The sequence below is a fragment of the Perca fluviatilis genome, chromosome 6 (genome assembly GCF_010015445.1).
Source record: "Perca fluviatilis chromosome 6, GENO_Pfluv_1.0, whole genome shotgun sequence".
Lineage (NCBI taxonomy): Eukaryota > Metazoa > Chordata > Actinopteri > Perciformes > Percidae > Perca > Perca fluviatilis.
This window is the reverse complement of record NC_053117.1, coordinates 2,061,960-2,204,472: the sequence shown is the minus strand read 5'-3', so window position 1 is coordinate 2,204,472 and position 142,513 is coordinate 2,061,960. Positions and strand designations below refer to the sequence as shown.

The 142,513-nt window shown below is 42.1% G+C and overlaps 8 protein-coding genes and 1 long non-coding RNA gene across 18 annotated transcripts; 6 read left to right on the top strand and 3 right to left on the bottom strand.

The window, feature by feature from the left end:
* Positions 1-1,406: 1,406 nt before the first annotated feature.
* klhl22 (kelch-like family member 22) lies at positions 1,407-11,561 on the bottom strand. 2 transcript variants are annotated; one of them, XM_039804148.1, is made up of 7 exons: positions 10,733-11,561; positions 8,576-8,741; positions 8,159-8,482; positions 6,924-7,333; positions 4,206-4,398; positions 3,821-4,054; positions 1,407-2,877 (listed from the first exon to the last, which is right to left on the bottom strand). In XM_039804148.1, the coding sequence occupies exons 1-7, from the start codon at positions 10,954-10,956 to the stop codon at positions 2,536-2,538; spliced, it is 1,893 nt and encodes a 630-aa protein (XP_039660082.1). In that variant the 5' UTR covers positions 10,957-11,561; the 3' UTR covers positions 1,407-2,535. The 2 variants fall into 2 exon arrangements, with proteins under 2 accessions (XP_039660082.1, XP_039660084.1); XM_039804150.1 differs by having other exon boundaries at positions 8,171-8,482.
* A 10,183-nt stretch (positions 11,562-21,744) lies between these two features.
* Positions 21,745-24,577, top strand: LOC120561446. The gene is made up of 3 exons (XR_005639597.1): positions 21,745-21,922; positions 22,358-22,549; positions 24,455-24,577. It is a non-coding gene; the product is annotated as an uncharacterized LOC120561446 (long non-coding RNA).
* Positions 24,578-24,585: 8 nt separating this feature from the next.
* Positions 24,586-26,198, top strand: npy8br (neuropeptide Y receptor Y8b). The gene has a single exon (XM_039804574.1). The coding sequence runs from the start codon at positions 24,614-24,616 to the stop codon at positions 25,721-25,723; it is 1,110 nt and encodes a 369-aa protein (XP_039660508.1). The 5' UTR covers positions 24,586-24,613; the 3' UTR covers positions 25,724-26,198.
* A 17,647-nt stretch (positions 26,199-43,845) lies between these two features.
* On the bottom strand, positions 43,846-46,861 carry LOC120560792 (progonadoliberin-1-like). The gene is made up of 4 exons (XM_039803644.1): positions 46,824-46,861; positions 44,294-44,432; positions 44,091-44,189; positions 43,846-43,942 (listed from the first exon to the last, which is right to left on the bottom strand). The coding sequence occupies exons 2-4, from the start codon at positions 44,429-44,431 to the stop codon at positions 43,895-43,897; spliced, it is 285 nt and encodes a 94-aa protein (XP_039659578.1). The 5' UTR covers position 44,432; positions 46,824-46,861; the 3' UTR covers positions 43,846-43,894.
* A 1,022-nt stretch (positions 46,862-47,883) lies between these two features.
* Positions 47,884-64,376, bottom strand: kctd9a (potassium channel tetramerization domain containing 9a). The gene is made up of 12 exons (XM_039803640.1): positions 64,192-64,376; positions 63,755-63,876; positions 63,618-63,661; positions 63,404-63,500; positions 61,378-61,436; positions 61,145-61,273; positions 60,224-60,291; positions 56,275-56,370; positions 56,037-56,186; positions 51,050-51,155; positions 50,598-50,731; positions 47,884-49,192 (listed from the first exon to the last, which is right to left on the bottom strand). The coding sequence occupies exons 1-12, from the start codon at positions 64,237-64,239 to the stop codon at positions 49,076-49,078; spliced, it is 1,170 nt and encodes a 389-aa protein (XP_039659574.1). The 5' UTR covers positions 64,240-64,376; the 3' UTR covers positions 47,884-49,075.
* Positions 64,377-64,829: 453 nt separating this feature from the next.
* Positions 64,830-66,677, top strand: ankrd39 (ankyrin repeat domain 39). Of its 3 annotated transcripts, XR_005639512.1 has the most exons (5): positions 64,845-65,317; positions 65,471-65,574; positions 65,682-65,885; positions 65,988-66,194; positions 66,519-66,677. XR_005639512.1 is itself a non-coding variant. In XM_039803643.1 (4 exons), the coding sequence occupies exons 1-4, from the start codon at positions 65,224-65,226 to the stop codon at positions 66,132-66,134; spliced, it is 474 nt and encodes a 157-aa protein (XP_039659577.1). In that variant the 5' UTR covers positions 64,830-65,223; the 3' UTR covers positions 66,135-66,677. The 3 variants fall into 3 exon arrangements, 2 of the variants coding, with proteins under 2 accessions (XP_039659577.1, XP_039659576.1); XM_039803643.1 differs by having other exon boundaries at positions 64,830-65,317; positions 65,757-65,885; positions 65,988-66,677; XM_039803642.1 differs by having other exon boundaries at positions 65,988-66,677.
* Positions 66,678-81,906: 15,229 nt separating this feature from the next.
* Positions 81,907-116,033, top strand: fgfr1a (fibroblast growth factor receptor 1a). Of its 4 annotated transcripts, none has more exons than XM_039803251.1 (18): positions 81,907-82,617; positions 90,153-90,336; positions 97,816-98,058; positions 98,302-98,391; positions 99,860-100,032; positions 102,617-102,740; positions 103,639-103,829; positions 105,060-105,204; positions 107,749-107,939; positions 108,710-108,855; positions 109,232-109,353; positions 110,674-110,784; positions 111,395-111,585; positions 111,713-111,835; positions 111,917-111,987; positions 112,094-112,231; positions 114,469-114,574; positions 114,680-116,033. In XM_039803251.1, exons 2-18 carry the CDS (start codon positions 90,180-90,182, stop codon positions 114,854-114,856), a joined length of 2,499 nt encoding a protein of 832 aa, XP_039659185.1. In that variant the 5' UTR covers positions 81,907-82,617; positions 90,153-90,179; the 3' UTR covers positions 114,857-116,033. The 4 variants fall into 4 exon arrangements, with proteins under 4 accessions (XP_039659185.1, XP_039659183.1, XP_039659184.1 ...); XM_039803249.1 differs by having other exon boundaries at positions 107,749-107,945; XM_039803250.1 differs by lacking the exon at positions 105,060-105,204 and adding an exon at positions 104,130-104,280.
* Positions 116,034-117,928: 1,895 nt separating this feature from the next.
* On the top strand, positions 117,929-136,583 carry lgi3 (leucine-rich repeat LGI family, member 3). 4 transcript variants are annotated; one of them, XM_039804570.1, is made up of 12 exons: positions 117,929-118,020; positions 118,555-118,746; positions 127,744-128,467; positions 129,183-129,254; positions 129,798-129,869; positions 131,590-131,661; positions 131,850-131,921; positions 132,200-132,369; positions 132,448-132,612; positions 132,741-132,831; positions 132,988-133,802; positions 135,963-136,583. In XM_039804570.1, the coding sequence occupies exons 3-11, from the start codon at positions 128,265-128,267 to the stop codon at positions 133,715-133,717; spliced, it is 1,647 nt and encodes a 548-aa protein (XP_039660504.1). In that variant the 5' UTR covers positions 117,929-118,020; positions 118,555-118,746; positions 127,744-128,264; the 3' UTR covers positions 133,718-133,802; positions 135,963-136,583. The 4 variants fall into 4 exon arrangements, with proteins under 4 accessions (XP_039660504.1, XP_039660506.1, XP_039660503.1 ...); XM_039804569.1 differs by having other exon boundaries at positions 117,958-118,020; positions 118,540-118,746; positions 127,960-128,467; XM_039804568.1 differs by having other exon boundaries at positions 117,958-118,020; positions 118,540-118,746.
* An 813-nt stretch (positions 136,584-137,396) lies between these two features.
* chmp7 (charged multivesicular body protein 7) lies at positions 137,397-141,371 on the top strand. The gene is made up of 10 exons (XM_039804343.1): positions 137,397-138,034; positions 138,130-138,301; positions 138,928-139,113; positions 139,322-139,455; positions 139,915-139,963; positions 140,068-140,187; positions 140,281-140,379; positions 140,484-140,541; positions 140,630-140,863; positions 140,976-141,371. Exons 1-10 carry the CDS (start codon positions 137,772-137,774, stop codon positions 141,029-141,031), a joined length of 1,371 nt encoding a protein of 456 aa, XP_039660277.1. The 5' UTR covers positions 137,397-137,771; the 3' UTR covers positions 141,032-141,371.
* The last annotated feature ends 1,142 nt before the right edge of the window (positions 141,372-142,513 follow it).

Genomic DNA, 142,513 nt, shown 5'->3' with positions numbered 1-142,513 from the left:
ATATAGACCCTTTTTCTACCAAAAATGATTAGCGCTGGTCAGGGGGTACTTGGCTTAAAGAAACAATTCAAAAGGGGTACATCATTGAAAAAAGTTTGAGAACCACTGGTCCACATCACACTAAAATAGTATATACTGCATATTACGTGTTCTGTTGATGCCAAACGTGTTGCACTCAATGTACATGTCATGTTGCCTACTGTACGTCTTGGGGTGGGGGGTGGGGTGGCCTGGCTCTCCTACACACAGCGGGAGGGAAACAAGAATGAGAGTGAGCACTTAGTAAAATTCCCTCGACACACACACACACACACACACACACACACACACACACACACACACACACACACACACACGTCCACAACTCCACTGGGTTTAATCTGCATAGCTCTACATCAATGGGTAATTTGGGGCCTTTTAATTGCTCTGATAATGGGTCCGGCAAAGAGCACCAGATCGACCTGCACTCAGATGCCCGTAAAGGCCGCTGACGTGGTTAAGTGCATGACATATGTCTGAAGTATCCCCCGGGTGGTATTAGTACAACTCTAGAATGAAAAAGAGGCATAAACGCAGCAGATTGTTGATCCTGAATGTCCAGCGCTAGTGTCAGCACATCCCACCAGACAACTTGGTGGGGGCTGGCACAATAGTGTGAAACAGAGAGGGAGGGGGGTGAGGGGGGGGGAGGGGGGTGGCACTCACTTAGGGCTGGACGGGGGGTAACAGATGTAGATGAAACGGACATCGGAGAGGAAAGCAGCAGTCAGCCTTCATAAAGCTGATGGAGTGGAGGGCCAAATGGAGAGGAACTGGCAGAGACCGGGCGGAATAAAAGACACGAGGCAGCAACCAGGAAGACGGCCATCAGTGGAGGTTTTCTGTTACAGCAACATGACCTTTCATGCAGAGCAAAACCCCCAACTAGTGTCACAGCAAAGATTTTAGGATCACTGAGGTCACGAGTCGAGGCCCTCACCCCAACACGCTCAACAAGTGTCTGAAAATGGACTTTGGAGTAATTGAGTTAGCTGTGCATTTACACGTCCTGCCAGGTGCATTTAAATGGAGCAGTTCTTTGGAAATCAACAAGTGCTTATAAACTCAAGACAACTAACTGAACTGTCAGAACTCACTCCTATTTTCCCTGTAATTAGCTCTAGACTGCATGGAACTGTTTAGGAAATACGTACTTTTCATTTCCCAACATGAAGCCTAAATGGCGTTTCTAGGCCTTCTCGACGCTGCCAGGAATGCATTTCTGATGGAGAGATACGGAATCCTTAGATTATTTTGTTGAACTAAAAGAAGTCAAATATTCAAAAACAAAATATATACACACCATGTGTCCTCGATGACAGCTATACGGCCCTGGCACCAACTAACATGCACACACATGACGAAAGCCATATATTACCATCTTTATTAAAGTTTGCATATCTTGTGTGACGGTTTGTTTTAATACACTGCATTTGTTATTCTTAAGACGTAACTCTCATTGTAGGAAAAAGAAAAGTACATTTTCGAAACAGACTTGTTCCTGGAGTTTTTTTTTTCTTCTTCCAATGACGAAAAGGAAAAGGATACACAGTGGAGCGGACGTGTCATTAAGCTTCTTGAATGCATCTAATAAACAGCGTAAGAAGAGGCAACAAGCTGAAGCGTGGAGCAAAAGCTCGACTCGACAAACAGAAACATTCTAAAACTACTCGACGTTGTGCTTTTTGGATTCAGTAATGGAATAACATATTCGGTAAAGACCAATGACAGGACACAACAAAATATACTACCGTGGTTTGGTTTTTCATCACACGAAAAAAGTCAAGAAATCCTTTACAGACATGGCAACATTATGTACTACAACCTGCTGCACCAGCGCCTCATCAGTCACGTACAAACACAAATCAACTTAAAAAAAATAATAATTCAACAACTTGTGATGTCCAAGCGAGGCACAGGACCCAAGGCTCCATCTCCACCCACAGAATACACCGAAATGTAAAAAATGTCACTTCACAACAAAAGGTCAGGATGTAACCACAAAAACAAGGCACAGTGTTAAAATTGAACGACTTAATGATTACTCAGTAGCTCGGAAGGGAAGATAACTCCGTTGGGAGTTCCTGGCGATAACCAGTAGCTGGTAGAAAGGAGAGATAGGAACTAAAGTCTGATGAGAGCACTCCATATTACCATGTTATTGCATAGCCAGCAGTCTTCGCTGATTTCTGTCACTTGAAGATATGGAAGAAATTCTCTCTATGATAAACAACGCAGAGGCAGCTACAGTGACAGGTGATAATGACTCTAAGGGATCGGCGATATATAGCAGAGACTCAAGGGGCGGAGTATAATTATCTAAGAAGATATTTGAAAAGTAACAAAAAGTGTGCAAAGGTCCTGAATGACACTTTGGTTCCCGAGGCACTCAAAGTGGTCAACGTGCAACGTGGAAGCGATGCTGCAAAAAAAAATTCCTCCAGGTACTCCAGTGGGCGTCTCCAGTGCTCAGACATTCAGTTCACAACAGCTGCTTCAATCCTCACTGGAGTCCCCCGAGTTGTCCAAGTCCACGTCCTCCCACGAAGCCTTGGTGCGCTGCTCCCAGCTCCTGGCCTGTGCGATCACAGCGGGGGGCATGAGCGCCACGCAAGCCGCCAGGCCAGAGACGCGCTCCTTAAACTCCGTCTCGTCCTCCCACTCGTCGGCGTCGGTGTTCAGCACGTGAACGTATTTCATCCGGTTGCCTTTGTCGTGAGAGCGTCCTCCCAGGACGTAGATGCGACTGTCCAGCACAGCTATGCCGGGTTCTCCATGTCCTGCGGGGAGAGGGGTCAGTAGAGACCAAGAGCTGGCTTCGGGGTTAAAGCACGCCACCTGAAAAGAAAAAAGGGGAAAAAAATTGGTCTGTTTCATAAAAGTGCTGTCCAAACATTAATACCTTCTGACAAAAGCCACCGCTCTGGCTCATACTTAATTCAATAAGGCAGAGATCTTCAACAGGGGGTCCAGGACCCCTAGTGGGGTCCTCAGAGTTACTGCAGGTGGGGGGCACCAAATTATTATTTTTTTGAAGTTATTTTTCAAAAACTAAAATATCTTAACATGAATCCAACAGTAGTAGTATTAGTAAGCAAATATAAATCAGCCTATTTGTGAAAGAAAGCAAATTGATGATAGGCTTACTGGCCCATAGGTGAGGTAGTCACTAAGGTAGCCACCTACACATACAATTCAGTGTGCCAAATGTATGTTTAACATTAAAAGATGATTTATTAAATTGTGTAAAGTATTATTAAAATTTTAATATTCTATGCACCAAAAGGTATGTATCAAGGCTTTAGGCTGCCCACACGTTATTGTAAACCCAGTTTAATATGCAACTTTATTTTATACATATATAGTAGTGGGGGGTCCCTGATCCAGCTCTCTCAGTTAAGGGGTCCTTGGCTTAAAAAACATTGAAGCCCCCTGCAATAAGGCAACCACCGGCTTTTTAGCTCACAAAGGGCCTTCATCAGGAGGTAAAATAACATTAGAATCAATAAACTATAGGATATTCAGACAAGGGACAGGGAGGAGTGAGAGAAGTTAGGGAGCGCTTTGAGGCAAAAAAAACATTTCTTTTTGCATACAAAAACAAATAGAAAATCGACAAACAAGAAATATGTCAAAATGCAAGAACATCTGTATGTGTAAAAATGAAAAATGTCCACCAGGCACCATTTCAAACTGAAAGAGACTGTGGGACCTCCGTTTACCAGTGTAGACACTGCCTTCATCGTGCAACACTAAACTCTGACGACTTGTGCCGTTGTACCTTCAGGACATCCCGCCGATATCCACGCTCATCGTTGCTTCCGCCGATAACATAAATGCGTCCATTAACCGCAGCCGTGCCATGCCACGCTCGCTCCACCGGCCCCTCAGCACATCCTGTCCAATGATTGGCCGCCGGGTCAAAGCAGTAGGTCTCTCTGAGGTACGCCATTCCTCTGCGCCCGCATGTTATGTACATTTTGTCGCCCAACACTGCTCCAGCATGGGCGTAAATCTGGAGGGAAGGTTAGACGAGTATTAAAAGAAGTACCTATATGTAACAGGAGAGCCCCCAGTACGACAACACACATGTGGGTATGTAGCACCATCGTGTGGACGGTAGCAGTATGACATGCAATGTTTCCATCTTTGAGCCATTCTCATACCTCTCTCTTTAGGGGTGAAACCCATTCCCACGTGTTGGAGTGCGGGTCATAGCGCTCCACTGATTCCAGTTCATTGCTGTAGTCCCGTCCTCCAATGGCATAAATATGGCCGCCCATCACACAAACACAGTGGTCGGCCCGCTGCTGCTGCAGAGGCTGGATGGAGCACCAGCTGTTGTGACGAGGGTCGTATCTGGGGAAGAATGGACAGAAGGATCAAAACGGTGAAGTGAAAAATAGGACTTTAAAAAAAATGCATTCAGCAGGGAGAAAAGCTGTAGATACAATCAACTGAAATATGAACCAACCACGAGAATGAGCACGCTATCGGAACACAACAGATATGTTAAAAGCAGTCCTTCCAGAAAAATGCAGAGTTTTTTTGTGATTGGCGGGCAAAAATCCTTGATTATGTGGCACGTTTTCTTAAAAAATGCGATGGAATATGCTGGATATTTATGCAATTTTAGGCGATGAAATTGCGGGAATTTGCAAAAACTGCGGTTTGATGAAAAAGAGAAAAAAATAGTGATTGCCCCAACACCCTGCTTTTCGATGATGTTCACGTCACTTCATAACGTCACTTCATAACGTTCCCATGGCAACAGGGGAAAATGGATGCTCTTGTGTGAAGTAAACGCAAAATTTTTCAACTTTCTGCAAAGATATGTGACTTTTTTGCAACGAAAATGCAGGTATTATGAAATCATGCAAGCACCGCATATTTCGGCGGAAATTGGCAATTTATGCGGCGAAAGTGCAGCATATTTGAAAAAATGCAGGCCACGCATAAATATGCGGACTTTGGCTGATTATGCATTGAATTATGCAATCACATTTTTCTGGAGGGACTGTAAAAGGGACAGTTCACCCCAAAATACATATTTTTCCTCTTGCCTGTAGCTCTAAGTATCAATCTAGAATGTTTTGGTGTGAGTTGCCTAGTATTGGAGATATTGGCTGTAGAGATGACAGCCTTCTATAAAGGGAACTAGATGGCAAAATAGATGAAAAGTTTGAAAAACTCAACAGAAAAGTCTCTTTCCAGAAATCCTGACCCGGTTACTCAACATAATCCACAGATCTGGTTGTAAGAGGGTTTCATGTAGGAACTATTTTCTTTTTGCCAAACTACACCCCCGGCAAACGTATAACCGCGCAGAAGGAAGCCTGCTCATGGACGAGAGGCGTGTGCTCGTGACGAAACAAAATGTAAATGTTAACGGCGTCCTCCTCGGCTGAGCTGTGGCATATGCTAGCTCAGGTGAGCTAGCAGTACCGGTGAACTACACTTACAGCTCAGCCAAATCCATAAGTATGCTTCCTTCTGCGCTGTGATACAGTTGCCGGGAGTGGTAGTGCGGCAGAAAGAAAATAGTTCCTACATGTAACTGCTCACAACCAGGTCAATTGATTATGTTGAGTAACCGGGTCATGATTTCTAGAAAGAGACTTTGCTGTTGAGTTTTTCAAATGCATTTTTTTGGCACTTTGAGCACCACAAGCCGAGTGCCGTCTAGTTCCATTATATTGGAAAGAAGACAGACATCTCTACGACCGGTATCTCCAACAGTGGACATCTTACACCAAAACTAGTCTCGCCAGACCCTCCTCCACCACGCAGCAGGGGAAAGTCTGACTAGTCCACACATCATTCTGGGATGGGAGACAAAACGTGCTCTGGTTTATCGGCATTCCTTTAAACCAATCACAGTCATCTCGGGCAGTGCTAAGCAGCCGCTGCAAAATAGCCTCGGGAAGGAACTTATTTTGGTGGAACAAAAGTTGTTTTAGTCGTGCAACAGCAAACTCAGATTGGACAGATAGTCTAGCTATCTGTCTGGATTTACCCTGCAGAGATCTGAGGAGCAGTTAACCATAGTCCTCACAAATCCACCGGAGGTTAGAACGCCAACACAAAGGAAGCGGAAGGTAACGGACATCCAGCCGAAAAGAGTGAAATCCGGCAAAATTTCCATCAGAATCGGAGCAATCCCGGAAGTGAAACATCGAGGATATGGACTAGACCAAAACAATCTAGATTGATAAAAAAGCACTACAGGTGACAGGAAAAATATGTTATTTTTGATTTTGGAGTGAACTGTCCTTTTAAGTAACTTTTAACATATGTTTGTTTCACACCACCAAAAACAACACTTATAATTTAGTCACTCAAAGTTTAGTTGTTTATTCATTTTGATAATGGATTAAAGCATTTATCAAGCTAAAAATGCCTCACATTCACTGGTTCCAGCTTCTCCAATGTGAAGATTTGCTGCTTTTCTGTTTTATATCAGTGTAAGCTGAATTTCTTTTGGATTTTGAACAGCTGGTCAGACAAAGCAAGCAATCTGAGAACATGTTGACATAGGAAATGGCATTCTACTGTATAGACCAGAGCCCGATTGGCTTACATATCAGCCAATATTAGCTTATTGCAAATCCAATATGTCAGACGATAGGGAACTGCAGTGACTGCAGTTCAGAAATGCCAAAGATATGTTTGCCGTAGTTAAAAAAACAGTGACGCCATAACAAAGTTTGTCCAATAGAATCCACTGGCTTATTTTTCAACAGCTAAACCCTCTGCTCACTACATAATCCGGTCACATTCTTTCCGTAAAGAAACAAAGCTTACATTTTTTAGCTTTTTGTATTAAAAATAAATATATTGGACAGATTATTCTTTTATGAAAATAGTTGCTGATGGGATCTCACCTCCAGCAGCGGGTCTCTGCACGAAATCCACTGGTGTTCTTGTCTCCTCCAATCAGATACACAAAGTTGTTGAGCACAGCGATGCCCTGGTTGGACATTCTGGGGGCGTGAGCTGCAGTGAGAGTCCTCCACTCCCCCCAGCTCGGGTGGAACACCTGAAACAAATGCTCGCTTTCTGTGAGGGAGCTGGAGGTGAACATCCCGCCGAAGCCCAATATGCAGTGGAAGATGGAGCGTGGCTGGGTGAGAGGACTCTGCCGGACGGGCTGCCAGATCTCCTGCTCATGGTATCGCAGTGCAGCTGACACACAATCCTTCAGTGGACACTGGTGCAGTCGGCCATGCAGCCTCTGCAACACTTGCTTCTCAATTAGGCAGAAACGCACAGCATCGAGCATCTTGAGATTGTCCTTTGGGTCAAAAAGTTACATTAATTGATTGCAATTCAGGCTGATAAAGCTGTGTGTGAGTACAACTAAAGCACCTATAGTTCTGTTTGCTTTGGTCCGAATCAGTTGACTTGGAGCGATTTCCCCTTGGTTCGGTTTCGTTTCACATGGAGAAAAATCCAAGCGTACCAAAAATGCGTCACTACAGACGACGCCAGGACATTCACTCCGCTTATTGGTCAGATGTGTCTGGGGTCGGGAGCAAGGAAGTAAATACAGGAAGAAGGTCCTGTGTTCTGGAATAGTGCACATTTCTCACATCACCATGGTCAAAGCAGCTCACTTCATTTGAAATAATTAGACATTGTCACGGAGACTTCGCTCTGCTGTGTCTGTCTCCAACTTTAGCGGCGGCTGGTTTGTTTGACCACGGAAAATGCTAGTGTCCATTTCTGTGAGAGACACGTTGCAAGCTGCTACAGTTTGCATGTTCTGCCGCAGATTACAAAGCACACCTGACTACAGGAGCCGCTTAGCTCAGACATACAGCAGTTTAGGGCGGTTCGAGGTGGGATCGCGTTCTCACCCCCCAAACGATCCACTCCAGAGTTCGACTGAAAGCGTACTGGGACCACCTCATCAAGCAGGTGCTTGCTTTTGGTGCGCATCCGAGTGCAACTGCTGCATTCCCACCTGCCCAAACGATCCGCGCCAAAGGGGAAAATTAATTCTAGTGTGATTTAACTGAACTACATAAGGCATGTGTGAAAGCCCCCTTAAACTAAGCCGGTATATATAGTGTGTATCTGATGGAGATGAAGAGAGGAGTACAAAATGCAGACACACCTTGGGACTGACCTGCAAGTACACCTGGTCAGTTTCCACCTGCAACGGACTGAAGTGGTAGTGAAGAGCCGCCTCGTACACCTCGTTCTCGCTGTTCACCTGAAGCTCGTCGCTGCTCAGCGCGCTGAAGACTTCATCTTGGGGGAGTTCTCGATACACGTCGGTGCGAGACAAAGTCTGAATGTTCCTGAGGATGTAGGAGTGGATCTTAGCATTAAGTTGTTGCAGTCCGTAGAGATCAGCTAAATTGTGGACCTCTAAAATGTTGCTCTCGTCCAGCCAGGAGAAAAGGAAATCGCAGCAAAAGCCGATGACAATCTCAAGCTGTAAAACACAAAAAGGACCCAGAATAACTAAAGGAAATACAACGATGAACAACGGGATATAGCCTAGCGAAAAGAACAAGAAAGAGCTTACCTGTACTAGTGTGGCGGCTATCAGGACTTCCTGCACACACTCCAGGTCTAACTCGATCTCGGAAGTGTAGATGTAGTCCAGTATTTTTTTCATGGCCATGTAAGATACTCCATGAATTGGGATCTCCTTTTGCTGTGTCTCGCGAAGGCCTCCAGCAAACATTCCCCTAGTGAAGAACAGGGAGTGATATATTGTTGAATGGCTTATGTTGGGGTTACCTGGTGGCCCAGTGACAATGGGATGCATACCACGTGGCCACAATGACCCAGGTTAGCTGTATGGATATCATGCAGCAGGAGCACCTGGCTTTCTCTTTAGGCGCTGACACACCAACCCGATTATCGGCCTTCGGACAGCGGGGCGAGGTCGGTGACCCGAGTCTGTTCGGTGTGTTCCATGCTGTCGTCAGTCGGATGAGCCATCGGCGTTCATTTGGGCCGATTTGACTTGTTGAATCAGGCAGTGGCCAGCGGACTGAATTAAATAATTACCGAAGCGGTTTTGGCGGGTGTGTTTTTTGGGGCGACAATGCAGATTAGAGTTACGGCGACGTTACGTGCCGTACGTTCGCGCGCAGCGCACGCTGGTCGGCGCCGTCGCCGCTGTGTTTGTCGAGGCACCTTTTTTGACCAACTCGAGGAGACTGATCAGTCCGACTGCCTTTTCTGCCGACGGTCGGTCGTCGGGTTGGTGTGTCAGGGCCTTTACAGGTTCCCTGTCATTATGAGCTGTCAGTAAAGACAAAATGCCAAAGGAAAATATTATATTAAGCCAAGAAATCACCTGAAAAGCGAGGAAAATAAATATAATGCTCCCCGATGCTGAGATTTCTGTACCCATCACAAAACCTTCATATGCTTTAACCAAATCTTTGCCCAATATACTGAGCCACAGTTGTTATTCACTTCAACTGCGGGTACGAGGCACACCCGATACAGTAAAAGCATCTCTGTGAAGGGATGTTGGTGCCTTATCTTTTCCTACTTTTAGCATTGTAATGGGATTACAGGGCTACCTACCAACAGTACGGCTCTGGTTTACTGGCACAATGCAGAAGCATCTTCCTCCACCCCTGCACAGTAAGCTACAAACCAATACAAAGTGCAACACTTGACTTCACATGACTCAATAAACCTATGAGTATCACTCATCTATGTCACATATAGTGCTGGCTGCCCGGGGACCCCAGCGCTTGTATCTGTGTCACCTACTTTATGCTGTTGTCCACCAAAGCTATGTTATCTTAGGTCATGACGGAAGCAGACACATACAAACAAACAACAAAGTAAACCTAAATGTGCACACCACTACTGATTACTGATCATATGACAATGTAAATAAACTGCAAACTTTTTTTAAGCTGAACTCTGAACTAAAACTACTGTGTCTTATGACGCTGGCCACGCATTGACTCTTGGGTCCCTTGAAAGGCGCTGAGAAAATCCAAGCTATTATTATTATTGATTAGATTGTGCTATTATCTATGTAAATTTAAAAAAAAGTTGTTAGCCTGGGAAAACCCTGACGAACTTCCGGCAAATTTGAGATTTGCTCTGCAAGTCAGTCTGGCCAAGAGCCCATTCAAGCCCATTTCCAATTTATGCCGCCGTCGCTGCTACGTCACCCCGGATCTTTGGTCTGATTGGTTGAAGGACTATCCAATTGCGCCCAGAGGCATTTGAGCGGCGTCCGTTGGTGATGCCCCTTTGGAAATGGGCTGTGAATGAAGCCTGCCCAGACCCACTCTCAGTTACAACTGAGAAGGGTCTGGTGTCACCCAGGCTACAAAGTTGCGTGAATCAGCGTGACTTTAGCCATGGTCAATGGTGTGACGACCCTGCTGTGTGTATGGGATTGACCTGTGCTGAATCTGCCGGTGCTCGTTAGGGTAACCTGGAACACCGGAGTCTTTCCATTTTTTATTTAAGTCTGGCTGCAGCGCTATTGTGTTCTCTCGCTGCCTGCCTGCTGCTGTTCCAGCGCTCCCTGTTTCTCTGGTGGTTTGGGTATGTTGTTATGGGTTAACTTTATGCTTTGCAGGGGTTTGCACGGTCATAACAATGGTATATAAATACTGTGCTGCTCTAAAGACAAATCTAAGTGAATAATAAAGAAACTGAAAGTAAAGCAACAAGGAAACCCTGCTGTGAGTTTTACCTAAAATAATCGCAAGAGGCTGCCAGAAGTATACGGTGGGCTTTGATGGCTCGACCCTCCACCAGCAGCTCCACATCAAAGAGGATGCCACTTTCTCTGAGAGCCAGCAGGCCGTCCAGCAGGCTGCAGAAATGGGCTGAACTTTTGTAGGTCTGTCGGCTCAGGCGGCCAGGACTCCGCTTTCCTTCCTCAGCCATGGCAGGGTATCGATGTTCAGGCTTCATCACTTTTATCTGTTTAGTACTAACACCACTCTACGTATTCCTTCACATTGTTGTTATTAATATGAACCACATTCTGCTGTTGGCATGTAGAGAAATATACAGGAAAAGTAGGAATAGGCTGGGCAGCTAGCGGCTAAAGAAGGGTGGTTAAGGTTGCTTGAAATGTCACTTTGTAACGTAACGCTACAGATGTAGCTAGAAATACTACACGCAATTTACGACATAACTTTATCTACAAAGCAATTACAAAGATATGAAAGTATAACGTCAGTTACATACGTCCTTCCCTCGACGAACTGCTAGCTGCCACTGCGCTGTCCGCTAATGTTAAGTTAGTTGTAACGGTGAAGAGCATAAGCTAGTAAGCTATCGGCTGGTTAGCCTGCTAGCTGCTGTAACGCACCATAAAAACCGTAAGGTAGACACTTAAAAATTGAAACACAACGACTGCTCGAAAATATAGTCGCGATCATCAAATACAAACCGTTTTATATTAAGAGTTTGGTCACAAGGACACCCAATTCGTTTTGCTACAGCAGTCGCATGATGTTTTGACAGATCAAAACAAGTCTGTTTACTTTTTGGTGTCGGGCAGTTAGCTCACACACTATTGGTCACTGCTGTCGTATTGTCCCTCCCAGTTTCTAAGAAAGAGCCAATCAGAGGCGTCTGTCACACTTGCAGGCAAATAATATGACCGTTTCAATTTGTCTTTTAACATAAGGTGTTGGTAGAATGAGCCATTATATTCTTTTTATCCCTAGTTTAGTTTCTGAGTATTTCTATTGATGAATGAGTATTTAGTTAAACAAATGTTTAGATATTGTGACTATTTCTGTAAACGCAAGAGGATGCTGTTTCCTTCTCAAATGTCTCAAAGGCCATTTCTAACTGGTCAGACAAATACACCAGTATTTGAGGCGCTGGATCTTTACTTTAATAGGCTATTGCATTTTTCTATAACTTTACACCTCTACAGGCGTAAATATTTTTATTTTATTTAAATTTAGCATTGTTCAATTGCTACACAGACTAATTACACAGCAGTTAGGCTAACGACCACCTAAACTAGATACATTCCAATTAATGCATGCATTGTTTTGCACAAATAATGAATTTATTTCAGATACATTATACATTTGATTTGATAGAGAATACTTCTGTACTAAATATGTGACTTTAGCTTGTAATGGAGTACAATATGGTATTACTATGTTCTATATCCACTTACTGGCACATTTCACCTTTTCCGAAACAAACAAGTTTCTTTTAACAACAAATAAACAATATATCTTTGTCTTTAATACATTTATTTGACACAACAAAATCAAATAATTGGAAGAACTTTGATGTTTCAAGTCTAAAGTAATTATTTATCCTTCTTGCCAACTGTTTGTTGAATTTATCATTTTTGCCCCTCCAATATTTGTTCTCCATCTGATCAAACACTTTCCAGATTGATTTTCCACTGTCTGATAACTGCGTGAAGCTGCATGATATATTTTCTAAGGCAGCCGGTCATGATGCTCTTTTTTTTTTTATAAAAATTGAGGCTTCTATATTACTTGGTTTTTACAATCTCATTCATCTTCTGCCGAGGTTTCAATTTGCATTTATCATTTCCTGACACGAAGAGTAGAGATTTTTCCACTTGCAAAACACTATATACTAGCAATAATCCATCACTTGATTTATTTTCCAGTCTAATACACATTACAGTGGCGTGCACAGGGGGAAATGAAGGGGGAAAGCTCCCCTGGCTTTTTGTCTTGGGTGCAGAAATGCCCTTTTCCTCCTGACAAATCTGTCATGTGGCTGAAGAACTTCCCATTACACAGTAGATCCTGCCAGTCATAGAGCCTATTGCTGCTCCCTAACAGCAAACATGCACACTGCTGAGACACTGCATACCTAATGTGACTCCATCAAAGTGATGGTCTTGATAAGCCAGTCGGCAGGAAAATAACTGTTCACGATCAATTAATTGCTGTTAATTGTTAATTACATATTTTTTTGTAATTATTTTCTTCAACGTCACCTTGGGAAATTGTGATTGGCATTTTTTTTAACTATTTTCCGAAGTTTTATAGACCAAATGGTTAGATTATTTGCAGATTAATAGATAATGAAAATAATTGTTAGTTGCAGCCCAAGTCACAACTTTTTTTGCAAGTTTTTTTTATTTTTTTAATGATTCTTTTTTGGGCATTTTAGGCCATTATTTTGACAGGACAGCTGAAGACATGAAAGGGGAGAGAGGGGGGAATGACATGCAGAAAAGGGCCGCAGGTCAGAGTCGAACCCGGGCCCCCTGCGTCAAGGAGTAAACCTCTATGGGCGCCCACTCTACCAACTGAGATATCAGGGCGCCCCTTTTTTGCAATTATCCACAGTCATAACCCAGAAAAATAAACCAGTGGCAGACATTAAAGCTATTGCTAAAAGTGATACTACCATTTCATTTGTTTGATTTCAATTTGCTAATGGTACCCATACAGGTATTGGTTTACCAGAAAGATACATCGTGATTACTGACTTTTATTGTGAAATTTCTAATTATTCTGTGATTTTATTTTCTAATATAAGGTGTCAAACCTTCTTAGCAGTGAATATCACACACCGATGCACACTTCACTTTTTAATGGCTCACCATAAATTTTGAATAATGTTCAAACATTGCTGATTAGGGTGACATAATCACCGGTAATCAATTAGTGATCAAGTTTAGGATTGTGGAATTGCTCTTGTTGTTGTGATGTCAGACTGAAAGCATGATTTTTGTTTTTGTTGGACCTTCCTGGAGGTCACAGAGAGCCTGGTTTTTGCCATTATTGAGAGTAGAGCATTCCAGTACATTAGCAGCAGACCGTCTCCTCTCATCAGGAAAAGGCTGTGCAGCAGGCGCGCCAGCGGCTGGAGGAAGAAATGACAAAGAAATGAAAACAAAGTGGGCTGCTTTTACAGAATTAACTGTCAATCTATACTACAAACTACAAAGACTTCCAAAAGGGATGTTGGCTGCAGCAGTTACCAATATGCCCTTGGGCTTTTATGAGCATCCCTGTTACACAAATCCTGCAACTGTTAAAGCATATAACCTCCATTCAAATAAATACTGACCACTGACCACGAGACCATTATATGATGAGACGAGTTACTGAGTAGAAAGGGAACAATGGCTCCAACGAGGAACAGTGCAGTGCAGCAGGTTGCTGGGATAAAAAGCAAATTCAGCAGCCATGCTCAGCAGCATGTCTCCTGTATGATACATATGATAAGAGAAGAAATGGGCAGAGCAGAGAACAATACTGATTAGTTTGGGAAAGCACAGCTCCAGCGGTGCCATTTATTCTGCCTGCACCACCCCATCTAAGATGGTTTCCATGCCAACTACCTGCTACTTTTAGTGTAGCTTAGGTTTGAGAAGCAAATATATAGCATACAAAAACTGTACCACCATTGTTACTTGCATCTAGACTGTAAGATTTTGAGCAGCCTTTTTATATAAAATATTTTTTTAAAGTTTTACTGCAGAGTTAATACTAAGGCCAAAACTGTGCATGTCAAAATTCAAAATGGGACAGTCTATAAAGGAATGGGAGCAGTGTGAAATGAACTGTGTCTACTGTATAATATACACACTCCCCGCACTGTGATTCATACGTGGAATGGAGGGGTTGTAAAGTGACTGAGGTGTATACTGGCAGGTGCAATTTTGCTGGGGCTGCTCTGTGACTGTGAGGCGAGCAATCAATTTTCTTTCCACCGCTGTTCGATGAAGCCTGCCAAACGTCTTAGTACGGCGGCCACCGGCTGATACATAATTCCCCTGAAATGATAAGCAGTGGGGGGTCGTTTATACTGCCACAGGATTTGGACAGATCTGCCTCAGTATATTTTGTTGTGATTATGAATCATTTTGTGAGAAATTGCAATGGCATACCACAGTGGGACTGTTTGGAGAAAGAAATTGAAATTTCTAATCTGTATGAAATTCAGTAAGGAATCTGGATAATTGAAATTACATGGGAAAATATTGGGTAACACTTACTTGAAGGTATCTACATAAGAGTGACATGACACTGTCATGAACACATGACGCTGTCATGACACATGAACCCTAACCCTAACTCTAACTCTAACCCTAACCCTAACTTGTCATGACAAAAACTGAATGACACTTAATGACAGAAGTGTTATGTCATAAATGTTTATGACTTGTCTATAATGTTTATGACACGTTCATGACAGTGTCATGTCACTCTTATGTAGATGCCTTCAAGTAAAGTGTAACCAAATATTGAGATTTTTTGTTTGACCATAGTCAGCTAGAGTGCTGTGTTTTTTCTTCCTTGGGTTTGTCTGCTCTACAGGTTGCAATAATTGTCAGTTCATATTCATCTAAAAGAAGAAAAAGTAAAGTCACCGTATTTCTACAAGTTTCGGACAGTCCTTCCACATGCTTGTTTGTCAGTGCTCATTTAAAAGATGGTCAAAGGAGTGGCCACAACTTTATGGCTTCTTGTAAAAAAACGGCAGAGGGTGGATCATACCTTATTTTTCTAGCATGGCCCACAGTGGAAAGCATTGTACAAGACAGCAAGCAGAGACCTGATAGCACAGCCGGACTGTGCTTTGACAGCTGCTCTCCAAAGATTGGTTTGGTCTGTGTCATGTACAGTTTGCCTGTCGTGTTATGTTTGCCTGCACTGCTAATGGAATATCGTAAGCGATGTAAAATGAGACATGAAATGATTCATTTACATTATGCTCATCATGATCAGTGTGCATTTTCTGTGCGATTTCATAAGCTTTTCAGAAACAGCCGTGCACAGTAACCCTGGTAACCGCCATCCTCTCTAACACTTGCTATGATGCCAGGTAGAAATGGCACTTATGGTTGACCACATTTGAATGGGGATAAAGCTAAACTGTGGCCAAGAACCTGAGCGGGTGGTTGGTCGCATCGGTCATATGTCAGTGGGTCTGGACTCATATTGAACACAGCTTCTGTGGATCAATAGCAACTTGCTGTCCCTCTATTGCGTTATGCTGCTTCTGAATTAAATTTTAACCTCTTGCTATTGGGCTATGAGGGCTATTTTGGGGTGTGACACTCACCGTCTTATTTGCTGTGACAAAATTCTGAATCATACGCCGACACAGAGGAACACAGAGGGAAAAGTGAGAGGGTAAAAATAATTGTTTGTCTGAGCACACAGATGTGACTGGAACTGAGTAGAATACTTATGTGGCTTTAGAAAGCAGGAAGGACACTCAGAACATTTATATGAATTAAAGAAGGAGGGTCAGCAGGGCTAATGCACACTGGATTGATTCTAACTTTCGGTCTGTTAATGCAATTGTGTTTTAATAAACCCCAATCTCAAGTCTCTCTCTCTCTCTCTCTCTCTCTCTCTCTTGCTCTTTTCCCCTCATTTAAATCAGTTTATTCCACTATACTAAATGTAATTCTTGAAGCAGCACATACCAACAATGAAATAATTTTATTATATGCTTTGTTTCATTTCATACTTGGCAGACTTTACAGTCCAAAACTAACACTAAGATTCCATTTTGGTAGTGACTTGGAAACATATGTAGATAATTTTGGTGTCAATGATGGGTTTAAAGGAATCGCACTTATTCTTGCAGAGAGTTTAATTAAAGGATTTCGCTCACTCTCATGCCTTTATGGTAATATATCAGTTGGTTAATTTAGCTTAGTATGAAGTCTGGGGGAAAGGGGAAACAGCTGGTTTCAAGAAACTCAATCTGCCTACCACCACCTCTAAATCTCACAAATTAACACTTTACATCGTATTTGTATGATCCATGCAACTGGTTGGAGGTTTTGTTACCTTCGTTTATCTTTATGCTGAGCATAGCTTACCATTTCCTGGCTATATCTTTAATAAGAGGTATTTATGTTCTCATCTAACACTCCTCAAGAAAGTTAATTAATAACTTAAGCCTATTTCCCAAAATGTTGAACTATAAGTACATATGTTTTAAACCTGCAGTACTTGATGTTTGGCCACACGGGGGCAGCAGAAACAAGCTGTGAACATATTATCACCTTTTAAGCTAATACGGCTAACGTGTTAGCAAACTGTTGCTTATTTAGTAGTCTATATCCATGACGTTCCACTTCCAGGATTGCTCCGGTGCCGCCGGAAATTCCACTGGGTGTCCTTTTTTTCGGCCGGATGTCCGTTGGAATTTTAAACTCCGATTTGTGAGGACTATGGTTAACTGCTCCTCAGATCTCTGCAGGGTAAATCCAGACAGCTAGCTAGACTATCTGTCCAATCTGAGTTTTCTGTTGCACGACTAAAACTACTTTTGAACGTACACACATTTCACCAATTGTGATTGGTTTTTAAAAAATGCCAATAAACCAGAGCACGTTTTTCTCCCATCCCGGAATACTGTGTGGACTAGCCAGAACCTCCTCCGCAGCGCTGTGGAGGAAGGTCTGGCAACGCAAGACTACTTATTTAGCTACACATCCAGCAGATATGGAGCAACATTAGTGTTTAATTATCACCGCCAGGCATAGATCGTTGACGAGAGCGGTGAGACTCAGCTCATCTGTGGGCCGGAAAAACAAACCAATGAGCTGAAAGAGGATATAGCTCATTTGCTCTGTAGAGTTGATGGGAACTGCAGAGTTGGGTGACAATGGTCTGTGGGTTTGACACTATGGTTGCCTCTTAAGTTTTACAGTATATGGATTTTGTTTTTCTTTATTACTCACCAGTGTTGCAGCTGCTCCCAAAAGTCACATTTAACAGAGGAGCATCAAGGTGAGCTTCTGTGTCCGATGGGATCTGTTTAACCGATGGGGGTTGTTTGTCATCTACGAGTACCTGAGGCATCGTGGCATTTGTTCTTGGCTGGGGTTATTTAGAGCCTCAGGGGATTTATAGGACCGCGTTGCAGTGATGGTGTCAAGGATCACTTCAACTTGGTTCTTGTACAGCGCTGTAATATTGCAGGAGATTGCTCAATGAGTAGCGCCCTGTACACAATGCGTATGGATTCAGGGTTGCAATGAGAGAGGGGTTGAAGGAAAAATCAAGCTGCATGATCAATATGGACCTTAGTATTTCACTGTTTGAGTTTAGATGATGAATTAGACCTCTGCCATGTTTAGATTTTGTATGGTTAGCTGTTAGCTTTTCACACCATAAAAATTCTGGAATAAGTTTGCTGCCATATGAGGGGTGTGAACAGTGGGCAGATCAAGCGTTTAATTAAGCAGAGAGACGTGATTACATCTTACATGTATTTCAATTTTTTTTCTTTCCTGTTTTAGATTCTTTCTGTTTTCCTTCTTTCTCATACACATTATTGATATCAAACAGAATACATATTGCATACAACACCCATCACATCATAAATAATTCATACATTCACATACAAAGCACAACAAAATCAAATATTGCAATTCAAAAAACTGGTATGTATAACATAGCTTTTGATTTAATTAGTACATCAATTATGTTGCTCTCTGCTGCATTCAACCTGCACACACACACACACACACACACACACACACACACACACACACACACACACACACACACACACACACACACACACACACACACACACACACACACACACACACACACACACACACACACACACACACAGGTGGGATCCTTTGCACTGTCTGACATATTGGTATTTATACAAACTAATATATGACTAGCACTATACAGTGTTGGTACAGAACATTCCCATGGCATTAGGGGTTTGGGTTAGTGACTGTAAATCTTTTCATTCTTTTCATCTCTTGGTATGTAACTAAGTACATTTACTCAAGTACTGTACTTAAAGGTGCTCTAAGCAATGTTGGGTGACGTTGTTCTTGTTGACGTTTAAAGTATTTTTAAACAAAACGAGACTAGCTCGCCCCTCCCTCCTCCTCATCCCGTCCCCTCCTCCTCCCTTCCGTGCTTCAGCAGACTTTTATATTTCATAACAGTTACTGTCAGCACTGAGGTCAAGTAGAGGACCATATAACAACTATAACTAATTTTTGCGAGCATAATTTGAATGTTCAGCATGGATGTGATCTGAATTTGGTCTGCCTCTTATTTTATTTTTTTAAATATTCATTTTTTTGTGATCCAGCTTTCTTATAGGTTCAGACACGTCACACTAGAACTCACGATATGATCCCATTAATAAACAATAAACCCTTTGCTACGCACAAAATGAAACGCATTCTATGAATGCCATAACTTCATTTAATCTGTGCTACTCACAATCAATGTTAGATATTAAATAGGTTTTATTTATACTTCTGACTCTTTTCCATAACTCATTATAACGATAACTTCCTGGCACTTCCTGAGCTCAAACACTAACTAACTTACTTTTCTAGCCTGCTCCACAACATAAAGGCCCGTCTCACGACAGCATGAAGTAGGTTTAAAAATATAAAAATTCTTTTTACATTATTTAGGGGTCCTCTTGATATCACCAAAAACATCCACTTGACCTCCTTTAAAACACGACTGAATAAAGTGTGAAGTTACAGAGAGCCACCATGTATTTCTCTGTTCTGGCTGGCTGGTGTTGTAATGTATTTTGAAGCCTCACTGCACAGCAGAGGATATTAAAGGTCTGTTATAGTAAGAGTTTTTTTTGTCAACACAAATAAATCACCCAAAAATCGACGATGGGCTTGAAAACATAGAGGAGCAACTGCTCCCCAAATACTATTTAATATGGATAGGCCTTTGTGGAGCTACATCAGGGGAACAATTCCTTCTTAATAGGGCATGGTACTATATTGATTTACACTGGCAGTGACACATAAAACTATTTACAATTTTCCCACAAGAACCACTCACAAATGCCTTATGTAATGAGTCTCTCTCTGAATCCAAATATGGACATATATTTGAATCGAGTTACTTTATGTATTGTGTAAATGGACACAAGATGGGAGTCCAAACAGTTGATAGAGTGTACCGAATAAAAGAAGTGATCAAAGAGCGATCAAATATTTCATGCAACAGCGAGATAATGTTTCAAAACTGTTTGGAACATGTTATCTGTTCTTGTACCTTATCACCAAAGACGGACAAAACCCATCTGCTTTCTGTTTGTTTATGTGTGCTGTGTGGCAGAAATGTTCATTTTAGAAACCATGTTCCCTTTTTCCATGAGAGGTATTCTTCCTTTCCAGATTGCCCAAGCTTCTCCGGCCACACTCGATTGGGCTGAATGCCCTTGAGCCCATCAACTTGTCACTTGTCAATCATAAATAAACTGGTGGACACACTGTCAAAAAAGCCCAACAATGTCATGTCTCCACAGTGCTCAGTTGTCTGGACATTGAGACACAGACATTTTAAAAAGAAAATACTTTCTCCATCCGTCAAAACAACGCTGGTTAAAAGAAAAATCCAAAAGTGAGTGACAGTAGTAGAGATTGCAAGAGGGGAGAGGTACAACCGCTGTTCCACGTTTCAATATATTGAATAGTTGCTCAATCGAGGCAAAACATTCAGCCCTGCAGTACTGTTCCCCCCCCCCCCCAATTCTTTTTCAGCATTCTGGCTTTTCTCTGAAAAATATGTGCACATGTGAATCCTCTTGAGTGACTTGACACAGGTGTCTCTGTGGCAAGTAAACACCCACAGAGCTGTTGTTGTTGGTGGCAAGTCATTTCACTGTTCTGCTTCCTCTCTCTCTCTCTCTCTCTCTCTCTCTCTCTCTCTCTCTCTCTCAGTAAAAACAGCTATTACTGTTCTCTCGTACAGCCTCCACTTGAAACAGGAGTGTGTGGGGACGGTGTGAAGAAGCAGTTAACAATCTGTTGCACTAGCAAGAGAGGTGCAAGAAAATGCGTTTAAAATAGTCTGAGGTGTTATCTGCGGAGGGATCGGGACAGGGATTCTAATCGTGATGATGATTTTAATTGTATGGACCTTAAAAAAATTATGCAATACTGCAGATGCAGAGAACCTGTGTGGTTGGCTTTGGGTATATGGGCTGCAGTACATTACACATTGACGAGCTTAATGATCTTTATAGATAAGTGAGTTCATGGCCTTGAATACATGCACATATCAATCGATGTGCATCAACAGTCATTATTAAATTGTGGCAGCTGAAAATGATTTGGGATTTTCTTTTCTTTTTAGATGCAGAATTAGCATCGTGGTGTTTGGGTGACAAAATGAACTTCAATGTAACACGAGATGATAGTGATAGATAGTATAGTAGTAGTCCCCTATAATTTACACTCTGTGTGTGTCTACATAAAACAAACACTAAGAGCTGGTTGTATCCACACGACCCTCAGGGTGTGAAGACTTTAGACTTTAAACAGCATTGTTTCTGTTTTCCACAGCTAAATACTTCCACATCTCTATACAGCCTTGATTTAGAAACGTTCCCCATGTGGACAGAAGAACACAATATAATATAGTTCACATGCATTATACTGTATTTAGCCATTTTATGGCAATCACAATAATCCCCATAGGAATTTGAAACATTGCACTCATCATAATATCAATATTAGCCTACATTACAGCGACTTCTCATTGGGGAGCTAGGCTATTATGAAACCTGCCTCAATGCGAGAAGGCTCAGCCTAAATTGATCATCAAATGTCGTTCACTAATAGTGAAACAGACCATGAGTAAAAAAAAATTCAAATAACTCAATTCCCCCATTGGCCCCTGTGAGCGCGCGTGCCTGAGCGCGGGTGTACACGCGTGCGTGCGTGCGAGCGAGCCACGGAGATATTATTATGTAACATGTCCCCAATCACATCCCTGCCTGAGTCTGAGGCATAAGGTCGCTTTAAGAGCTATCTCAGTTCCTATCAGTGCTCCTGGCAGGACACCTCCTACCTTCTCCTCGACCAAAAACTCTTGTTGTGTCTCACCTGATGCAAAGCAGCGCTGGAAGCCTGAGGGGAAACAACATCTCGGTAAGAAACAACGGCTAATTAAGACACGGCATTTCGAGCTAGCCTGCAACTGTTTGAAGGGGTGGAGGGTTTTTTAACTGAAAGTAGGAAAGACATGTTTCCTATAAGGTCGGTTATTTTGTATTTTTATGACATGCGACGACAAAGCTCCATAACGACTCTAATGTTTCAGTTTCAGTAGCCTAACATTTTCTTCTTTATGGGTTCTGTGTGTGTGTAACGACAGGGAGTTTTAACAGTCTTATCGCACGCGCTGGTATTTTTGAATTCCCTGTGCTGTCAGGCGAGCTAATTCTGATGTGATTTGTAGTTTTCTTCTTACTTACTGGCCAGCCTGCTGTCCTTAAGGGGGATGCTAAAAGTGTAGGTAGCGCGGTTTAGTGGACGTTTAGGTGGAAATGAGTGATGTCCTGTCCCCCCGTCCCCCCCTGACAGGAGAGCAGCGAGCACACTCTGTGGTACACTGGAGGACAGAGGAGTCTCCTCCACCTGTCCGGAGCCGAGAGAGTCCGCGTCAGACACGCAGCTGCAGACAGACAGTGGATCCAGGACAGCTGAAGACAGACAGTGGATCCAGCTGACAGCTGAAGACAGACAGTGGATCCAGGACAGCTGAAGAGACCCAGGGTACAGTAGCCACTCTTGACACTTTTTCATCCCTTCATGTGGTTTTCATCTGCCCGTTCGTGATGCCTAGAATCATTTTCGCATGATAAAATCCAGACTTGTGTGATGTCAAAGTAGATTAGCGAGGTGACTGAACAATGTCAGATAAGGATTTAAAATCTCATTTACAATTTACAAACATCCCACTTCTGAGACTAATCCCCTCCACCCCCCTGACCTCAATGATTTCTTTGTCTGTTTTTTTTCTGCAGGGACTTCACAATTCATATATGTATGTATATATATATATATATATATATATATATATATATATATATATATATATATATATACACAAAAGGAGAAATATGAAAACATTTTCATATTTGTCCTTTATGAGTTACGAGTTTTTCATCATGTCATATAACATGATGAAAAACTCGACATGGCTATTTCTTTGTGAATACCTGCAGATTATCTGTCAAATAAATTAGTAAGTCTCATGTCAAATATTAATAATGTCCTTATTACATTTCATTGTGACATTCTTTGGACAGCAGACGCAACACAAAGCAATGCATCACTTTAAAGTGTCCACATTCTGCCATAAATGATTAGCATGAAGGCTACAGAATGGGTGTGATATGCGGGCCACATATTTAGAAATTCAGCCAGGTTTAGTCAGGTTAATATCCAGAAGGGGTTTACATTATCCAGAAGCCAAGACAAAAAAAGACTGTACCACAAAGGAAATCAAGTGGTATTCCCGTACTTAGCTCCAGGTACAAGTGTTTACTTTTGTTATGATTACTCTTTGTAATCACCACAGATTAAACAGCACATTATAATAGGACCTTTCTGCTCATAATAGAGACAGCCACAAGCAATTAACGTCCTGCCTGTCAACATTTGTCATCGTTAAGGAGTCCTCAATTAAAAATGATAAATCCTGTAGATTGTTATTCTAATAGCATAGCTGTGTTCATTTCTGAAGATTTGAGCCAAGGGCATCAGTACTGTTTTTCACTGCTGCGCGAGCACGCACGCACACATGTACGCACGCACACACACACACACACACACACACACACACACACACACACACACACACACACTACTAAGGTTCTTGGTCTTGGTGTAACAAAACTGTATTTCAGTTCTGTTTTCCAGTACATTAATTTGTTGGAGATTGTAAGGACCACATGTGCTTTAGAATCTATTGTGAATGCTCAGCGACAGCGAGAGGTGTCTGTTCTTTATGGACAGAAACAGAATAAATTCCCGCTGTCAAAAGGGGAGAAAACAGTGAGAGGGAATGATTGTCCCTGAAGGAGCAGTCATTATCACATTATTGTGATGGAAATTCAAATCAGCATGCCATTATAGCGATGCCAAGAAGTCTGGATCTGTGCTGTTTTCTTGATGGCATGCTATCAGCGCATCATTTCACTCTCATAGCCGTTCCTTGAGGAAATAGAAAATCAGCCTCATGATATCTGCATATTATACAAGCGTTGATAATTCCCTTCATACGTCCCTGTTTTTTGTTATACTGAATCCACTGCCAGTGTGTGCAAAGATGAAACTGAACCACTAAACACGACATAAAGACACTTGTGCGATTACATTCAGAAGCACTGAAAGAAACAAAAAAACAAACAACAAAAAACTACCTGCAAGCAAGAGAATCAGTTTCTGCCACATATCCTTATTTAAAAGTAGTAACCGTCTAATGATGAAATGAGCTTTTTCAGCAAGTTAGGGTCAATTTCCTTGCATGCTGCAGTTTTAATGGGAGCTACATTTCAATTTGAGTGATAAACCAACCTCTTAATATCTCAAGAGCTCCTAACTTTAGAAATACACTTTTCATGAATGGAAATTTATACAAGCTCACTCATTTCATTTTTTTCCCCTTGTTTTCAGGCAGCAAGTAAATTTTGTTGTAAAGACTGCCGAAGATTGAGGATGAGGCAAAGCTGTAAAAAAATGCAAATGTTATTCATGAAGTAATTACAGCAGGTGTGACACAACAAATTAGTTCCATTAAGCCCCGGCTTTTGAAGTGAGCCCAGGAAAGCCGCCATGGAGCTACAGCACAACACCAACCACAACCAAGCCTTGTGGAAAGAGATACCGTGGGATTTCACAGACGAGTGCTCCCTCTCAGTGAGTGGCAACACTTTTCTCATCATCGCTTACAGTGCAGTTATGGCAGTAGGTCTCATTGGGAACTCTTGCCTGGTGTTTGTCATCACACGGCACAAGGAGATGCGCAACGTCACCAACATCTTCATCGCCAACCTGTCCTGCTCTGACATCCTCATGTGCGTCGTGTGCCTGCCAGTGACTATTATTTACACACTGATGGACCGCTGGATCCTAGGTGAGGTCCTGTGTAAGCTCACGCCATTCATCGAGTGCATATCGGTCACCGTTTCCATCTTCTCCCTCGTCCTCATCGCCATGGAGCGCTACCAGCTCATTGTCCACCCGACAGGATGGAAGCCCATGGTGGGCCAGTCCTACATGGCCGTGGCTGTCACCTGGATTGTTGCCTGCCTGATCTCGGCGCCTTTCCTCTCGTACAGCGTACTCGCCTTGCCTTTCCAGAACCTGAGTCTCCCCTTCCCGGTCAGCGACCACCTCGTGTGCATGGAGCGGTGGCCGTCAGTTAAAGAGCGGCGAGCTTACACCACCTCCCTGCTGGTCTTCCAGTACTTGCTCCCTCTCGCCCTCATCATGATCTGCTACCTGCACGTCTACCTGCGCCTCAGGAGGCGGAAGGACATGGTGGAGCGCGGCAGGAACACCACTGAAAAGAAAACCAAGGGCGCCACCAGGATCAACGCCATGCTGTTCTCCATAGTGGTGGCGTTTGCCCTCTCCTGGCTTCCTCTCACCGTCTTCAACGCGGTGTTCGACTGGAACCACGAGGCCCTCCCGTCCTGCGGCCATGACACCATCTTCTCAGCCTGCCATCTCACAGCCATGGCCTCCACCTGCGTCAACCCCATCATCTATGGTTTCCTCAACAGCAATTTCCAGAAACAGGTGAAGTCTACCCTGTTGCGCTGTCGCTGCTGGGGGGTGACAGAGAGTTACGAGAGCGTCCCGCTCTCCACTGTCAGCACAGAAGTCACCAAGGGGTCAATCTTGAGCAATGGGTCTATGAGCATGAGCATTAGGTCATAAGCCTTTTCAGTGAAAGACAAAGAGACTACTGGGGCTTCTTCAGCCTTCATCGTTTTTTTTTTTTTGCTTTGCTTTGTTGCGTCCAAAAGCGAGGTTGACATTTACAAAGTTATAAACCTCACAGCACAGCAGTCCAGAGAGAGCCCGCTGAAGACACTCAACCAGCAGGGCCAACGCCCTCGCTTCAGTATGAGTTAGCATGTAAGAGGAAGTAGATAACACATTGATGGTGCAAAGGTTGGACAAGTTTAAGTATTGTAGGGCGAGTGAAGGCACTTTACATGAGCACTTTTACAACTCTGTATAGTCCATTCCTCGTGTGCTGTGGGCACATGAGGAATCTTCGCATTTCATCTGGTAAATCTGTCATGTTTTCTTTTCTGAAGCACTGCGATCTACTCAGAAGTCACGTTTCACTGAATATCAGCTTTGTAAGGTTTGCTTTTCACACTGTTACCTGCTTTAAATGTGAATTGAGCCCGAGAGAAGTGAAAGGACAAAAGGGGTTGGGGCACCGCAAATGTTGTTTTCAATTTTGCTGTTTTATATTAATAGTATTGATAAAAAAAAGAAAATGTGAGAGATTGTAAACTTTGATGTGTTAATGATTATCAACCGAGTAGCTCATTACATAACTGAAGGAGAGAACATTAGTGCATTAAATGGGACTCCAGGCGTTCACTGAGACAATTTACTGGCATCATCTTAATGCATTTATCATGACCTAAAATCACCACAAACAATGTAATGATCTTTTACAGAGAACCTTGGCGAGAGCTATATACATTCCATGCTTTCCGCCAAGGTCTGCACTGTAGTGTGTTGTGCAAGTGGGATGTTTTTTTTTTTTTTTCTCATAAAATGTGCCATTTAACAACCATATATCAAGACGTCAAAGAAGCAGTAAAGGACTTAGTCAGAGTGGGGTTCTTCTGCTGTAAATAGCATTGCTAAATACATGTATAGCCTGTAAAATGTGTAGTTTGGTGTGGTGGGGGGGAGAGCACTGTGTAGCATAGCGGATATCTCCTAGGAAACCTGTTGTAAGTCACTTCTCTTTGTGGTATTGAACTAAATTAAAAACATCTGCCATCACCTTTAATGATAACTTCCATGTTGTAATATTTGGCTTTAATCAATTCTTGTACTGCATTTGTTGTTGTTGTTGTTGTTGTTGTTGTTGTTGTTGTTGCTTTCCGAGTGTGCACAGAATAGATTTTTCTGTCACCTTGAAGGTCAATTCATCCATTCATCATTCTCAGCTTTTAGCAGATAATTGATCGGTCCTATGTCCCCATGTCCCCACTAAGTCTCCCATTTAAAGGCTTCAAATGGTACACGGAGACCAGACCGCACGTTTCCACTTGAGGTAGCAGTGTGGAGTCGATGTGGGATCCTAATCCTGGTTTGTGGTGTACAGAAAAAGAAAATCTTAACAGTCAATTGTTGCAAAATCGTTGTTTCTTCCTGAGGTCAAACTCAGTGTGCTGCCTCCTTGTGCATTATTTAGGGGTACGTCTGAGATCACGACACATTTTAGCTGCTGTGCATGCAGTGTTGAATAAATCAGTGTTGTGTTTGGTCCTTAGATGTTAAAACAGCATGGGGAGGGTTAAAAAAAAAAAACAGCATGAGAGATCAATGGGAGTTGTGCTGAATATTCATGCTGTGGGGACGCATGTTAACAGTTATACTTTTATCCGTGTCAAAGACGAAGTATATCAACCGAGAGAAAAAGAAAGGGTGAGATTGTTGCTGCCTTTAAGCTTTGGTGTTTTTAATGTCAGGAGGTCAAGTGTATCATGTTTTTACACCTCACAGAAAGCCAAATCTGTTTTTTTTTACTCTGAAGGCATCTCACACAACCTAGTCTCGCTTTGCCAGACCCTCGTCCAAAGCGCGCTGAAGGAGGGTCTGGCTACTCCACATAGCATTCGGGGATGGGAGGAAAACGTGCTCTGGTTTAATGGCATTTCTTGAAAATAGTCTTGCCCGAGAAAAACTCAGATTGAACAGTTAGTCTAGCTAGCAGGCAGAGATCTGAGGAGCAGTCAACAATAGTCCTCATAAATCCACCGGATTTAAAACTCCCAACGCAAAGAAGGCGTAAGGAAACGTAAAAGACATGCATCCGGCGGAATTTCCTGCAGCACCGGAGCAATCCCGGAAGTGGAACGCGAAGGGTATAGACTACACACAACCTAACAAACTGTTGTCCAAGAGCAATTTAGCCCATAAGAGAGCTCTCAGAGGTCCTTGTCGGCATAATTGACAGTGTGCTTCCGCTGCCTTTGTCTGAGCTGACCTTTACAGACCTTCAACCCCCTCTCTTATCCTACAGTTCCTTCCTCTCGTCTCGTCTTTCCTTTAAAAACAAAAACAAAAAAAACACCATCGAGTGAAACAGCAGTGTTGATTTTGTCTGGAAGAAAGGACCCAAGATGCCGGAGGTGCTGTTGTACTCCAGCGACACTTAACATCGAGTGGAACTCAAATGATGCCATTTTAAATTGTTACCCAAGTAACTGCTAAGGGGACTGGGCACTGAAATGAAGTTGAGCTGGAGGCAAACACTTAATCAGTCCACAGGACCAGACTCTCCTTGTCAGTGGAGCAGTTCCAGAAAGATTAGCATCATGGCTCTCTGCGTTTTCATTTAGAGAGATTCTCATATGAGAAATCGCTCCAGATCGCAGGAACAGCATGAACTACATAGTTGGCGAGAGATTTCCTCAAGCTGTTGTTTTGAGCATTGAAATTCTCTTCTGTCACATTTTTCTTGCCTGCCGTGCTAAGAAGAAGAGGGCATAATTCACCCTGTTTTTGCCTTGTCCCCATATCAATTGTTTGAATAATAGCTTTCAATGCTTTCCGTTGCTTTGTAGAAAGCTTTTAAAGATCAAAATGTTAAAAGACGTGTACAGTATTCACAGGATCTACAGTATAAAGTGAATCTGCAGGGTCCACAATGAGCGTAAGGAATTACATTATAACTTTTATAAAGGGGCCACAACTTAGATGTGCTACAAAAGGATTTTTCAAAATCTTGTATGTGATGAGGTCAGACAAAGCCATTGTTTGTGGTGATTTCAATATAATTCACATATGCCGCACACATGCATTATAATAGTGCTTATTCAACAGCAAATATGTAACTGGAGCCAGGAGATGGCTATATAGCATAAATAAAGGAATCTGGGAGACAGCTGTCTGAAGGTAAAAAAGCAATCCGCCAACCAGCACCTCTAAAGCTCACTAATTAGCTAACACATAGCCTACTGTATATCTCATTTGTTAAAGCCTTCTGGTGGACCCCATGGAACCTTATTTTGGAAAAAAAATATGTAAGGTAGTGAATTTGAAGAGTCAAATAATTGTTTGATCCCGTTAGAATTGAGTCATGAATTACACATATGATGTATATCAATTCAAAAGATAACATGTCTTAGGGCTCCTGCACATTGGCTGCGTTGCGTTTCCGTTGCATGTCAGTTGCGTGGCAGCTGCGTGCCGTTTTCTGTCTTTGCACACCAGAAACATGTCTGACGCGGCGCATCTGCTGCTAGCCTTGTCTGTACACATGGATGTTTCCTATTGATTTACTGCACTCAAGCAGTAGTATACTCCATGTTAAACATAAATATATACTGATTTGATTACAGCAAAGACAACGTCGGCAGTATTGACGGTAAAATAGGCTACAGAATATCTCGTTCTGTATTGACAGGTGCAATATTTGAGAATCGATAATTATTTATTATATTCTTTTTTAAATTACATTAATATCTGCATTTATGTCAAAACCTAGAGACTTTCAAACATCAAAATGTCATTTAATAAATGTATTTGTGTCAAAATGACATATAAACATATTTTTGTATTCTATTTTGCCTGGAAATGTTTCCAACACACTTGCGTGTTGCGTGAAAAATAGACGTTGGCCATATTTATAAAGAGGGTGATCAATGCCTTCATTACTTCACGACTTGACTACTGTAATTCTTTTTATATGGATTTAGACCAGTCATCTATTCAACGCCTGCAGCTAGTCCAAAACGCCGCTGCCTGCCTCCTGACAGGAAAAAAAAAAGAGGGACCTCCACTGGCTACCTATTCGCTACAGGACTGATTTCAAAATCTTACTGTTAAAGGTCCCATGGCATGAAAGTTTCACTTTATGAGGTTTTTTTAACATTAATATGTGTTCCCCCAGCCTGCCTATGATCCCCCAGTAGCTAGAAATGGTGATAGGTGTAAACCGAGCCCTGGGTATCCTGCTCTGCCTTTGAGAAAATGAAAGCTCAGATGGGCCGATCTGGAATCTTCTCCTTATGAGGTCATAAGGAGCAAGGTTACCTCCGCTTTCTCTGCTTTGCCCGCCCAGAGAATTTGGCCCACCCATGAGAGAGAGACATCATGGCTTTCAAACGAGCAAAGTGGCAGTTGGTCAAGGCCACACCCCCACCTCCACCTCGAACACTTCAAATCACTGTTAAAAACACATCTTTTTTTGGGGGGGCCTTTCCTTCCAGTTAAAGTGATGGTTCGGAGTAGTTTCACCCTAGGTTCCTTTGCACCATGACCTCGAGCCAAACACTCCCCCAGAAGCTTTTTTCACCTGGGTCGAACATTGGGAGAGTTAGCGTAGAGTAGCGTTATCAGCTGAATAGCTTAGCGCAGGGACTAATGAACCCACGTTTGTATCTCGTAAGTTACCCCACTAATAATGCCCGAAATGATACCAAACGTCTACACTAGTACAAATAGGTTATGCTCTCATAAAACGATGGATTGGAAAGTTTGTAAGTACACCAGAAGTTTATGTAAATAACACTTGCCTGCTGGCTTCTGCTCTCTGCTGTTGTTGTTGCTGCTGTAAGACGAGTGCTTAGGGCCGTCTACAAATTACAACACCGAAAAGAGATGCAACAAAAATATTTTTTTGAAAGTAAGTGCTGTAGTATAACTAGCAGGAGACAAGTAATAATTGAGGTAAGTTTGGAGACATTACCTTATTTAATCATTAAATTAATAAATATTTTTGTTGTATCTCTTTTCGGTGTAGTAATTTGTAGACGGCCCTAAGCACTCGTCTAACTGCAGGTAGCAGCAGCAGCAGCAGCAGCAGCAGCAACAGCAACAGAGAGCTGAAGCCAGCAGGCAAGTGTTCATAAACTTCTGGTGTACTTACAAACTTTCCAATCCATCGTTTTATGAGAGCATAACCTATATGTACTAGTGTAGACGTTTGGTATCATTTCGGGGGAACTATGGGCTGGGGTACAACTTACGATACACGGGTCCATTAGCCCCTGCGCTAAGCTATTCAGCTGATAACGCTACTCTAGCTAACTCTCCCAATGTTAGACCCAGGTGAAAAAAGCTTCTGGGGGGGTGTTTGGCTCGACGCCATGGTGCAAAGGACCCTAGGGTGAAATTACTCCAAACCATCACTTTAAGGAAAGATATTATTACCTTTTATTTGTTTATTATTTTCCTTTATTTAGTTGTATTATAGTTGTTTTTTTGTTTCTTGTAAAGCACTTTGGTTAACCCAGTTTTTTTTTTTAAACGTGCTATATAAATAAATTGACATTGACATGGTCCTTGTGCACCTTCGATCCCTTGTAAGAAGGAACTCATATTTTTGTTCCGGCAGATGAAAAGGTCAGAGGGAGTTGGACTGCTGCCTGCGGAATCCTAATCATGACAATATATATATGCTAAGATATGTATTGTTATGACCCTGAGGTCATATTTTGTAATTTGTTTTGCCCTGCACTATCAGTTGTTCTCCTGAGGGTACACAGGTAATGAAGATCAGGTATGAACACTGGATTGGTCCAGCAGAGCTGAGTGCGGTCTCCTGATTGGTCGCCAGGAGGACAGCAGCCATCTTAAGCCTCATCAGATAGGAGCTTCGCCCCCCCTCTCTTCACCCTGCCATTTTCCACCATGTGCCTGTGTAATCTGTAAATTGTGTTCCAAGTTATTGTGAGTACTGTTAGCAGCTTTGAGTAAAGATGGTTGTTTTGAGTTTGTTGAGTTATTATCCTTCAGCCATTTTTGTTTTAGTTTGGAACACACTTTTCTTTGTCTTATGTTGTTAGTAGCAGTCTGGATGGAGTGAGGAGTCCTTTTTTCTTTCTTTGTTCTCTTTTTCTCCTGTTTTGTGATTAGAAGGTTAGGTTAGAGCTTTGTCTTTTCTTTACTTTTTGTTTTGGTTAGGTAAGTTTAGTTTGCCTTTAGAATTGTTTTGTTAGTTGTGTTGGGGCCTCTTCTCCAAAATAAATGACAACTGCTACTTTGAACTTCTTTGTCCTGGCCATGTTTGGAAGTGGGAAGAGTGTATGGGGGGGGGGGGCACCTGTTATGTTGCGTCCACATAACCCCTAGGCATCCGGTCGTAACAGTATGCCGCATTGAAACTGACAGGTAGCTCATCTTAGAGTCAAACACATAGATAAGCTCAGTTGATATTTCCTTCCTTTCCTTTTTCTATTCAATTGCACTAATTGTTCTGCCTTGGATCAGGCGCTTGCTCATTCATCAGATTTGTGAGGAAGGGTTTGTTTCAGGGAGCATTTCCTGCTTTTGACACGTTTATTAGTTTTGATATCGACATAACAGCATGAATTTTGTGTCAGCCCGCTTATGAGCCCAACCTGGGTTACACACGTGTATTCCTCCGGGATGAATTCACAACAAATCGGTCCTGCGTGTCTCCCCCTTTCAAAAACATTTAGAATAGTATACTGGAAGATATTTCCGGGCCTCAATCTTGTCTTCTGTAGAATTAATAACACACATACACACACACACACACACACACACACACACACACACACACACACACACACACACACACACACACACACACACACACACACACACACACACACACACACACACACACACACACAGTTTTGTCTTGCATAACACAAGCACTCTTGACAACCAGGAATAGAAACCCCTAATTGTTGTCAGCCAGTTTTTCTCAGGATTGGTTTCAGTGGTTGGTTCCATGCATGTGCCATCTTTACAAAAAATAAGATATTTTTTCAACAGACGGACAAGAAATGATTTCCTCTCTACAATCTTTCCCTAGAAATTTATGATTTGGCCTCTAGGTCTGACCTTCCATTTTCTTTGATCAGAAGAAGAAGAAGGGGTAAACCACAGACTATACTTTAGTTGCCTGGTTACAGCTTTCTCAGGGGTTTCAATGGGTTTCCTTCAAGCTGACATAGAGCACCAAGCTATTAAAGGCATTCTATCAAACAGCGACAGAGGAGCTACGCCAGGCTGAAGTAGTTCTCGTGGAACCAGCTCAGCCAGGTGCTTCTCTCACTTCAAAAGAAGGACGGAAAAAGAAAGTGAGACATAATTTTATTGCTGAGGGTAGGCCTACTTGATGGCACATACAGTACTTTTCTTGTTGACTTTCTTTCGAAGGTGGAATAATTGTAAGCAGTCCCTGTAAAGTAATATGGATTTATTTTTACTGCAGCTGTAGCAGGAAAATTACAGGCGGAGGCCTAATTAATAAAGTTAATGATGACTGTATTCCGTTTAGCTTTGCCAGGGCCATTTTACTGTGCATGCTGATTCCCTGGCATGGCTACTACTAGGACACATGGAAACAAATACATGGAACAAATGCATTATAATAGTGCTTATTCAACAACAAATATGTGGAGCCAGGAGATGGCTATCTTAGCATAAATAAAGGAATCTGGGAGACAGCTGTCTGAAGGTTAAAAACCAATCTGCCTACCAGCACCTCTAAAGCTCACGAATTAGCTAACACATAGCCTACTGTGAACCTGAGGGCTGTGTTGTCTGGAGCTTTGTGCTCCTGGTAGGGTCTCCCAAGGCAAAGTGGTCTCAGGTGAGGGGCCAGACAAAGAATGGTTCAAAAACCCCAATGGAAAAACAAGGTAGAAATGGAGTGACCCTGCCCGGAGGAAGCCCAGGGTCCCCGTCTGGAGCCAGGCCCAGACGGCGGGCTCGTCGGCGAGCGTCTGGTGGCCTGGTTTGCCACGGAGCCCGGCCGGGCACAGCCCGAACAAGCTACGTGGCTCCCATCTCTCCAGCCCATGGGCCCACCACCTGTGGGAGGAACCGCTGGGGTCAGGTGCGCTGCCACATGGGTGGCAGTGAAGGTCAGGGGCCTCGACGGACCAGACCCGGGCAGCAGACGCTGGCTCTGGGGACATGGAACGTCACCTCTCTGTGGGGGAAGGAGCCGGAACTGGTGCGGGAGGTGGAGCGCTACCGGTTAGATCTGGTGGGGCTTACCTCTACGCACGGTCTCGGTTCTGGAACCGTACTCCTGGATAGGGGTTGGACTCTTTTCTTCTCCGGAGTTGCTCAGGGTGTGCGGCGCCGGGCGGGTGTGGGGATACTAACAAGCCCCCGGCTGAGCGCCGCTACGTTGGAGTTTACCCCGGTGGACGAGAGGGTCGCCTCCCTACGCCTGCGGGTTGTGGGGGGGAAAACTCTGACTGTTGTTTGTGCATATGCACCAAACAGGAGTTCGGAGTATTCGGCCTTCTTGGAGACCTTGAGTGGAGTCCTGCATGGGGCGCCAGTGGGGGACTCCATTGTTCTGCTGGGGGACTTCAACGCACACGTGGGCAATGATGGAGAAACCTGGAGAGGCGTGATTGGGAGGAACGGCCTCCCTGATCTAAACCAGAGTGGTTGTTTGTTGTTGGACTTCTGTGCTAGTCATGGATTGTCTATAACGAACACCATGTTCGAACATAGGGATGCTCATAAGTGTACCTGGTACCAGAGCACCCTAGGCCGAAGGTCAATGATCGATTTTATAATCGTTTCATCTGATCTGAGGCCGTATGTTTTGGACACTCGGGTGAAGAGAGGGGCAGAGCTGTCAACCGATCACCATCTGGTGGTGAGTTGGGTCAGGGGGTGGGGGAAGACTCTGGACAGACCTGGTAAGCCCAAACGTGTAGTGCGGGTAAATTGGGAACGTCTGGAGGAGGCCCCTGTCCAACGGACTTTCAACTTCGCACCTCCGGCGGAGCTTTCGTGCATCCCTGTGGAGGCTGGGGCATTGAACCCGAGTGGACAATGTTCAAAGTTTCCATTGCTGAAGCCGGCGAGGAGCTGTGGTCTTAGGGTCTTAGGTGCCTCAAGGGCGGTAACCCACGAACACCGTGGTGGACACCGGTGGTCAGGGAAGCCGTCCGACTGAAGAAGGAGTTTTTTCCGGGATATGTTATCCCAGAGGACTCGGAGGCAGTTGCAGGGTACCGGCGGGCCCGGAAGGGCTGCAACCTCTGCCGTGAAAGAGGCAAAGCAGCCGGGTGTGGGAGAAGTTTGGAGAAGACATGGAGAAGGACTCTTCGGTCGGCACCAAAGTGCTTCTGGAAAACTGTTCGCCACCTCAGGAGGGGGAAGGGGAACCATCCAAGCTGTGTACAGTAAGGATGGGACACTGTTGACCTCAACTGAGGAGGTAATAGGGCGGTGGAAGGAGCAATTTGAGGAACTCCTGAATCCGACTAATACCCTCTATGGTAGAGGCAGAGCTGGAGGATGACGGGGGATTGTCGTCGATTTCCGGGCGGAAGTCACTGATGTAGTCAAACAACTCCACAGTGGCAAAGCCCCGGGGATTGATGAGATCCGTCCCAGAAATGCTCAAGGCTCTGGGTGTGGAGGGGCTGTCCTGGTTGACACGTCTCTTCAACATTGCGTGGAAGTCTGGAACAGTGCCAAAGGAGTGGCAGACTGGGGTGGTGGTTCCCCCTTTTTAAAAAGGGGGACCAGAGGGTGTGTGCCAATTACAGGGGTATCACACTTCTCAGCCTCCTGGTCGCAGTCTACTCCAAGGTGCTGGAAAGGAGGGTTCGGCCGATAGTCGAACCTCAGGTTGAGGAGGAACAATGCGGATTTCCGTCCTGGTCGTGGAACAACGGACCAGCTCTTCACTCTCGCAAGGATCCTGGAGGGAGCCTGGGAGTATGCCCAACCAGTCTACATGTGTTTTGTGGATTTGGAGAAGGCGTATGACCGGGTCCCCCGGGAGATACTGTGGGAGGTGCTGCGGGAGTATGGGGTGAGGGGGTCTCTACTTAGGGCCATCCAATCTCTGTACGACCAAAGTGAGAGCTGTGTCCGGGTTCTCGGCAGTAAGTCGGACTCGTTTCAGGTGAGGGTTGGCCTCCGCCAGGGCGCGCTTTGTCACCAATCCTGTTTGTAATATTTATGGACAGGATATCGGTGCGTAGTCGGGTGGGGAGGGGTTGTCCGGTGTGGGCTGGGGATCTCATCGCTGCTTTTTGCAGATGATGTGGTCCTGATGGCATCATCGGCCTCGCGACCTTCAGCACTCACTGGATCGGTTCGCAGCCGAGTGTGAAGCGGTTGGGATGAGGATCAGCACCTCTAAATCGGAGGCCATGGTTCTCAGCAGGAAACCGATGGAATGCCTTCTCCAGGTAGGGAATGAGTCCTTACCCCAAGTGAAGGAGTTCAAGTACCTTGGGGTTTTGTTCGCGAGTGAGGGGACAATGGAGCGGGAGATTGGTCGGAGAATCGGCGCAGCGGGTGCGGTATTACATTCCATCTATCGCACCGTTGTGACGAAAAGAGAGCTGAGCCAGAAGGCAAAGCTCTCGATCTACCAGTCAGTTTTCGTTCCTACCCTCACCTATGGTCATGAAGGCTGGGTCATGACCGAAAGAACGAGATCCAGGGTACAAGCGGCCGAAATGGGTTTCCTCAGGAGGGTGGCTGGCGTCTCCCTTAGAGATAGGGTGAGAAGCTCAGTCATCCGTGAGGAGCTCGGAGTAGAGCCGCTGCTCCTTTGCGTCGATGGTCATGAAGGCTGGGTCATGACCGAAAGAACGAGATCCAGGGTACAAGCGGCCGAAATGGGTTTCCTCAGGAGGGGGGCTGGCGTCTCCCTTAGAGATAGGGTGAGAAGCTCAGTCATCCGTGAGGAGCCTCGAGTAGAGCCGCTGCTCCTTTTGGCGAAAGGAGCCAGTTGAGGTGGTTCGGGCATCTGGTAAGGATGCCCCCTGGGGCCTCCCTAGGGAGGTGTTCCAGGCACGTCCAGCTGGGAGGAGGCCTCGGGGAAGACCCAGGACTAGGTGGAGGGATTATATCTCCAACCTGGCCTGGGAACGCCTCGGGATCCCCCAGTCGGAGCTGGTTAATGTTGCTCGGGAAAGGGAAGTTTGGGGTCCCCTGCTGGAGCTGCTCCCCCCGCGACCCGACACCGGATAAGCGGACGAAGATGGATGGATAGGCTATCCATCCATGGATGGATAGCCTACTGTATATCTCATTTGCTAAAGCCAAAGAGAGGCGAAGTCCCTCTCCTTCCAGTGGACCCCATAGAACCTTATTTTGGAAAAAATAATAAGAGTCATAATAAGAGTCAAATAATTTTTTTATCCTGTTAGAATTGAGTCAGTTACACATATGATGTATATCAATTCAAAAGATAACATTGCAACTTCAGAAAGTCACAGTTTGTCTTAGGTTTGTTGAAGTACTACTCATGGGCGATTTAAGACCCTCAAGCCCTCCTAAATTTCATCTCAGCCCCCCTAAAAATTTTAATAAAAAACATATATATTTTTTTTAAATCAATTTTAGTGCTTCAAGTTAGTTTGTGAACTTGTCTGTTAGTGACAGAGGACAAACAATTACAGGTTCAAAGGGCTTGAAACAGGTTTAATATCCTTTGTGTCTGTCGCCAATGCCATGCACCTGTAACCCCGTCAAGGAGAGGGTCAACAGAAACGTAGTTTTGGCCAATCGGAGGTGGTTGTGACAAACTCCCGCCTTTGGCTGAGTCTCGCTCTATCTGATCTGTCAGACGGAGAGCAGGAGTGTGGTTGTGAAGTTTAAAGGTCCCATGGCATGAAAATATCACTTTGAGGTTTTTTAACATTAATATGCATTCCCCCAGCCTGCCTATGATCCCCCAGTGGCTAGAAATGGTGATAGGTGTAAACCGAGCCCTGGGTATCCTGCTCTGCCTTTGAGAAAATGAAAGCTCAGATGGACCGATCTGGAATCTTCTCCTTATGATGTCATAAGGGGAAAGGTTACCTCCCCTTTCTCTGCTTTGCCCGCTCAGAGAATTTGGCCCACCCATGAGAGAGAGAGACATCATGGCTTTCAAACGACAAAAGTGGCAGTTGGTCAAGGCCACACCCTCCACCTTGCCTCCTCCTCAATAGCTACAGACACAGAAATGGCACATCCTAAAGAAAGCTCATTGTGGGACTGGCTCTAGTGGCTGTAATTCTGCACCAAGGCTGAATTTCGGGAAAGAGACTTCAGATACAGTATTAGGGGACCACTAAGGTCTATATAAAAGAGACTTCAGATACAGTATTAGGGGACCACTTAGGCCTATATAAAAGATACTTCAGATACAGTATTAGGGGACCACTAAGGTCTATATAAAAGAGACTTCAGATACAGTATTAGGGGACCACTAAGGTCTATATAAAAGAGACTTCAGATACAGTATTAGGGGACCACTAAGGTCTATATAAAAGAGACTTCAGATACAGTATTAGGGGACCACTGAGGTCTATATAAAAGAGACTTCAGATACAGTATTAGGGGACCACTAAGGTCTATATAAAAGAGACTTCATATACAGTATTAGGGGACCACTTAGGCCTATTAAAAGCATCCAAAAAGCAGCATGTCATGGGACCTTTAAAGTTGGCAGTCCCCAGAGAAGAAGTTGGTAATTTCATGGCGCAGAATAGAACCCAAATGGAAACGCAAGCAACTAAAATTGTTGAATGTTAGAACATTGTGTCAAATTGTGACCAACTGTGACAGGTTTAGTTAAAAAAAATAGCTGACGTTGTTGTTCAGTAGCTAGCTCAGAGATTATCAGATAATGAAATTACTGATTTAGCAGGGGGCGGGGGAGGTTAACACTTTTGCAAGGCACTGTATCCGTGTCACAGTCTCATTAGGGGCTGAGCCCCCCTAAAGGTCTGATCCTAGAACCGCCCCTGGTACGACATCATTTTTGTGTGAAATTGCTCAATGAACTATCTTGTCTTGCACAATTTACGTCACCTTGCTTGCTCGCTAGCTAGCAAGCTTAGTTATGTTCCAGAACCAAATATGTCCACAACACATGTAACATTACCTTACCTGATGTTTTATCCAGCCTCTTTTTATCAGCTGAGAAGCGAGATTGCTCTGCTTGTGTGAGTAACGTTACGTCCCGGCATCATAGCTTCAGCGAGACGTCACCTATATGTGACTTTGAGGTGAGGAATTTTTCTAATCACGTTTTTTTTTTACAGTCTTGTACTTCAAAAGTTTTACAACAAACTGACTTGCAAAATGATTTTTTAAATTATGTGTAATTAATGGCTCAATTCAAACGGGATTAAATTCAATTCAATGGGACATTGCAAATAATATCAAATCAAATAATTATTTGTTTCTCACCATTCCCTACCGGACATATTTTTTTCCTAAAATGAGGTCCCATGGTGGTCCACAGGAAGGTGAGGGACTACATCTCTAACAAAAACGTAGAGAGAAGATGCCACTCTGTAGTCTGTACGGCAGATATAAAGTTCCAGCCAGCAGTCTGTAAGCTTAGCGCAACATAAAGACCACTCTGGACAGAGCTAGGCTAGCCGTTTCCCCAAGTTTCCAGTCTTTATGCCAAGCTAAGCTAACCAGCTGCTGGTGGCAGCTTCATATGGTATCAATCTACTCATCTAACTCTCGGCAAGCACATTTCCCAAGATGTTAAGCTACTCCTTTAATGTAATTAGCGCTTCCTGCTATGACAAGTCAAAATGTCTGCTGTAAAAAAGGCCTGTTGTTGATTTATCCTCACAAGTTTAGGAGCCAGCGAACATTCAACACACAACGTTCATTATGGCCCTTAATGGCCCCTTTAGTAGTTCAATCTGTTTCAGGCTGGTCTCGGTGAGACTAATTAGAAGTAACCTGGCGGACCTCGTAGCTCTACTGTAAGAGTACAAGCTCAGCAGTGTCATGTTCTTGATTACAGTGCTGTTTGAAATCATCGATTGCCACTCTGCTTGTGTCTAAATCTGTTCTTTAATAACCCATATTAGGGCTGCATTGATGTTTCCACTTTTACAAAATGCAAATAATGTTCCTTGCTGCAAGTAATGCTTCAGATATGATGTCTTTGACTTTAAAATGGAGGGTATGTGGGCACTGAACACAGTGGTATTGATCTTAAGTAAATATTTTATGTCCTGCTGTGCTATATTAATCCCTTATCAAATCACTTTCAATAAAGGACAATACTTGACCTATATGGTGTCTGGTGTATATTTAACAAAAGTAGCTGAAAACACACGGAAGTGATTTTGTGTCGTGTGTGTTTGCTGAGTAACAGCAGAGTGACAGACAGATTGAACTACTTTGAAAAACACACTTTCCACTGGAGATAAGAGAGGGAGATCCCCATATGCTCTTCAGCAGGATATTACAGGCTGTTGTACTTTCACATCTCCATGATGAATGCACTTCGATTTGTTATTCAGTTTGTTTAAATTCCATACGCTATTGGCAAACACCCACACATGTGTCGCCTGGTCAAATCATTGTCATGTTGCTTATCAAACCATGAATAAGCACTTTTATAATCCAAAGGATATTGTGGAGTGTGCATGAAACGAGCCAAGCAAGCAATGAGCTATTACAATACAATAAATTGGCTTCAGACACATATGTCCTCATCAAGGTGAACAAACACAATAAAAGTGCAGTAAATTACAATAAGTGCTGACAGGATTTCATATAGTCTTATGGACAATACTGTAGATACAGTCTCAGCAGCAGACAAGAGAGATTGTCTAGATTTAGATTTTATGGCACATTATTCTATGAATCAGACAACATTAAAACACTACTGCAATGAAGAAGTAGAAACTTTAAGGATGCAGTTTCATGTTTTCTAGTGCCATCTGGTGGCTGAGCATCAGTGGTGTTTGAGTCACAATGACCCGGTTACATTTTTGCTGAAAGAACAAAAATATTCTGGACTTTTAGGAGCTTCCTCTCGTGTTGACCCAGTTTGAATGGATTTACTTTTCAAGATACCTTTTTTTTTTCACAGCAGAAATGTTGACACAGCAGGAGAAGCACACACCATTTCGGTGAGCTAGTCTCAGAGCCCTGAGATTGTGCATGGTTTACTGGGATGGTTAATGGAATCTGTTACACCTGTGCTTTTCCTGCTGACCAGTCAAAAATGTTTGCTGTGAAAAGGTCGAGGCAGCAATGCTTTTCTCGCCACTTCTCCTAAATGTGTAAGTAACTGTCATTTATTAAAAATCTTGCTTCGCTTAAGTAAAAGTACAGAAGTATTGTCAACAAAATGTACCTAAAGTATCCAAATAAACGCACTAAAACAAGTTTGGCCCTGGCACTGAAGTCATATTTGATATTATTAGATTGATAATACTGATGCGTCAGTAGCAGCATTTTACTGTTTGTCAAGGTGAAGCTGATTTTATATGCAGTATCTTAATCCAGGGGATCCCAAACTAGGATTCGGGCCCTCCCCTGAGGGTCACAGGATATATCTGAGGGGGTTGTGAGATGATTTGTAAAAGAACACTTCTGCTACACAGATTTGTTTTCATTTATCGAACAATTTTCTTCTTTATTTTGTGAAAAATTAGATAATTTGACCTCTTTGGGCCCCAAAACTTTCATTTAAATGTGAACCATGAGAAGAAGGGCAATCTTTTTTGGGGGGAAGTGCTAGCAACTCAAAAATATCTAAAGCATGTGGCTCAGTGGTAGAGCAGGTGCACATATACCGAGAGGTTTATGCCTCAACGCAGAGGTCCAGGGTTCAAATCTGACCTGTAACGATTTCCTGCATGTCGTCCCCCTCTTTCTCACCAAGCTGTCCTATCAAATAAAGGTGGAAAAGCCCCAAAAATAATCTTTAAAAAAAAAACATCTAAAGCATGTGACAAGGGACTGATTTCTTTTTTTTTTGTAAGAGGTCACGAGTCAGTTGGGAACCACTGTGTGAGACCGGTGACTGTTGCGTTATCAACAAATTGTTTACCAGACCTGAGGTGCAGTCGTTGGTGTAGAGGGATGAGAAACGTTGGGATGAGAGACGTTTTGAACAAACAATAGAGAAGCATGGAGAAATAGGAAGGATGATCGAAGGAGGATAGGAGGGGATAAAGAGGGGAAATAATTATAGGATGGGTGGAGCTGTAAATGATGGCAGGTAAAGGATAGAGAGGTAGAGGAGAAGGACAAATATGTATCAGAGTAGGGTTAGATAGGAGGAAAATAAAAGATGTGGTTAAATGAAGGTGGATGGGAGAACACTCTTCCTCTCCCATCCACCCAGAAAGGATGGGGAGGTAAACAAGGAAGGATAGGAAGGAAGGAAGGAAGGAGAAGAAGGATGGTTGCGAGAGGAAAGTTAGAAAAGGGGAAGATTCAAAAGTAAGAAGATAAAGGGCCGATGGAGATCAAGAGGAAAAGAGAAGGTAATGAACGAAAGAAAAGGTGGAGGGGGAAAAAGAGGAAGGTGAAAGAAAGAAATGAAGAAGGATGGAAGACGGCCCTACATCTCCCATCCATGTAGGATAGAAAGGGTGGAGGGAGCAGATAAAAGGAAATTGAAGAAAATGAAGGCAAGAAACCAATAAAACCTAAGGAAAGGGTATGAAAGTTATATGAAAGAGTGGAGGGTGGGTGCGCTGCGGAAAGTTGGAGAAGTAGCCTGAAGGAAGAAAGATACAATTTAAAAAAAAAATAAAAAAAAAAGTAGTGGAAGGGTCAATGGGAGAAAGACAGAGAGACAGATCCTCTCATCCATGAAAGAAAGAAAAGGTGGTGATGTAAATGAAGGGAAGCTGGAAGGAAAATGAAAGATGCAAACGGTGGAAATATAAAAAAGGGAGCAGAAGGAAATAAAATGTAAGAAGATGAGCGAATCGAGGAATGTAGAATAGAAAAGGGAGAGACCGAATAAAGGATATGAAGCATTTTTAAAAACGAAGGCAGCCAAATCTTTTGGGAAAACAACCTTGTAATATCTGGAACAAACACCCAGAACACTGCACTTCCACTGCCGCTCAAGTCTTTTCTTTTTGATGTTGCCTTTTTTTTATGGAATTGTTCATTTCTTACACTGCACTGTAACTTTTATTCTTGTATTTCATACTTGTCTTATTCTATTGTAGCTGGGGTTTTTACAATCTCTTTTAACAGGTGTTTTAATTGTTCTTAACTGCTCTTTTAATGTTTTATGTAAAGCACTTTGAATTGCCTTGTTGCTGAAACGTGCTATACAAATAAAGCTGCCTTGCCTTGAGAAGACTATGTACAGTACAGTTCATTACTTAGTTGACACACCATATATCACCATGTAGTGAAATCCAAGACTTGAAATCCTCCAAGACTTTGATGTGAATCCGTATTTAAATATACTGAACAAAATTATAAACGAAACACTTGTTTTTGCCCCCATTTTTTTATTCTCAAAGATCTTAAGGGGTTAGGGTTAGGGTTCCTCTCTCGCTCTCTCTCTCTTTCTCGACCTGACTGCATTTTGCTGACTTGAGTGGGCAAATGCTCATATCCGATGGCGTCTGACACTTTGGAGAGGTTTTAGGGTTAACCTTAAGCCTAACCCTCTTCACGGATGAACCCTAACCCTAACCCCAGATACTGACTGGTTTTCGGACCCCCCCAATACAGTAAAACTGCACATTTTAGAGTGGCCTTTCATTGTGGCCAGCCTAAGGAACACCTGTGCAATAATCATGCTGTCTAATCAGCATCTTGATATGCCACACCTGTGAGGTGGATGGAGAAGTGCTCACTAACAGATTTAGACAGATTTGTGAACAGTATTGGAGAGAAATAGGCTGTTTGTGTACATAGAAAAAGTCTTAGATCTTTGAGTTCAGCTCATGAAAAATGGGGGCAAAAACAAAAGTGTTGACGTTTATAATTTTGTTCAGTGTAAATAAAGTTGTTGCATAAAAGCACAGAGGTATTTAGAGGTAAGTAAAAGAGCCTCGAGCTTGTATTTCTGATTTATATCATGGCAAGAAATAACCACAACATTTATAGTGACATGCCAATGTAATAATTTATTGTAGAATCAAATAATCATCATTTCTTATATGTTCTGTGTCCATTTTCCCTGTCTGTGACACTGGCCTAAAAGAGAACAAGAGCATAAACCTGTGAGAATACATTCAAACTATCAGAACCATCATGTGATAAGAGGATGATCCATATGCATCCACAGAGAGAGGGAAAAAAAGAAAAAAAACTAAACGCAGAATTAGAAGTGAGCCAAACTTACAAGAAATCCTTTGGCTCGGTACATCTTGACGAAGGGTGATTCCTCTGCACAAGCCAGAACACTGCAGGGTGTGTCCACGTGTGGAAACCCCTCAACTAGCTGTTGAAGACAGAAAACATCACAATGAATAGGAGCAGAAGGAAAGGAGGGCTAACAAATGCTGAGGAGATGTGTAAGAAACCATGAGACTGATAAATACTTACATTGGCCAGTGTGTCTGAAAGGCTGTCCAGATCCCTCTTCCCTCCCGGGCTCAGTCCATATGACCAGTGCTGACAGCAGCCCTGCGGCCATTCTGCCGCCACAAGCAGCAGCCACACTGCCAAGGTTCTTGTAGCCATTCTGAGGAAGAAACATAGCACTTTTTTTTTTTTTACATTTTAGTTTAACCCCAAACAATGTTATAGCTCTCAGCCTAAATTAAAGTGCTCATATTATGCTTTTGGGCTTTTTCCCTTTCATTTATTGTGTTATATGTCTTTGTTATAGGTTTACAAAGTGAAAAACCTCAAAGTCCACCCCAAAGGGACTTACCACCTCCAACAGAAAACACTGTTCACAAACTGCTCCAAACAGCTCTATTGTAGTCCAGCCTTTAGCTCAGAGACGAACGTGCATCACTTTTACCCCTTTTCCACCAAGGCAGAGCTGGTGCTGGTTCGGAGCCAGAGCCTAGTTTCAAATCAGTTCTTTGTTTTTTGACCACCAAAGCACCAGCTCCGAACCAGTAAAAGTGGTTCTTAAGTAGCACCAAATCATCGCTGGGCCAGAAGTAAGAACTGCTTACGTCAGCGGCTGGGGGCGGGGTTACCGTGACCAACAAGACGAACAGAAACTTGTGACCGCCATTTTTGAATTAGCAGATAAATACGACGCAATTAAACAAAACAGCAGTGGTCAGAGGAGGAAACAAGCTGCTTTCTTGCACTATAAAGGCGAGCCGCGCCAACACGTTGGATCCGCCGAGTTTGGATGCCGATGTAGGTCCGCAAAGCCATGAACATCAATAGCAAAGCAACGTCCGCCATTGTTGATGGTGTGTTTGTGTTTGGCGCCGCCGCGCTAACGTTGCTGGGAAAGATGAGACGTCTACAGTGACGTAAGACCTGACTCTGTGCCGGCTCCTTAGCCTGTGGAAAAGCAAACTGGTTCTTTGGAGGCTCGTCAGTCGAACCAACTCCGAACCGGCACCAGCTCTAGCTCTGAACCAGCACCTGGTTCTTGCTGGTGGAAAAGGGGGATTTGTAACACACGTTATGGACCAACAGAGCCTGTGTCTCTGGACGGAGACCAGTGAAGGATATTAGAAGCACTTTTCCGGTGAGCGCTGAGTGTTACTGCGCAGCCTCCAACTGACAGAGACGACGTAAATGTGACGTGAGCAACGTGTCTGAAAGCTTAACGTCCTTCATGTGGCTTAATGTTCAGATTTTTCAGAAAAATCTTTTTCCTTCAACGATTTTTAGAAGTGGAAATGTACCTTTCTGGTAGAATGTCCCGTAAGTCTTCTGGTAGCTGTGCCAAGAGAAATCTCAATCATTCCCAATCTTGCAGAGACGGAGAGCGTAGGTATATGTAAGGAGATAACATAGGCACAGGCTAATTACTGATCACTAACATGCTAGTTAACATTAGGAATTAAAGGTGCTCTAAACGATGTTGGGTGACGTTACTTCTTGTTGACATTCAAAGTATTTTCAAACAAAACGGAGACTAGCTCGCGCCTCCCTCCTCCTCATCCCGTACCCTCCCTTCTGTGCTTCAGCGCACTATTTCCCCCCCCACCCCACCCCAAATCCTTCTTGTCCGTTATTGGCTGAACGCTGGAACACGGTTTGTGTATGTTTGCATGGTCCAGGTTGGACCACTTTGTTTTTGTTGGCGTTTGTGGACCCTGGGCTGTCTACAGAGACCAAGTGTTTACAGTGTGTTCAGGGGACAGGCAGCTCGCGGATAGGAGGAGAGGTTTGCTGTATGTGACAAACGATTTTGTAGCCTAAAAAACATGTGACATCGCTTAGAGTACCTTTAAACTTAAACAGCTAATGTAAGTCGAAGCTGCCTGCAAGCTTCTCCTGTACTGTACGGTAATTCCTCTACTATGCGACAGTAGCCTACGTCACGTGGTCATGACACAATCGTTATCCTATTTTTACAAAAACGTCTGCAACGGAGCCATAACGTGAGACACAAGGTAATGGAGCCTTTTATACATTGTCGTGTTTCTTTAGAAATAAACAATGGACAAATAGAGTCTTTAAACGCTTCAGATGTAAAGTTACTCACTGTCAAAGTGACGTCAAAATGAATGGGAGTCAATGGAATACTAACGGTGGGTGAGTGCTTCTTAGCATCAAAATGGCGCCATAGGAGGTTCGCGTTGCGGAGAGAGGCAATTATAATGCTCGCCTAGCTGCTAGCATGGCACTCTCTCATACTCTGCTTCTGACTGGCTAGTAGTCCTTACCTAGGTACTGAGCATGTGCGACTCCCAACAAAGATGGAACAGAAGTGAGATGCCTCACTCTGTAGCTAAAACAGAGAGCTCAACACACAGGGTGAAAAGAGGAGCTGCAGCAGTGTGCAGTACAACACAAATGTGTTTTTTGAAAATTAAACCATGTAAACCTATTCTGATATAACCTCTAAATACAATTATGAACCTGAAAATGAGCATAATATGAGCACTACTTCTCTGATTTTACAATCATTAGCCCATTCAGAATGTCCTACCTTCTGTGTAGAAGTCGGGCAGGTTCCTGTGATTTGTTCTCGTCTGCGGTCCCTTTTGTGAATCCTGCTGCACACTATTTTCAAAGGTTTATATAAGCTTATGCTCCTGCTTCCCTTCCTTTTAGCCTGACACTCGACTACAGGGGGTCACAAAGTGGGATTAAAAAACACTTATTGGCCTCCGGAGCTGTTTACAAGATTACACTGTGTGATTTTTGCCCCTTTCGCAAAATACACAAGTTACAAGGGACGACCATTTTCAGCTGTTTCCTGTCTGGCACTTTTTATGATGTATTTTGAATGCACAAAACGCTCGTTAATTCATAGCTGAGCCACAATAAATGATAAAAAAAAAAAAGAAATCAGATGACAAATAATTTTTTTCTTTTTCTTCTTCATAGCAATTTATTTTTCTAACAGTCATTCATGGAAATATATTTCCACGGTTGAGTGCAATAATCATAGACAGGCAGACCTACACCACTCCCTGTCGCCAAGACAAAGCAACCATTGCCCCATATTGCATTCGGCAAGATGTATTAAAATAAATAACCATAGCTCTTCCATTGATTTTCACGCAACACATGATTGCCTTCATCATTCATTCTCACAGGCCGGGTACCTACTATTGAACTGAGTGGAATAGTATTGCATCAGAGCAGCTTTGAGCTACAGCTAGAGAAACTTTACCAGTCAAAGACGAGTACAGGTCTTCACACATGCAAACCCTGTTCTGCGGACAACAGAAGGGAGATCCGTGACAAAACAACTGACAACACCTGCCTACTCGAATAATTAGGGCTGGGCAATATATCCAAAATAGATCGATATACAAGCCTAGATATAGTCTTACATTTTGGATATCATAATATGACACAAGTGTTGTCATTTCCTGGTTTTAAAGGCTACTTTACAGCAAAGTTTGTCATTTTCTGAACTTAGAACAGCTAGAACAGTCTGGTATTATTTGCCTTTACCCACTTAGTCATTATATCCACATTACTGATGATTATTTATCACAAATCACATTGTCTAAATATTTTGTGAAAGCACCGATAGTCTACCATACAATATCGTTGCAATATCGATATCTACGTATTTGGTCAAAAATATCGTGATATCTGATTTTCTCCATATCGCCCAGCTCTAATAATAATGCTCGTTTTTTTTTGGAAGTATGGGAAACATTGGATTTGATTTACATTAGATTACAAGCACCAAAAACATCTCTTTTTTTTGGTGAAAAAAATGTATAACATGGTACAAGTTAACATATACTTGTGCAAATAAGTTTCAAAGCATGATTAAGTGATATACATCGATACATGGAGCATGTTTCCAGGCGAACCCACTTTGACAACATTAACACGTGAGAATGGCTTTCTGTTAAAGCACACCGGCTTTTCTCTGAATGGGAAACTGAAGAATAATGAATGTCATACATAAACATTGCAATAAGCAGTGCCACAGTCAAATTCATGCAATTGTGGATCACTCGCACACCGGATTTAAAAAAAGAGGTAGATTCACGGAGCGAAAAAAAAAAAAAAAAAGAACACAATATTTAAAAGTAAGAAAAGAGAAACCTCACAGCTGTAAATGACGTATTGCATACCCAAGCTGTGTTTAAAACTAGCCTGTCGCATAGTTTGACTGTGCACAAACAGCACTTTTAGCCTTTTAGACTGTGCTATCATTATGGCTTTGGCTTGCATTGCTTCCTTTATAATATGTTGAATCCAGCAAAAATTAAAGTTACATACTTCAAGAGGAATATATAAACGACACAGTTATTGGTAAGGGACACCTACTTCTGCTACAGCAGCATCCAGTGCAGCTCAGTGCTCTGAACTTGACTGCACACAGGTCATAATTGGATTTTGACTCCCATTAACATGTCAAGTAAAACAAAGTGAATATAAATTATGTAGAACGTTATACGAGTATAGTCAATGGATTGCATCCAGACACATCTACATACACCAGGAACATTATTCCTGTTTTGGTGATATATGCAGCTGAACATTTAAAAACACCCTACGGTCCAAACATACATAGACAACCCTGAATAAATTCTAGTGCAAGATATTTAAAGCTAACACAATATAGGTGGAATGCCAGGGATGTGCATACAACTGCCTGTACTGCTAGACAGGCAGAGAGAGATTGAAAGTAGGGGGATATACTGGAGGGGAAAGAGCCATAAAGAAGCCAGCTGTGGCCCCACACTGGAGACTGATGTGTGTGTCCAGTTATCTGACACTCTGTGACATGTGCAGAGGGGTCAGCATCTCTTCAAAAATGGCTCCCTTGACATTGGAGCCTCTCAGGTTGGCTTCTTGTAGATCGCAGCCGGACAGGTCACAGTTCTGCAAAAATGCGGCAGAGACAAAACAGTGAAACAGGAGGGTTAAATGTGTCGGGTGAAAAGCCTGCAATGTAACTGGAGAGAGAGAGTGAAAAAAAAAAAAAAAAAGAGAGAGAGAAAAAAGTGATACATTATAAATGTTTTACAGGAGCAGGTTGGAAAATATGCACACATTTGGTGACGATTGTTGTCATTATCAATAAATCTCTCTGTAATGGTTTCGATGAATCATTATAGGATACAATACAAATGAACTTCCTGAAGATAGTGAACAATTTCCTAAAGCGTCAATTGACATATTGCTTGTTTTGTCCAACCAACAGTCCTAGACCCAAACATAATCACTTCATGTCAGTCATGAGAGAGTAAGAAAACTAATAACTTTTTGGTAGCCTAGAAATCTAGACACACCCTAGCGGCAGCAAATTTAATTTGCAGCCGGGGGAGGGGGGGGATCTAGGCACTCTCCGTTGGCTTGCGAGCTGGAAAAAACAAACTCTAGTCAGGCCAATCACATCGTGTATAGAGTCGGTGGGCGGGCTTATGGCTGCAGCGGTCTTCTGGAAGACTTGGAGTTCAGCTTTTCTTTGAGAAAAGAACAAAGAACGGCTCTGAAGTCATTCTTAAAAAAGGAAGTGTGTTCGGAGTTTTGCCGACCGGATACAGCAAAAGTTTAATCTATCAACTAGCGTTGCTCTGGTTGGTTGTAGCGCTATCCTATTGCGTGCAGAGGGAAAAAGACAACCGTTTAGCCCTGCCAATGGTGAGTTCCCAGACCCAACATCTTGATGTGGATCTGGCTTGTCATGCTAACTTTTTGGCACTTTTGCAAAAAAAAAAAAGTGACATAAATCAAAATTGTTGCGGATTACTTTTTTTTCATCACTAATCATGTTAGCTCTTGTGCTATGGTTTAGCCCTGTTTCTTTTAGGTCGCTTCCAAAGGCTTGTGTAAAACCCTCAACATGTATGGTCAAAAGGTCAAGTTATCCTGCAGGAAAAAGAATCAGTGACATGATTTGATATATATATATAGATTATCACATGCACACATCAGGTTCTAGTCCTCTACTTTGAACACAAGGCAAAATCCACCCCAAAACCTCCTAATCTCATAGTCTGGCAAAAACAAATTAAAATCTCCAGTTAGGAACACTTTGAATTACTTGCAAAAACATAAACAACCTAAGGCAGATGAACCATTCAATTTCAATAAAGATAAAAAAAAAAAAGAAAAGAAAAAGATTGAATTCATTGTACCCATTGTATTAACTGCTTTTTTATTTTTTATTTACAGGAACGTTTGTCTGTTTCATCCTTGTTGGCCCTGACAGTTTCTGGAAATAAGATTGCCAGCTGACTCAACAGCTGAGTGTTTTCAGAGATAAGCCCGTGTGATGGCTCACCTCGAGATCCGTCCCTGCTAAAGTGGCTCCCCGCAGGTTACAGTTCTTCAGCTTAGCATTTTTCAGAGTGGCCACACGCAGGTTGATGCCGGTCATTTGGCTTCCTTCCATGTCAACTCCTTTCAGGTTAGCACCTGATTTAAAAAAAAACAAAACAACATTTGGTTAAAACATGACTATACGTGTGAACCGGCAACCCCCCAACCGGCACTGTCAGACACTGCCTACCAAGAGCCTGGGTCTGTCCCAGGTTTCTCCCTAAAAGGGAGTTTTCCTCACCAGCCAAGGTTTCTCCCTAAAAGGGAGTTTTTCCTCGCCCCTGTCGCACTAAATGCTTATTACTCTTGTGGGAATTCCTGGAATTGTTGGGTCTTTGTAAATTATAGAGTGTGGTCTAGACCTACTCTATCTGTACTCTCTCTCTACTGTGACTAGGAGCTGTGATGGATTACCTTCCAGGTTGGCCTTCAGTCCAGATGGATCTTCAAAATTGCATCCTCTGAGAGAAGCTCCCTCTGCATTGGAACAGAGCATCTTCACCCCTTGTAAGTTGGCACCCTTCAAAAGACAACAAAGATCAAAACGCATTCATAATCTTCTTGTACGTTCATATTGGGCTACGCACCACAAGAAATGTATGTAGAGTAACCTTGTAGAGTCTGCATATTGTTCTCAAGGTGAATTTGAGGCTACATCTACGCTACGTTTTCATTTTTAAGCGGCGTTTTGAGACACAAACGATCTCGGTCCACACACAGGGTTTCTGCAGGTTTCACCAAGTCACATTTTAAGACTTTTTAAGACCTTTTTTAGACCATTGTGAATTCAATTTAAGACCTATATGAAGACATCAAAAAAAACTAAGCAACAATTCCCAGATTTCCTCATTAGCATTATAGGACTGGTGTCAAGAATGGCTGCAATAGAAGTTGCATGTTGATCTCATTTGTAGTCGTAATTAGGGTTGGGCATCGAGAATCGATTCCTAATCGGAATCGTTTCAAAAATTACGATTCCATCGGAATCGTTTCTTTATTGCAATCGTTTGGAGTCGTTTGGAGGATGTGGTTTCAAATCTGATCATAGGTTCCAAATATAATATGCGCAAGTTTTGGTTTCCGTAGCAGCCAGGCGCTTGTTGTGTTGCAGCCGTGCAGCACAGTAAGCGGAGCTCTAGTGTGGCTTTATTTTGCATTGTAAAAGCTGTAAAACTGCAACCCACCTATGAATCAAAATAAAACTTTCCTCTTATTTGTGAAATAAGCATCTAACCCGTTTCAACTCCACCACTCAAAGAATCGGAATTGAGAATCGATAAGAACCGGAATCGAAAGGAAGAATCGGAATTGGAATCAGAATCGTTAAAATCCAAACGATGCCCAACCCTAGTCGTAATACAGCAAATTATATTTGGACTAGCAACAGAAAGAACACCACAAAATAAAAAACAAACATTCCAAAGCGCTGCAGGAACATCAGTTCATTATAATGAGCAGTAGAGGTAGAGTTACATTGGTGTAGGAAAATTAAGACCTGTTGAAAATTATTTAAGACCAAGAGTACAATACTTTGAGCGAATTCAAGACATTTTAAGGCCTAGAATTTAGATTTAGAAATTTTAGACTCTTTTAGACCCCACGGGGGCACAATATTTGTTAACCCTTGTGTTGTCTCTTCACATCGGCCATGCAACTTTTTGTTTTTCTGGGTCAAAAAAAATGTCAACGTTTTGGTCGTCTTTCTCAACACTTTATCTTTTGCCCGATGTTTTTGTTACTTTTCGACTTTTTGACATGTATTCCATTTTTTATGACCCCTTTTCTGATTTTTTTTTTTTTTTTTGACATTTCATTTTCATCGTTTGACGTTCTTTTCTCAATTCTTTTTTTCAAATGCTATAAAATTGAATAAAACACCCAAATTCAATGAAAGTAGTGAACTGATCATTTATTTTACTTGTGAAGAGCGCTGTAGGGAACCATCCATGTAATTTTCGGGACAATTTGGTTAAAAGAAACCCAAATCTCTGAAAGACCTGTAGAAACATTATGAAAATGGGTCAAATTTGACCCTGAGGACAACAGGGGGGTTAAAGGCAAAATATGTGTCAAACCATTCTCCGTGAAGTATTGTGGTGCTGTAGAGACGTCCCGGCCTACAAATCTAATTCTACAGACTAAAGAAAAAAACCTTGGTTTGGTACAGATACTCAAAAATCACACTATAATCATTTCTTAAAATTTCTATTCATTTTCAATGAGAATAATGATATAAAAATGATCACTCATCAATCATATCGCAATCACAATATAAGTCAAAAATAATCGCAATTAGATATTTTCCTCATATCGTGCAGCCCTAATGTACAAGTTTAAAATGACAGAAAATGGTTTCGGAGAAAGAACAACAATGGCGAAATTTAAGCCTACCTAACCGATAACCCCCAATTTCCACCGGCTGCGTAACGGCTGTGGATCCGCAACGGAACGGAGTCATCAGGTTTCCATTAAAGTCCGTGGGTGTATTTCCACTGACTGCAGAACGGCTGCGTTCCGACTGCGTCCCAGCTCCGGCGGTCCGCAGCCCTCCGGAGCAGATACGCAGAGCTTCTATTTTTGCCAGACGCCGGAGAGCTCCGCAGCACTTCAGCACACGGCAGATAGTGCGCGACAGGAAGTCGAGCACAGAAGCAAAATAAAACATCCGGTTAATTTTCAAAATAAAATCCAGCGTGCTCACGGCGGATCATATTTCCCTGAACTACACCTTGAGAACACAGCACACAGCTGTTTCCCCTCTACTCCTCTGGATGGAAACTAACTGGTGGTGGTTTTGTGGTTCTATTCTACGTGAATTCACGAGATCTCGTGGGTCCTCGTGACTACAGCTGTCAGTTATGGCCGCAGCCGTGCCGCAACAAATCTGGACCCGGTGGGTATTGACGGACGGCGGAGCACGCAGCAGACACGCAGCGGGGCCGGTCCGCAGACGTTCTGCATTCAGTGGAAATCCGGAGTAAGACTGACTGAAGCCTGGTTCACACGGGACGATTTTAAAATTGTCGGCCGATTTTCCAATCCTGAGAGACCCCACACACGGTGAAAAATCACAGGTCTAACAGTTTTGGTCGTACAGTGTGTGGTGCGCAGCACACGGCAAAATCAACACATCACACACGAACCGATTCGTTCATATATTCGTTTCCATGTACTCTGGTGGACTGCAGTTGTGGATGTAGTTATCAACTTTATTTATTTTACACAGGCTGCGTGCTCGTTTGTCCCCGGGGGACACCAAACATGAGGAGAAATCGGGCCAAATAAATCCCCGATTTGAGATCGGAGCGGTCCCGATGTCCTTCCGAGCAGACGAGAGCAGTCTTAACACACCACACACGGCAGGAATATCTGATCAGATTATTTAACGATAATCGGAGCATCCTTAAGATTGTCGGGAGGAGTGAATCGGGGCTAAAATCGGCCTAATTATCCTGCCGTCTGTACCAGGCTTGACGTGCATCTAGGCCTGTCACGATAACAAATTTTGCTGGACGATAAATTGTCCCAGAAATTATTGCGATAAACGATAATATTGTCATCGAGAGACCATTTGCATCTAATATAATGATAATGGCATAATAATACAGGTACACCTTTTCAAAGATCAATACACTTTTATTTCTAAATAATATTTAACACTGGAACTGGAAGACATTTTAAATATCCAGAATATGTCTTTGATCTCCTTTAGTATGTCATCTTTCACGCTGATGTACAGTTGTGGAATTGCCGTTTGTGACACGTAAGTTCTCAGACTAGAGACTCTGTACTACATTTTACAATTATTTAACTCTAAATATTAAATTTAAATAATATATCATTAATAAATTAAATCTATCTGTATGGCTATCTGCCACATGGCGAGTAAATGTACCAAAATAGTTCTGTTTTTCAGTCTTCATTTTGGGGCGACGGGTGCAGCTTCTGCTCCTCTTCAGGTCGGAGCTTCGTGGGGCGGAAACACACACACACACACACACACACACACACACACACACACACACACACACACACACACAGGTGCAACTCTGACATACTTTCCACACTCCGTGTCCGCGGACAGCTGTAGGCTTGTACCGTTAATGTTCTGTGCATTGTCGGACACATGGAGCCACTTTCCTGAAACCGCTTGACGCAGACGGAGTCCAACGCGCGCGTGTATGTCCGAGCCCACAGTCTCCACCTGCAGGTTGTCAGCTGTGTGGTTTTGGATTGAAAGGGAGAAACGACGCCAATAACACGGGTGATATCGCTCATATAGGCCTACTTTCTTTTGACGGCGCCTTAACTGCAAAGTGCTGCGGAAACCCTGCTCCAACTCTCAACTAGCGTTTGTCTGTCTCTGTCTCTCTGTCCGCAGTCCCGCCCCCACAAAGACCATGCGACTGACGAGAGGGTTCACTCCTCGTTACGCTAAGGAACCGAGAGTGGTCCTCCAGTCTCTTTGGTAGAGAGAGACGAGGAAAACAAACAAGCACGCAAATGGAAATTATCGCGGGCGGAAAAATTATCGAGCTCATTTTTTTTTATCGTGCGATAACTCGATTTATTGACTATCGCGACAGGCCTACGTGCATCGTCGTTTCCAAAGGTCTCCGTTTGCACCCGTCCGGACTACAACGCAACCCCGGGGGTTTTTCAAACCACAACAGGGGGCAGCAGTAGGGTCGGGCATCGAGAACCGATTCCTACTTGGAATCGTTTAAAAAATTACAATTCCATCGGAATCGTAATTTTCTTTTTTTCTTATTCTTTATTGGAATTGTTTGGAATCATTTGGAGGATATGGTTTCAAATCTGATCATGGCTTCCAAATTTAACATGCGCAAGTTTTGGTTTCCCTAGCGACCAGGCGCTTGTTTTGTTGCAGCCACGGACAGTAAGCGGCGCTCTAGCATGGCTTTATTTTACCTTGAAAAAGCCCCGTCAAACTGCAACCCACCTTTGAATCAAAATAAAACTTTCCTCTTATTTGTGAAATAAGCACGTGACCCGTTTCAACTCCACCACTCAAAGAATCGGAATCGAGAATCGATAAGAACCGGAATCGAAAGGAAGAATCGGAATTGGAATCAGAATCGTTAAAATCTAAACGATGCCCAACCCTAGGCAGCAGTGTTTCCAAATGTTAGCACGGAAACGCTGAAGTAGTGTGGACGCGAGGCATGAAGATATAAAACATGGTTAAGAACAGAAGGGCCCTTCCTCCACACAACGGAGGGGACAGCAGGTGTGAAGTGGTCAAAAAAAAAAAGTCCTTTTGTTTACCTGCAGGAAAGCCAACAATCAAAAATATCACAAAAAACTGTTCGCTTTCCCACAGTTGAGCATGTGCACATGGATTATTTAGTGCTGACAAGAAAAGGGTTTTCAGACTTACATCCAGGTTGGCTCCAGACAGGTCAGCCCGCTCCAGATTGGAACAGCACAGGTTGGCGTGGGTCAGATTGCAGCGGCTGAGGTTAGCCATTTTGAAATTGATATAGCGCAAATCAAGTCGGGACAGATCGGCGCCACTAAAATTAAGACCCTAAAAACAGTGAGAGTAATGGTGTGAAATATGAACTTGAACATGGTGAAATGGTGGCGTGAACGAAAACATTTTCATTCAGCCGTACCTGACAGCGGAGCTCTGACTTGGTGGGCGTTGCCAGGAGGAAACGAACAAACTCTTTGCGGGAAATGGGAGAGTGGTCCTCAGGTGGCTGCGTGTTCTGTTTGGAAAGGAAGTGGTGTGTCACAATCAGTGGTGGAATCAAACTAAGGCTGTGTCTCAAACCGCCTACTTGCACACTTAAGTATATAGTGTTGATAACGCAAAAAGTCAGTGCACTGAAAGTACCCGGATGACCCCCTAAAAATGGTCAAAAGGTTCAGTGTGGAACGACGGACCCTACTTGCAATAAACGGGCGCCATCTTGACTACAAAGCGGAAGGGGAGGGACCAGGGACGTTGACCGGCAGCTGGTTGGACGAACGCGTCACATGGGTCTAGCTGCTCCTGAATTTCAAAACCAACCATAATGGCGGCTCGTTTGGAATACGATCTCGTATTTTACGAAGATAGTTCACCGAAACGTGTTTCTGAAAACATTTTAAGCGAGAAATAGGCCGTGCAGTTGCTGAATCTGTCTGTTTTTTTGATCGACAAAGGTCAGTTTAAAGGTCCCATGGAATGAAAATTTCACTTTATGGAGGTTTTTTTAACATTAATATGCGTTCCCCCAGCCTGCCTTTGAGAAAATGAAAGCTCAGATGGGCCGATCTGGAATCTTCTCCTTATGAGGTCATAAGGAGCAAGGTTACCTCCCCTTTCTCTGCTTTGCCCGCCCAGAGAATTTGGCCCACCCATGAGAGAGAGACATCATGGCTTTCAAACGAGCAAAGTGGCAGTTGGTCAAGGCCACACCCCCACCTCCACCTTGCCCCCCCTCTCTCCTCCTCAATAGCTACAGACACAGAAATGGCACATCCTAAAGAAAGCTCATTGTGGGACTGGCTCTAGTGGCTGTAATTCTGCACCAAGGCTGAATTTCGGGAAAGAGACTTCAGATACAGTATTAGGGGACCACTAAGGCCTATATAAAAGAGACTTCAGATACAGTATTAGGGGACCACTAAGGCCTATATAAAAGAGACTTCAGATACAGTATTAGGGGACCACTAAGGCCTATATAAAAGAGACTTCAGATACAGTATTAGGGGACCACTGAGGCCTATATAAAAGAGACTTCAGATACAGTATTAGGGGACCACTGAGGCCTATATAAAAGATACTTCAGATACAGTATTAGGGGACCACTAAGGCCTATATAAAAGAGACTTCAGATACAGTATTAGGGGACCACTGAGGCCTATATAAAAGAGACTTCAGATACAGTATTAGGGGACCACTAAGGCCTATATAAAAGATACTTCAGATACAGTATTAGGGGACCACTAAGGTCTATATAAAAGAGACTTCAGATACAGTATTAGGGGACCACTAAGGTCTATATAAAAGAGACTTCAGATACAGTATTAGGGGACCACTGAGGTCTATATAAAAGAGACTTCAGATACAGTATTAGGGGACCACTAAGGTCTATATAAAAGAGACTTCAGATACAGTATTAGGGGACCACTGAGGCCTATATAAAAGAGACTTCAGATACAGTATTAGGGGACCACTGAGGCCTATATAAAAGATACTTCAGATATAGTATTAGGGGACCACTAAGGCCTATATAAAAGATACTTCAGATACAGTATTAGGGGACCACTAAGGCCTATATAAAAGAGACTTCAGATACAGTATTAGGGGACCACTGAGGTCTATATAAAAGAGACTTCAGATACAGTATTAGGGGACCACTAAGGTCTATATAAAAGAGACTTCAGATACAGTATTAGGGGACCACTGAGGCCTATATAAAAGAGACTTCAGATACAGTATTAGGGGACCACTGAGGCCTATATAAAAGAGACTTCAGATACAGTATTAGGGGACCACTGAGGTCTATATAAAAGAGACTTCAGATACAGTATTAGGGGACCACTGAGGTCTATATAAAAGAGACTTCAGATACAGTATTAGGGGACCACTGAGGCCTATATAAAAGCATCCAAAGAGCACCATGTCATGGGACCTTTAAAAGATTTTTGTCCGATTTTGAGACCTCTACTCATTTGCATACAGGAAAGCCAGTATTTTTGGCGGGCTGGAAAGTCGTGTTCACATGTGTTGCATTTGTCGCGTTCGTCATTTCTGGTAAGTGTTTTAACACAAGTGTTCCTTTTGGGACAATACTAACGAAAGTGGGCACCACGGCAGTAAGTGGTCAGTGCACATTAGCAGTGTACTGACAGAAGTATGTGGAATGAGACACAGGCTAAGTATATTTACTCAAGTTCTGTACTTAAGTACAAATTTGAGGTACTTGAGTCTTTTCTTTTCATGCCACTCTCTACTTCTACTCCGCTACATTTCAGAGAGAAATACTGTACTTTTTACTCCACCACATTAATCTGACAGCTATAGTTACTTTACAAACGAAGATTGTTGCACACCTAACACATGTAATTTATAAAATACGATGTTTTATTATAAGTCAAAGTACCCAACAATATACAAGTGCAGCTGAATTGATAAGCCGGTTAAATACTTAGTTGAGTGACAGAACTGTTTGGATTGTTTCCGGTTTCTAAAATTTGACTGGATTTTTTCTGCATTGAGTACTTTTACTTTGAATACTTTAAGTACATTTTCCTGATGATACATACTTTTAAGTAACATTTTCAATGCAGAACTTTTACTTGTAACAGAGTATTTTTACAGTGTGGTATTAGTAGCCAGTTGAGGTGGTTTGGGCATCTGGTAAGGATGCCCCCTGGGCGCCTCCCTAGGGAGGTGTTCCAGGTACGTCCAGCTGGGAGGAGGCCTCGGGGAAGACCCAGGACTAGGTGGAGGGATTACAGCCTCTTTCCGACCAAGTAGTTACAGGAACCAGTGTTTCCTCTATGTTGATTTGACCGTGGCGGCCCCCCCACGGCAACATTTCTGCCCCCCATGGTATCAGAAATAGGGCTGCATTGTTAGAGTGCATGTCGGAGAACAGCGCGGACACGCGCTTCACACCGCGAGCAGGCACGCGCGTCACTCGGCAGAAAAAGGGAGAAAGGAAAAAGAGACGCTGTCCGGATGATAAGCCAGTTGAGATGGCGTGTGTGTGTGTGTGTGTGTGTGTGTGTGTGTGTGTGTGTGTGTGTGTGTGTGTGTGTGTGTGTGTACGTCCTTGAGAACTGTAAGTCGTATAACTTATGTTGTCAGTTCATTTAAGCCTGGTTTTGCAAATTTAAATTAACTGGTGATTTTTGTTGTTTGTGTTCTTCACCTGCTAGCTAAATTACACGTGGCTGTTGATTCGATATAATAGTGATTGCTCACGTTTGTATTTTAGGTGCATTATTTACATGCTGAAGTAGTTACACTGCATTAGGATAATGTAATTAATAGTGGGTTTATTGTTATTTGCTACAGAATGCTTAGCCTATATGTCAAGGTCAAAGTTGGCCTATATAGTAACTCAAAAAATACAGTTCAATCACAACTGAAGGAAAACTGGGAACGTAGTTATAGGAACAGTCCACTTCTAAACAGTTCTACTAACTGCTCTCCCCCAAAACCGTTTTTTCCATTTGCATTCGCACTGGCCAAGTGGCCATCGGAACTGGTAGGAGGGGTACGCAAGCACTGCGACGGTCTTCCTAGCGTCGTCACTCGACTTGAATGTGTGTTTTTTTTTCTTATGAGTTAGCATACGTAGGCGAATTGCAACAGACAGTGAAGAATATGTACTGTGAATCTGAATCTAAATACTTCTTCCACCACTGGTCACAATGCATTTAAAGGAATGGTTACTTTTCTGAATTAAACCATTTACCTTCCACACTCCATATTAATTCAATTCAATTTTATTTATAGTATCAAATCATAACAGGAGTTATCTCGAGACACTTTACAGATAGAGTAGATCTAGACCGCACTCTATAATTTCCAACGCCCCAACAATTACAGTATTATATTACCTTGATTGCTGCTTCCAGCTGTTCAGCGAGCTGCTCAATTCCAAAGAAGCGAGCCTCCTCGAGGACACCTGGAAAACATTTCAAACAAACTGTTATTTAATGACACCCCTCAGAGTGATTCAGCTGAACTCCATCATTTAGGCCGGTTACACACTGGATGCGTTGCGCGAGCGTGTCAGCCGCGTGGCGTGTCCGTTATTTCGGCTCCTATGTTAACAGGTTAGAGCTTACACACGTGCGTCTCAAGTGCGGCTGCCTGCTAGAAATAGAACCGACGCCTATTTTTCACGCGAGACGTGAGCGTATTGGAAGCGTTTCCAGGCAAAATAGAATAGGAAAATATGTTTATATGTCATTTAGACACAAATGCATATTAATAAATGACATCTTGATGTTTGAAGTCTCGAGGTTTTGACATCAATGTAGATATAAATGTAATAAAAAATGTCAGAGAAAATATTTTCAAATATTGCACCTGTCATACAGAACGAAATATTGTATATATGTAATGTAACATATTAACATTAACATATTTTGAGGTCAATACTGCCGACATTGTCTTGCTTTAATCAAATCAGTAGGCTATATACAAATGGTAGGATAGGCTACAATAACAACGTAGTGTGTGTTCTGAGTGACGGTCCAACATCAGATAGGTAGGCTCTTTACAGCTATACAAAGTTGTTATAAACAGACAGCCCACTTACCCATTTTTCAGAGTTTGAATCTGTCGGCGCTATGTCCCGAGATCAGCCCTCCCTGTACCTAGCAGCAGGAGCAGCGCCGCGTCAGACACGCTTCTGGTGTGTAGGACACAGAAAAATGCACGCAGCCGCCAAGCAGCTGAGATGCAACAGAAACGCCACGCTCATGCGATGCATGCAGTGTGTAACCGGCCTTAGGGTTCGTCTGAAAGCTCACCTCGTATATTTATGCCTTCATTGATAATGAGCTGACCGTGTCTCAGGTAGTTGAGAATAGGCTCAAAGTATTCCGGGCTGCGGTCGATAAGGTAAGCCCCGTGCTCGTCCTGCTTGTTCCCCCACACATCTGTCAGCAAACACAGAGGTTGACAAAGCACATTGGAAAAAGATGCCTCACACGAAACAAAAATGATTACTGATTGGCTAGTCGGCTCTGTAGCCGTAACTTACCTTTCTCTCGAAACATGTGAGCAAGCATACTCTCTGGCTCCTTGCTGACCAGGGTGCTCCTGAACACAAAAACGGACACATTTAGCAAAAAAAGGCAAAGAGTGGAAATGTAACTAGGGCTGCACGATATGAGGAAAATATGCGATACTTGATAACGTTGTTGAATATCACAATAACAATATTACTTGACGTGTACTCAGTTCTGTGTTTCTGCTGCTTTCCGTATTCTGCAACAACAAATTGCTTGTTGAATTTAAATCAAATCAAACGAAATCCTTTCCAACATTCTTTTATTAAACGAACTTAACATTGAAAACAAAAGGCTTGTCAGGCTAACTATAAAGTGCAGTTTTCTACTGATATTTTCTTTCAGCTATCTGAGTGTCTTTCGCGGTATGTTGCAGCTAGGCGTGTAACGATACACACATTCGCATTGTACCGTTCGGTACGAGGCTTTCAATTAGGTACGCATTACAAACCGAACGAATCCCACTATGGCCACGCCAAGACCCGCCCTTCAATAGCATTTATTGGCCAGGCGTCCATGCTTACGCAAGGTAACGTAACCCCATTTGTACAGGTCCTATCCCCTGACCAATCAGCTATCCTAACCTTAACCACTCAAGGTCAAATGCCTAACAGATTCAGCAACTGCACGGCCTATTTCTCTCTTAAAATGTTTTCAGAAACATGTTTTAGTGAACTATTTTAGTACAATATGAGATTGTATTCTGAACGGCCGCCATGACAGTCTGGCTTTGAATTTCAGGAGAAAACAAACCCATGTGACGCGTTCGTCCAATCAGCTGCCGGTTTTCATTTCCTGGGCAACATTACAGATTAGCGCCGCCTGCTGTTATAGAGATGTAATACGTCTCCTCTCGTCTAGTCTTTTTGGTCTGTTCTGTGGCACTTTTTGGACCAACACAGGGAGACTGATCATTTCGACTGGCTTTTCTGTCAACGGTTGGCCGTCGGCTATGTGTGTAAGCAGCTTTATACCCCTAGTCGCAGCCTGCCGCAATGTGTTTACTGTGCCAGTTGATACCACGATGACGATAAAATATATATATATATATATATATATATATATATATATATATATATATATATATATTGTAGAGGAAATGTAACCGTAACAGAGGAAAACTAAACTAAATATACAGTGTGGTATAGCAATCACAGGTCTTTCATAATATGTGTAGGATCCACATATTGTATGTTGTTTATGGTCTCATTTAGATTATTTATTGATCATTATATTGTGCACTTATATTGTAGGTGGTGGGTGTTTTCATCGCGATTTGAGCAGAAGTGATAACATATTTGTTTGCTTCACCTGGGTTTTTTGGGCTTTGAGAGAGAGAGGGGGTGGGCCTGCGAGCGAACACTTTCTGTTGACCGCCGCACTAACGCACTTATTTCTACTCACAAGGTAACTTTCCATTTGGTAACTGCAGTGCTAGATGTATTTTACGTGTGGAAGAAGAGGAATAAATCACTGCAATACAATCTGGAGCGCGTCACAGTGTGTTAATGCATCTCTCCGTGTATAGTCCCTCGCAGAAGCACTTTGTTGGACTGCTTACAGTCGCAACAATGTGTTTATTACTAGTAAAAACAGCATTAAGAACACAGATACTAGGGGTGGGGGAAAAAATCGATACAGCATAGTATCGCAATATTTTCCGTGGCAATACTGTATTGATACACAGACGCCAAGTATGGATCTTTTATTATATATGTGTTGGTCAGTTTGTCTGCTTGACAATCCCATTTTGCAGCAATACAATTGAAGAGAAATGAACAAACAGAGAAATGTATCTTTTTAGATAAAACAGATGTTGACAAAGTGTAATATTTTGAAATTGTGGAAAAATTTGAAGTTGGAAAAAAGGTAATGAATTGCAATATATGGCAAAATATTGCAATATGTTTAAAATCGCAATAATATCGTATCGTGACATAAGTATCGTGATGATATTGTATCGTGAGGCCTCTGGTGATTCCCACCCCTAACAGATACCTGGTGGTGGTGAAGGGACGACCACCTATATTAAGGGTCAGCCAATCAGTGTGTGCTCCATGCTGACTGGATGCAACCTTGGCTTCATTTTGAGGGTCTGTGATATAAAAAAAAAAGAAGAAGAAGAAGAGTGTGAAGAAGAGTGGCATAATCGTCACACAAGTTGACAGCGATGAGCCTTCTGCCTGCAGCAGACATGTCAGACAGCACTCACCAATGAATGGTTCTCCTTCTGACACATACAACACGTCGTCATCTCTGTTAGAAACACAGACAAGTCACAGATTAAGTTGGCATGCTCATAATGCGCTCAGATGCATATATTTATTATAATCCTGCATGTGCGCTTACCTTATAAGGGCAATGTCATCTATGAGACCACCCTTTCCATTGTATAAAGAGGCAGCTTTGATTCCTAATTTATTGCTTGCTACGGATAGTAAGTCAGACAAGGTCCCGTATACTGCTACAACCTAAAAACAAGTGTTTAAAAATCAGTAAAGTATTAGGGATTAAAGTCTTAAATAAAAATGGGTCACTCCTGCCTAATACAAGATTAACGAGTCGCAGTTTTAGGTTGTGCTAACAGTTACATGTATCGTAAATTTGGAAAGAATATCATAAAGACTTTGACTTCATATGTTGCTGATATGTAGTAGGTACAGTGTAAGATTAGCATACATTACTTAGCTAAACTATAATAAAACACAGTAACGTTACAGTGGAAAAAGCCAGTCATTCTGCGGCCCACGTCCTTAACTAAACAGTCCTACAGAGTTATTACTAACCTTGCCATTTTTAGATGTCCCGTTAACAAAGAGGGTAACTCTTCTCATTCTTTAGTCGCTTTGGTTATAAGTGCTTTATTACAATTTCCACAAAAATGTGGCGTTTGCCAGCTAACGCTTGCAGATTCAAGCTGGCTAGCTAGCTGCATCAGACAACAACACGAGACAAAAGATGCCTTCAAGAGCTATCGGAAACCGCGGCAAGTACAATATTACCCCATGCTTCTTCTTTTGGGGGGTTTTACAACAGCGGGTTTACCCCATGCTTAGGTAACGTTATGGCTTAAACGTTTTGTATCTCGGCCGCATTTGCTATTACAGTCTCAATTATTATTTATTGTCAGCGTATCACATACATACATTGTCCTAATAGCAATATAGGACATTAAAGGGAACGGAAAAGATGAGGCATATAATCCATTAATAACAAAAGTGATGAGTAGGTTTTTGGTGATATATTAATAAATCAAATGATCCGTTGCACCAATGTAACAGTTTGATTTTCATAATCATAATTCCGCCACAGCAACAAAGTTTTTCCCATAGACAGTAAGTAAAAGTTTTCCCCAAAAAACAAATCTGGGACAACAAACCAAATCAGAGAGCACTTGAAGGGGTCCTTGTGACTGCAGCTCTGCAATTGGTCGGAGCGTTCACTCGTAGGCACTTTTTTTTGTATGGGCTGGCCTGGACAAACGTGTAGCCGTCCTTTTTTTTGTTTTGTTTTACAAAAATAATAGCCATTCGCGGTTTTTTTTTTAACCTGTATCTGAATTCTAATATAACATTGTTTAGGTAATTCGGTTTAAACATTAATTTACTTTATTTGTGGGCTTGTGTGTTTTATAACTTCGACTGTTGGTGGTGGTAATGCACCAAAAAGTCGACTAACATTACACATATAGAACAGAAGAAGAAACACGGAACTGTCAAAAGGCATAATGTAAATGCATGCCCGTACAAAAAAACTAGGGTTCAGCGGTTTGAATCAATAGGGAACTATTTTTTATTCTATTAGTGTCAATTAAAACAATGGCGTCTGATAGACACCAGTGTTCGTGTTGCTCCCATCCAGTCTCCTCTCCTAGTGTTTACCAGACGCTGAGTGAAATGGATTTTGAACGAGGTTTGCATTCAGAGTTAAACCATGGTTCTAATGGAGTTATATAGAATATGCTAAATATATTTTCATTAAATGGCTTAGCTAACAGTTATTGTCATTCCTGACTTGACTGAGCTGTCAGTAAAGTGCAGTGCTGTGTGTCATTCCTCTATGCAGGTGTCTGGTCTGCTGCAATGGATGGGGACATGGAGAGGGTCAGGTCCCTGGTCCAGAAGGGCACAGACCCTAACCTGAGAGACTCAGCTGGATACACAGCTCTGGTGAGTTTGCTTGGGAGATGTTTGGATGTATCGTCCACTATTCTCATATCTATCTATCTCGTATCTAAACTCCTGCATACATTTTTTTGGGGTGTATTTTATCGTAGCACTATGCAAGTCGCAGTGGTCATCATGCTGTATGCAAGTTTCTTCTCGAGAATGGTGCTTGTGCATCTCCCCAGACACCAGGCGGTGCCACGCCGCTCCATCGATCCGCTTACCGCGGCCACCTGGAAGTGGTTCGACTTCTGCTGCACCACAGAGCAGATCCAATGCTCTGTGATGACGATGGTGCATCTCCTTTACATAAGGTACAGCAATAACATAATAAAGGCATTTCCAGAGAGACAGTCTGATGATCATTTAACTTTAACCGGCGCCTGTATGTGTTGCTCTGTTAACTGCTTGGGCAGGCTGCAGAACAGGGACACGGAGAGGTATGTCAGCTGCTTGTCGAGCACTGTGCAGCGCTCTGCAGCCAGGTGAACAAGAGGCTCCAGCTCCCCTTCCAGCTGGCACCGCAGGGAGACCTGCAGGAGCTCTTAAAACCACCTCGGTGACACACCGCATCTGGGGCATGCTGAGATCAGACAAAATGACATAAGCTCAAGACATACTAGGTGAGGTCTGCATAGGTCAGAACACTGATCTTGACTGGGATTCACTACATTACATGTGGCTACTTTTTTCCTCCATTGAACATCAACAACAAGCCAAACTGGGCGGACACAACATTTCATTTTCTAAAAAAAAAAGGATCCAAGGCATTCTTCTTGTGAAAATTCTTATAAAAAGCCTTTATTTAGATGGCTATTCCATATCGAAATCTTACATTAAGAGTAGAGCTGGGCAGCAACCCGCGCGTACCGGCACAAAGCAGCCTTCTTTAGGGTGTGCATTTTCTAGCTTCATACCATAAACATTATCCTGTTTTTCTTTTTTAGGTTTCTGCTTGTGTAGTCTATATCCATGACGTTCCAATTCCGGGATTGCTGCGGTGCCCCCGGAAATTCCGCCGGTTGTCCCTCTTTTGCGCCGGATGTCCGTCACCTTCCGCTTTCTTTCTGTTGAAACTCCGGTGGATTTGTGAGGACTATGGTTAACTGCTCCTCAGATCTCTGCAGGGTAAATCCAGACAGCTAGCTAGACTACCTGTCCAGTCGGAGTTTTCTGTTGCACGACTAAAACAACCTTTGAACTTACACATGTTCCACCAAAACAAGTTCCTTCCCGAGACTATTTAGCAGAGGCACCGTGGCTCTGCCCGGCTCTTAGCGGCGCCCATGACGATTGTGATTGGTTTAAAGAAATGCCAATAAACCAGAGCACGTTTTTCTCCCATCCCAGAATCCTGTGTGGACTAGCCAGATCCTCCTCCGCAGCGCCGTGGAGGAAGGCCTGTCAATGCAAGACTACTGCTTGTGTAGTAATTACACCTCCTAAGCTATAGAAACTATAAAAAATATCAAATATTGCCATGTTAACATAGCGACATGTGTGTATCTGCCCCGTGATGATTTGGATGGGCTCCTAAATTGAATGGGTTCAGTACTTGGCCCATGCTACACCTGTCCACCAGCCCTGTCAAGTGTCATGAAAATCGGGCCAGTCGTTTTTCCCGTAATCCGGCTGACAAAGAGACAAACAAACAAGCCAACAGATAAACCGAGTCGAAATATAATCTTCTTGGTGGAGATATTAATTCTGTTTCTCACATGAAGAGCAAGTTCCATCTGAGGTATTTAGTGTAAGGTTTGAGTGGTAAGGAAATAGACAAATGTTATTGATCAGTGGGCAAAAATCAAGGGAATACAACCACCCCACAATCTGATGCAGCTGAATCTTTGACGTTAAAGGTGTGTAGGTGCAATGATCTTTAATATGGATTATTTCACTGTGGAATTAGCCTGACTTTCTCAAATTTCTTAATTGGATACAAGAGCAGAGCAGGCGAACAAGTTACCTGACAGACAGCGTGACAGGAACAACAGTCTAGTTTAAAAAGCACAAATTCTTGTTATGAGTGCTGAAGTTTCTCTCTTCTCTTCTAAATGAATGCACTTCAACCCTCATATGTGTAAAACTTGAAATGAATTTGTGCAGCGTTTTCTCTCAATGCAGCATGAATTGGTATTTTCTTCGAACACGTGACCTGTTTAACAAATCAGTTTGTATTAAAACTGGAGGAGAACATCTTCGCCTGTGTTGGGTTATTTGTAAAAACTTTGTCTGGCAAATGTATGTAATGTGGTCCTTGCTGGGCTATTTTTTTTTTTTTTTACATGTGTGGCAGCAGGGGGAGCTATTGTCTATAAAGCTGCATGTGTTTTTTCTTTTCTTTCACTACAGCATGTGAATTAGCTGGCAGCTCACACACACAGTGACCTCATTCAATCCTCGCAGCATACTGTTGAAAAACCAAACTGGAGGAACTGTTAGAAAGAGAGCAAAGCATCCGTGTAACCGTCCCAGCTGATAGTAAGACACAGGGATTGACGCCACTGTTCTGAACACTGTAATGTGTGTTAATTCCGTTTTCAATCAAACACAACAACAGATAGACTGCTGATAATTCCAGGTCATTTAGACCAATTGGTATCATTAAACATGAGTCATGACATGTTTGAAAATTTGATATGGTCTTTAGGAGCGCTCATGCTCAGCCTACATATTTTGCTCATGAGCTGTTGCTTGCAACACGTCTCAGCTGCTTCGACTGTGCGTAAGTTTTATGTCTCCGAGTGGTTTAGCAAATATTTAGGACCTACTGCTTCTGGTGTAAGTCATTCACATGTTTCTACACTGAGAGCAGATGTTGATGGTTGTTGGTCTTTGTATTTTTGGTAAAGCAATGACTTCAAACCACACAGCCGTCCAACAACCTGGAAACTCGGGCTGCAAATTTTTGTTTAATAAGTAATAATAATAATAATAATTTATACTTTATACTTTATTAATCCTGCAAGGGGAAATTACAGTGTTTTCACTCTGTTGTTAGAATACACATTACACACAGGCCTGAAATAAACACACATGCTCAGTACCTATACATGCACTAATGGAGAGATGTCAGATGCCTTGCTCAAGCGCACCTTGGCAGTGCCCAGGAGGTGAACTGACACCTCTCCAGCTACTAGTCCACCACCATATTGATACCTCTTTGTGTATCATTGTGACCTGTATTGGAAGATATATATTGTATCCATAATAACCATCATGCTTTGTTTATATGGATTTCGAAAAGGAAACTGCCGTGCTGGAATGGTTTTATTTTTTGAACTTTTAAACTTTTTTTTAAAGTATTATTTGAGCTTTTAGATTAGCAGTTATTAGCGTTTGTTTTGCCACTCTAACCACGATAACTCGTCCTTTGTTTAGTTATCAAAGGCAGGACTCGTTACCGAGTTTTTTTTTTTTGTTTTTTTTTAACCAGTATTTATATGCAAAAGGGTACAAAGGATGGAAGCCTGGGGGTGAATAAAGGATGTTGATATTTACATATCTACTGAAACAGATGGAAATACTTTGTCTCACATACTGTACTTACTTATTCAAAGCATGTTCAATAAGTAACACGTGCACATACATGAGGCAGATACCTTTCCCCCTCAGCCCTCCACAGACGTGCACCGTGTCCTGCACTTCTTCTGCGCTCCTGCACTCCGCACGAATACGACCCCTGCGACAGAAACCCCCCTCGCTGCAGTCTGACCAACTTTCATTGGGTCCGCTTGTGGGCGGTGTTTCCAAACTACCTTTCAAACCACATCCAGTGCCGTGACTGGAGAGGTGCCAGGCCACATCTGGAGCTCATTGCAGCTGACGCCACACAGTACAAGGAGATGGGGTGTTGGAGGGTAGATGGTGGGGGGAGGCGAGGGGAGGGGGGGTATTTTTGCTTGCAGGACCAAGCCAAGAGAGCTGTTTACGCTCAGTGACAAGTTCCTCCTTCCACACGGCTGAGGAGCTGTAACGAGGAGCACCCATTTTGAGTGCCACACGTCAGTAATAGCAGGGGCTCGCTCGCTGCTCACTGAAGGAGAACGGTTCGAAGATATCCCGGTTTGTTTTCTCAGTGGCAGGAAGAACAAAGCACATTATGCTATTTGAATCAGACCAGTAATGTTGACTGGCACCCAGACTATCACACACACCAGTACCTTCTGATTGATCCCTTGCCAGGTTCTGTGTAACATAATCAAAGTTGACGTCTTAGATCTGCTAGCAGTGAGCGAGGTAATGAAAAGCGTCTGTGTCACTCAGTAAAAGCGGAGGAATATTAAAGGGCCTCATTTTTTTCTTGATAATTTTTCATGAGCTGGTCTGAATTTGCAGAGCTGCTTTTCCCCTTTATGTGGAAACAATCAGAGGCTGGCCTGTGGTGGGTGAAAATAAGCAGATTGGTCAGGGAAGAAAAAGACATTTTCCACACTTACAAAGAAAAAGAAATGGTTTCTTTCAATTAACTGTGCTACTTTACTCTGTTTTGTCAGTACACATGTAACAACGAGTGCTATCTAGAGGGATAAGGTGTGGTTTTTAAGCATCGCTTTAGAGAGCTTTCTCGTAATGGGAGGACTCCACAAGATGAGGAATTTGGATTACAGCTCTTTTTAGTGAGATTTATTTGGAAAGCAATGAAACTGGCCCTGGAACCCACTTCCACCATAATGAGCCCAAGTTAAACCAGGACTGGATGTTATTTTCCTCACAAATAGAAGGTGGTCTGTGTGCCATGCTTGCGTGGAGGACTTGAAATCAGTGCCTGGGACTTTATTTTAGACGGCGCTTTAGCTTTGAGAGTAGATGATGAGAACAGCTTGTCCTCTGTGTATATTTCTCCAGTTTGAAAATGACGTTTAAGCTTTAAAAATAGTTTTTGTGACAAAAACTAATCACGATTGTATTCCATTGTGCCAGATGCCAATTATCTCCATTTTGGTGATATCTGGATGTTTGTTACCACAGATAAAAGGGTCATCTGGTCCTTATCTTTCCTGTGTCCACCTGTACAAAACTAATACCATTCTGTTGCCTCCCAGCTGCCCTGGCAGAGCCAGAGCTGTCTGACTTATCCCAACGTAATCAGGTAAATGGCTGGCAGATGGGCACACATAAAGAATTGGAGGGCCAGACTCTGGCATGAAGGACCGCCCCATTTCGTCTTATCTGCGTCGGGGAAATCGCGGAAGTAGGAGTGTAGGTGTTGGGTGAGGGGGCGTGTGTAATCAAATCTACGGGAGCTGCTCCTTAGAGATGCTGCGTAATCCAATTTAGGCCCACTCCCACTTCAAAGCAGCATGTTGTCTGCTGGTTGAAGTGATGTTGCAGATCTTATGCTCCCATTTTCCAGGTCAGCGGGTGATGCGAGCCATGAGACCAGGGGCCAGCCGCTCAGCTTCCAGGCAGTCGGCACTGTGACTGTGGGAAATGTCCGGCTTATCAGGTGATCCAGCCAAACACAAATCGGGACCATGTGAAACATGTTTTTTGTAGATATAATCAACATAGTCGTTAGCTTCATATTTTGATCTGAAATATATAAAAGCCATGCCAGTGGAATTAAGGTTCCTGCAGCCACACTTGGACTAAAAATTCAACCAACACATCTGGACAATGTCATAACGTTTCTTCCAGCGACCATAATCTTGAAAAAAGTTTCCCCAGGAAATTGTGAACATGCTGTGATTTCTGCATATTGTGGGTATATTTGAGGGAGAAAGTTTATTTTCCCAGATGTTTCTTTTTTTTCTCAGACTCTGTGGTGGATTTTTTTATTTTTTATTTATTGATTATGGAGATGTAATCTTCTCAAAAGCAGGGCCAGACAAACAAGCCATAAGCTGTACCATATGAGTCAGAGGACAATCAGTGAAGCTTTTGGGATCATATATCTAGGTCCCATCACACCAGACTGACTGAAATCAGGTTATGATGTATATCATCTGCCAAATCTGCACATAAACTATCAACTGCCCACACTAATCTACTGTGTATGTCCCTAGTTCAGAGTAAATTGAGCTTTTCTAGCTCATTGTTTATATGCACAGGTTTACTTGTCGACCATCCTATGAAGTTTAACTCACATATCTTTTTTGGTCTCATTTCCCCCCTTTAGTTTATAGCGAAGAATAAGAATTCATCAATTTTATCTACAGACTGCTGTTGATATGTACAGAAGTTTTAGACAATATATTTCTCCGTCCCATACTCACTGATACAATTGTCAGTGAAGTTGGTTTTACATGATGGAGCGTTTGAAGACTCTGTGATAACATAAATCAGAACGAGAACAGTTATCCAAACTTATCTTAAAAGTACTACCTTAAAGGAATCCGCACTGTTTGTTGAAAAAGGGTTATTCACCGTCTCCTCTATATTTATATAGGTGGGCAAACACATTTTTGTCTCCGTGCATACATTGTCTTAGTCCGCCGCCGCCGCCGCTACCTTAGCTTAGCGTAATGAATGGAATCTTTTGCTGCCGTTAGCATGTCGTGAGTAAAAGTGACCCCAACAACAACAAAAACAAAACCTAATTACTTCTTGTGGCCTGCATATTCAGGAGTAAAAATAGCAATGCAGATTAAGACTCCTCTTTTCACCCTGTGTGTTGAGCTCTCTGTTTTAGCTACAGAGTGAGACATCACACTTCTATTCCATCTTTGTTGGGAGTCGCACATGCGCAGTAGCTAGGTAAGGACTACTAGCCAGTCAGAAGCAGAGTATGAGGGCATGCCATGCTAGCAGCTAGGCGAGCATTATAACGTGTGTTCCAAAGTGACCACGTTTGTCTCTGAAGTAAAGGCTGGACTACAACAGAGCTGTTTGGAGCAGTTGGTGAACAGTGTTTTCTGTTGGAGATGGTAAGTCCCTTTAGGATGGACTTTGGGCGTTTTCACTTTGTAAACCTATAACGTGCACAAAAAAAGATATATAACACAATAAAGGAAAGGGGAAAAGCCAAAAAGCATAATATGAGCACTTTTGTTTTTTTAAAGATTATTTTTTGGGGCTTTTTCCTTTATTTTGAAAGTGGACAGACATGAAAGGGGGAGAGACGGGGGATGACACGCAGCAAAGGGCAGCTGCAGGACCCAGCCAACATGGGGCGAACGCTCGCAATCGGTGAGCTAGAGGTCGCCCCATAATATGAGCACTTTAAAACAATGTTCAAAAGAAATCTGTAATTTTAATGAAGGACAGGGTATGTGTTATTTGGTCGACGTCACCTGTAAATAGCGTCATATATCCCTTTTGTGCGTGCGTCAGCATTGTGGTTGTCTGCCAGAAGCTGTCATAAATTGACTTTGTATCCAGTCTTAAGCTACATTTTTACGATACACTTTTTAGATCATGGTCATCATGGATATTTTCTTCAGGAGTGAAGACCAAAAACAGCAACAACAAAAAAAACAGGAGAGTAAATATTGCAATATTGACATAGTTTGGCAGAAACATGAGTTCTAATGTTGAATACATATCTGCTTTATGTGTAGTCTGGCTCAACGGATGTACATTGCTGGAATAAAGCGTGTAAAGGAGACGTGCCGGATGTCCCGCCCCTCTCGCTAGCTCCACTACTGGGGCCTAGGGCCGCCCAGGACGGTTGTGATTGGTTTAAAGAAATATCTGGCTATCCAATATGATTTAATGTCATTCAACCTCACTTTGTTTTTAATGAGGAATTCTAAGTAATGACAACAACACTGTCGGCGCGTCCACATGATACAAGCCTTCTGTGATCGCGCAAACGCCCCCACCCCTCCTCCACACATTTGCTAGTAGCCAAGGAGGACACGTAGGATTAAGAAAACATGATGGACTCTTTAGAAGAGGTCATTATCTTCACTCGAGCTTCTGCGCGGGAAAGTCACCAGATGACACAATCTTCTGAATGTAGCCATACTGAGAAATACAGAGAGAGTTTTGTGGAGCTGATAGTCTTAATTAGCTTTGTAGCAAATCATTTGGCAATGGCTTGGATGTAACGGGCGTTCAATAATATCAAAAAGTTAAGCGCTAAAGCTTTAAAAAATAAATAATACATTTTAAATGCAGAACTTGTAATATAGTATTTTTACAGAGTGGTATTGTTTTAAAAAAAGGTTTTCAAATAATGATGAATGGTCAGACAAAGGTCTTCTTTGATAAATAGGGTCCGCTTTTATTCATTCATTGTCAGAAATGGAGCATAAAAGGCAGGCTTCATGTAAAGACAAGATCCTGCAAGCCCTTATTTTGTATAAATCAGATCAGATAAATTCCTCATTGCATCTAGACATGATGGGAAATATAGTTGGAGTACAATAGAAGGGCAGATGTAAATAGCTGCATTTGGGGATGCTTATTCACACCTAAAACAATGCAGCTGACACCACATTTGTTAAGAACTCCCCTACAATACCAAACAGCAAAATATTCACAACTGCAGTGACAATACTCCCATTCAGTGTGAATGACCAGGGAACGCAACACCGCGCTGCACGTGTAATTGAACAAGATGGTTACGCTGATGAACTAAGACTCATAGAGGCACGCCGTCCCTCTGTCAGCAGGTGCCCGGCACACACTAGCCCATTCATATGCGCATTCCTGTCTCTCCACTCGCAGCCCAGCAGGTTCCTCCCGGCCACTCGGGACAGGGGCTGACAAACACAAAGGGTCTTCAATCTGCCTCAGACAACAGCCAGCATAAAGGCCCGGAAAGCCACAACAGAGTAATGTCAAATAGCAGGCTGGGGGTGGTGAGCAGAGTTTGGGGGGACCTGTGTAGAACAGGGGCACTGCTGACGGATGGATGAGGGCTGGGCTCAAACAACGTAGTGGAAGGCCTGTCTGTGGCCTTTCTGCATAAAGGAGGATATTTGTACTTGCCCAGTAACAATGGAATGCAAACACGAAAAGGGAGGACAATAAAACACCACTTTGGGGTGATGAAGAAGCTGCTAGGGAAATCATCATGCAAAGCATCCCTGGGGCAGATATTGTTCACTGTGAGGATTGCATGACTCTCTGTTTGTTCCCATGCTGATGTGTGGCTTCGCCTCCTTCAGTTTGCTTTTGCATACAGTATTCCTGGCTTTAACAGTGTCCGGCACATTTCCTTACACTGAAAGGAAGTGAGGAGTGATCAGAAATGCCCCACCTCATCTTAAAACAGACTGTGTTGAGGCTGAGCTTTTGTCAGATGCATCGGAGCGAAGGTTCAACTGACTTTAAAGCGTACGTAGTGCCGGTCCTATCTCAGATCATGTAAATGACTAATTTACATGATTCCATCTTTTGTAGACAACATTTTTTTTTAACATTTCCGTACATATGAAACGTAACTGCACTGTGAAATTATTAATAGAAATCATAAACTTTATGCCTTCATTTTATCGGTAAGCTCGCCTATATATGTCTTGAGATACCATGGCATGTACACATCACAGGGACAGGTTAATGATTAATAATTGAAGGTTTTTTTTCTTCAAAGAGTCCCTCATTATACAAGTTAGCTTTCATTCTCTTATGTGTGCCAGTGAGCCAGTATAGACACATAGACAGTATGTCTCCCCAGTGCTGCAATAAACAACCAAAGACTATATTTTATTGGTCTGCAATTGTTTTTTTTATTTTTTATTTTCTCCCCTCTGTTTTGCAGAATCTTTACCACCCACAGCTGCCCCTGCTAAGACTGGGGTGAAGAGTTTCAGATCAGTCACCTCCTATCATCGGAGGAAAACAATAAGCAACAGAATGAATAAACCATCCCCATATGTTATGACTTCTTCCAAGGCTTTCTTCTCTGTCCTCTGTAGACTATTTAAATCATTAACAGCGTGTTGCACATCCCAAGGGAACTCTTTATCAGTGATACAAAACGAAATGTCTCGAAAATATGTGGTTTCAAACTGCTTGTTGCATCAAAGGTCTTCTCAGTTGCGTTTTGAAGCTCTGAAATCGTAAGATGTGGCTGATGGCAGCACATTGCATGTTTAACTCTCACTATTAGTTACCCTAATAAACATGCTTGGTTTTTCCTCTGGTATGTATGTGGTTGTCAGATTCCCACTCCATCTGCTACATAGTCAGCAGCTCTCTTTGAGTTAATGGTTAATTTGAGCTTAAAGTGCATTTGACAAAAAAGCCAAGTTTAGAAATTTGAAATGCAAGAGTGTCTGACCGAAATACAATCAAAACTTGTTACATAAAGGCAATATGTCCTTTCGGCATTAGTCAGTCACTGTAACTTGAAGGAATAGTTTTAATAGTTTAGACATTTTGGGAAATATGCATGTTTGCTTTCTTGTCAAGGGTTTGTCTGTAGCCTACATGAAATACGAAGCTACAGCCTGCAGAGAGTTAGCTTAGCAGACAGACTGGAAACAGAGAAACTGCTGGCTTAGCTCTGTCCAAAGGTTAAAAAACATCTGCCTAGCAGCACCTTAAAGGTACACTGTGTAGGAATTTCTCCCATCTAGCGGTGAATTGAATTGAATTTTGCATTCAAACAAATAGTGCTCTCTAGCGCCTCACTTTTTCAAATGCGTGTTGCAACTACATTAGCCGTTATGTACCAAGAAGCTATGACAACATGTCTTCCAATTTTCGCTTTTTTGCCTACGAGGATTCCTTCTCCTGTGGTTCGGCATAAGTATGGATCTCCATTATGAACTAAAGTGCAGTTGCAGGCTTTCAAAATTTACTGGGGCAGTGACAAGCGCCTCTCACTGATTTCCTTCTCAGTTTCAGCTGGTTTCAGTAACGTGACGCTGGCTCTGAACGAAAACGCGTTGTGGATTAGCTAGACAGTTAGGCTAGTGCTTTATGTCCCTCTCAGTGATTATAGTTTTTCAAAATGGCGGAACGACATGGAAGCCTCCTTGTCCTTGCCCGTCCAATGTAAACACAGATAAGAAATTCTTCACTTACGAGGATAAGTCAGATCATTGGCAGAGGTAATTTTACACCAATGAGGACATATTTATGAATGAAGACATTGATTTTAGCTAATAAAATACTTAAACACTACACAGTGTACCTTTAAAAGCGCACTAATTAAGATTTTAAAAACCAAAATGTAGAAACAACATGTCATTGTGTTATGTGCTGGACTACTTCTTGTCTTATTCATTATTCCAGTCACTCTCTGTCTGTCTTAGCTAGTTTTCTGACAACCTCGTGACGACAAGACTCCAGGAAGACAATGCACCCAGCCAAAGAATAGTCAGATAACCTCCCGTAAAACCACACAACCCCTGTTTTCACTCTTCATACTAACCTAACCTAAGCTAAGCTGACCGGCTGCTGGGAGTAGCTTCATAGTTAGTGTACAGATATGAGAGTAGTATCAATCTTCTCATCTAACTTGGCAGAAACAAATAAGCGATATTTCCCAAAATGTTCAGCTAGGCTATTCCTTGAAAAGAGTACTCCAGCTGTTTAGCATTGCGCTCCTATAACATTCCCAGACTCACAATGGCCAGTCAACAAAAAGGTATAAAAATCAATACAACAGAACCAGAGATGTAAGCTTTTTTTATTCCACGCATTTGGTTTTCTTGTAAAAACCGGGCGCTTATGTTACCCAAAATGCATCTCGACCACCGCGGTTTGTTAAGCTGATAGTGGCTACTGTAGCCTCTAGCTGCTAGCCTCAAGCTTCAATGAAAAGAGACGTCTGGTAACGTCATGTCTTTCTACTCTACGCAACCAGATATATATATTTTTTTCATTTTCAAACTTAAACTAAAGCTAAAGTCTGATAAATTGCATCAAGTGATGCCCTTTAGGCAAGTTATCAGACTTCACACAGCTCCCTCTGGAGCCACAAAAGGCTTGATACAACCGTTTTACATATATATTTATTCCACTTTAAATAGGCGTTATTTTGTCACTTATTGGGAGCAGTAGGCTAGATGGAGCCGGTTACCTCCAGGATCTGTGCTAAGCTAGGCTAGCAGTGGGTGCGTCAGACAGTTACGACACACACGGAGATGAGAAGGGTATGTGTGGACTTATCTAACTCTGGGGGATACGGTGAATAAGCTAAAGTCCCAATAAGTTGGTGTGTTCCTTTAAGAAATGAACTGAACTGAACAGAGGTTTTAAACTGATAACACAAGTGACGTTTTCAGTAAGAGTACCGTATGTAACATTCAAATTTTGCATCTGCATGTGATGTGCATTTAATTACACTCCTTTTACTGAGTGCTTGCGCATTGCAAAGCTGCGGTTAACAAAAAAATATATAAATAAAATGTTAGATAAATTCACAATATCACAGCATTTAGTATTTCAAGTATCTTCACCTATCTAGCCCCTAAACTCTACTGCGTACAGCACTGAAAGGTTTGTATTTTGATGTATTTCCTTTTGTAACGTTTTTATTTATACAGTGTATTGTTCTGTTTTGATCTGTTCTTGCACTTTCACTTTATAATCTAAAATGTTATTTCGTAGGTGGATCAATTACAATATCAACGCTTAATCAAATCTGAAGAAGTCATACATCCTGTAACGTCATGCCAAGATCCTCTTGTGTTTGCTGATAGGAGCTCAGTTTGGGGCTTGTGTTACAACCAATGTAACAGCTTTATTGGCCAAGTAAGTGTGTATACAAACAAGGAATTTGACTCTGTTTTTTGTTACTCTTAATGTAGTCTCACATTGCCAGACCTATCCCCACAGCATGTGTGAAGTAAGGTCTGGCTATACACCACACATACTGTACATTCTAGGATAGGAAAAAAAAACACTGGTTTGTTTGCATTTATTTAAATCAATCACAGTCGTCTTGGGCGCCGCTAAGCTCCGGACACAGTGACATTTGCACCCCGCAAAAGAAAACACCACATACAATATTAAATGAAGTTAATTGTTCACACAATACAGATACATGAGCTATATCAATTTCCTGGATACATATATAATTTGCTCTTACTGTGTGTATTTCGTCCAATGCAATCTCCACCAATCGGTCCCAAAACGTCCCAGTTAGAGAGTAAATGCTGTAAACATATTCTTTGTAAATCTTTACAATCATTCCCCGATAGAATCAAGCAGGCCTGTCTTGTTGCACAATCCCAATTTTTTTAAAACTAGCTTTTCAGTGTGTAGCTTGCTAGCTCGAAGGTTGTTGTCGTTTCCTGAAGCGAACACAGACTACGTTTACATGCAGCCAATAACCCGTTCAAAACCGGAATATTAGCAATAACCCGGTCGCGCACTGCCATGTAAACACCGGCAAAAACCTGAATATGCTCATATTCCGGTTTTTAAAAACCCGAATATGCTACCTGGGTTACCCCTTTTCTAACCTGAAATTTTGGTCATGTAAACGCGTATCGGCATATCCCCATCAAAAGGAACATTGATTTGTGTTCTGCGCATGTTCTATTCACAAGGAATCTTAGTCTTTTGAGTAGAGGAACTTCTTGTATGCGCCAGAAAACATAGTTATAATAATAATTATATACTATAATAATATAGTTATATATATGTCAATGCAGAAAACCTGCGCGCAGTATACCGGAAGTAAACAGGAAGTAGAGGTAAACATGGCGAGACGCAGCACAGCACCACACTTTTGGAGCGAGGAGGAAACCAATTTCTTCATTAGTGTGGTGAAAACCATGAATATAATGTCTTTTGTTGACAGCAGAAAGTACCGAGATAGTGAGATTTATAAGAAGGGGACCGAGAAGTTATTGCGTCTTAAGTTTGTCCGTAGGCTACGTCCAGACGCTAACCGTGCGTCGCCGTTTACGTCGGGATATTGCCATTTGATTACAAATTCCATGTAGGAGTAACTCTCTCTGCTCACGCATGTAAACAGGTTATTCCGAATGTTTCAGAAACCCGAATAGTGACCTTAACCCGACCATAACCCGAAAATTGACAGCTTGTAAATGTAGTCACAGTTTGAGAACGGCAACACACACAGAGCGGAAGGTGATTGACATGTCAGACAATTATCCTGAAAATGTACTTCCGCTGATCCAGACTACTCTTAATGACCTTGCACAGAAATAGACATAACTATAAAAACTATATATCTAAAATATATCATTTACAGGTACAGTGAAGTACAGTGGATGTTTGGTGTTACAGGGTTATTGACACTATGGACTAATATTAAAGGGATACTTTGCCGTTCTTAATCCAGCTCTGTGTCATCTTTGTGTGGGCAGTGTGTTAAAATGAAGATTGTTTGGCTTCCCTCCATGGCACCAGTGCACAGAGCTCAGAGCAGCCGAGATCCGTCTTTCACATCATCCTGTGGATCGCTGCAGACCTCTGCTTAGCTATAGAAGCTCAGAGCGCTCCGAACACACCGTTCATCTGCACACAAAAAGATGACACAGAGCTGGATTCAAACCAGCAAAATATCTCTTTACCTCTTCATTAGAGTGGTGGCCTGCAGAAAGAAACTGTCCCGTCCTGTCCAGAAAAGTTGTCGTCGTTTAAATATGTGATTCCTTAGTACTGACCTTCAAAATACTGAATTTAGATCTCCAATAAAATAAATTGAATATAAAGTCACCTCATTTTGTGAATGGCTTTAACATCATACAGGGTTAACATTGCATGGAAGATGAAAGGCTAACACATGTTGAAACACAAATCTGCTCCCATGTGTCTCTGCAGCTTCAGTCGTCAATCATTTGTCAATTGTGACATGAAATCAAAGACCATATGAGGTCTTCACATATGAACTATGTGTTTGATCAGGCAGTGCAAACTTGTGTTTGTGCTGACTTGGCGGATACATTTGAAATTCTGATGCTCTTTGAAATGCTGCCAAAGCATATGATCTTCACGCCAGTACAATAAAGCTATTTTATAGTCGCCTTGAACGGGAAGTTGATGAAAGTGGTTACTTTCTGTCAGTGAATTAGTATTCACGTTGGTTGTCTGAATTCCTGAAAGGAAACCAATTTCCCTCCTCAGATGCACACTTATATTATTGCCCACTCCACTCATTCATTCAGTGAGTAAACATCTCTTTACACTGATACACCTTTGTCTTCTCACGTCTACCATCAGCGTGGGCTCCCTGGATGTTATTGCAACTTTTCTTAAAGTGGAAAAGCTTTTAGTTTGGAAAGTCTCATTGTTAAAGTTTTTAATAAGAGCTCAACGTCTTTGTAAAACGCAACACACATTTATATTAATGTCCTTCTATGTCTACATGGGACTTTTTTAGTGATCCTAAAGTAACCTTTACCTTGACCTATTTACTATTTATTTTCTCAATACTGTAAATACATTTTACTATTTATTTTCTTAACTTATACATTTGTTTATCTTTATAGTGTCTTGTACACCCCCCCCCCCATCCCTTGCTGCTAAAACTGTGACTTTTCCTGTTGTGGGATTAATAAATAAAAAATTAAGTAAACGTGGTGTGCATTATAGTGTTCAATGACATAGGGATCTTGTTTGATATTTCTTATGTATTGCCTATATTTTTCTTATAGTGATTTAATCAATACTGAGTCCGTAGTTTGTAGTTAGTTTATGTAGTTTATTTCCATTGTGGTAGTTGAAATGTACACAGGAGCATTATTTATAGTTACAGTATTACCCTGTGTATCGTGTAGTCTCCAATCCCACAATGCAAAGAGTTGGAGCTCTGCTGGAAAGGTGCTGTGGATGGCAGGGCCGGGGAGCCTACCAGCCTGCATGGGTAGACCTGCGTCAAGTTGGAAAGTAACAGCCTGAATAATGTCGGAATTCCGGCTGTTTGACATTCAAAATAAAAGCCGCACTTTTCGTCACAGGTGGGGGGGGGGGAGAACGGGAGGGGGAATCCTCATTTGTGTGTGAGCAAAACAACAAACTTAAAATCGAAACAAACAATGCATTAACTATGGAGTGAATATGTTGTGTAAAAAATAATTAACGTGGCTGATGTTGCACAATATAGATGAATTGCCATCCTATGAGAAAACTTTTTTTTTCGTTAAATAACTATGGTTGGAAATATATACAATACGTACAAGGTAAACTCAAGTAAAAGTAAAAAGTAATGAAGAGGTGGTCTAATAGCTCTCCATTTTGATGTAATGGTGCTTTTCTGTTTTAACTCAACAATCACTAATTAAAGCGTCAATAAATGCATCCTCACCACGTTAATAGTCCCCAGCCATTTCCCCTTTATTTCTGCAAAAGATAGTGTTTAAAAAGGTTTTCACCTAAAGCTAGCACCATTTGGCTACAATAGAATGGGAGCTAAAGATGACGTCTGTCTCACAAAGCAGAGCGAAATGGCATTTATTTTATAGCTAGAGACAGGAAGTTGTGTGTGTTAGTGCCTCGGCGTTGACAACGGTCTGGAGGATGCGCATATTCTCTCAGATTTAAGGGGGGAGGTTTGGTTTGGAGCAGCCCGGACTCTTCGTTGTTTAACAGCATTTCTCCGCCAGGAATCGTCAAAAATACTTTTTAGGATTAATTTATGCACCACTCTTTTGTAGAAATATAACACCGAATTGGCATTTTGTTTGCGGATATTTTGTTACAGTGAGTTGAACAACTTTAGGATACTGTTTTCGGAGGTGAGGCGACTTCATTTCATCGCGAGCGAAACGTTTGGGATAAAGGGACGACCAAGAGCTAGCGCATAAGGCTGCACTCACGTAGTTTCTTCGGATCTGTTTGGGTTAACGTTAGCCAGGTACCGTTAAGATAAAAATAAGCGTGTCGCAAGGCAAATCAGGAAAACGTTCAAATAAAACCAATTCAACGCTATAGGAAGTTTTTTTTCTTTTCTTTCTCGCTCCGTTGATTATTTGGGTTTCTCGGAGTGGGGGACGCACGTTCTTTTCTTTCTGTCGCACAAGTTTTGCAAAAAAAAAAATATGCGCGAACTTGTTAACCGCTCGTTGATAGCTTGGAGTTAGTAGAGCTTCGTTAACGGACCACACATTTCTCTGGATATAACGTTACTGTTTTTCGGCAAGTTTTTTTTTTTTTTCTGCATCCAATCTCAGCTCCGGAGTCTTCCTTATCTGACCAACGCTGGCTGTTTCACAGCCCCCCGCCAGTAAGGTGAGCTGATGTCTTACTCCTTCACTGACTCTCTGATTTAACGTTAGCTTCACTTCGTGTTTACGTGCTAAAGGGTTTAACGTTGTAGCTGTTGTTCCCCACTGAAATAATTTAATTTTATTGATGAACCTCTTAATTGTCGTTTAAAAAAAAGGAGATAATTCAAGAATTGTGGCCCTTAAATTGACAATTATTTTATTTCTGACACGCAACCACCTGTTTTATTTTACATGATATGTTGTTTGTGCTCTGGAGATGAGTAAAATGGGGAAAACTGTCTGTTTACGTAACGTTACGTACTTTGCTTTCTCAGGAGACCTTTTTAGTCCGTTTCCATGCGTAGTAACACCTCAGTCTCCTCCATGCTTGAAAAAAGAAAGGGAACTTAGAGTCACGTTAAAGCACAAGGCCCAAATGTTGCCTGCAGTCCTGCTAACAACTCCTTAGGTATTCTAGCTAAAGTCACAGCTGGCTGCGCCTTTTAATCAGATTAGCTAGATAATTAACTTGAACAAATACTCCCCACATCAACGGTGAAACCTAGAAAGCAAATGTTTAAGACTGCACATGATGGCGTTATTTCTTATAAACAATGGAGTTTGTCTTCAAAGGATCCGTAGCACGTTTCTGAACTCTTTGCTGTCTTGTGATATAGGCTATATATGTTGCTATATGTTTGCAGTAGTGCTGCTATCAATTGGGTTGTATCTATGCAAAAAAAAAGATCCCAATTGTCACCTTATCCATCCTCAGCCATGTATTTAGCCCATGTCCTATTTTTGTCACAGGCTCAAACTAAACTACCAAACCATAGATTTAACACATATATAGCTATGTACCAAACCTAACCAAGAAAGTTCAATTCACATCATCTCACTCAATTCGTGGTACCAACTACTTATTCAGAAATGCAGTAAAGTAAAATCTTTAAATTCTCAGAGGGCAGCCATCATTACTACATCTGTCATGAAGGCTGGGTCTGGAGGGGCCAGTCTGATGTTATGTAAAGCTCTAAATGTCATGGTATAAAGGGAGAGGGAGAAGATGGATGGTTTAGAAAAGCAGCACATCCACAGGGAGTTCACCAGGAGGGAAAACGTTTTCTCCTGAACCATATAATGGGAAGTGAGGAATAGTCCTGTCCTTTAATTTACTACGCTGCTCCCCTGGCACAAAGTTATTGTGACTCGAGCTTTGTGATTGTATTTAACTAAATCCATCAAGAAATGTAGTGTGGAATTAAATGCTTCCTTGCCAGCTTTGTGTGGTGTACATTTTACTAGTAAGTAGATTTTAGTCAGTCATCCTTCAGATTGATATTTTAGTTGTTTTCAGGAGGTTTAGGATTTAATTTGATTGTGTGTGCGTGTTTTTTAGGAATTTTTAGGCAGATTTTTAATTCCGATTACAACATATTCCGTGCATTTTAGTAACATCTCCAAGGGTAGAGTTGTGTTTCCCGATTTAACCTCCCTTGGGAAAACTTATACATTCATGCATACTGAAAAGCACTGAATGTACCGAGAAGCACTTTGAATTGAAGTGTCAACCAAATGGCATAGTGTCAGGTGGCTTGACGTTGATTGTCTTTACATTTGAGTGTAATCTCATGACACCTGATCTCCCTCCATGGCACACTGGCGGCAAACCACTGATTCAGATTGTGAGGCTGCAAAGAAAAAGCCAGAAGTGTCTGTTTTTGTGAAAACAGTAGCCTCAGGGAGATGGTCTGATGGTCTTATGTCCGCTCAACTGCAGCCGTGTGCAGACTGGCCTGTTGCTGGCTGGGAGTGCACCGTTAACTGGGAAGGGGGCTCTAGAATTTGGGTGCTGAGGAATTTTATGCATGGATGGCAGTGAACAGTAATTATGGTGCAGGCCATGTTATGGGTTATGCCTGTAACCTTTGTCTTTGTATAATGAAAGAAGCTAAATGTGTCTCATGTTCTAATCGGGGTAGTTTAACCCCTTTTTTATTTGACAGGTTTTCAACGAAGTGTTGTCATCTTTCATGAGCTTACAAAAACAAGTGGGATTTTACCAAACGTGATTTTTGTACAGCATTCGTTATGCAGCGAAATGTCTTTAATCCTTTTCAAATGCAAGTCTTTTTTTAAATTTTCTGAGCAGCCACTCACTGTTCATTAGCTACGACTCATTCTGCTTCTGCGACTTTTTTAATCCATTTTGTTTCACACGTTTAAAAGCAAAATTGCTTCCTGAAAAATGTGAGCAACAAAACTTAAAATGTATTTTCAGGCTTCACCAACAGTTATACCAACAAAGTATTAGTAATAGTGACAGATCCCCCAAATAAAAAGGTTTAGAAAGTGGGAAACAAGAGGGTTTTGCACCAAAAAGAGCAGTGTAAGACCAAGTCATTGGATAGGTGTTGGTATTTCAGTTTGAATCTACTGCTGCTCAAGGGTTTAGACTTGCCTGATAGTCGGTTGGTCACTACACAAGTCTGGTGAAGTGAACGTAGACCATTTAGTCCATCAGAACCAGTAGATGTGTTTTAAGGCCCTGACACACCAACCCGATTATCGGCCATCGGACAGTCTGGCGAGGTCAGTGACTCGAGTCTGTTCGGTGTGTTCTGTGCCTTCGGCCTTCATTTGGGCCGATTTGACATGTTGAATCGGAGGGCGGGCAGTCGGACTCAATGACCAATCTGATTGGTGGAGTGCTAACCCGGAAATGGCGAGCGGGATGAGCCTGACGAACACCTCTCAAAATCTGACGAAAATCTTTTAAACTGACCTTTGTCGATCTGATATGAAGACAGATTCAGCAACTGCACGGCCTATTTCTCGCTTAAAATGTTTTCAGAAACACGTTTCAGTGGACTACTTTCGTAAAATACGAGATCGTATTCCGAATGAGCTGCCATTATGGTCGGCTGGAGAAGCCAGACCCACGTGGCGCGTTCGTCCAATCAGCTGCCGGTTCTCATTTTTTGGACGACAACACAGATTAGCGCCGCCTGCTCTTATGGAGACATATTACGTCTCATGCACGCGCAGAACGTACGCTCAAGTCGGCGTTGCTTCGGTGTGTTCCGAGGCACTTTTTGGACCTCGGGGAGCCGACTGATCAGTCCGACTGGCTTTTCTGCCGACGGTCAGGGCCTTTAGTAGCCCCAGTAAAGGACGGAAGTATTGGAGAGCTCACAGGTGTGAGATGTGTTGGTGTGTAATTTTTCTTAATTTATTACCTATGTGTCATTTAGCCTATGTAAATCAGAATGTGACTTAATAATTTGGGTCCTCAAATATTATTTGGCAGGGATCTCTCAAATGTGTTTTAGTTCTGCAGGATATGAGGCAGTCTATTTTACTACTGAGAAACAAGATATGACAGTAGGTAAAACGTAATAGTCCTTTTTTTATTAGTAAACTAAATTAAATTAATTTGTATAGCAACTACATCCTGAAATTAGTTTTTTTTTTTTTTTTTTTTTTTTTTTGGGGTCCAGTACTTATATTGATATTTGAGAAACACCACAAACAACAATCTAACACAGATTCCTTAGATTTGTTTTTTAAAAGAATTGTGACCAATATAGCCTACATTCTGAACGGGACATTTTACAGCTGGAAAAAAACAAACTCAATACTAGTTGGCATGTCAGTCACCAATTCTCTATACCTGCAATAAGCTAATCTTGGCCTGGCCGATTTCTCAGTCTAGCTCTAATAGTAACTATAAGTTAAAAACTACACTGAAAATAAATAAATCTGACAAAATTGGGTTCAAATACATAGAAAATGTAGCCTATACTTCTTGTGCACTGCGATTTCTTTTTCTGATAACATTTAGAATAAGCCAATATCGGCCAACGAGATCAACCTGTCAATGTGTCGGTCAGTCTCTGTCCTGAACTACTCGCCAGTCAAAGAGGAGTGTCCCCTCTGTGTGGATGGTAAGACACACTGTATGTTTAACTCTTGCTCCTGTGGGAGTATGATGACAAAGTGTTGTGTCATACTCTGAAGAAGCTACTTCCTCGCACTTTGTTGGAGCCTTCCCCAAACACTGACTCACTGCTTACAGAGCTGCGATGACCAAGCTTCTTTATCCCCCCGACTCCCCTGACCCAGCTCAGCTGCTGGAACACTAGACCATTCTTGGAAAGTGAAATTGAATTGGTTTCGAGGAGAACACAATGACTGTTTTTGGTGACGAACACTCACACAAGCGATTACCTCTCGTAAAGGAAACCACAGCTGCTTCTGAACATGACTTTGTGTGGAAACGTAAACCGAGTTGGGGTTTCTTTGACCCAGATGTGGTGGTGCTGCTGCTGTTGTGTTTTTTACAGAGTGGACTATGACATTCTGGATTCATTTATGACTCCATTGATTTGTAGGGTCTTCATTGATGAGGCCTGTGTTCTTTGGCTTGGTTTGGCTAGGGTAAAACTAGGGCTGAACCATTTTGGAAAATAATCTAATTGTGGGGTTTTTTCACCAATATATGCCGATTTTAATATGCGATTCTTTATTTAAGCTCTTTGTCTTCTGTATTATTCAACAAAGACAAGCAATAACTCATTGTATAGTATAACAACACACAATTAGATGGATTAAACAAACTGTTCTTTCCTGGAGGCCAGGCCTGTATGTGATGATGAAATTAGGTGATGCATGGATTTATATGACTGACATCTTTTCTTTAACTACTTCAATCACAGTAGTATATTGTGCACTGACCAAGCCTGGTGTAAACATTCATATGAAAGTCAGAAACAAATCACACAGACTAAAGGGCAGATTGCAGAAATATAAAAACAAATGTGGCTTTACCACACTTCAATTATTTAATTATAATTTATTGTAATAAACATGTGGTTTGCACTTTTAAAAGACTGTCTTTGAACTTTTACTAGACAGTTAAATAAGTAAAAAATATAGTATATACAATGATGTATTTTATTTATTTTTTTGCAGCGCACACAGAGGAGCTGCCTCCAGCCCCTCCCCCTCGTGAAGCTGCGTGCCACGTGCATGACCATGTCAATGTTGCACTTTCTCAGAGAGGCTATCGTTACGTTAGCAGTAGCATGCTGCTGGTGCTAATAAAATGATTGAAACAACCATGGATGTATTAAGAGAACTGGATACAGTGTTCGGCGGGAAGCCCCGTACGTTCCAATGAGAGTGCTCAAAAGCGCATTAAGACAACATGGAGCTCGGCTTTTCCGCATTCTTGGCCCATGACGTCACGGTGGACACGTGCACTGGCAACAATTTGTTTGTGTTGTCGTAGCAACCGGTAGCAACACGCTCGTTCATGAGCTTATCTCTCGTGGCTCTTACAAGTGGCGAACTCATGAACTCGCCGTTTTCATTGTCTAAAATATTCACTAACGTTAAACATTGTGTTTTCTTTGTTCCCGATCGTTTACATGCTTAGCTAAATAAACGATAGATGTACTTAGCTAGACAACCAAGGAGATTTAATCATTATGTCGTGCTGCTAGCTACTAGCTAGCACTAGCAGTTAGCCTGCAGTTTCGTGAACAGAGCTCATCCATGGCTTCATCTCTCATCCACGTTACAAGCTTTACAGCATCCAGCCCTCGGATGGATCATAAGAGAGAACCAAGGCCATGTAATCACTATGTCTGTAGTAACGTTTTGTAGCTAGGCATGATCTTAATACAGCCATGCTAGCTACCCCTGATGTTAGCAACTAGCTAGCTAGCCGATAGCCCCGCCAGTTTGGGAAACGCTAATGACGTTACATCCACGTAACAGGCTTTACAACATACATAAATCCCTCGGATGTATCATAACTTCATAAGATAATACCATGGACGTATTAATAGAACACATGGTGAATTACAACCATTAGCTATATCCATTATTACAGCTAGCTAACAGGCGCCGGAGAACAGTCATGTGGCCGGGCCGCGCGATCCCGTGGGTCTGCTCGCGTCCATTATGCGCGTTCATCATTTCAAATTTAATTCTGTATTCACTTCTAGTGAATGTTAAAAACGTAACGTTTTAAACAAGGACCCTTTCAGTGTTCGGGCTGGTAGGTTGATATACCCCGAAACTAATGATCCGCTGAAATATAGACGTTTCTTTCGCCATGTAATGTCTATGTGAAAAGTCTTTCTGGGCCATGTGGTGCAGTACCACCGTTATACGCTAAGCCCATGTTGGCATTTAGACTTAGCGCTCCTCCTGGGGGCTTGGAAACAACGCGGCCACACTGCTATGAAAGCTCCCCGAACGTAATTTATCAGTCTGGTTGCTACCCTTCTCCGCGGCAGTCTCCTGCGCTCCATATCTTTATAACGGAACTAGCTAGCTAACCGCTAATCGTTGCTAACCGAGCCTTCAGTTCTGCGTGCCTGTATCCATCAACTGCATACAGACTCGAGCCCGGATAAAACCCTTCATTTTATTAAAATGTCTGTAAAAGTTTTAAACTACAACTCAGAGTTGTTTGAATGACAGAAGGCTGCTCAAGATACGGCGTGGCGTTAGCGTGCTAAGTTGATGCTTTCTCTGCGGAGTGCAGACGGATTTGTTCTCCCGCGTCACGTGACCAAACCGCAGCCTCTGCGATTAGGAAATCATGTTTTAACATATCGAGATACTCTTGCAAATGCGATTAATCGTTAGCCCTAGGTATAACCATATGTCAGTGGGTATAATCAGCATTTGTTTTACCCTTCCTGACAACTCATGGGAGCAAGTGGTTGCAGGGGGGGGGGGGCAATTTGGGTTTGGGGACCAAAACCAACTGTTAGGTGATAGATCTCTCAGCGTGGAAATGATGGCCCTGCAGTCTCTCTCTACAAGGGTGTCACGTAACAGGCTGTAGTGTTTTTTTTTTTTGGTCTTAAACAAATTCCTCAAGGGGGGGGGTTATGGGGGTTTGGGGCATGTGTTAATCTCTGTGGCCAGATGCTGTAGAGGTGATGATGCAAGCAGATGTGCATGTCCACTACTGTACATCTTCCAACCCCAAAAGTGGCCTAGCAGCGAAAACAAAAACTCAAACATTGTCTGTGTGTTATGACAGTTTTTTTGAGTTCATACTTCCGATCGTTACTTTGAAGTCTTAAAAACCTATTATAGAATTCCTAAGAGCTGAGCGGGATGTAGCCAGTGTTTGTTTGCTTGAGCGATCAGCAAGCCTCATGCTCTGCAGCTTCTTATCAGTGTTCTTGTACAAGCAGGCCCAAAAGCTCCTTCTACCGCCAACCTTGTGGTCACACAGAATATTCTCTCCTTTTTTTGACGAGTGAGGAATTTCCTTGTCAACAAAATGTATTTATAAAATTGATTTTGTTTCAGTTTTGAAAAGCCACAGAACAGCATTTTCAAAATGTTTAATTCTTGCTATGTTTATTTTCCTCTATCTAGTCCAAGCAAATATGTCTTTCTGTCTTACAAACATGTACCCTAAACTGATTTTTGACTCTTTTTTTCTTACTCGTCATAACAAAACTTTGAGATCACAAGGCTTGCTCACTTGCTCATGCATGAATCTTGTTTTTGTCGTTTTTTTAGATTAGCACTGTGAATGACCCGCTGCTGATGCCCTACTGGTCTGAATGGAGTTCCAGTCGCAGAAAAGCCAACAGTTGTAGCTCCCTCAGCAGGATGCTGATGAGGCCAAGTATACTTCTGAGTCTGGTTTTATTTGCCCAAGTTTTAAGGATCCAGTGCCGCCCTGCCAGCAGCACTGATGAAGGTAAGATGGCTTGATAACTTTAAACCTACATTGTGTAATTTTTTGAGTTGATTCTTAGCAAAAAAAACTTTTGTTCTTTCACAAATATGTGCTCATTCATGTGTAATTACTTCCACCAACTAATCAAAGTATTCTCGTAAGCGTAGAATCTGCCATTTTAGAATCATTCAGAATACATACGAGCGAGTCGCTCGAATGACGGCAGCCATGTAGCGCCTCCATCTTTAAAATGCATTAGCCGAAGAGGGACATGCCTCCGCCTTTCGCCCTCTTACACCTATTGGCACCGTGACGAATGCCAGGGGGAGATTACTCACCAGGGAAGCGAAAAAGAGAATTAAAACGACAACGCGACAGGCAAAGCAACAAGTTAATATAAGTTAATATTGGAGTGGCTAGAACAGCTGCGTGTAAACAACCGAGAGAGCTAAGAGCTGACTTCGGGTTCGGCCACCGTAGCAGTTAAAACGCAAACGGAATGGGAGGGGCTAGAAAGTAATATTCAGTTGGTTGTCATACACAATTTCACCGCTAGATGGGAGAAATTCTTACACAATGTAGCTTTAAGCTACTCAGACTTCATTTGTACCCTGCTTTTTTCTAGTTGCAGTAATATTAAATAGCACATAGCCTAACTCTTTTGAACTTATTAAGTCTGACTTCTTTCAAGAAACAGTCCATTGATAATCAAAGCTTTGTTGTTCGTACAGGAATGTAACCCTAACACACTCCAGGCTTTGGTGAAGTCTGTCCTTTGTGGCGTCAGTGTTTCCTCCACCACCCCCATTTGCCCGAGTCTGATGTTTGAGTGCCCTTTACTGCGTCAGATGTAGCACAACTGTGTTTTGGGACTATTGGTTACACCTTTGGTCAACTAAACCAATTCATACTCTGAGCTTATTAGGGTTCTCAACAAATCTCACCGACTGAACTTTTGGTCTGTTGATTTCATTTTGTTGTTCCACTGGCCAGTACAACTTTAAGATTCTCCTACAAAGAATTTAGCCCAGTCTGGCTGTTACACAAGTTCTGAAAAGTGGAAAGAGGCACTGAAATCGAATCCTTAAAAATGTGTCTCTTGGATACAGTCCAGCAGTGTAATAGCTGCCTGGACTTGTGGGTAGATGGGTTTGGATGTTTACACTTTGCAGTCGGAAGTGGGGAGCAGCAAAAGAATATGATAAAGCTCAGCATTATAATTAGAGTAATTAAGCAAGAGGGTCTCTCTTGGGCTGTTAGCCCTAAAATAAACTTGGTGCGGCTGTGTTTAAGCCAACAGTGGGACAGGGAGGAGTAAATGACTCCCATCTGTAGCCTACGGGCAGCCCCACTACCTAGCAGTCCCTGCTCCTCTTCTCCTTTTGTAATGAAAAGGTATTTGTTGTCACTGGGAGAGGAGTTAACTGCCAGGGAAACCATAAATTAGCCTGTTTTTTTTGAAGGAAAAAAAAAGGAAAGAAGATGCTACTTTGAGCCCTCCCTTATCCTGAAGGATAGGGTTTCTGAGGAGAATGTTTGTCTTCTAAGGTGAGCCATAAATCCAGCAGGGTGGGGGGGGAAGTCTGATTCATTTACACTCCACCCTGTTCTTAATCACCAAATGGCCAGGTACTATCTATGGCCCTCTGTGCTTTTCCTCCTGCTCCCCCACTGACTTTTGCCTGGGAATGCTTCACTTTCTCCCCGCTTCCCTGCTGGGTGACGGATGGCTTCAGCTGTCGACAAACAATCACCGTAGAAGCATTTGGTTGCATTCCTTTTGTCTTGGTTGGGGAAACAACGGTCATGTTTTATGCGTGCCTCTTTTGTTTGTCTTGGGGGTGGTGGTGGGGGGCATTTTGTTTTTAAGTTGTTCACATAAGAAAATAATAGTCCCTGAACAAATGAAATGGATTACATTTCTTCAGAGGCCAAAAAGACAGCCATTCAAACGATTACCGACCCTTTTCAAGTTTTTCTCAGTGAGATCATTCAGAGAAACTTGTTTTTGTCTTCCTCATTTCAATGTCTGTAAATCTTTTTTTGTGACAGTGACATTCAAAAAGTTATTTATATGGCGTTCCCAGATGATTTGTTTACTCGATGCTCTGCTGTCAGTCAAAGTAGATGAGCGCCTGAGCCTTGAGTGGAGGGCTCGTAAAGTCCAGAGCTGCCACAGTCCCGAGAAAGACTCTTCTCAGACAGTGATGGGGCCCAGAGGAGCATGGCTCTGCTGACTCTCTGAGAGGACAAGTGAACTGAATTTAAGGCTAACACTAGATAAATCTTACTTTTTCCCTGTGAGCATTAATTTCAACTCAACAATAACCAACTGGGTATTGTTCATTATCAGTCAGTGGAATTATATCATCATGGTGCACTATAGTGACACAGATCAGCTTTAAAGTGCTCATATTATGCTTTTGGGCTTTTTCCCTTTCCTTTATTGTGTTATATGTGTTATAAACAGCTCTGTTGTAGTCCAGCCTTTACTTCAGAGACAAACGTGGTCACTTTGTAACACACGTTATAATGCTCGCCTAGCTGCTAGCGTGGCACGCCCTCATACTCTGCAGCTGACAGCTAGCAGTACTTACCTAGCTACTGAGCATGTGCGACTCCCAACAAAGATAGGAACAAATTGAGATGTCTCACTCTGTAGCTAAAACAGAGAGCTCAACACACAGGGTGAAAAGAGGAGCTGCAGCAATGTGCAGTAAAAAAAAATCTGGTGTTTTAAAAAAAAAAAAAAAAAAAAAAATGTAAACCTGTTCTGTTACAACTTCTAAATACAATTATGAACCTGAAAATGAGCACTTTAATGCTTTATCATTTTGTATAATTAGAAACATTTGTATCATTCTAAGAATGGGTAAAGCAAGTACATATGACATGTTTCCCCAAAGCTATTTATGGATAGAGGTTGAGCAGTAAACATGATGTCAAAGTTAAAATTGTAAGGAATAAGCAGAATTTGTGAAGCAATTGAAATGTCCAGAAGAATCCTTACTCCAGTCTTTTGAAAAAAGGCTTTCCAATGCTCTAAATGGCTAAGCAACAGGTTTTCCTGATAATTACCTATGGGGAAAAATCTGGCTAGAAAGGACCGCAATGCATGTGTTGTTGTTTTTTTTTTTTAGTGTAATGGATTGCTTTAGTCTCTGTTGCAACATGTCTTTGCAAAAGTCTCTGCCTGTGTGGTTCCTTAGACAAACAAGCAGCAGAGCAGACTGTACTGATAGCAGTAGTAATAGAACTAGATCAATAAAATAATCCTAACCAATAAAGTTTCATTCTTTTAAGAATTCCTGGTTTGATGGTTTGTACTTTTTTAAGCCATAATGTAAGGCTTAATGTAGCTGAACTCATTTGAAGGACACTGGAACAACTTTGCCCTGCACAGTAATCCTTGTAGCTCCCAAGTGTTAATCCATGCTGATTGTCAGCCGCTCATTTAGGAATGAAAAGGTCCTCCACTGGAGTGCTTTCAGGAGGGACACTCGCTCAGTGAATTTTTTTTTTTTTTTTTTAGGCTTGCTAATGGGCATTGTCCTATTCTTTTGCTTCCTGCCAGTCCTGCCTTTTGTCTCTTATCAATCCCCTCTACAGTCACCCACCCCTTCACTCTGGTGTGGTCAAATCAGCAGAGGAAACTTGCCATAGTCATTTTTTTCTTCTCTGCGTACCACCGCAGAGCCTCAACCAGCTCGACTTCCCTGCATTCAACCATCACTCCAGTGAGGGCAGGAAATCCCAGAAGTCATTCACGCGGCATATTGCTTCCTATCTTGTAGTCAGAGAAGGTTCCATAGACTGGCGCCAACTCTTCCTTTTTAGCTGGTCTTGAATTTACAGAGTAGTGAGCCCCCTCTCCACCTAGTTTAAAACCTCCTTAGTGATTTCTTCTTCACAAAATCCCTTTCATGATTTAGGTCATTAGGCTGATTTTAAATGATGTCAATCAGTTTTTTTCCGAATGGTTGATGGGAACACATTCCAGATGGGTTTCTTTCTGAAAATATGGTCCTTAATCCATTTTAATCCAATCATAGCGGCAGGAGGATTAGCTGAGATGAAATGTCCTCAGATTCAAAGGAAATGCTGGAAACTTGGCACTTACCTCAGTGTGAAGAGTTGAAAAATAAATTTACTGAGAGTGATACAAGTGTGTTGCTATTTGTTTTTTATATATATATATATATATATATATATATATATATATATATATATATATATATATATATATATATATATATATATATATATATATATATATATATATATATATATATATATATATATATAGTAAATTTATACATACATACAAAAACAATATGGTTGCCCTTGCAACCATATTGACAACCACCTGTTAAATTTTTGTTAATACATAAAAACTAACCAACACTTTCATAACTGGAAAATCTTATTTCAAAAGAAGTCTATTTTATTTGATTGTCTCCGTGAAGTTTCAACACTATGTTCGTGCACAACACAACATTGTAACTGTTGTGCGACCGCTTTTCACACACTCACGTATGCTGTGAAAAGATAGTCTGTAGCAATTTTCTGTTCACGTTAACTGTGCATGTTAAAATCCGGTGCTAATATTTCCACGTGACGGAAATGCAACGTGGATTTCGGTGCCTCGTTACGGTGCCACCTAAATGTCTGTGCTGCTCTATGATGCTCCGAAACAGACGTTAAAGGCAGCACTAGAGCACTTTTCCCGCTTCGGCCCCCCTACAGGTTGGAAGAGGAATTGTCCATTACCGCTGTCGTACATTTTTAATAATCATTTAAATTCCCTCCTTTTTTGTGCTAATCCGAAAATGTATCCGATCCGTGAATTTTGTGATGTGTTGCACCCCTATTTGAGAGGGATGGGAAATTATATTGCAAGCCATGATCTCATTGTTTCATTATTAAAATGTGTGGTATAGTTACATAAGAAATTAATTGCTCCTAATATAGGCAGTTTAAAACATGGCATCCGTTTTGTCAATTTCGATAACCAAAAGCTGATGCCTGCTTGCCAAGCCGGCAACTACTTTTAAAAAGTTACTCCAGTTTTAAGTAGGTTGTCACAGAAGGACAAATGGTCGTCACTGTGGCCTACAATAAAGTAACAAGCAAATTGTACAGCTTTTATGGGCGTCTGCGGCCAGATTAACAGCTGGGATGTTGACACAGTTTTATCAGTGGCGTCTCCGTGTAGAGGGCAGGGACAGAAACCTACTGGCCGGCCCCCACACACAGCGCAGCGATGTTGCATTGAAGGCCGTCTCCTGGTTGGATGGCTGCAGTCCATCAATAAATGCCTCTTCTGCTTTCCCCCTTCGGTTTTGTTTTTGAGGAGAAAGTTGATCCTACCCCCTGGCCCCTTTTCCTGCTGGGATTAAGGGCCTGTCAGACATATGTGATCCAGGAAATACCTTTACTAGGCCCAAGTGGGGTCACCATAGCAACTGGCACTAGAACTTGCCGCTGCAGGCCCTCGCTCGCTCGCTCCTGTGCACATGCTCACTGGCTCGCTCTCCCTGCGCCCTCTTCCCCTTTTTATTGTTTGGAGGCCTTTGTTGTGACGGTGGGAGGGATTAGTCAGGTTTGCTGACGTTGTCTGAGGTTATGCTATATAGATGTGCTTCCTGTTGTGAGGAAGTGCGTTTTACAGTGTGCTTTGAGAACAGTTCAGACTAATCTCATCCTGAAGAATCTCTTACCGCTATGGCATTTGATTATCTAGCTCCATTTCTTTTTTTGCTACAATGCCGAAGGGACTGTGTAGGAAATGGGGAAAGGAGGATGAATGAAATGACTCAGATTTTACATGAAAGTGCTGCCACAGGGGATTACGTTACATTGTTGTGCTACTTGGCACCGGAACAGAACAATGTATACTAGAGCTGAAACTAATATTCAGTTAGTTAGACAACAAATAATAAATCTGCACCTATTTTAATAATCGGTTAATCATTCGAGTCATTTTTTTGAAGCGTAAACTTTAAACATCATTTGTTTATTGTTCATTGTTAACTAAATATCTTAGAGAACCTCACCCCAATCTCTTGAACGAAGGCTTGATGCTCTTTGATTAGTTGGTCTATTAGTCCATTTGTTATTTAGTCAGTCAACAAAGAATTAATCTGCACCTATTTTGATAATCGATTTAATCAGATGACTTTTTTTTTTTTTAAGCGCAAACTTTAAACATGAATTGTTTCTCAAATGGCTGGATTTGCTGCTTGGCCCTGCTTGTCTTTTATCATTGGTAAACTAAATATCTTTGAGTGCTTGGGCATTTGAAGACGACACCTTATCTCATGGGAAATTGTGCGGCATTTTTCACCATTTTCTGACACTTTATTATAGATTAATTAATCTAATTAATTTGGAAAAATATTCAGCCGATGAATCCGTACTGGAAATTATATTTAATTGCATTGGCGATCTTTACCTTTTTTGTAACTAGACAAACAACACTATTGTGATGTACAACGTGTCAGCATAATTGGGTTACCCCCTCCCCCTTGCGGACTATGTAGTCATTTAGAACGGGGGGGGTGCTCAGGTGTCTCACTACGTGACGTCTCCCCTCTCTTCAATCTTCTAATTGAATTTCACCTTCCTTTCCCAAGTAGCTCCTTGCCTGCCTGGCGATAGGGCCTTGACTAATTTGGGAAATGATTTAATTTGAGGGAGAGGTTAGGCAGCTGTTTTCCTGGGAGGAAATCAAGAAAGGACTTTTCTGCTGTCAGTGTTTCCCCCCCAGTGTTTGGCAAGCCTGGTGGCCCACCGGGCCTAACTTTCCCCCCACCAGGCCTAAGCCACTATTATTACTATTACTATTATTACTATTTTTAAATGCATTTTTGAGACCTTTTTGAAACTACAGTTACACTGGGGCAGCTCGGTTGGAGACATAGACGTAGTCCCACTGTATTTTCAAATCTCCAGTTAGCTTTTAGCACTGACTTAATGTAGGGCCCTAATGAAATCTGTGTTATGGCTTTTAAAAAATTTTAAATTAAAATTTTGCTATTCTGACCCTGATTCTGTGATCACAGAAACTATTGGGCTCGGCCCCAGCCGGGCCCTATGGAAAAAAACAAAACAAAAAAAAACACTTTCCACCGGGCTTAACAACTTTTCTGAGGGAAACCCTGGCTGTCTCTTGGACCCGGCTTTATGATTGAAGCACTTTCTGATGTGTCTACAGTAAAGATAGAGCCACTCTCTGAACATTTTAGACACTCTGTACCCCCCTAGTTATTTAGTCAGAGATATTGTGCATTTCATTTTAGTACAGAAATCCTGGTGACTCTCCTGTTGTGAATGACTTACAGATGTATCATATACATAGTTTGTGCCAAAGAAATTAGCTTTTGTACTGTATGTGCTCATGAAGCCAGTTTGGGGTTTTATAATTACATAAAATCACTGAGTTTTAAATAACCTACTGAGCTGTTGGTATAAAACCATGTCCGACTATTCTTTTGGTAGTCTCTGTGGAAACTCAAGCAGAGCTGTTCACGCTCTATCTTGGGGAGCGCCTGGAATTGAGTTGCTCTGCCAAAGACTCCCTCCATGCTGTCAACTGGACCAAAGACCATGTGGCAGTGGTGGACGGAGAACACGCACACATCCGCAGCGGCCAGCTGGAGATCGAGACTGTGGAGCTGACGGACTCTGGCCTGTACGCATGCACCACCTTCGGCAACCACAGCGTCTACTTCAACGTCACAGGTAAAGTGGTAGACCCGGCGCAGATGAATCGGAGCAGCCTTTGTAATTTTGTTATTCTACTTTGTGTCACAGAATGGTCACGTTCTTGTACCCTAGTGTAAAAGTAAATAATTCAGATAATGGGCATGAAATGTCATCAAAATGTTGCCATCACAAATGAAAAGTGAGCAGTTAAGGGGCATGGACATGACAAAGCACTGTGTGGATCAGATTAGATGAAATTGTAACTTTGTGTTTCTCTAGTGGATACCCTGGCCTCATCGGAGGATGACGATGAAGATGAAGAGTCTTCGTCAGAGGAAAACAAGCCGTCGGGCAGTCAAAAACTGCTGCGTAAGTGTGCTGATCTCTTCGTGTTACTAATGCTACTGCAACAAATGGTCATTACTCGCTCGCCCAGAGTCACAGGGTTATGAGTAATTGTCATGAATAGACAGTGATTTGAAAGCTTCATGATTCAGTTATGGGTCTGCCATGTGTGTGTGGGTCACACTTGGGTGAATGATTTCACTCTGAATCAGAGCGTTTTCACTAACTCGGTGACAGCTTTCGCTTGTGGAATGCCCCCTGCGGTGACTAACCGTGGTTAACCTTAGATGTCTTCCAATTTGTCTATAGAGTAATTAAAACTCTCAGGCTTAGTCATCTGGCTCCTACTGCCCACAAAGAATCCAACGGCAGCCAAGCACGGCAAGCGTGCCAGCCTTGAGTTTGTACTCTGACTTCCAGAGCTTTATCTCCCCCTGAAATGCACACAACAATACGTTACTAACTGAGGCAAAGTAGGTAAAGCCACAGCATCTAAAGAAAAGTTGTTTTTTTTTTCTCATTTTATTTAAAGAAACTTAACATCCTTACTCATTCAGTACTGCCAAGCCCTGTGACTGTAGTTTAGAAATCTTATTTTTAAGTCAACATGCATTATGTCATCCGTCCATTCATCCATTTTCTGCCGCTTAACCAAGGCCAGGTCACGGTGACAGCAGGCTAAGCAAGGTAGTCCAGACATCAGTCATTGCTCCTTACCCTATCTCTCAGGGTGAGCCCAGCCCACCTATGAAGGAAGCTCATTTCAGACACTTATATCTGCCATCTCATTCTTTCGGTCACTACCCAAGTGTCCAAGGATGGCTGATTATTCGACCGCAAGGCATGAGAAAAACTCCTCACAGCGGCGCTCAGCTGGTACTACTCCATCCTCCTGCGCTAGGTTTAGCTCATACCCTGCCAAAGAGGTGACGTTCCAAGTCCCTGGAACGAGTCTGTGATGCCAGGCCACAGCACGCCTAGGTCCCTGCTTTTGCCTGCCACCCAGCTGACAATTCACTGACCCCAATGTCTATCCCTTCGGGTGGTGGGCCCACCGGAAGTTGGCTCCATGTAGTTCTTCTGAGCTGTGCCAGGACCGGGCACCAGACCTCCACTCCCAGGTCTGGCTCCAGGAGAGGGCCCCGGTTTTCCTGTGCGGGGCAAAGTGCTGCAGATCCTTCTTGGCCGATTCATGTGAGGGGTCTGTGAATAGCGCATTGTCTGGCACCTCCCCTGGGACCAATTTGCCTTGGGAGACCCTACCAGCAACTATTGCCCTGGACACCATATCTCCCAGGGTCACACGTACCCCTCCACCAAGATAAGGTGGTGATTCTCAGAGGGGTACTTATGTAATGTCCTCTATTTATATATAAAAAAAAAAGAGGAGCTTGAGCTGAAATTAGTTTTCACCTTTAGTTTTGTGTCTTTCCGTTTTAGAAAACGTAATTTTATTTCTTACTCAACTACTTTTTCTTGTCTTATTCTTTAGCAATGGCCCCACAATGGGCTCATCCAGAGAAAATGGAGAAAAAGCTTCATGCTGTCCCGGCCAGTAAGACGGTGAAGTTTCGATGCCAGGCCAGCGGCAACCCACCTCCCACTCTGAAATGGTACAAGAATGGCAAGGAGTTCAAGAGAGACCATCGCATTGGAGGCTTCAAGGTTAGTAAATAAAACTAACTTTTTCTAAAAACTAACAGCTTCTTCTTCGTGACACTACACCCTCCTTAGCATTTCTTATTGAATCACTCCAAGCTCATTTGCTAGGAGCGGAGCTGTGTTAAGTGATCTCATCGCCACATTAGATCTCCACCCCTTCCCCTGGAGTAAGAAACACTTCCTGCAAGTGAAAAGCAGAGGCAAGTTTCACGGTTGACCTGAGAAACAATGCAAGAAGCCCCGAGGAAAGTTGTGCCATAACAACACCTTCAGTTGGGCAATCCTAGCCATCTGTTTGGGAGAAGGATAACATTGGCTGTCCTCATTCTGGGTATCAGTGCATCGTCTTTTCTGTAATTACATCCATGCAGCAGTACCTCTACCTTGATACTTGCACTGTCTGTGATATATACGATGTGTGCTGCGATAACATTATGTCATTTTATTATAATATATAATATTTTTGCCAAGCTGTATTCAAATGTGACACTAACTGCTGATAAACTGCGAGGTTATAATAGTTGATAGGACCGTTTCCTTCTGTCTCTGGATTTACTTAGCAGAGGTGTGGCAGGTGAGGGCTGTGGACCAGATCGGTTTTATACCGAATTTACTGTAAACTGCATCATGACCTCTTAGAGATGAAAATAATATATCATGTTTGTGAGATTTGGTCTGACTTTAATGCCAAATCTATTGTTTCCTGCTGGGCATAAGGAAGCCAGTTGTTGTATTATAATTTTTATTTATTTGTGCATATAAAATAAAAGTAGAAATATACAATAACATGATAAAATGCACCCACCTAACATTAAAATTAAAGACCGCTGTACACATAGAAAATAAATTCCAGACAAGTGACTAAAGGGAAACCGGGAAGAAGAAAAAATTACAGCAACCTACAGTATGTATATTGTTTAGCCTGTATCATAACTACATTTACATAGTGCTGTGCTCCATCAACAGAAGTTGTTTAAGATTTATTTTTTTTAATAAAAAAATTAGGAGTGACTGCAAAAGGGATGCAGAAAAACTGTTCCATAAAGCTGGACCTCTGTACCTGGTTGGAAACTGGCCACGGTTAGTTCCGTAGAACTGACTATATAGTTGTATTAATCCACAACCCAGTCAACCAACATATCATAGTCTTTTCTTATGGTGGTCCTATGCAACGTAATTTCGTTCTACAATGCACTTCCTCAAGTGTTTTTTAGAATGACAATAAAAATAATCTTGAATGTATTAGGAGGCTGTAAAGATTGTGCTTTATTATGTATGTGCATTGACTTCCCTGTGAATAGCTGCATTCAGTAGCAGTTGGCTCACAGGTGTGGGATGTTTGTGCATGTTCACAGACACTTAGAAACAACCCTCCTCCCTCCCTTCCAGCATCTGCTCTTCCCATCAAGGTGTACGCTAGTCCAGCCTTGTCTCGTGCTTCCCCAGCCCATCTCCCTCTCCAGCTGGGACACATTTAGGAGTTTCCTCTCAGCTGCCTGTTCCCTTCGTCCCCACCCAGCCAGCCAGGCAGCACACTTAACCATCTGGCTGCCGTTTTTTCAGTCAAGGTGCAAAGGTCCGCATCAGCGGCTGTGGACGTCTCTCATCCCTCCCACACTCTTGCTTTTATGGCCGGGCTTCTATTGTTCATATCGTCTGCACGGAGACGTGCAGGAGGGCGGGAATAATGTAGACCACATGTATATGAAGCCAAGCACAACACATCTGGCAGCAGGCAGCTGGACTCCCTCATCATGTTTTTAGCTAAATGAGGGAAACTGTATGGCTCTCAGTCTGTGTATATGCATGTTTGATGTTGCCATTGCCTTAGAGGTTCGTTGGTTAATCACACACTGCCGGTCTTGGCAGATTTATGGAAGAAAAACTATAACATGTCTTGGAACAAAAAAGAAAAAAGAGCCAGACATCAGTTGGCGCTAATAAGACAGGTTGGGGCAGATGTATATGAAACATGTACCCATTTACCCATTTTCCTGTGGTCTTTGTTAGGGAGGACAAAGATCCGCTGTTTGTAACATTGGGTGCTGTCACAGGAAGAGGGAGTGGGTGTTATCTTATCATCACATCACACATCATTGACCTTGTTAGACGTTGCCTTGAAATGAACAAAATTGGATTTACCACGAGTCATAATCGGAGAAAGCAGATGGAGAAAGATTCTCGTGTTTGTTCAAGTTTTTGCTGTCAACCGCAGAATTGCAGTCTAGCTCCGTCTGTGTTGCCATTATTGCCTCACTACTGGCCTCGTTTATGTGAATTAGATTTGAAGGAAAACATTTTAGCTCTTAATTCAAGAACTGATGGTACGATTCTTGAGAGCTGTTAAGCGCTTATTCTTACTGTTTCTATCGTAACTAAAATAACCCGCAGTGATGGATTTTGTGTCCGTAAAGAACTAACACATTATGAATCTGTTCACACAGCTATGGTTTCACCTGCTCTTCCTCATACTTTAAACTGTATGCCTGGAGTTTGATCTGGGTTGTATGGTTTTTGTTTTTGGTGATCAATTGCTGTTCTATACGCCCGCTACTGTAACCTTGGCTTTCCCCCCCTAAACCTTTAGGTCCGTGACCATGTGTGGACCATCATCATGGAATCTGTAGTACCCTCTGACAAGGGAAACTATACCTGTGTGGTAGAAAATCAGTACGGCAGCATCAATCACACCTACCAGCTCGACGTAGTCGGTAAGTGTTGACTGTAGTCATGTTGTCTGTATGTTAAACCATGATTTATTTATTTTTTGATCATGGTTTTATCACCTGTTGACTATTCATGAGGCTCTAGTCTTTTTTTCACAAATGTCTCCTACCAGATTAACCCGTAAAATGCAATCGTCACAAAAGCACAGGGACATTTTTTTTGTCAGCCATTTCATAAATAAAGTCTGCTTACTTGTGGCTTGAGTGATGGATCCATGTCGAGTAGAGAAGTGATTACTCCTCTAGGACCTGCCCTGGGGCTCGCTCTTACACCACTGGTTCTATAAATCACAGTCCCACTTCCTCCGTCGCTGTTGTCCCCTGGGCTCCGCCTGACCTCAGTAGAGGTCCAGACCCTGACGAGCAGTGCTATCGCTTCAGTGAGGGGAGAGTTTGGTCACAAGTGTTTGCTGATTGCCCAAGAATGTCTTGCTGAAAAGCCTGGACATTTGAAATTCTGCCAGATTCTTGGCTTGTAGGTTTACTTTGGAGAGTTATCAGTCATTAAAATGGAGCCGCAAGAACATTATATTTCACAGAAACTGCTCCAGATCAGATGCTTAACTTGCTGTTGTGGCCAGCTCTTACACAAGTAGCACATAGCCGGGGAAATAGCTGCTTTAATTCTCCTTACGAGAAATGATGGTCTGTAATTTACACCGTATCCAATACTATTTTACAGGGGACCTTGTTTGCCATCTGCCCCCGGCCATTTCCAGTAACAAAGGCCTGGACGCAACGGTGGTTTTACTTGGGTTAGGTTCAGTCAGCTGTGTGTACTTTTGAATTATTGCACGTTTGTCTCTATATATTACGTCGTTGCTTCACTGCTTGCCTAACATCTTCTAAACTAACATCCGTGTACGTTTTGGTTGTGTTGCAGAGCGCTCTCCCCACAGGCCAATCCTGCAGGCTGGCCTGCCAGCGAATCGCACCGCAGTGGTGGGCAGCGACGTGGAGTTTGAGTGCAAGGTGTTCAGCGACCCTCAGCCTCATATCCAGTGGCTGAAGCACATTGAGCTCAACGGGAGCCGAGTTGGTCCAGATGGTTTACCGTATGTCCGTGTCCTCAAGGTAGGAGCTTTCTCATATCATTCCTACTGCAACAAGCCAGTTGAAATTATTTGTAATGCTAAACCGAAAATGGGACAATTTGGATTAGATATGGTCCTCTGTTGCTATGTCAGCTCTTTTCTTAGATGCCCAGTACTTTCTGTCTGGGTCCAAAGTGGATCCTATGCAATAAATTATTTTTATCTTGCTTTTGTAACGCTTACCATCACCCAAACAATTCGACATTGCAACTACTCTCATTGGATTTTGTGTCTTGATACTTTTTTTTGTGTGCTGCACATGACGTGTTTTTATTTCCAGCATTCTGGGGTCAATAGCTCGGACGCTCAGGTGCTGACCCTCTACAATGTGACTGAGGAGGAGAGCGGAGAGTATATATGTAAAGTGTCCAATTATATAGGAGAGGCCAATCAGTCGGCCTGGCTGACTGTCACCAGATATGAGCCCACAGGTAACCACCACGCAGCAGTACAGGGGTGACACAGCGGAGGCGCATCTAGGACCACCTGGGAAAACTAGGGCCGTAAAACTCGAGACAACCTCAGCTGTTTCTCTCCTCCCTCCCTCCGTTTCTCTCCCTCCCTCTCTCCTGCCTCAGTGCTCCTGACTGTAAATGACGCTATGGAAAATTCCCAGCAGAACAGTTGAAAGTGTTTAGTCTCAGGTTTATGTCGGACCCGTTCTCACTTCTGCCCCATGCTTGTGCTGTGCCCTCCTAATAAGGGCCTCTCTTGCCATCTTCTTCTATTACTCTCGCTCCCTTGCGCTTCAAAGTTCTCTGTGCACAGCTCACAGGTTCTCTCTCTCTTTCCCCTTTTTGTTTTTTCCCAGTTGTCCTCTACTTACCTATGTTTCGCAGACCTCCTGTTGTTTGTCTAATGCTCACTTAGTTTGCAGAAGTGCGAGTGTGAGTTTGAATGTGCCCTGTTCTGCTGTGGAGTTTTCCATGTTGCCCATCTCTTGCATGTAGAGATGATACTGAGGTATTTGATGTGGTGATGGGGTGGCCCAATGTGGGGTTCAGCAGCGCAGAGTCAACCTAACCAGCTCCTCCACTAACAGATACTGGAGTCCTCTGCAGGGGCTCTCGGTGGTACTTTCCTGGCAGATGGTGTTGGATCGAGGAGGAGAACGCTCCTCCATCCCCTTTCTCTTTCAGCATCCTTTACTCATGGTTCCCTTTCCCCTCTTGGGCCTCTTGTTGGGTCTGCTTCCTCTGTTATTTTCTAGACCGCTGGCCTTAACACCACGGACAAGGAAATGGAAGTCCTCCAACTGAGAAATGTGTCTTTTGATGACGCTGGGGAGTACACCTGCTTGGCGGGCAATTCTATCGGGTTCTCTCATCACTCTGCATGGTTGACCGTTTTCGAAGGTATCAGTGGTTCTGTCTCTCTCCTATATTTCCATTGTTTCCCTTTTCCAACTCCAGCCTGGCTGTCCACCTTCACATTTGCCAGAAAGAGTCTTGTCCGACTCAATTTCGGTTGACAAAATGTGCGAGGAAGCCAGGGCGAGTTACAAGTACTAAAACTCTCTCTGTCCTCAGCATGGCTCCTGCTCCATCTTAATTCTCTAGATGGGAGAGTATGAGCCATGCTCTGCTGTTTCTTAAATGAAATCTGCAAAGCCCAAACAACCTAATAGCTGTCTGCTACCTGGTCTACCATGACATAAAAAAGCAACATATAGAAACAGGCCAGTAGTAATTAAAAAAAAAAAAAGAAATAGTATTCTTTTGGTCTCAGCCAGGTACAACTTCAAATTTATAGAGGGGTTGTTTGGAGCTCTGATCAGATTTCACTTTGAACTGTCTCTACCATTCTGCTCCTTAACTGGTGTTTGCATTTGATTTGGTGTAAAGCTGATTTTCTTTGACAAGCGCTACAAATGACATGTACTTCCGATGTCATTTCCTGCTGTGAGCACAGCGGCTGGCTTTGATAATTGGCTCGCTGTTGTGGATGTGTCTCATTCCGGAGGTTTGGAATGTGCATTTCTCCAATTATCAAGCTGCTTGTCAGTCAGCATCTTTACACAAGTGCAGCTCACTTGTGTTGCTGGTGTTGGTTAGGGGTGTAACGGTACACTTCAGTCGGTATGGCAACCTTGGTTTGGGATGCATTGTTCTTGAAGCACAAATTACTTGTACGTGATAATCTCCCACTAAAAGACAGCAACACAATGCCATATCTAATTGGAGAATTCTTATGATTGCAAATCTAACATTGAAATGCAAAACCCGGCATTTTTTAGTTATTTATCAAAGCATATGGGCAACTAGAATCATCTTTTCAGAATTTACATCTGCTCCTTAACCATTAAAGCTGTTACATCAATAATTGTGCATTGAAAAAAAAAAATAGTGAAGATTAGTTGTTCATAATGTGTTAAAAAATATATCCATTCATTCAGAAGTGTTTTTTTTTTTTTTTAGCAATACACCAGACAGTAATGAGCAGTTATATGGTTTTAAAGGACATTGTATACATTTGCATAATACATTTAACTGCACCATCAATGACCTCAAGAGGATTTAAGGCCATAGATGGACTATGAGGTTAGCTAACAGTTAGCTCGTGTTTACCCCAGAGGTTGAGGCTAGATGGGATACAGCTACGATGACAGTTACGTTTAAGCACCAAAATGACTCGTTAAATTCAGTAAAAAGATGGTGGTTTGGATTAAAACATTCCCGAGGAACGAACACGCTTTTCCTGAGCGAAAGTATTAAAATTACATTATTATAGTATGTACAAGAAATTCATTCATTCATTCATTCATTCATTCATTCATGACCGATTTGTGAGATCTACCTCCTGCGTACAAAGCCACATCCCAAGCCAAAGTATGCACCAAACTATCTTTGTCACTGAAATATGGAATCCATTACACCCCTAGAATTGGTATGAATAAACGTTGGTGTTTTCACTGAATGGGAGGAAAAAAACAAGATCTGAATCGGACAGTTTGTTTCTAAGTGTTAACATAACATAAATGTTTTCTTAAAAAAAAAAACGTTTTGTATTACCAGCACCAACACAACTTGTTTAAAATTGCTTTACAAATAGAGTCAGAATTGGATATTCTTTTGATCAAGCCAAGCAGTTAAACAGTACCGTATTGAGCTCATGCTTTGTGGTATGCTGCTATTAGACCTGCAAGTAGACATGAAATGTGAATTAGGTTATTTGATTGAAGTAGAAATTATGTGTTCAAACGTGTGTGTGAAGTGTTTACACTCTGTATAAAAATCAGGCCCTTTGCACACGGTTACACTGTTTTTTTCTATCTATTTCTTAGTCCATTAACAAAATATTTGAATGTGTGTTTGTGTGAAAAAATTGGATTATCTGAATCAAATGAAGTGTAAGCTTGTGTAACACAGAATCTGGGTCACTTGGGTTTGTCCTAACTATTTCTCAGTGATTCAATGACCACTTCCCATATTAGCAAATTATGTAGTGTTAAGTCATGTAATTCAAAGAAGTGATAATTATGATACAATACAAGTTTCTGTCCTTTCTGTGTCAAAGGCTCTGGTTTTTAGAGTGTGTGTGTGTGTGTGTGTGTGTGTGTGTGTGTGTGTGTGTGTGTGTGTGTGTGTGTGTGTGTGTGTGTGTGTGTGTGTGTGTGTGTGTGTGTGTGTGTGTGTGTGTGTGTGTGTGTGTGTGTGTGTGTGTGTGTGTGTGTGTGTGTGTGTGTGTGTGTGTGTGTGTGTGTGTGTTAACTAAGTGCTTTTCATGACAAAACAAATTTTGTGTGTGTGTAAAATAAATTGGTTTCTTTTTGTGTTGCTGTTATTTTTGAAAACCTGGGTATGTATGGTGTGATTGGGTGTCTGTGGTAGTTTTGATTTCCTGGATGACAGCTGACCCCACCCATCCCTGCCACCTTTCACCCTGTTCTCCCCATTTAGCTGTCCCGCACTATCCTCCAGCCAACCACACCTACCTGGAGGTGGTCATCTACTGCGTGGGCTTCTTTTTCATCGCTGTAATGATTGCCATCGCAATTATTGTCAAGATTCGCACCTCCTCGAAGAAGAGTGACTTCAACAGTCAGCTGGCCGTCCACAAGCTGGCCAAAAGCATCCCTCTGCGCAGACAGGTAACAGAAAGTAGATAGGGGGTTTGGAATATTTATACCTTTTTCATCTCTTCTGTCTCTCCACATGCCATTTGTTCAGTTATTTTGTAATTTCAAAGTAGGGCTGGGCAATATATCGATATTATATCGACATCGATATATGAAGCTAGATATCTCCTTCAATTTTGGATATTGTGATGTGACACAAGTGTTTGGTTTTAAAGGCTGCGTCACAGTAAAGTGATGTCATTTTCTGAACTTACCAGACTTTCTAGCTGTTTATTTGCTTTTACCCACTTAGTCATTGTATCCACATTATTGGTGATTATTTAACTCTCATTGTGTTTTAATATTTTGTGAAAGCACAAATAGTCAACCCTACAATATCACCACGATATCTACTTTGATGTATTTGGTCAAAAATATTGTATATTGGATTTTCTCCATATCGCCCAGCTCTAGTTCAAAGCTACACAGTGTATTTGAGCTCCTTGGCTCATCTGTACATTTATAGAGTTTATGTTTATGCTAACAGAAAACTAAAAGCATGCATTCAAAAAGCTTTCAGGTTCATTGTAGCTCCTTGAGGTCTTATACAGCAGGTAAGTACGAGTATTCAAGGAGGATTTCTTCTCCATTGGTATGGCACACCTGAGTGGTTTAGGTGGTTTTTTACGTTGTCTTATGTGGAATTTTATCAACTTCTCTGTAGTTTTCATTTTCTCTAGGCTCACTTGCTACTGGTGTCTGTTCCACTATGAGGGGAGTAATGTCAGTCTTCTTTCCCTCAGGTGTCTGTGGACTCTAGCTCCTCCATCCACTCTGGAGTGATGCTGGTGCGTCCCTCCCGCTTGTCCTCCAGCGGATCTCCAATGCTGTCAGGGGTATCGGAGTATGAACTGCCCCAGGATCCCCGCTGGGAGCTTCTCCGGGATAGGTAGGTCGCCTTGACCGAACCTGCAGCAACAGCCTTGAGGCGAGATAAGTGACCTGAAAGGAAAGTTACTGGTTTGAAATAGTCAGTCTGCTGGTAAAGGAACCAACTGCACAAGGAAAGTAAGAGTTTTTCCCATTCTTCTTTAAAAAGCTGATGTCGAGGTGCACCTTAAACTCCACCAGAACAACGCGGTTGTACAGGGCAGCCGTCTGTGTAACAATTGAACTAAACCTCAAAAGCAAAGTGTCTTTAAATTGAAGTTTGAAATCAATTTAAAGCTTAAAAATGAAAGGCCGAACTTCACACACAACACAGCTTTGGAGTTGAACACCACTGACTTTAAATGACATGTCTTCCCCTCCCCCCACCACCACAGACTTGTTCTTGGGAAGCCACTGGGTGAAGGCTGCTTCGGTCAGGTGGTGATGGGAGAGGCCCTGGGTCTCGACAAAGAGAAGCCCAACCGTGTGACCAAGGTTGCAGTCAAAATGCTGAAATGTAAGTTTTAAAAGTTCTCTGCCACGTGGGTATTTGCTAGACTTGGATGGATTGGTACTGAAACTAATTTGTACTAGGGATGCACGGAATCCTGATTTTTGGGGTTTGGCCGAATCCACTGGTTAAGATTCTGCCGAAACCGAATCCTACTCCCATCCTCAGTCCATTAACACAGTAAACACATCTCTTCTAAAATAGTTAAATGTAACCACTTTGTGTTGAATTCACACGCTCTTTTCACATCGTAGGAAAGCACATCGCCAGATGAGTGACAATTTTGTTTGGCAAATTTTTGCTAACCAGTGTATGATGAAGGCATGTTGGGTGGGTGAAATTAGAAAGCTAATGTTAGCTAACGAGCAGAAGCCGGGCGTTCGGTCGCTCCGCTCCCACTGTAGGGACACTCATTTGCTGACAGAACAGCTGACAGGAGAGGCACCGTCTGGTTAAAACCAGTTTTTAGCGGTGACTGTCCTTCCTTTGCCGTACCTGGGCTTACTGTGTTTTGGCTGCTGTCTGTGGATGCCTTCATGCGTGGCTCGTATTCTTTCGGATGTTTCATGCGCAGGTGTTTTGGCAGTGGTGATGTTGTGTGTTGTTTGGGGTCGGGCTCGGCTTCGGTCGCCTCACCTTCTTTTGGCAGGGGGTGCTGCCGGGCGGCGCTTTTTCTGCTTGCGAGTTCCATTTTCACTTTCTCACAGCCTACTGCATTGAACGGTCCACCTACATTACATCGACCAGCGCGCAGTGCAAATGTAGGGTTTGGTTGGGAAAGAATTCTAAGGTTCGGCAGAAACCGAACCCCGTCAAAAAGCCCAATATTCAGCCGAATCCGAACCAGAATCCTGGATTCGGTGCATCCCTAATTTGCACATAGGAAAGCCCTTCAGTCTGTAGTAATAAACCTTTTTATAGAAGCCTCGAGTCCAGACTGCAGGGACGAGAAAACTTCTAACAACAAAACTGTGAACAGATACTAAGAGACATTGGCTCTCAGCCACTGAGCAAATGGTAGAGTGGAGGAAAATTTATGAGAACCCTTGACATCCCATATAAAACAGTGTTCATTAAACTGCACGGAGGAGTGAGGATGGAGGGAAAGTAGCATTTATTGTCTCCTACTTTTAAGTGCCTTTCCCTGGGGAGCATTCTCCAAGACAAACGCCAGCCCAACTCCACAAGAGCTGCGATGTTGATGTATATACTTTGCAGGGTGATTATTGCGAGGCCTTTTTTTTTTTGGGGGGGGGGGGGGGCTTTTCACCAACAGAACGTCCACTAATTTCCCTAATGTGATTTAATTTTTTCCTTCCCCTCCAGCTGATGCCACAGAGAAAGACCTGTCAGACCTGATTTCAGAGATGGAGATGATGAAGATCATTGGGAAGCACAAGAACATCATTAATCTGCTGGGAGCCTGTACACAGGATGGTAGGACCAGACAGTCAGGGGTCTGACTCTGACCTGCCCTGGCCTGCTCAGGCCAACACATGCACACGCACACGCACACGCACATGCACACGCACACGCACACGCAAACCTTACTTTGAGAGATGTGTAGAACGGCATGAGTAAACCATTCTGACACCAGCTTCCGAGCTCGCAGTTTGAATCGACCACAGCTGCTGAGATTTCTTTTTCTTTTAGTAGAAAAACTAAAAGAAACTAACTTCTAATCACCCTGCAGTGCTCACCGCTCTGTTGCTTCCATACTAAAACACAAAGCTCTTTGTCCGCTCCAGTCTATTTACCAACGGCTACCAACTAATTTGCATTTATCTATTGATCTCAAAGTATTTTTAACATCTGTCTATAATCCGGGGACCTTTTACTTACTAACCTCAGGAAGAGCTTTCAGTTTTAAGTCATCAGTCATGAAGATTATTTTGGTGCTTTTTAAAAAAAAAAAAAAAAAAAAAAAAAAATTCCCTACTGCTGCCATCATCACTTTTCTATAAAATAAAATGGCATGGCCCCCTTTAACGGTGATCATTTCATTTTATGATTTATTCATTCTTGTATTTCTTCCCATTGTTTCTAGGTCCTCTGTATGTGATTGTAGAGTATGCATCTAAGGGCAACTTGCGGGAGTTCCTGCGAGCTCGGCGCCCACCGGGCATGGAGTACTGCTACAACCCAGACCAAGTTCCTGTGGAGAACATGTCCATCAAAGACCTGGTGTCCTGCGCTTACCAAGTGGCCAGAGGCATGGAGTATTTGTCCTCCAAAAAGGTAACCACAAAGTGTACAACCAAACATTCTCACCCTTCCATATTAAATGTACAGATTCAGGTTGAGCAACACCTCTCTATTAAAATGCTTGATTGGGTCTATTTAATGTCTGTTGTTCTTTGTGCAGTGCATCCACAGAGATCTTGCCGCTCGCAATGTTTTGGTAACTGAGGACAACGTGATGAAAATCGCCGACTTCGGCCTGGCAAGAGATATCCACCACATTGATTACTACAAGAAGACCACCAATGTGAGTATTCTTATCATTTGTTGAACACATGGAAACACCTTAACACTGTAGACAGCCGTAACACGCCTAGCTTTCCCCCAGGGCCGTTTGCCAGTCAAGTGGATGGCTCCGGAGGCTCTGTTTGACCGGATATACACCCACCAAAGTGATGTGTGAGTATCGCGTGTCGTTGCTTTTCCAGTTCAGCCATGATGGAATGTGATGAAAACATTTAGTGGTGCAGAAAATGTAGAAGCTTCTGTCTGTTTCTGTCTGCAGCTGGTCATTCGGGGTGCTGCTATGGGAGATCTTCACCCTGGGGGGCTCTCCGTACCCAGGAGTCCCAGTGGAAGAGCTGTTCAAGCTGCTGAAGGAAGGTCACCGTATGGACAAACCCTCAACGTGCACTGAAGAGCTGTAAGGAAACTACTACACCCTTCAAATCAAACGCGTTCCATGTTCCTTAGTCTCTTGTTACTGCGTTAACTCTCAATCTCTCTTTTCCAGGGTCAGGGTTCCTTATTTGGTAAGGTCAAACTATTAGGGGGAATATTAAATGGTGTGGCTATCGACTCAATATCGTTATCGCGATATCACGTTGCGCAATATTATATTGAAAGTGTGCAATATTTTGTTTATTTTGTGGAGCGCTGCGTCCCGTCCGTTGGCTGTGTGGCTTAGTTGTGTTCGATTTTAGAGCCCGCTTGAAACGCTATAATGGTCATCATTTCATTGGCCAGTTACCGTGTCACTTGCACATGTTAGTGCACGTCAGCGCACGGGTCCACTACATGACCTATGGAGCGTACCACATGTGTGCATATTTTGAGAGAGTGACCGTGTAAGTGAAGAAATGGAGACAACAAAACGGAACAAATCGGAGAATCGAAAGAAAAGTTGTGTCCTGTTCTCTTGATTTATATATTTTATACTGTCCAACCAGTAAAACATGTCCTGTTCTGTAGACATGGTCCTTATTTATTTATTTATTTTTATTTATTTATTAATTCATTCATTCATGTTGTACCAGTCCAATATGACAATCAGTTGAGTGTTGTATTTGTTTTGAATCTATTTTGATGCGTTTTCCCATAACTTTTGCAATTTGACATACGTTTAAAAAATATCGAAATTAATATCGATATTGCGATATCGATTATGAATATTGCAGTATCACATTTTGTCAATATCGTGCAACCCTACACTGTACATAGGACCTATGGTCACTACATGACTAAAACAACCTGACACAGCTGCATTGTTGTTTGTTGGAATCATCCGGGAGTCATCGAGTCAAAGTCATGAGGATGATTTTCTACCATGTGGTGGTTCCAGAGTTGCAAAATAAGTCTTTTTTTTATTTTTATTTATTTATTTTTTTTTGTGCTTGCCTGGTCACAACCAGAGTCACTCTGAATTAGACGTTGCCTACATCAGTAGTATAACTATTATGGGGTTGTGATTGAAACAATCTTTTGTCGTCGCCAAGAGAGTAAGCCAATATCATTTTAAAAGTGACAGACAATCTGCGAGGCTCTTGAAACACTCTGCGTCTCATGCTTAGCCCAAACACTTGGCATTAATATTTACATTACCCATGTTGTAGTATATTGGAAAAAGTCTAGGTGCTTAGCAACGTAATAATGATCCCTGCCATTGTTTGTGTGACAGGCAGTAAAATAAAGTGCTCACAGGTTGAGTGAGCTCCAAATGGAACATATTGTTCAGCATTGTTTTAAGACTCTCACCATCTAGCTTAAGCTGGATGGCAAGTTTCTAACCACTCCTCACAAGAATGTAACCCCTCTTTAAAGGCTCTGTACAATCTGACATTCTAAACATTAATATGGCAGCAAACAAATATTTGCTATGTAAACGTATAGTGGAGTTTCTTTGTTTTGATAGCCGGTCCGGCTCCCACGTGCACTAACATGCACGCGGGCGTGAAAAAATGTCAGCCGCCTGTACAGTAGGGTTGGGTACCGAAACCCGGTTCCTATGCAACCAGTAGGAATTGGACTGGATTAGAATGCAAATTTCGGTTCCTCGTTTTGGTTCCACGTTAGTTGGTTAGTTAGTTAGTTAGTTGCTTGGTTAGTTGGTTAGTTAGTTAGTTATTCAAGGTCCCAGTAGCTTAAAGACATCACACACAACATACACATATATCACAAACAGGATGATAAAATAACAAATCCACATGAATAGCATGGACAATAAAAGAAAATCTAAAAAATATCATACTTTCTCTGTAGTCTACCGTTGGCTAGCTACTGTAAATGTAAGCTACTTTTAAAATGCCATATTTTCCCTCTGGGCTCACCAAAACCGATGTAAAATACTATACTTATTATATATTTAAGTACTTTAAAACGTTAATATATTGTTAAATTTAAATAATTTTCAATTAAAAAAAAAAAAAAAAAACTCTAAAAGAGCCTTTCTTTGACGTCATTTTTCAGTTTTTCAAGAATCTGTTTAGGAATCGGAATCGTTTTAAAAGTACCGGTTCAGCATCCGAATCGTAAAAAATCCAAACTATACCCAACCCTACTGTACAGCCCCTTTAACATAGATTGGTTTTTAGAAATTACTGCTCAAAAAGTAAAGGCAAGTTGGTCTTGACTGCTCAATTTTGAATCTCTTGATCGCTGCAGGTATATGATGATGAGGGACTGCTGGCATGCTGTGCCCTCTCATAGACCCACATTCAAACAGCTGGTAGAGGACCTGGATCGCTGCCTGGCCATGACCGCCAACCAGGTCAGTCCTCCTCTCCTCATCATACAAGGAAGAAGCAGAAATGTTGGTTTTGGAAGTAAAATATTGATTTATTTTTGTATTCTTCCTCCCTTTTGTCGCCTACAGGAGTATTTGGAGCTGTCCGTTCCCCTGGACCAATATTCCCCCAGCTACCCAGACACCCGCAGCTCCACCTGCTCCTCAGGCGAGGACTCTGTGTTCTCTCACGATGCCGGAGCCGAGGAGCCCTGCCTGCCAAAGTTCCCTCCCCACTCCAACGGGGCAGCCATTAAGAAACGCTGATTCCTCATCTCCATTCAGACAAACCTCGATATTTTCTCCGCTCCCTGCCTCATGGGGTTGGACTCTATCCCCACATTCCCAGAGATTAAGCTAAAAAAAAAAACACTGGTGCTCTGCGAGAAAGGAGCTTGGAGAGGCACCCCCGTATAACCTGTCGGAACTCATGGACTGAGGAGTGCAGCCGTTTTTCCGATTCTTGGTGGTGACTATGTTTATGGGGCACTTTGTATTAACAGGAGTGGCAGTTTGTCACAGTGTCAGAAAAAAGAGACAAAAAAAACAAACACTCCCACTCTTCTCTCCACTTTGGACATTCCACTGGTCAGGAAAATCAAAAGGACTGACTGATAATGTCAGATTTAGTTTTTGTTTTTTTCCCCTCCATGGTTGTTTCCTCAGTAGTGAAGGACAATGTTCTGCTTTTCAGACCAAATCCAGAGAATATACTGTACTACCAAGGGACACGCAGCACCCCGTGGTCCTTTGCATCATTCACGATCTTGTAAATACAGTTAGAAAATTATAAATATGAATATATATATTTACATTGTACTCTTATTTTTATTACCATAATTGATTTATTTTCTTTTGTACAAGGATGCTTTTGTTTGATCCATTTTTTTTATATAGTCTGTAGGGGCAGTTGTTACATAAGAATATCTTTTAAATTGAGGATTACATGGCCAGTTTTTGCTGTATCACAGCTTTGATTCCCCTAAATTTACGGCATAATCAATGGAAAAATATATATTGGGTTTTCTATTTTTTAACTGTAAGTGCTTTTCATGACAAAACAAATTGTGTGTGTGTGTGTGTGTGTGTGTGTGTGTGTGTGTGTGTGTGTGTGTGTGTGTGTGTGTGTGTGTGTGTGTGTGTGTGTGTGTGTGTGTGTGTGTGTGTGTGTGTGTGTGTGTGTGTTCGTTCATTTACTACAAGGATTATCACAACTGTAAATAGTCCTGGTTGTACACCATGCTTGTTAACATCCAGAGAAATTTGCTTCAGTCAACATCATGCACTTCCACTGTGCATGCCTTCCATGTGATGAACTTATTTTCTACTGTAAATGCTATAACAGGAGTTACATTTGCTGCCATTTAACTTCTGATGAAAGGTTGCAGAATGCGTATGTCATCATAAAAGGATTACATTAAATAAAATGCTATTGAAAAACTAACCGCCAAAGCTTTCAGAGTTTGAACTCTACTCCATAAATGGGTCTATAAATATCGAGATTTTCATGTTTGTGATGTAAATCATGTTTACAGAAATGGAACGAGGGCCACTTCAATCTCCCCACCTATTTTAACACTGGTTGCTGGGGGCTGATTAGATATGATAATGTGCTGCTGACATCAGAAGAAATGTTGGCGAGCACAGAGAGCCTACAGCCGGCAGTAAACATGTAATTTATGGCCGTGGGAATAGCTTGGCAAGTGCTGGTGCTACACTTCCATCCATCAGCCACACCAACCTTGATGCCCGCGTCTGGCTTCCTGCCATTGGCTGATGCATCACCTGGAATACAGTCTCCACGCAACAGGCTAAAATCAGCCGCACAGCGCCACTGGCTCTCGACCTTTTTTAAAAGCCTGCTCTTACAGCTCGGGTCAATGCAGTTAGCCTTCTGTGCATACTGTATTACAGCACAGGGGAGCACAGTTTATTTGATAATAGAGAACCGGTCCTTGTTACTTTTTATCCCGACAGTTGTACGAATTCAAGCTGCTGGGATTTGTAAATGAACACCAACATACTGTACTCTCAACAATACCTGTCATGGCCTTCAAGGATACAAGGCCACCTCCAGATTTCCACACACACTTCCAGGATTCAAACAAACCTACAACCTTATATCTGAGCCGTGGTGGAGATGACGATGAAGAGCTCTATTTAAGAATCGGAAGGACAGGAGAAGCCTCGCTTTATAACCTGCTAATGCTGCAGAGTGAGGAGCACACGTGCTATTAGGTGGAGCGTGTTATCACTTCTGACAGATGGCACAGGGAGAGTTCTGGAGAGCAAAGTTCATCAGCTATTGTTCAGTATAGCGCTCTGCTGATAGCTGTAATTTATTAATTCAATCCGTCTTTATTTTGCCATGATGGAGACACACAGAGGAAGGTGTTTATTGTCAACAGTTAGGATTGGGGAACGTGACAGCATCTAATTAAATGGGAACTGCTATGTCTTGTTTTTGTCTTCTCGGAGAAATTACTGATGACTGATTGGAATTTTAGCCATACAAGCTTTACCCAGTAATTGGTATGTTGAGCTCCAGCAACACCTTGCTCAATTCTGGTCAGCCTAATATAATGTGTCCCATTATACCGTGCTTATTTTTAAGACATTGTACCCTTAACTGCAGGGCGCAGAACGCACATTTAGAAGGTAAAGCTTTTCTTTCCAATATTGGTAAAACAAAAACACACAAATGAATAAGGGATCTTGATGTGAAAGAAGAAATTTTGTGGGCTGATGTCTGGAAAAATGCAACATCATTTCTGTGCTGCTGAAGCATCATAATTACAGGGAATGCAACAAACAGGACTTATACCTGCACAGTGGATCAGTGAGCCACTTCTCATCAGTATTACTAAGTTGAATGGGAGAAGGATTGGAACATAACATATGATTTGTTAGTATAGACAAAGAAATAATGAAATACTAAATAAAATATGTTTCTACTTTAGTTAAACCTTATGTTCTCTGACAAGCTAGATGAGTTTAACCACCCATCAAAGAAAAGCATAAAAGAAATACATTTGTCATTTCATATTTCTTTTAACAGTAGGCTACATTGAAGCTGGAACAATACATGTAGCTAGCTAGCTATGTATTTACATGTCATTATATTAAAGCTATAAATATTACTATAGCTGGCTAACTATGAGGTTGCTATTTGTTTTTTTAAATGTCTCGGCAACTATTGGAATAATTATCCTTCTTCAGACATTCAGCTTTATTTTGTGTTTACTGCTAGCTAATTAGCAAATGTAAGCATGCTAATATGCTAAACGAAGATGGTGACCACGGTTAACAATGTTAGCATTCTCATTGTGCGCATTTTAGCATGCTAACACTAGCACTTAGCTCAAAGCACTGCTGTGCCCACAGCCTCAGAGAGCAGCGGGAAGGTGCGAGTGCTCGAACAAATGTTTCTGGTGAGTTCCCTAGCTTAACAAGTTGAAGTTCGATACAAATGACTGGAGTAACCACAGTTCAAAACCATCACCATCCACCAGCCAAATGCTGGTAAAATTAATATGCAAGTGGCTGGTAGATTTGCTTCGTTGAAAAAAACAAACAATGATAATGTTAATTGACTGCTGGTGAAATTTGAACCTTCACTATCCATTTGGCTGGTGGATGCAAAAGTAAAAACAAGATAAATGTGATATAGTTTACAATATATCTTCACTGACTGTCACACTTGTCACTGACATCTCCTCATAGGTAAATTAATCTTCTGAATTTATTGAAGTTAATTTCAAATATCTCAGTTGATTGCCAGCCCACCTTACGTGGGCATGAATGCATCGTCACATGCAAACTGTACATTTTTCCTGAAAAGTCAGTGATATACAGCAAGATGAGACCCATGCATGTTTACTTGGTGGCCTGTTAGATGAATTGCTTTGTGTTCTTATTTACCAGAGATGGTTTGATTGATTCCAATTTAGGATTATCATCTCTAGGTCTGGAGAAAAGCCTGAGCCTCACCATTAATCTCTACGTTTCCTGTCACCGGTGACAGATGACCTGCCCTTCAACTCTCTGCCACCCTGTGGAGGAGACACATCGTCAATCAGAGTATCACTCGCGGCCGCAGTTAGGAGAGGGAGGGTCCTGGCAGGCTGACGCCAGTGGCGATAATGGTTCTGGTGATGGTGTGTATTTGTGTGTGTGTGTGTGTGTGTGTGTGTGTGTGTGTGTGTGTGTGTGTGTGTGTGTGTGTGTGTGTGTGTGTGTGTGTGTGTGTGTGTGTGTGTGTGTGTGTGTGTGTGTGTGTGTGTGTGTGTGTTTTTCTGCTTATTTGAGCCTTCAGGAAAACAAGGAGCGGTGACATCAGCCCGTTGTTGTGCACCTCTGTCTCCTCACAAATGAACTGGTTATTTATGGGAGCGAGGGAGGAGAGTTTAGTGGAGGGGAACTGTCAATGCACATAAAGGGACAGAGAGGAGGCTTACAGCAGTGCCATACTGGAACTCATGAATATCATTCTGGCCAGCGTCCATTTGCAAGGTGAAGGAGACATGTCTCTTGTCCTTGCATTCCTTCCTATGACGAGTACATAAAAAAAGGAGACCTCAGACAGTTCACACATGAAGTGTGTGTGGGTAACCGCAACAGATTATAAAAAACAGAGGAGGAATTTTAATTTTCTGTTGTTTGCTCACCCTCATTAACACTAGTCAAGATGATGAGCAGCTGTTTTGTGTCTCAGTGTGGCCACTGTGGTTTTGGGTGTAGTTCACTCTTGAGGACCTACTTTTCAGCAGATCAAAATATGTAATACTTTTAATTAGGGATGCACAGATACAGATACTGGTATCGGGTCCGATACTGTGCTCATGTACTCGTACTCATAAAACTACTCCCGCACCCGATACCAGTTCACGCATCACTGCTTGTGATGCTAGTTAGCACTGCACTTGGCAGCAGGTAATGTTAACGTACGGTTGGCTAATAGCTTACCTAAACACGATTCAAAATGGTAAAGCTAAATGGTCTAAATTGTCACTGTATTTCACTCGAAAGGGTTAAAACACCAGTTGCTAAAGTAGCTAAAGAAACAGCGTAGCTTATGGTAGCCTGCAGATTGAATTTTCCAGACACCATGGCCACTGCCGGAGTCGAAGATGAAGGAGAAACAAACATAACTGTTAAATCCTCACGCTTCCCTGAAGTCATCTGCGTGGTAACATTTTGCCTTCCCCGTGAGTTATGTAAACAAGCCATTCAATTGTTAGAACTTTAATGGTGTTATTATTTTTTATATATATATTGGTATTAGTACTCATATCAGTACTCGGTCGGCAAGTACCTAAATGTAACTTGTACTTGTTGGTGTGAAAAAAAAGTAGTGGTATCGGTGCATTCCTACTTTTAATGATATTTCATAAATGTTTGGTCACCAGATGTCGAAGTCTCAGTGCTGCCTCTGTTGGCCTCCTGAAGCAGAAACTGACAGAAGACGAAGGCAGTCGGTGGCGTCCTCTCCTCGTCTGTGCTCTTTGGTTGTTGATGTTTCTGTCTCTCCACAGTGGGCCCGGGCCCCTGTTTGTGAGATGGCTGTCTATATTGACAGGTCCCCAGCGCCCTGGCTGCTCTGTGGGACAGACATAACAGAAGGGGTGAGCCTGGGGCACAGCCTGTCTCTCACTGCGTGTCTCACTATTGTCTCTGAGTCGCTGCCCTTTTCCTTCTTTTCTCCACATCACAAAAACCATAAGCAAGTTTGTGGGGAAGTATCCGTTCCCTACGCTACAAGCATTTTGTTAAACTCAGTTGGATAAAGTTTAAATGGGATAACACTTTAGATTACAATCTGCAAATTGCAGTGTAATTATTTAGAAATTATTTTGTAAAAGATTTTAATTTAATATGGAGTATTTAGTACCCTTATTGCAAACTTTATTACACTGTATTGGACAACATACAGCATAAAGAATATTTTGACATTAATTAATTAATCACATATTTCAACTCACTTATTATGAAAAGCATGCATGAGGAATTTCAGGCGAGGTGATAGATGTAACGTTTTAATTCTAGTAAACTACGATCAGGACAAAATGGAGAATATATTATAAGTTCCCATATCACAGTCCAGGCTGTGAAATAAAGTGCTCCCTTGTTCAGCCTTATTTCACTGTAATTATAGTGCAGTTGGTTTGGTTTGTTTTTATCTGTCATAAAATAACCTATACCACAAACTTCCAAATATTCACCAAAAAAGACCACAGTTTCAACATTAAACATGGACTATTACGGTGTTTGGTGTTTTAAGCCCCCAACGCGGTCACTTTTCTCTAGGCACTAGGATTAGGCAATGGTTAGGGTTTGGGTTAAAGTTAGGGTTAGGTGCCTTGAAGTCGACGGTCGCAGCACTGCCTTGAAGTCGACGTTGGGGGCTTAAAACACCATCAAGCGACAATTACAGTTAGAGTATTTCAAATAAAACTATCTTTACCCATATTTACCCATTTTTCATGGTCATTTCAAAGGAAATGTTGCGTATGTGGGTCATGATAGCATTACTGAAAACACTGGGGAAAAAAAATATTGTGAAAGGACATATAGGCTTAGCATTTTGGTCTACTTTTTGGGACTTTGCATGCACCCTCTAAAGTATTTTTGTATACTGGGTTATAGAAAAAAGTTCTCCATTCATTACATGAGACGCGATGTAGTGTAGGCTAGTGACTGACGAGTCTTTGATGCAGTCTGCTGCTTCCTGCTGGCTACACAAGAGATTGGCCAACACTGACAGTCCCATAATGCAGCATAATATGGATAGACTTTGTCTTAGGTTTAACAACCTATGAAACTAATAATGAACAATATGAAACTAAAACGACATAAGCTTAATATAGAATGGCTTAGGAACGATAGGCTATTTAGAGGTGGATAAACGCAATTTAGAGGTGGATAAACGCAATTTAGAGGTGGATAAACGCACTTTGGAGGTGGGTAAACGCTGTTTCTGAATTTCGGGAGGTGCATAAATAGCATTTACGTGCGTTTAGCCTCCACTACATCCCTGACCCTATTCCCTGTAAATGTTTCTAGGTACCTGTATGCACAAAATAACATTGAAATGTATGGACTGTAATCCAAAACGTTACTGGATAAAGTCTGCAAACGTGTCACAAATAAGAATTGTTTTGTAGCAATCATTTCTTGTAGCAAAATATATCTCTGGCATGATTGTGGTAAGAGTATTTATGGCGTCTGGAGGCACGGGTGTGGTCAGGTAAATGAGATGGGTGAGGGTGTTTGTTTGGTGTCGAGCTAGCAAGGGGGTGGAGAGGGGGCAGTGGTAGTGGTGTCTGCCCGACAAGTTGTGTGTTGGCGTCCATACAAAAACTGACGCCTACAGGCATGGCTCCGCCTCTTTCCCACCAGATCGACTTTCTTCAGCGCAGGAATGAGACACAGACACCTCCTCCAGGCTGAGACATATAATCTGGGCCTGTCAGGGCCTTTATCAAACAGGATCAACTGGTGTGCTGGGCCTTTCTCCACAATCCCCACGGGCAGCAAGATACCTGCACACGCATTCCTTCGACACATCCCTATCCCAAGAGGCGTATCACCTGTCTTTTATGGCAGCTCAGCTCGAAGATGAGGGGGGAGAGCTGGAGTACAGTTGCTCCTCTGCATTGTCCTGATTGAAAATGAAGACAGCAGCATGGCCTTCGGTTTGGAGGATTCTCTTGATCCCCTGAGTCTCAAAATGTCAGAATGCTGATCAACAGAAAATCCCTGTCTTAGAAAAAAACAGATTTTGTGCTTGTTTTGTCACTGCGGCGTATTTCCATTGCAGCAATAATGACAATATGACCTGTTGATTGTTGGAGATGAGTTTAGCAGGCCTTTGTATAGCCCCTTGAGGATACAGCGGCCCACCTGAGGGAGCCCTCCTTGGCTCAGTTTTTTCAGCCCGTCACTGTGAGTGACCAGATAAAAGGGGGTATGAATCAAAGCAGCAGCGTCGTTGTGCACAGAAGTCTAATCATATCAGGCGCCCCTGAGCCATATGTCTTTGTACTCTCTTTAATTGAATTGAGCCCGGGATGAGATTGGCTGACATACCTTCCAGTGACTGAGACGCACTTTAGAGAGCGAGGCGAGCAATAGGAGCAATTTGGGATGGTTGTTTTCTTGGCACAGTTTGGTATAAAATCCTTAAAGGTATCCCACAGCCTGCAGTTTCATTTCACAGGTTTCATTGCTGTTAATAGACTTGCCCAAGGCACCAACCTTTATTGTCAAATATAAAATAATTGTGAATTTTATTGCCGTGTTTGCAGCCCGACGATTGCTTATTAAAGACAGACTCATCAAACACGACAGATTTGTGCTCAGCAAGGCTTGTAGTGACAAACACTTACCTTATTGAATTTCTTGGCCACATGTGAATGCATTATTTGCTCCTGACTCACAGAGAGGAGGACATCTGACGTCAACTTGTCCTCAGACTTGGCCAACTGAATTACTGGCATCTATCAGCAAGTGGCCTCATGAAGACACATGAAGATCAAGTTAATGATTTAATGCCTCTGAATTGCCTCTTTATTTGTGCCCTTGTCCACCTCTGTTAATCACTTTGTATAAAGAATTGCAGAGGAGGTGCAGACATGTCAGTATCTACAGTATAGAAACACCATAACGTGTGCATACATGTTTGAGTGAAGTCCCAACACCTTTGTGACTCCTGTATGAAACAACATTGCCTGGAGCAGATGGGATTTTCCCTGAAAAGAACTGAGGTGAAACACATTTGGTTTTTCTTCCTATTTGGTTTGTCCTGCTTCCTGTGCAGCCAGGAGGCTAAACCGTGAAAACCAAACAGAAATGGAAACAGACAGACAGAGAGGTCTTTTCAGGCTCCTTGGCCCATAATCAGAGTGGGATGTGGGTTTAAAACCAATGTTCAACGTGGTTGTAATGTAGAGTTAAAGCTGTCCAAACAGGGTTAATTCCCGGCGAAGCGGGCTGGCCGCTAAAGAGGTGAGAAGCTCTGATTTTAGAATACATAGGTGCCAAATAGCAGAGGATATAATGAGACGGTGAGAGCCTGGCAAAGGAGACAAGAACACTTTGTGACTCATTTTTGCCAAACTCAGCATGACCAAGTGTTCCTTCTAATGCTGTGCTCTCAGAGCGAGTGGTAGCTTGGCTGAACTTCTTTTATTACTTGAAAAGTTGATATGAAACGAGAGTGGCTCAAGAGGCACAGCTGTTAATATTATACAGTACTTGACCGAGAGATGTGCTGCTCGTAGAAACACACTGAATCCTCACAGTTCGTCCTCACTGCTGCATTTATTTGCCTTAAAGCGGCTATAATAGATATTTTTTAAATAATGTATAAATGACGATGTGGAAACAGGGTAACAATGTGAAAGGGGTCGCTGAGAGTAATGTACCTAGTGAATTCTAATTCTGAATCTACAGCTCCCCTAGGCTTTGTGGAGCTATAGCAAGTTTCAGCTGATTGTATAGCTGTCCGGCCCACAACTTCACTGGTTTGGTTCACTCTCATCCCTCTCATAGCGTTGTTTTCAGGCAGCTGTTTTCAGTTAAAAGCTGTAAAAAAAAACACTGTCTTTAGCATTTAACAGTTAGCTTGTGAATATACTGGAGCATTTAGCAGCTAAGCTGTCAATTGTTTGCTCAGGAATTGGTAGAGACCCAAAACTGAGCTAAAAGAGAGTGAATTTTGTAATTACATTCACCAGGCTGCCTGAAACACGGCTCCAAATGAATGATAATGTTGCACAGTAACTGCTTAAAGGATGATTTGTGTTCACAACTTGTTTTTGCTGCCCCAAGTTGCCAAAAAGTATGTTTTTGCAGGTTACGAAATTAAAAAAATGAATTACAGTACATTAAAGGAATAGTGGGACAATTTGGGGAATATACTCTCTTTTCTCGATAGTAGATATCTCTAATATCTGTATGCTAAATATGAAGCTAGGGGTGGGGGTGGAAGCGGATAGAAACAGCTTGCCTAGCTCTGTCCAAAGGTAAAAACAAAAACTCCACCTACCAGCCCATTTAAAGCTAATTAATTAACACATTTACACTTAACTAAACAAAAAAAAGATATTACGTATTATTCAGTGAGCATTAGAAGTCCTGGTAGGCAGACAGGGCCAAATCCCTTTTCCACTATTACGCTGCTGACTCTAGCTTCATACCAGTATTTACTGTACAGGCATGTAACATGTAACTCATGTAACATGTAACTCTCTACAGAAAAGTAAATTAGCATATTTCCCAAAATTTTCAACTATTCCTCTAAGAGTTGCTGCCAAAGTTGTCATTTAAAATACAAAATAATTGCTTATGAAGACAAAATTCATGCATTCTTAACTGATTTATTTCACAGCACATTTTCCAAACCAGTATTTAGACTGAACCCTGTGATTTAGTTAAGTATACATGTATAGAGAGAATTTTGTGGATTAATCTCAGCAGCATTTCAGATTCCTCAGCCTCACACAGGGCACGTTAGGGTTTCCAGCTGCTGTTTCATGCTCCGCTCTCTATGCCATGCAATTATGCTGGTTCCCACCGGAGGTTTGGATTGGGTGGAGCTCAGCAAGGAGTAAGCTCAGGCATTAACTGCTCCTTACTGAGCGTAACTTACATGAATCCACAAATACAGTTAGAACAAAAGAAGCTAAGACACACGCAAACACACTGCACCAGAGCACAAAAGAAAATGAACCATTAAAATAGCTGCTGTACAGGAAATGGCATTCCTTAACTGGATAAGGCACAAAGAGACGCCACCCATCATTTTGTAACTGATTCACATGTGAAATCACTCTCTGTAAAAGTGTCTGTTACGTGCAATGAGGCCTCACAGACTGTTAAAAAAAAAACTAGATTCTTTGGAAGCCCTTTCGCATCAAACTGTGCCAAAGCAAAGAAAACATCTCACAGATTTCAAATGAAGCCCCCAAAGGACATTGAGCTTTTTCTCTTTCGTCCATCAAGAAAATGCTTTTTACTTAATTGCATAGCTTATGGGCTATATCAGAGAACATGACTGAAAGAAAAAAAGAAAGACTATTTAAGGAAAAACTGCTGCTTTGGATCAGATGTTTAAAACAACATTCTGTTTCCCTGCTGCCTGTCTGGGTTGGGAACAATGTGCTGAGACCTGGGCAGACAGTGTGTCGCAGGGTCTCTTTGCTTGTGACAACAGAGTCCTTGTAAGGGAGGCTGGTAATGACTGGCACAGAGGCTGCAGCCATGCCAGTGGCCATTCAGCCACCCTGCACAGTCACTTGCCCTGGATTGACTTTATTTTGTGATCAACAGCGCCCTCTGGTGGCATGAGCCTGAGTCACAGGGCAGAAATGTTTTTAACTGACTTGTAGAAATGTTTTTGACTGACATGTCTTGTGTCTGTTACTCATCTGCTGTGTGTGCATGAAATAATTCAAGGCAAGAAAAATAATTCAAATTCTCACACATTATGTTTCTAATGGTATTAAAGCAAAAAAAGGACATTTTTTAATCTAAAATCATATTAAAGGCAGGAGCTGATTTTACACATATATAAGTAAGCCCTCTTATTCATACCTTATGATCCACTACAAGTGTGGGTCTCTGTATCTGCAGAGACCCTGCCCTCTTACTGTATTTTCTCTTTTCTTCTTATTTTGCTGCGTGCAGGACATTTATGGGCGTCAGCAAAGAGCCTTTGGGCCCCACGTGGGTGCGTAACCCCCAGCCATTAACAGCAGCCTTTGGTCACTCCCAGGTCGTTAAATACCGCCGCTTTGTAATGCCCCTCGGCATTTGATACCGACACACAAGGCACCCTTTAGCGTCTGTATTCTACAAAGCATTTGTATTTGATGATGAATGGGTTATTATTACATTGCTGTGTGTTTGTGTGTGTCTTCCAACACACACAGACACACACACACACACACACACAGACAGGATGAAGCTCTGCATTCACAAAAGATTCGGCAATGTGGCACCTTCCTGCAGGGTTGTGGGGAGGTGTGTGTGTGTGTGTTTATTTTTACTTTAGAATGTCACCGCAGTGAAACAATCAGAAATAAGGTCTAATTCACGACCTTGTTCTTGGTAACGCCACTCCCTCTTTTTATTCACTCTCTAGCTCGCTGGACCACCGCTGCTCTCTCTTTCTCTTTAGCTCATTGAGCCGAGGAGGGGGCGCCATCTTTGAATGCTGTGTTGAAACATATTATACCTTTTAAGGTCCCATTTTCAGGTTCATACATACGATTTTTGGTTTTTACTAGAACATGTTTACATGCTTTAATGTTCAAAAAACACATCATTTCCATACTGTCTATCTGACTATGCCTGTATTTACACTCTGTCTGAAACACTCAATTTTAGTGCCTGTCTCTTTAAACCCCCTCCTGAAGAGCCCAGTCTGCTCTGATTGGTCTTTATTTCCGGGTCTTTGGCATCTGTGCTCTTGGCGTCTCTGCACCGCCATTGCAGCCGGGGAATGACCTGTAACGGCACTTTCGACCTATAGTATAGTTATGACATCACAACCGTACGGAAGTCCTGATGGCTTGTTTGAAGGCCCAAAGCCCATGGGCTGTGTGCTTTTCTCTTATGATACTTTCACAGTATTTATATAGCACCTCAACCAGCGTTATAATAAATAATGCATTATGGGAATTGTAGGACCCAGTGGAGCTTGACCCATACTACAAACCAAGTCAGGATATCACAGATTCTGCTGCTTTTATTTAGACCATTCCTTTTTAATCTGTCTTTCGCAAGTCCCCCAACCTAATGGAAGTGCAATATTTAATCACTGGAGCACCCCTTTAAGGGTGTTGTTCATCTTCTCTGTCATCTAAAAGTAGTCTTTTAAAATTACAAATGCTAATAAACTCCCAGATCTAGCTATTTTTCTGGGAAAGCACTCATTTATTCTGTTAAGTCTTTGGCATTCACATTTGCTTCATCAATAGTGTTTCTTTATTAGTACCTTCATGCTTTGAAAAAGTCTCAGCAATGGTTGCTGTTTAAAGCTGCCAGAATACAAACACCCGCCCACACACACAGCCCCTGACACATGGATGCATGCACACACATTTCCCCCTGCATCCTTGATGCCTGTTTGTCTGCTCTCATGACTGCAGCAGCTCGACACAACTTCACACCTGACAGGAGCTCCACAGAACATGGCAGTAAAATCTTCCATCATCCCTGACCCAACGTCCTCGCCCCTCTCTTCCTCTCTGCTGCTGTTGTTCTAAGGTTTTCTGCATGTGCGATAGTAAATAATTCATTGTCAGCTACGTGGCTGCCTACAGGTCCTAGTGCGGAGAAATCAGCCTTGCTCGTCATTCTTGCAGTGTGCACTCTGGCAGCGGCTCCTGGGAGAGAGAGAGACAGAGAGAAAGATTGCACAGATCCAAGGAAGCTGCAGAGCACCCACGCCCACCGAGGATACACAGGACTGCCCTTACTCCCCCTCCTCCCTCCATTCCTCACTCTCCCACCCATCCCCTCTTTCTCATGCTCAACTCTGCGCTCAGCATAATCAGAACTGCTGGGGTTGTAGTCAGGCTGTCCATCGCCTCTCAACAAGCCACTTGCCACTGAGGAGAAACTTCAAGAAGCTCATCCACACAGCTTTTAATTTTCCTCCTGCTGAAGGATGCTGAAGCTCGGACAGAGATGGACAAGGCTGATCTGCTTGTCGCTTCTGTGTCTGTGTCTCTGCCTGCCAAGGGAATCAGACGCCAGGAGAGCCCCCAAGATACCCCGCTGTCCTGCGACCTGCTCCTGCACCAAAGACAGTGCCTTCTGTGTGGACACCAAGGCTATCCCCAAGAGCTTCCCCCCTGGAATTATCTCCCTGTGAGTCCAACTTTTGTGTGTGTGTGTGTGTGTGTTTATTTTTTTTTTTTTACAAAAGCAGGCTGGTACAGATGGCTACATCACTGATGTCACCCTACATTATGTAATGATGCGTGAATCCCTTCTTGTCTTTTAATTACCTGAAAGTGAACATAGGTATTACATTAACAGAGAGATGTTTACCAGACAGCATAAAAATAACAATGTCCATTTACTGTACCATATGCTGAACTTAGTTTAGGGGACACAGCAGTAAAATCCTGTCGAGCTCCAGGGAGAAATACCAACAATAGATTTCCTATCTCACTGCAGGAGACCTGCTTCTCCTCTGAGAGATCTAATCTTGAAGAGACTTCAGACATACGCACAATAAATGGAGCACATGTAATGAAAAGGAAATCTTAACACTTGATGGGGGAAGGTTGTGTTTTGAGAAGAAGGTTACAGGGTGCCCCCCTTTCATGAGATATTGACACATCGCCCGTGGATTGAATATTAAGTCAAGGGAATTCCAGAGCACAGGCTGGTGGAGGTGCCCTCGTTTTAGAATAGAGAAGAAGCGAAGAAAGAGCTTGTGTGTCCTAGTTTTGAAAAGATTTAGCCCTACTTGATATTTCAACTGCATGTGAGAGAAGAAATAAAAAACAGTCAACGTTGTGAACAAGACATTTTCCACACGTGGGTGATGATAACTGATGTTTTTTTGTCTGAACAGGACGATGGTGAATGCAGCCTTTACCACGATCCCAGAGGGAGCTTTCTCCCACCTTCACCTACTGCAGTTCCTGTGAGTTTGACTTTTTAAACACCGTAAACTCTTAATTCAGTATCTCTCTCACCAGTGATTAAAAATACAGTCACAACACTTAATGTCACATGTATGCTTTCACGCAGCATGATATCGTAGCACACGCAGACCACTTTTGTTTTGCAGTGACAATGAAAGTGACTTCAGCTACTAGAAATGAATGGTTATTGAAAGCAGTGGTGACATAGCAGTAAAGTGGCTCTGTATCAGTGTCATTGCCAATCACTGACAGTTCTGCTCTGCCAGACAAAGGGCCGTTTATCTACTCAGATGCAATCATGAGTGTGTGGTCACGTCCGTGTGTGTGTGTGTGTATGTATGTGTGTGTGTGCGCGTGTGTGTGTGTGTGTGTGTGTGTGTGTGTGTGTGTGTGTGTGTAGGTCTGCGTGTGTTTGTGTAAATTCCAAATTCATCTATGTGTTTACATAAGATTAGCTTTATAAACTATGAATGTTTTATGTGATAGAGACTGTATTCACTTCTATCTATTATGACTTGATAATTATTGCCTCCTTTTTGCAGGCTCTTAAACTCCAACACATTCACCATGATTGCTGATGATGCCTTTGCTGGTCTGTCTCACCTGCAGTACCTGTAAGTGTCTCACTTAAAAGTGTGAACTTAAAATATGAGTTTGGCCAGTCTTTTAACTCGCTGTGTTTTGGTGTACCTGTTTTTTTTTTTAAATATTGATCAAATTAATTTATATACTGACAAAAACCTGTTGCTCAGAAGAGTTTTAAAGTGAGTCTATGCAACATTTGAAAAAAAGAAATAGCACCTACTTACTATTAAAAATGGGAAGTAAAATTCATAAGCTGTAGGTAGGCCTGTAACAACTATTACATAATTGTCTAATCGCAATTTATTTTTAGTTTTTTACAAAATCGCCATTTCTTTGTTTAACCGCAATTAATTGCTAACATTAGCTAAGGTCCTAAGGGGTATGTATGACTGTTGATGGTAGTTGTCAGTTTCATGTTCATTTAAGAAAAAATACAATGTTTTATGATAATAAGGTGGCTTGGTTTCATTATAGGCTGTGTTACTACATTATCTGGGTCACATAACCAAAAGATGTATCCTGGGATTCATTCAAAACATTAATTTGTTTGAAAAACTGAAAAAGACAGTTATATTGTTAATCACGATTATTTCTTTGACAATTAATTGTACAGTAACATTTGGAATTGTTACAGCTCTAGCTGTAGACCTTACTTGGTCTGGTAGGACCAGTAGGTAATAGCGGCTAATGTTAGCAAAAATTCTAATAAAATCTGCTGTGTAATGAGTCAGCTCTATATGCTTTACTTCTACTAGATTGACATCATGCTTTGCATTTAGCACTATGCTGTAATTGTTAAGCAAAAGTTGCTGAAACTTGCTGTAATGCAAAGTTTTTTGCACTGCTTTCTTTTCTGTCATGCATTGTTTACTTTTGTGAATGAATAATTGCAGTAGGTGGGTTTATTTTTGTCTGCAAAGTGAATAGAATTAACCTTGAGGCTGCACTGTAAGATTTCAGGATTGGACTCAGTACTCACTGCAGTATGGCAAAGAATGCCAAAAGTAAAACTGACAATAAATCCTTCTATGACAGCGAGCACATAGTGTGATAAAGCTGAATATGCCATTCTGTGAATTGATAGGCTTTAGAAAGTAGTTAGCTGATGGCTTAGAGCACGCAGCTCTCCGTCCTGGCCATGCCTCAGGCTGCTTGCTGTGTGGCTTTGGCGGCAGGCCAGCCATCAGGCCTCTCTGCATCACTGCCAATACCATCGCTACCCGCTGTGAATGCTAATAAAGTCACACTTTTATATCCAGCCACCTCCAAAGAGTCTGCACATGCTGTTTGTCCCCGACTATCAATAGACAAAACGTAGACCGGATGGGATCGAATGACGCTGACACGCAGACCTTTGTAATACTCTCTGCACTCAGTGGCTATATTTTTATCACATGATTCAAAGGCATGAAATTAGCTTTTACCATAAGTCATTCAGTTTTTTTTAAAACTTTTTCTTTGCAGTCATTCCACTGATTATACCATAATTCATTTGTTGTCAACCCAGACTAATTTCTCAAAACAGATAAGCCGTAACCTTTTGATTATAAATCCACCAGATGCAGACTGTGCTATTACTGACATAATTGCTGCTTACAGTCAAACTCCTATTGTGCTCTGCACTGACAACACACAACTTCCTCCGCGAACAAGCACGACATCCCATAATACTGTGGCTGAATTCCAGAGGTTGTCATCACTGTGTGACACGTATGTACGGTATATGTGAGTGGTTTGTTCTCTCCTCAGGTTCATTGAGAACAATGACATCCAGGCTCTCTCAAAGTATACCCTCAGAGGGCTCAAATCCCTGACTCATCTGTAAGTATTTTGTTGAGCTAATAAGATGGAGAAACCCTGTCTAAACATTTGTCACTTTGCACAATACATTTAAAAACCAGAACATTTGAAAAAGACTCCAAAAGAGCAGGGATTTATTTAGCAATTACATACTATATAAGCAAGACATAATGATAACTGTCATGTGTTGTTTTTGTTTTTTTAATCAGATCTCTCTCAAACAACAACCTGCAGCAGCTTCCAAGAGATCTCTTCAAACATCTAGACATCCTCACAGATTTGTAAGTGTGCCTTCACTAAAATAAAAACAGGGTTTGACAACCTGAGAGCTTTGACCTTACAATCTGTCGCTACTCAACACTGGTTTGCTGGTGCTCCCTGAGGGTTTTAGTGGACTACCACACTCGTCGGCAGAATTGTCTGGATCGAGTCTGTGGTTTGTATCTGAGTCAAACCATACTGATGCACAAAAACACTTGTGTCCTTCCTGTTAGGTTTGGAAGATTTTGTGTTTGAGCATTTGGGATATAAACTGACTCTCTTCCCCCATCTCACTCAGAGACCTGCGGGGGAACTCCTTCCGCTGCGACTGTAAAATCAAATGGCTGGTGGACTGGATGGAGAAGACCAACACTTCAGTTCCTGCTATCTACTGTGCCAGCCCCTTCGAATTCCAGGGACGCAGAATCCACGACCTCGCACCTCGAGACTTCAACTGCATCAGCGCAGGTTTCACCTTCTCTCTTTCGAACATTTTTGGTGGTGACTTCTTGTTTTGTATCGTAATTCTGCGTTGTCTTCCCATAGATTTCGCTGTTTATGAAACCTTCCCTTTCCACTCTGTGTCAGTGGAGTCCTTTGAGTTCAATGAGGATCAGTTTGTAGTCTTTGCTCAGCCTGATTCAGGGTTCTGCACCTTGTATGTATGGGATCATGTGGAGATGGTCTTCAGGATGTTTCATAACATTACCTGTAAGTTGCTGGCTATGAAAGCATAAATATTGTACCAATTTATGTTTAAAGATCCCCTATTATACTCCTCTTCAGCATCATATTCGTACTCTACACTACGTTTATGCTTCTGTGTATGTCTGTTGCAGCCCGCTCTGCTGTGTACTGCAAACCAGTGGTGATAAGCAACAGTCTTTACATGGTTGTTGCTCAACTTTTTGGTGGATCTCATATCTACAAGTAAGGCTTGCAATATAATAATAATGCAAACAGCTTGTGACCTGTTGAATTTCTCATCGAACTCTCGGCAAGAAAGCAAATAAGCATATTTTCCAGAAATATTATTTTTTTGTGGAAAGCTTTAGGAATACTATGCCAACCTTTTTGTTATCACAGGTGGGAAGAGGACCCGCAGCGCTTTGTAAAGATCCAAGACATTGACACCACTCGCGTGAGAAAGCCCAACTTCGTGGACACCTTCCAGCTGGATGAAGAGTGGTACTTCGTAGTAGCAGACAGCTCAAAGGCAGGTTCCACCAGCATTTATCGCTGGAACAGCAATGGTTTCTACACCCACCAGTCCCTCCATCCCTGGCACCGGGACACCCATGTGGAGTTCGTTGATGTTGGGGGAAAGCCTCACCTCATCCTCTCCAGCGCCTCTCAGCCACCCGTGGTTTACCAGTGGAACCGAGGCCAGAAGCAGTTTGCGTTCTTCTCTCAAATCACTGAGCTAGCGGATGTGGAGATGGTTAAGCACTTCTGGGTGAGGAAGGTTCTTTACCTTTGCCTCACGCGCTTCATAGGTGACTCCAAGATCCTCCGCTGGGAAGGGCAGCGTTTCGTGGAGATCCAGACTCTTCCGTCGCGGGGCTCCATGGCAGTGTATCCTTTCACAGTGGGCCTCCGTCAGTACCTCATTCTCGGAAGTGATTTCTCCTTCTCCAGAGTATACCTGTGGGATGACCTCACTCAGCGCTTTCAGCCCTTCCAGGAGCTTAACATGAGGGCCCCGCGAGCGTTCAGCTTGGTATCTGTCGACAACAAGGACATGTTGCTGGCTGCCAGCTTCAAAGGCAACACCCTGGCCTACCAGCACCTGGTGGTGGATCTCAGTGCTAAGTAGACATGCTAATAGAGCGAAAAGGAGGCTGGTCTAAGCATTCATCAACATGTGCCAAATAAATGAAAGACTGCAAAATGTTTAAGCCATGTATACGGTGGCCGGGAAGTGCAATGCAACATTACAAAGAATGAAACACTTTTACATTTTGGAAAACAAAATAACATTTTGGAAAACAAATTTACATTTTGGAAAACAAAATAACATTTTAGAAAACAAATTTACATTTTGGAAAACAAAATAACATTTTAGAAAACAAATTTACATTTTAGAAAACAAATTTACATTTTGGAAAACAAATTTACATTTTGGAAAACAAAATAACATTTTAGAAAACAAATTTACATTTTGGAAAACAAAATAACATTTTAGAAAACAAATTTATATTTTGGAAAACAAAATAACATTTTCGAAAACAAATTTACATTTTAGAAAAACAAATTTACATTTTGGAAAACAAAATAACATTTTTCGAAAACAAATTTACATTTTCGAAAACAAATTAACAAGATGCAAAACACTTTTACCAGTCCCGAAACAAATTTACAAATGACAGATTCTTCACGGAAAGGGAATGTACCACATACCGGAAGTGATGAGGTTTTGTATACATGTCGCCTTGACTAGCGGAGTTATGGATCGAATGCGTCAATAGAGCGCGCCATCTTGGAACAGGGAGGCACTGCCTTATATACTGTCTATGGGCGTCCTTAATGCATCAGCGCGCCAATGTAGGCAAAGGTCTAACGGAAATAAAATCACTATAAATCGTCAAAATCTCATGCGATGTTCTAGTTTTTTTAAACAAAAAGACAAAGAGACTAATTAATGTGTTAATACAAAGAATATTTATTATAATCAGTTCACAGATATGAGTACAAACGGAAACTTCACCCTTCTGAACTAAGAGGTTCTGCTTCAAAGTGAAGTTTAAACAGACTGAAATGTCCAGGCTCACTCCCCACTAATGATTCATTTATTTCTGCATGTATTTATTTATTTAACGAGACTTTAAGTCGTGTTTTGTCGTCCACAGTCCGAGTCCCGCCAGACTCCCTTTAGGAAACCTGTGATTTAAACTTCGAGCAGGCTGTGACAGTCCGCCTCCGTTCAGTCCTGGATCTGATTCTCCCGGGCTTCCCTTTCCCTCCAGCGGGCCCAGCAATACGGCCTGGGTCTCCAGCTGCGTGGTGTCGGTTTTTGGCTCCCAGGAATGGGCAGTGAGCTCCAGGTCCTGCAGCTGCAGACGGACTCAGCTGCCCCCCTGCTGTAGCTTCGATCCGGCCGCGGCTGTCGACATGCTCTCGTGTTTCCGTCAGGTCCGGCGTCATATAAAAACTCCAAACACCGACCACACACGTAAAGTCACCATAAACTTCATTCACGCCAATACTACACTCACAACAACACAAATTGACTGCGCTCACCAACAACACCTCATCACTTCCGGTATGTGGTACATTCCCTTTCCGTGAAGAATCTGTCATTTGTAAATTTGTTTCGGGACTGGTAAAAGTGTTTTGCATCTTGTTAATTTGTTTTCTAAAATGTAAATTTGTTTCTCGAAAATGTAAATTTGTTTTCGCAAATGTAAATTTGTTTTCTAAAATGTTATTTTGTTTTCCAAAATGTAAATTTTTGTTTCGAAAATGTAAATTTGTTTTCGAAAATGTTATTTTGTTTTCCTAAATGTAAATTTGTTGTTCCTAAAATGTTATTTTGTTTTCCCAAAATGTAAATTTGTTTTCTAAAATGTTATTTTGTTTTCCAAAATGTAAATTTGTTTTCCCAAAATGTAAATTTGTTTTCTAAAATGTAAATTTGTTTTCGAAAATGTTATTTTGTTTTCCAAAATGTAAATTTGTTTTCTAAAATGTTATTTTGTTTTCCAAAATGTAAATTTGTTTTCTAAAATGTTATTTTGTTTTCCAAAATGTAAATTTGTTTTCCAAAATGTAAATTTGTTTTCTAAAATGTAAATTTGTTTTCTAAAATGTTATTTTGTTTTCCAAAATGTAAATTTGTTTTCTAAAATGTTATTTTGTTTTCCAAAATGTAAATTTGTTTTCCAAAATGTAAATTTGTTTTCTAAAATGTAAATTTGTTTTCTAAAATGTTATTTTGTTTTCCAAAATGTAAATTTGTTTTCTAAAATGTTATTTTGTTTTCCAAAATGTAAATTTGTTTTCCAAAATGTAAAAGTGTTTCATTCTTTGTAATGTTGCATTGCACTTCCCGGCCACCGTACATGTAACTAAAGGTCTGCTGTTTCACCTGATGTTTTAAGCGAGGCAACTAATTAAATGATTCATCTATTTTTATTCACTGTCCCTTAACATCTGAATGAAATAATGTGATAATACACAGCATCGGTAACATGCCAACATAAGTGTCATGTCATTGCCGCATACTGCTTCTGTTCTGCCAACCATATGTTTAGGCCAATTCTTTTTCAAAAGTACTATATTGTATACTGCACTTTAATAATGTGAAAATTATGTGCATGTGCATCGACTGAATTATTCACTGGATGAGACTGGATATTGTAACTGACTGTAAAACTATGAAGGTTTCGTAAGTTTCACAGTGTAGTCTATTTGTGTAGCATTTTGCATGACACGGTAAGAAATGATATAACTATGTAAAACAAGCAATACTCACCATTTAAATAGCCTACTTTGAAATCCTTGATTATGTTTATCTTTATATATGAGATACCTTTTGAATTTGTTTTGGATTTAATGTTCATTCTGCAATAACTGACATGGGATCAGAGAGGCATGAGCAAACTAAGTGAGGGGCCCCAAAATTAACTGAAAATGTCAACCTATTGCTCTTCCGAATTAAAATTTTAAATATGATCCTTAAACTTTGTTATACTTCCCAAATCCCCCAACAGTGGGATGTTTTGGGGACGAGGGTAATGAGCGAAATTGAAATTGAAAGATTGGGGGCACTATAGCAATCTTGGTGATTATAACTAATAACCAATTTGAGGGGTGTTGGGGAGCAATAACAAGATCAGAGAATGCATATTTAAGTTATAAAACATTCTAATAATTTCCTATGTTTTTGTGTACGTATAGTCACAAACTGTATTTCATTGTTGCTGTGTCCATTTGCACATGGAAGGGTGGGTGGCAAGTGGGTATGATTAAATCCAATTTAAGGCCCCTTAAAGGTCCTGTGTCCTGTGTCCTGTGGTTACAATTGCTTTTTAAAAACCACAATAACCCCAAAACACAACTACTGCAGCCACGGGTATTTCTCTTGTATTGCAGTACAAATATGTTCTGAAGAATTGGTACCACATATCAGTCTTTATAATTTGCTGTTAAATGTGGATAATGTTGCATGAGACCATTTGAGATGTAGACTAATATATAACAAAAATAATTAATTTACGCATTTAAACATTCTCACATTTAAAGCTGTTTATTTGTAGTCATCACTGACATCATCAGAAAAATTAGACGTAAATCTAATTAAAAAAATCCTAAGCCAAGCATGTATCCTGGGAAGAAAATATAAAATATGTTGCAGGGATGCTCATAAAGCGCAAACTGCGTGTTCGTAACGTAGAGGTTCGTAAGGCGCTTGCTTTGTTGTTCAGGGTGTCTGCGTGGGTGGAGTTAGAGCATTTGATTTTTGAGCACATATCCCCGCTTTTTCGCACGGTTCTGAACTGTAAAACTCGCGCGACCATATGTTGTTGTTGTTGATATATGAAACGTTAGCTCGTGTTAGCCAAATGTTAATGCATCATGCTGGAGTGAGGGCTTTGCTTTGACAGCTGGCAGCGGCATGCAAACCACTGTTTAGACTTTTCCCTCGACAGACGATATTTTATCTTACATGACGTTAACGCTACAGTGATATTTGTTTCCCGGAAAGAGTGAGAGCAAGTGGTGCTAACCTAACGTAGCTAGATAGCTAGCTCACGTCAACGTTGTCTATGTAGCGTTACGCTGGATAACGTTTAGCGTGGGTTGTCTGTTTAGCATAAGGAGTAAGTCGGTAAACAGGTTAAGCTAAAGTTTAGACTTCGGTATTGTAAATGTCTAACGCCACAGAAATGACCCTACCGCCCGAATGGGACGACGACGAGCGGATGAATTTTATGTTCTCAGACTTCAATGAGAACCGAGATGTCAACACGACGGACTGGGACAGTAAGATGGACTTCTGGACGGCTCTGATTCTCAAAGGCTGCAGGAACCGAGGCACCGTGTGTGTCAGTCTGCAGGAGCTGAACAAGACTTTTAGGAGGAAAGAAAAATCACCGCTGGGCTTGGCGACTGTCATCCAGTCCATGGCCAGGTAACGTCTACTGTTATTGTGTCAGCTCTGTCACTAATGTCTTTGAGTCATTCTGGTCACTAACGTTACATCGCTCGTATTATAACTTGTGCCAGATGTGGGAAGATCCAGAGGGAGTCAGAGTTTGCTGCCAATGTGGACTGTGGCTGGCTGTCCTGGGGTGTTGGCCTGCTGCTGGTAAAGCCTCTGAAATGGACCTTCTCCACTCTTCTGGGAAGCAGCCAAGTGCCTTTGGAGGAGTCTTTTGTTGTCATTGAACTAGTTAAGGTTTGTTTAACTCCGTGTTTCCTGATGTTATTTTAGAAGCACTACAATACAATATTATCATGATCCGTGAAACACCCTGATTTTTTTCATTTTTTTATTTTGGCAAATACATTCTTACATATCGTCTCACACAGTGACAGCTGTACTACTGATACAGTCACACAACATATTTTGAGACTTTCCATTATTCAATTATCCAAATGTTGCCCTTCCAATTTTTTTTTTTACCCATAGGGCATAGTTATTAACTATATACAGTCGAACATGGGAAGCTCTTCACTCCATGTTTCACCAGAGTTCATTTTTGCATTTTAAATATACTTATTGCAGTAATATGCTGTGCGTTACATTTATCAGAAGTTTCCTTATATTAATCATCCTTCAGTTTTTGCAATAGATGTACAACACTACACACAAATGAATTATCGAAATAAAATATAGTATGCATCTGAATAAAACTGAATCATGCAAACTAGTGTGTGGAGTACTGTACCGCCACGTGTACTTTGATCACATTTCAACTTGCCACCATGCTGAGTGGTTTCTCTTTCCCTCATCTCTGGTATTTCAGTCAGACAATAAAGGTTATGGCTAGATATAAAGCTATGTAATGTTTTGTTTTCCAGGAGAAAGCAGCGGAATTACTCAAGGTGTACCGGGGCAGTGAATTTGCGAGCCGCTCCATCCTGTCATTTCAAGAGCTGTGTACTCTCTCCTCTGAGGTCTGTGCTGATGAGAGCACCCTGTGCATGGCTCTGCTGCAGCTGCAGAGGGACAAGCAAGTGACGGTCTCGTTGCACGACGGCGAGAAGGTAAACAAACCGCTTATTCAAACTCTCTACCAAGCTGATGTGTGGTGAGTGTCTGGCGTCGCACCCAGGTGGGTGCTAACACACTGGTGGTAGTATCCGATCCGATCAGGACATCCCTATCTTTCAGCATGTTCGGAGATAGTTTGTCCTATGAATGCTTGCGTTAACGTTTTATGTTTCAACTGTCTTCATGTGTCTTTCTTTACAGGTTGTCAAATTTTGTCAAGCTGGGCAAGCTCAAGTTTCCCTCGTCAGCGACGTGGATTTGGGGATTTACCAGCTGCAGCGCAGTGAGAAGCTGCTGGAGGAGCGGGTGGAGAAACTTGGCCTTGAGGCTGACAAGTACATCAATTCATAATATGAACTTAAATTAGACATAGAATTAGTAATGATGACAAAGAAGATAGTACGTGTCATAAACGTTATAAACAAGTCATAAACGTGTATGACTTCTGTCATTAAGTGTCAGTCGGTTTTTGTCAAAAACGACAAAAACCGAATGACACTTAATGAAGTCATAAACATTTGACTTGTTTATAACGTTTATGACACGTTCATGACAGTGTCATGGCATAGTTATGACAGTGTCATGTCGCGATTATGTCGATACCTTCAAGTAAAGTGTTACACTGTTATTTAAGATGTATGTGATTTTCAACTTGCTCCCGTTGTAAAATAACTAGTACTATGTGTGCAACTCGATGCTTCAGCCATCTTTTTTACAGGTATTGGACTAATAGGCAGAAGGACTGCATTGCATTTTAATGTTTCTGAAAGTCAGAATTTCTTGTCTAATTGCAGGTGCAGAGAGGAAGCAAGGGTTCTGCTCCGGGAAGGGAAGAAATCACAGGTACTTGTATATTTAACTGAAAAAAAAAACCCATATATTTTATTGTGCACAACCAAATGTCATATCACTGGGTTCATTGGTAATATTCACTGTCTAACCCACAGGCACTGAGGTGTTTAAGAGGCCGCAAAAGGGTGGAAAAGAGAGCCGACAGCTTGTTTGCCAAACTGGAGTCCATCAGAGGAATCCTGGACAGAATTGCCCAGTCACAGACTGATAAGACGGTGAGAGGCACAATGGACATCAACGCTCTTTCTTTGTGTAGTTAGCAGAGTTTGTTGCCAGTATTGTTAGTGTGTGCCGAACATGTTTTGTAGGTTATTCAAGCCTATCAGGCCGGGGTGTCAGCCCTGAGACTCTCTCTTAAGGATGTGACTGTGGAACGTGCCGAGAGCCTCGTGGATCAAATCCAGGAGGTACAGTAGCTGTTGATTTTAAAGACAATTCTTTGTATGTTTTATTCCTTCAACTGAATCTTATTTTTAAACATCTTAATGTATCTTTTATATGATTTAACCAGTTATGTGACACTCAAGACGAGGTGAACCAAACTATATCCAGTGGTGTGAACAGCGCAGGTATGACATACTGTTAGTGCCACGTCTTTGATACATTGTATATGTGAATATCAAGGAGGTCTAAGTTTGTCATGTTTTTTTTTTGTAGATGCGGACTTAGATGAGTTGGAGGACGAACTGAAAGCTTTGTTGGACGAGTCAAAGCCGGATTCCGTCTCCGGTTTGCCTGAAGTTCCAACAAAAGGTCTGCGACCCTCGGGGGAGCCGGGCCTCCCTGGTACTGACCTGCTCAGTTCTCTGCCTGCGGTACCTTACACACCCCTGGATTTTACCGCTGAGCAGCTGGAGGAAGAATTAAATCAGCTAACGCTTACAGATTCAGGTGGGCACTTTCAGATTTTCTCTCTCTCTCTCTCTCTCTCTCTCTCTCTCTCTCTCTATTGGACAAGTAATGTAAAAGTTGTGAAGTAACACACAGTCATCACTCTGTCCAGGCTTTCAAAAGGAGAAAAGGACGTCGCCTGCCAAGAGAGTAGAGTCGGCACAGTGATTGCACAAGCAAAACATGGCAAGTTTGAAGCTCTGCATCCACATATGAAACTGTATCGCTAAAACATTTTCTGTGAGCCAGAGTTCATAGAAGTAAAATAAAGTACTAAGGAACTACATTTTAGCAATTGCTAAATCATCATATTGTAAGAGTTATAAAATCAACATCAGGATGAAAACAAGGCACTTTCCTTCAATAATGAAAATTAAAAATGGCTTTACTTTGGAGGCATGCCAAAAAGGATTTAAAAATAAATATTTTTTTTCTTTTGTAAATTAAAGTGTACCTCTCGCCAAAATGCAACCTAGGTCTTTTTTGTGAATGTACCCAAGTCAAACTTTCGTCTAAAAGCATATTTAGGACGGAATCGCCACTTTTAAGATTTACCGTATTCTCGTTTTTTGGTCAAATGGCCTTTTGAATGGGAGAGCTAGGGGCACTTTTATGCTAGCCTCAAAATAGCTATTTTTAAAACACTAAGAAGGCTCGACACAACATGAAACTTTGCCCCAAGTATCACCAGGGGCTCTACACCTTAACGAAGGCATTGACAACATTGTTTGTGTACCAAGAGTTTACTAAAAAAGGTTCTAAACAACTCACCGTAGCTCTGGTTGTTTCCGGCCGCTACCACCTCGGCAGTCAAAACGAGTCGATATCAAAACAAGTAGCCCCAGATTTAGTACATCCCTTGTCCACCGGTGTAGTCAAGGTGTAGAGCCCCTGGTGATACTTGGGGCAAAGTTTCATGTTGTGTCGAGCCTTCTTAGTGTTTTAAAATTTCTATTTTGAGACTAGCATGAGAGTGCCCCTAGCACTCCCATTCAAAAGGCCATTTGACCGAAAAACGAGAATACGGTAACTCTTAAAAGTGGCGCTTCCGTCCTAAATATGCTTTTAAACGAAAGTTTGACTCGGGTACATTCACAAAAAGACCCTAGGTTCCATTTTGGCGAGAGTTACGCTTTAACATGCTTTTCAACTTGAAAGCTTTTAGATCTACTCTGCCATCCAGATCTGAAGGATCTCTCGGCGAAAGTGAACATTTTAGCATTTTAAGATATGCTCTTTGGTATGCCGCCACTAGGAATGCTTTTCATTTTTGTGGTATGTTTTGGACGAGAGTGTAAACAAGTATATTTGTCGTTTGTAGTGTGTGTTTATTGATGTCCGTCATTGACAGTCCTGTAAAGTGTATTAAGTGGCCTTTTGAACTGTAAATGTGAAAAGTAAAGTGAATATTATGCCAAAATGATTGAATCAATACATATATTTAGTCTCACTGCAACTTCCTGTGAGGACTGAGAGGCCTACCTAAAGTGAGTTTAACCAAATATGTTTCTGAAAATAAAATTTATTTTAATCACTCGTCTGTAGTGGTATTAATATGTCAGTGTCGGACCTGAAATTAAGGCTATTTTAATATTTGTATATTCCGGGGACGACGCCACACCTCGGGGAGACTGTGTCTTGGTCTGTCAT

Bases quoted from the DNA above. Each gene is read 5' to 3' on its own strand.
- LOC120560792 (XM_039803644.1), bottom strand. From the start codon at position 44,431: ATGGCTACAAGAACCTTGGCAGTGTGGCTGCTGCTTGTGGCGGCAGAA. The intron at 44,190-44,293 runs GTAAGTATTTAT...TGTCTTCAACAG, and splicing joins TTTCAGACACACTGGCCAAT to CTAGTTGAGGGGTTTCCACA. The intron at 43,943-44,090 runs GTAAGTTTGGCT...GTTCTCTTTTAG, and splicing joins ACCGAGCCAAAGGATTTCTT to GCCAGTGTCACAGACAGGGA.
- chmp7 (XM_039804343.1), top strand. From the start codon at position 137,772: ATGTCTAACGCCACAGAAATGACCCTACCGCCCGAATGGGACGACGAC. The intron at 138,302-138,927 runs GTTTGTTTAACT...TTTGTTTTCCAG, and splicing joins TTGTCATTGAACTAGTTAAG to GAGAAAGCAGCGGAATTACT. The intron at 140,542-140,629 runs GTATGACATACT...TTTTTTTTGTAG, and splicing joins CAGTGGTGTGAACAGCGCAG to ATGCGGACTTAGATGAGTTG.
- lgi3 (XM_039804570.1), top strand. From the start codon at position 128,265: ATGCTGAAGCTCGGACAGAGATGGACAAGGCTGATCTGCTTGTCGCTT. The intron at 131,662-131,849 runs GTAAGTATTTTG...TTTTTTAATCAG, and splicing joins CTCAAATCCCTGACTCATCT to ATCTCTCTCAAACAACAACC. The intron at 131,922-132,199 runs GTAAGTGTGCCT...CATCTCACTCAG, and splicing joins CTAGACATCCTCACAGATTT to AGACCTGCGGGGGAACTCCT.
- fgfr1a (XM_039803247.1), top strand. From the start codon at position 90,180: ATGCCCTACTGGTCTGAATGGAGTTCCAGTCGCAGAAAAGCCAACAGT. The intron at 108,856-109,231 runs GTAGGTCGCCTT...CCACCACCACAG, and splicing joins TGGGAGCTTCTCCGGGATAG to ACTTGTTCTTGGGAAGCCAC. The intron at 109,354-110,673 runs GTAAGTTTTAAA...CTTCCCCTCCAG, and splicing joins TGCAGTCAAAATGCTGAAAT to CTGATGCCACAGAGAAAGAC.
- kctd9a (XM_039803640.1), bottom strand. From the start codon at position 64,239: ATGAGAAGAGTTACCCTCTTTGTTAACGGGACATCTAAAAATGGCAAG. The intron at 63,877-64,191 runs GTTAGTAATAAC...ACTTGTTTTTAG, and splicing joins GGACATCTAAAAATGGCAAG to GTTGTAGCAGTATACGGGAC. The intron at 56,187-56,274 runs GTACGGCTGAAT...CACTGTTTTTAG, and splicing joins AGTCAGAGCTCCGCTGTCAG to GGTCTTAATTTTAGTGGCGC.
- klhl22 (XM_039804148.1), bottom strand. From the start codon at position 10,956: ATGAAGCCTGAACATCGATACCCTGCCATGGCTGAGGAAGGAAAGCGG. The intron at 4,055-4,205 runs GTATGAGAATGG...CCTTCCCTCCAG, and splicing joins TTTCACCCCTAAAGAGAGAG to ATTTACGCCCATGCTGGAGC. The intron at 2,878-3,820 runs GTACAACGGCAC...TTTTCTTTTCAG, and splicing joins ATCGGCGGGATGTCCTGAAG to GTGGCGTGCTTTAACCCCGA.
- npy8br (XM_039804574.1), top strand. From the start codon at position 24,614: ATGGAGCTACAGCACAACACCAACCACAACCAAGCCTTGTGGAAAGAG.
- ankrd39 (XM_039803642.1), top strand. From the start codon at position 65,224: ATGGCGTCTGATAGACACCAGTGTTCGTGTTGCTCCCATCCAGTCTCC. The intron at 65,318-65,470 runs GTTTGCATTCAG...TCCTCTATGCAG, and splicing joins TGAAATGGATTTTGAACGAG to GTGTCTGGTCTGCTGCAATG. The intron at 65,886-65,987 runs GTACAGCAATAA...CTGCTTGGGCAG, and splicing joins GTGCATCTCCTTTACATAAG to GCTGCAGAACAGGGACACGG.